Source organism: Perca flavescens, chromosome 10, assembly GCF_004354835.1.
Source record: "Perca flavescens isolate YP-PL-M2 chromosome 10, PFLA_1.0, whole genome shotgun sequence".
Lineage (NCBI taxonomy): Eukaryota > Metazoa > Chordata > Actinopteri > Perciformes > Percidae > Perca > Perca flavescens.
Genome location: NC_041340.1, coordinates 16620549 through 16764210, shown reverse-complemented (window position 1 = coordinate 16764210; position 143662 = coordinate 16620549). Strand labels below are relative to the sequence as shown.

General features: G+C 40.2%; 9 protein-coding genes across 17 annotated transcripts in view; 4 read left to right on the top strand and 5 right to left on the bottom strand.

Moving 5' to 3' along the window:
- ehd1a (EH-domain containing 1a) overlaps positions 1-2580 on the bottom strand; it is a 16213-nt gene extending 13633 nt beyond the window's left edge. Inside the window, exon 1 of the mRNA XM_028589677.1 lies at positions 1765-2580. Coding sequence (XP_028445478.1) covers positions 1765-2153 — 389 coding nt within the window. The 5' untranslated portion in view covers positions 2154-2580. The remainder of the gene's footprint in view (positions 1-1764) is intronic.
- A 4442-nt stretch (positions 2581-7022) lies between these two features.
- On the top strand, positions 7023-12254 carry ubxn1 (UBX domain protein 1). The gene is made up of 10 exons (XM_028589414.1): positions 7023-7270; positions 7824-7888; positions 8160-8213; positions 8358-8485; positions 9110-9200; positions 9449-9640; positions 10425-10476; positions 10597-10719; positions 10917-11100; positions 11677-12254. The coding sequence occupies exons 2-10, from the start codon at positions 7830-7832 to the stop codon at positions 11715-11717; spliced, it is 924 nt and encodes a 307-aa protein (XP_028445215.1). The 5' UTR covers positions 7023-7270; positions 7824-7829; the 3' UTR covers positions 11718-12254.
- Positions 12255-12675: 421 nt separating this feature from the next.
- si:ch211-114c17.1 (pre-mRNA-processing factor 39) lies at positions 12676-22279 on the bottom strand. Of its 2 annotated transcripts, XM_028589412.1 has the most exons (16): positions 22139-22279; positions 20950-21060; positions 20274-20527; positions 19987-20112; positions 19712-19830; positions 19375-19542; positions 18907-19087; positions 18709-18813; positions 17844-17970; positions 17572-17726; positions 17297-17423; positions 15498-15769; positions 14733-14917; positions 14555-14629; positions 14236-14407; positions 12676-13968 (listed from the first exon to the last, which is right to left on the bottom strand). In XM_028589412.1, exons 1-16 carry the CDS (start codon positions 22224-22226, stop codon positions 13897-13899), a joined length of 2337 nt encoding a protein of 778 aa, XP_028445213.1. In that variant the 5' UTR covers positions 22227-22279; the 3' UTR covers positions 12676-13896. The 2 variants fall into 2 exon arrangements, with proteins under 2 accessions (XP_028445213.1, XP_028445214.1); XM_028589413.1 differs by lacking the exon at positions 20950-21060 and having other exon boundaries at positions 22139-22278.
- A 2667-nt stretch (positions 22280-24946) lies between these two features.
- ganabb (glucosidase II alpha subunit b) lies at positions 24947-38649 on the bottom strand. 6 transcript variants are annotated; one of them, XM_028589219.1, is made up of 25 exons: positions 38349-38649; positions 37452-37553; positions 37234-37342; positions 36739-36866; positions 36172-36351; positions 35946-36011; positions 33925-33982; positions 33730-33811; positions 33473-33569; positions 33146-33326; positions 32871-33024; positions 32095-32330; positions 31758-31884; positions 31500-31579; positions 30942-31082; positions 30434-30530; positions 30052-30153; positions 29153-29396; positions 28837-28901; positions 28556-28632; positions 28340-28414; positions 28137-28250; positions 27916-28025; positions 27595-27695; positions 24947-26598 (listed from the first exon to the last, which is right to left on the bottom strand). In XM_028589219.1, the coding sequence occupies exons 1-25, from the start codon at positions 38366-38368 to the stop codon at positions 26489-26491; spliced, it is 2856 nt and encodes a 951-aa protein (XP_028445020.1). In that variant the 5' UTR covers positions 38369-38649; the 3' UTR covers positions 24947-26488. The 6 variants fall into 6 exon arrangements, with proteins under 6 accessions (XP_028445020.1, XP_028445022.1, XP_028445024.1 ...); XM_028589221.1 differs by lacking the exon at positions 38349-38649 and adding an exon at positions 38260-38342; XM_028589223.1 differs by lacking the exon at positions 38349-38649 and adding an exon at positions 38237-38314.
- A 265-nt stretch (positions 38650-38914) lies between these two features.
- On the bottom strand, positions 38915-44377 carry ints5 (integrator complex subunit 5). Its single transcript, XM_028589302.1, is given in 5 exon segments — positions 38915-40050; positions 40311-42164; positions 42166-42288; positions 42528-42780; positions 44094-44377. Coding segments are annotated over 5 exon segments (3045 nt in total). The 5' UTR covers positions 44189-44377; the 3' UTR covers positions 38915-39330.
- A 1288-nt stretch (positions 44378-45665) lies between these two features.
- On the top strand, positions 45666-49696 carry LOC114562524 (HRAS-like suppressor 3). Its single transcript, XM_028588940.1, has 5 exons — positions 45666-45785; positions 47315-47387; positions 47708-47816; positions 48068-48336; positions 48879-49696. The coding sequence occupies exons 2-5, from the start codon at positions 47373-47375 to the stop codon at positions 48999-49001; spliced, it is 516 nt and encodes a 171-aa protein (XP_028444741.1). The 5' UTR covers positions 45666-45785; positions 47315-47372; the 3' UTR covers positions 49002-49696.
- Positions 49697-50689: 993 nt separating this feature from the next.
- Positions 50690-65059, bottom strand: scyl1 (SCY1-like, kinase-like 1). The gene is made up of 18 exons (XM_028588939.1): positions 64831-65059; positions 63777-63917; positions 62418-62540; positions 62098-62324; positions 59994-60084; positions 59288-59443; positions 58863-59021; positions 58611-58718; positions 58243-58356; positions 57956-58111; positions 57642-57830; positions 56138-56213; positions 55693-55890; positions 55014-55162; positions 54797-54886; positions 53680-54003; positions 52927-53005; positions 50690-52100 (listed from the first exon to the last, which is right to left on the bottom strand). The coding sequence occupies exons 1-18, from the start codon at positions 64936-64938 to the stop codon at positions 51976-51978; spliced, it is 2613 nt and encodes an 870-aa protein (XP_028444740.1). The 5' UTR covers positions 64939-65059; the 3' UTR covers positions 50690-51975.
- A 26559-nt stretch (positions 65060-91618) lies between these two features.
- On the top strand, positions 91619-96017 carry rom1b (retinal outer segment membrane protein 1b). The gene is made up of 5 exons (XM_028590246.1): positions 91619-91765; positions 92928-93170; positions 93897-94084; positions 94593-94839; positions 95766-96017. Exons 1-5 carry the CDS (start codon positions 91619-91621, stop codon positions 96015-96017), a joined length of 1077 nt encoding a protein of 358 aa, XP_028446047.1.
- Positions 96018-98241: 2224 nt separating this feature from the next.
- Positions 98242-140982, top strand: ccdc88b (coiled-coil domain containing 88B). 3 transcript variants are annotated; one of them, XM_028589090.1, is made up of 28 exons: positions 98242-98325; positions 100186-100334; positions 102690-102798; positions 107017-107086; positions 107278-107336; positions 107950-108033; positions 108924-109064; positions 111011-111156; positions 111558-111639; positions 112400-112558; positions 115177-115323; positions 115571-115745; positions 115977-116092; positions 116475-116543; positions 116976-117665; positions 117987-118166; positions 121258-121598; positions 121804-121963; positions 122855-123253; positions 124983-125144; positions 126427-126704; positions 126933-127076; positions 128958-129144; positions 131251-131396; positions 134548-134655; positions 137155-137306; positions 139252-139590; positions 140209-140982. In XM_028589090.1, exons 2-28 carry the CDS (start codon positions 100204-100206, stop codon positions 140301-140303), a joined length of 4869 nt encoding a protein of 1622 aa, XP_028444891.1. In that variant the 5' UTR covers positions 98242-98325; positions 100186-100203; the 3' UTR covers positions 140304-140982. The 3 variants fall into 3 exon arrangements, with proteins under 3 accessions (XP_028444891.1, XP_028444889.1, XP_028444890.1); XM_028589088.1 differs by lacking the exon at positions 98242-98325 and adding an exon at positions 98633-98840; XM_028589089.1 differs by lacking the exons at positions 98242-98325; positions 140209-140982 and adding exons at positions 98633-98840; positions 139976-140188.
- Positions 140983-143662: the final 2680 nt, after the last annotated feature.

Genomic DNA, 143662 nt, shown 5'->3' with positions numbered 1-143662 from the left:
ATTCAGTGAGAACCACAAGTCCCATGATATCACAGGATTGTGTCCAACAGTTTGACAAATGATGCTACAATGGAAAATAGCCTTTGTTTGTACACAATCTTATCTGGTTTCCCCTCAAGTCTGTAATAAACTCCAGAGGAGTCAATCAAGGCCCGTGAGGTCTAACACCCCCCACTCTTTTAAAAGTATTATCTGAAATGCTTGAAATGAGTTTGACTGATGCGGTTTGCCAGAAGCTTGCACTCATGCAAGATAAAGCAAACACTCCACATAATTGAGGGAAGGGACAATAGGCAAATAGGCCGAACATCTGGGGAAGTGTCAACTAGAGTGTTTTCACTAATACAAAATATGGCTAGACAACCCGACTGATACTCTGAAGCTAAAAGGGCAATACAATCATGACAAGTTAGTCATTTGTGTATTATTTGTCCATCTGTTTGGCTGGCTTTTCCTTTCCTTTGCAGGGTCACACCACCACACTGGCCACTGAAAAGAGAAGGGATATACCCACATCCTTTACAGGAAGTGACACATCTACAATCAGATGTCATCACAAATCCACAAACAATAGATTGGATTAAGATGTTTTCCCCAAGCATCGTCATGCTGGCTCTGACTCACAGTACCTGGCTAGTGCAGTCTCAGCTCACACTCTGAACTTTCACTTTTGCTGTTTTCTATAATTTCCAAATGTTCATCTTGCATTAATGAGTGAAAGCCCCACCTATGCAATACTTCTGAGTCATGTGAGTTTTTGCCATGAGGACGTTTTTACATCAGACTTTGACATCAGGCTGAATACCAGGAATACGTGTCACCGAGTGATTCAAAAAATGTTTGGAAGTCCTCTGGGGGTTTTCTTAGACCCACTGGTTCATCAGGCATGTGGCTCAAACGCCAATGAGCTGAATGTCTCAGTGAAACACCTGCTGACTCAATTAAACAATACTACAAGAAGATAGACAGGGACACCAAAAAGCTATAAACCTTAGTGATAAGATTTCATAAAGCCTACACACAGGTAGTGAATAAGGGAGTTGGCTTGTCGGCTTCTACTGATGAGGTAACACTTATATGACCAAGGGGTACGAAACTTATGGCACCTACATCCTAGGGCAGGCCAAGGTCAGCTTGTTGCCTAGCAACACCCACAACTATTTCTATGTTCAAGGGGCCAGGCTGTGACATTGGAACAAAACGATGTGTCACCAGTGGTTCCGTCAGGTGCTTCAAGTAAGAAGTGCCTGAAGAAGGGCAAGGTGCAATGTTAACTGGCAGGATTTGATCCAAAGTGAAAGGACTTGCTTGTCAATGGGATCAGGTGTTGGAAAGCACCGCCCTGTCCTGTCCTTTGCTTTGCTATACACAGAGTGGTTCTTCCACACAGCTATTGACACTAAACACCAGCATTTTCTCAAGATGATGAAAGAGGGAGAACTCTCACACACTTGGCTCTGAGACGGCTGGGAACAGAATACTGTGAATTTCCTTGTGTAATAGCTTACATGTAAGAACATGTCGGGAGGGCATTTAAATCATGGGTGATGTGCTGCTGCTTTGACACGGTTCTCAACATCCATTTGTATGAACTAATGACATTTCAAGAATAATTTCATTAACATGACATATTCATTTCAATCCCACATTAATTAATAACTGTAGAGCTCTAACTGCTAAGTTCCTATAATCTCAGTGTATTAGCTATATTATTACTCAGTGTAAGCTCTTTAGTGTGGTCTGGGAACTTGGCACTGGCTTTACCTGTTGAGAAACGCGTTGCCAAAGGCGTTGAGTTTGCGGAAGGGCTTCTTGGGGTCGACCACCAGAGCATTACCCGGTATCACCCCGTCCTGCTCGCCGTGCATCACCGCGATGAAAGAGTCAGTTGTCGGCTCGGGGCCAATGCGCATACCGGGGAAGTCCTGTTCCATGAGGTGCCGGATGAAGGTGGTCTTCCCGGTGGAGTACTGACCCACAAGGAGGACCATGGGCTTGTTGTCGAAGTCGGCATCTTCGAGGGCAGGGGAGTGGAAGTCGTGAAATCGATACGTGTCCTCCAGTGGGAACAGTTTGGTCCGGTAGAGTCGCCGCAGCCCCTCCGACACGTTCTGAAACAGCTCGGGGTCCTTCTTCAAGTTTTTTCTGAACATGATTACTTATTTCTGCCCTTAGTTGACACAACTGTGTCAGTCTCCCCTTTAATAATTGTCTGGTTTTGTGGCGTGGATCTCTCACACCGTCAAGAGAGTAGCTAGCTGCCTGCTGGAATGAAGCAACGGCTGGGCGAGGTCTTGAAAGGTTTTGTCCCCACCCTCCTCTTCGCTAGCTAGCCACACACTACGAGTCAGTCATTCAGGGAGGACTCCCTCTTCAGCTGGCGTTGGTTTACGTAAGATAGCCAACTACACTCCACCATAAATAGTTAGGCAACTAGATTTCGTCTAATAGGCTACTACAGAAACGTGGCAGTATATAACCGCTGCTAGCTCTCTTTGCGGTTGGCTAACTCGCTTAGCAACCAGCTGTCAGTGAACCCCTCAAAAAGAAGGCTGACACGCTTGCAGCGGATACCGGAAATACCCATATTTCACAAGAAAAGCGTCATCGATGCCAATATAGTGGTGGGGTATTTTTATGCTTCCAACTTTAAATTCCCCAATTTATCAGTGTTGTCTGTATTGGAAATGTTCCTCTCACCAAAGGGCCATAATGATATATTTATTTTTAGTGTTGTTTGTATTTTTTTCTTTCGTATCAATTTCTTTAGTTTTGGAGTTTTTGCTTTTTGCTGCAGAAAGTTTTTTTTCTTTTGTTTTGTGGGTATCAACAGAATAAAACAAATTAATTGACTTGATTGTTATTATAGAAGCATAAATACCTATGTATGAGTTATTAGTTTTCACACAAACATCCTCTCACAAATACAATTTTCTACCCTGAATTGAAAATATAATTTTATTCCTTTATTTTATGGTGCCATTATGTCAGTACGACAGCATTTCATTTGTTAAGTTTGTATCTGATATACTATGTCTTTATCTATACAGCATATGGACACTCAAATGTAAGCATTCATTAATTGATGAATTCAGTTATTCTGTCATTCGTTTATTCATTCATGTCAGTGAATCTTCCAGTAACTTTTGGTTTCATATTCATGAGGTTTTGGTTATAATTTAAAATGGTTATATATAATTGAACAGAGATATGGTCTTTTATTGTGTATTACTCAGACTGTCAGACTGGGTGATGTGTGTATATATATATATATATATATATATATATATATATATATATATATATATATATATATATATATATATTTTATTTTTTTTTTTTATTTTATGGTTAGACTTTGATCTATTATTTTGGTTTGCAGGCATTAGTACACACTTTAATTGACCTGTTATAACAGCAGTACAATTCATTCAAATCTCATCCAAAACATCCTCTACTCTTTTCACTCTCAACATTGAAACTCAAAATATTCTTCTATTCCAGTCCTTTGAAATGCCCTTATATCAATATGAAAACCTTTTATGTTTAATTGTCAGAGTGCTATTACCATTTAAGTGTTGCTTATGTAGTTTTGTTTTCATTTTAGACAGCTACTGTATATGAAATGTGCGTACATAAAGCTCTCTCTCTCTCTCTCTCTCTCTCTCTCTCTCTCTCTCTTACACACACACACACACACACACACACACACACACAAAATGTTATCTATATATTCAGCACATTAAAGAAAGACAGTTACACAGGATTTTAGGGATCAACTTAATTTTATTGCAAAGAGCAACCTGCACAGATATAAGCATCTAACTGGCACATAATGTTAAACAGCAAAAAGAAGATGTTACTGTACACAACCCATTGACTTTTGAAAATCTGATGTGTGAACTGTAAGCTACAGAGAGTCCCTGCAGCTTTTCGATGACAAGAGGTGTCCCACCACAGATAACAGCAGCTCCACTGGAAGCCAGAGTTTTTCCATATGGAGATGCTGTTACAGCTGGTGAGACCCACAGAAACAGCACAGCTGTATGAGCAGACCATGAGAATGTGGTGGTGGTAGTGGTGGTGGTGGTGGTATTCATTTCATTGTACAGTTTTCTGAACAAATGTTGGAGGTTACACCAGAGTTCAAATATTATGAGGTGTGAACCGTGTGATTGTAAAATCTTTTTCTATTATGTGATTATGTTCATTTGACAATTGAAAAACACATTTCAATTAAACATGCTATTGGGCTTTTGATGTGTGTGTGTGTGTGTGTGTGTGTGTGTGTGTGTGTGTGTGTGTGTGTGTGTGTGTGTGTGTGTGTGTGTTATATGAAGTGTGAATTGTTCAGGTTCAGAATAGGATTATTAGCCTTAAACTGCCAGATCCGAACAATGGTCCAAAGATGAGAATTTCACAATACTATTTGAACATGTGATAATCACCAGTGTGATAAAAGTTTCACACGTGAAATAATGCTGCCCTCTTATGGTCAGACCTCACTGACTACATAAAATCAAATCATTTTACTGCACATGTTTATCTGAGCCCTCATGTGATAATACCACCCACACCTTATAAAAGGTTAGTAAAATATCATCCAACATAGTCTTACATCTCTTGATCTTGGTTTTTACTGCTTCGAGGAAATATGTTACCCTTATAACACCAATAAAATCAGGGTCACTCACTCAATGAACGTGTGATAGGAGCCAGGAGGGAGTGCCATCATTAATTTTAGCCTTTAGACCTTTAAAATTAATCTTTTACACACATTATGGCTTTGAACACAAGTAGTAGGCTAAATATGAGTGTGCATCATTTCCTCATGTACATCTCATCTCATCTCCTTAGTGTCTTAGAATCTCTCTTAACTTATCCCGACTGAGCTCTGACCTTTAACCCTCTCCCTCTGTGAAAAACAGGGCCATAAAGCAATTTAAGGGTAGACTAAAGAGACCTTCACCCCTGTTGTCTCCTTTCGACTTTGCCCACCCAGCTATATATTTTACCAGATAATTCCACTGTGAAAGTACTAGTAGTGCATTCAGAGACTCTTCAGCACTGAAATAAAAATGAATATGTTAATGATAAAGTCTGGATAGAGAGTGTGATCTGGTCAGTTCTGTGACAGGAAATCAAGTTTGAGATCAATCAAGATGAATGAGAAGAAGTATCATATTTTAAAACAAGCCTTTTGTAATGTGGGGTTTACTCAACACTAGTAGAGACCTTTACTCTTACACTTTTTGAAAAGAGTCAAAGGGTTAAAATCTACAGAGATCACCTTTTATATCCTGAACAGATTATATTTCAGTCAATTCCCCTTGAAAACAGTTATTATGGTTTCTGAAAAGATATAATAAATTAACCCACTTTGTTATAGAAATGAAATGTGAAATGTTTTAAAGATTTTAAGAATGAAAGCATGTATGTTGCCTGGCAACAAATAATTCCATGAGAAAGCATTTAGAGTTTAATTCAGTTTTCCCTTATTTTATAAAATCCTTAATAACCATTTGGATCTGTCTTTATAGCCATGTAATTCACTTCAAATGAGACGGTAAGATGCTCAAAGGGTGATCCGTGATTGACGTTTTATTGATCAAAGAAAATCAATGCACTAAAGATGACAAGTTGCTCAAGTTGCTTGGGGAGTAGATGCACAGTTAATATCTAATCCATAAAAAATATAATCATATTGGTGTAAATGCAAACAGTCCTATATATTTGCCATAGTATACCCCATACATTAAATGTAGAGTGACTGAAATATAATTAAATAAAACGTTTCTTTGATTAGTAATGTTCAGTTCTTAGCCACATTTAAATGTACAAAAAAGCTCATACTCACCAAGTAAATACTGCAAATGAGGAATATTTCAGTCAATAATTATGAGAGAAAAGTCAGAAAAGTGGAAAACAGAAAAAAAAGATCAAATGAAAGTGTTAGAAAAAGCAACCAAACAAATACATGGTAAACTAGAGAGAAAATCCTAGAGGGTGAGCTTTTAAAAAAGAAGAGAAGTCAGATAAGTGAGCAGGCTGAGGCATAAGTCTGTCCATAATGGCAGACTCGTGAATGAGGGCTGCTTAAGACTGCTTGGGGGAGAGAGAAAAAATTAATCATTACATTCACTGTAAATATGTAACAGACCCAACCTTCAAGTCAGCAAATTGCATCCTGATTGAACACCCTCAGACACAAGAGGATGGGATAAAATCATACAAGATGGAGGGCAGCCAAGAGACGCCATCCGGCCCTAAAGTACTTCAAATCAGCCTCCTCACACTGTGTCATTGCTTCCTGTTTCTGCTGTCACATTTCCCAAAAACAATTCAGATTTATACGTCATGCATCATTTATTGATTTAATAACTAAACTGGGAGACAATGAATCACAGCTGATACACTCAAAAGGCATAAGTCAAAGTATTTTCTTCTGTTCTCTCCAGTAAACAAAGAACCTGTTGAGCTTGTTTTACATTGTTTACATAATTTAGACTAAAGGTCCTTCAATATCTGATATAACTATCAAAACATGTATGCCATAGCACTAGCAGTGGTTGCATTTGAGCCAGCTGCTCAATTTTAACATTCCTGTTGCATTTGTCATAATTGTTGTAGCCTATAATACATGTAGAGACAGATACAAACTGGACTTTGAAGCAGATGCTATAAAGACAAGAATTCATGCAGCATGCTATCTAGAAACAATGTATTTTCTCTTCTTTGTAAATTAACTTGTCTTTTCCTGTACCTTCACCAATGTTTAGTAACTTTTATAATAATGAATTCGTAAAATAATTAATACAGACATAGAGACTACTCTTTTGACTCCAAATGACCTAGGCTATGTATTACCCTGGCGAAGAAAGTACAATGAACACATTTTGTGAGAAAGAAACTGAAAGGACACACACCACATAGCTAGGTCTATGCAAATTTCGAGAGATTTTTTTCGAGCATATTTTGCGACGCTATAAATTCATTGTTTTGAAAGTTTCTCATTATTTGCATACTAAGTCATTTTTCAAGATAAGTATGTTTCTCATTATTTAGGCATACCGTGTCATAATTTTGAGCTACTAGGTCATTATTTAGAGAAAGTTTCTCATTATAATGACTTACAGGATCTGGATTTCCATCACATTGGCGGAAATAGGCCCCGAAGAGCATGGGGGCAAAAAAATAAAATAATCGCTATTCACTGGTTCTGTTTGACCTATGTGGTTTCCCGTACTGTTGAAGCGGTGTTGACTGATGTGTGAGTAGCTAACAAATGTTGCCTTCATGAATATATTAGCTGATATTACCTTTTTAAGAAATAAAATAACACGTTTGCCTGCCTTTACATGTAGCATACAAACAAACATTCATAGTGAAAGTGATGGAGAGCTTATGAGAGTTCCTGGTCGTTTTTAATCGTGCTAGCCAGCGAGGCTTCTCAGCTAGCTTTCGCAATTTGAATGTTAGCCACGTTAATGCTAATTTTAGCACTCAGCGTAGCCTAACGTTGTTCAAATCATTTCAACTAGAACTAAACGCGTATTTTTGCAGGCTGCTAGTAAAGTAATAGTGTAATATTTGTTCCCACAGTGTTATATTCTGACTACAACGGTAACGTTAATGAAGCTCCTTCACACAAAGCTGTTGTAATGACTCTAGTAATAAAAGTAATTTTAATTTACAGAAGCGTGCGGGACCATTATTGTGACTTACTCTTTGTTATCAGCAGATAACCGTAGTGTAACAATAGAAACAAATGGAAGTTGATGATACTGTTGTTAATGTGCCGGTATTCATACAATCTGTTTCAGGTCAAAATGGCAGAGCTTACAACACTAGAGAGCCTGCTGGAGATGGGCTTTGACAGAAACAGAGCGTGAGTGACAAATCCCCAAATTCATATTTCTGTGTATGTTATGTGTGCGTTTGTCTGTCCTGTTTGTTCTGGGACATCAGGGACCTGTTTAAAATAAGTGTTAACACTTTACATGTTATATCTCTTGGATTGTTTTTTTTTGTGTGTCTTCTATATCCATAAATAAAACCATCAATCAATTAATCATCCATGGTAATATAGTTCCTAGATTTGAGACTGCTTTCAAAAAAGTGAAAGTAGAACCTGTCTGTCCTTTATCTGGTGCTTTCAGGGAAAAGGCAGTGGCCCACACAGGGAACCAGGGAATAGAACAAGCCATGGACTGGTAAGTCAGAAGGACATTAACATACTAGTTTTGAATCGACTGGATGGACACGTTCTTCTGTCATCACTGAAAGTCACATCAGTGGATACTCATAATCAACAAAGCAGCAGCACTCATCTTTCCTGTGTGATGTGGTTTCCCCAGGTTAATGGAACATGAGAACGACCCAGACATTGATGAGCCCTATGTGCCGCCTGTGGGGAACGTCCTGGGAGGAGACGCAGACAGCCAGTCCACCACAGAACAGCCGTCACTAGCAGACACCGCTGAAGGTCAGGGTAATGGAAGCATGCCACACACCACCATAAAAGTCACCTAGGGATGTGCAATATGACGATATATACTATGGGGCAATATCAATTTGTCTACCGTAGGATATTTTTGACAGAATGTTTGCACCATGGTAGCTTTCGCTCTGATATCTTTGAGTGTATTATGACATTGTGGGCAATAGGCTAGTGTTTTTTTGGTATTTAATTCACATGATTTGACAAAAACGGACATTCCTATCTGATTATTTCATCCATAAACAGTTTCTATGAATGTTCTAGAATATTTACAACATCAGGATATATATTGATATTCTCATATGAAGTTACATATAATGTGTGTGTGTGTGGATTTTATGCATATGACCCACTCCTATAGTCACTTGTTCCACAGCATATATTTTCCATCTATAAACAAGGTATAAACTCTAAATTAGCTTTAGTAAATTAAGTGTTAATTTTGGTTTGTGGTCTTAGGTGTGTATGGTTAGGTAAGCCTGTTATGTCAGCATGCACTTTTTGCTTTGAATTGTGGTTGGCAGGAAGACATTTCAATAACACACGATACATATCTCTTCCTTTTTTTTTTCTCTTTCACTTACTCATGTGCATTTGTTTTGGCTTTAGGGAGAGCAGGTGAAGACGGCAGCTACGATGATAACGAAGAGAGTGCAAAGATGCCAATGTCAGAGGAGGAGAAACTTGAACAAGTTAAAAGGTCAGATTGCACACGCTTGACACAATCCCTGCAATACTGTATGTCCAACTCACAGCTTCTTCTCTTTACCTAACTGGGTTACTTTACTACACTTATATATCGCTGAAAATATAATCTGTGACCATTAGTTTAGGAGCCAAACATAATTTGGAAATACTTAATATTCTGTTCATTCATTCCTCGTCCTGTTAGAGAGATTGAACATCTTTGATGTGTAAGAAAGGCAAATGCCTGTGTCTGTTTTTCAGGCTAGAGGAGCTGATGCGAGTGAAGCAGGCAGAGAGACGAGAGCGAGAGCGGGCAGAAGAGTTGGAGCGGGAGAAGCAGCGAAGGAGACAGGGCCAAGAGCTGCAGCAGATTCGTCAAAAGCTGCAGGATGATGATATGAAAAAACTCGCTGATCAGCGCAGAAAAGAGAAGATGGAGGACAAAATGGCCAGGTAAGGTATTCATTATTACCCATTTATTCAGATAATGACGTCCGTGACTATTTGCACTGGGCGGTACTTGTAACAGTTTGCCTGGTTCCAGACCTTTGAATCTGCCCACTCCACAAGTTGACTGAAGATGGAAACGGAGTGTCACGAGTTGACAATTCTGTCGGATAGCAGTACTTTTTATGGACCAAATTGTCATGTTTGACCAGGGATGAAGTAATAAAAGTACATAAACATCCAAAGACGTTTCCACTCCATATTTTCCTTTCCCCGAAAATGTTGACTTGACTTCCAATAAAGAAAAGGGAAAGTTTTACAAAATGAAGTAAATTACTAAATGCAATTTTATCTCTTCATTATTTCGTATGAATTGCTCAAAAAAATAGTGTTTGACCGTATAAAAATGGGAATTAACAATGGCTGAATTCCATTTTATAACAAAAATGAAAAGCAGCTACTTGGTTGAATGCCATCCTGTTCGTCCATGAAATAAAGTGGGTGGAAATAATGGAATCAGGGAAAGTTCAGGAGGGAATGCCACAGCCCAATACAAGATAAGAAACTCAAAAGCTAAGACCAGAAATAAGTGACAAATTCATATTCATGTGCGATCGAACAGACATGTTGCCTTTTAAGTTGAAGTCAGCATCAAACTGGGGTGATCCTACACTACAACACTCTACTTGTGTTGTTACTCTAACTGTCAAAGTCAGCAAATTTGTTTGACTGTGAACTCCTGTAAATTTTTCAAGTCTGTCATTGTGTTGCTTGTCTTTATTCCTGTCAGGCAACGGGTTAAAGATAAGATTGCACGAGACAGAGAGGAGAGAGCACAAAAGGTAACCCAATCATTGTTCATGTAGTAACTTATCAAATTTAAATTCTTTTTTTTCCTGTTCACTTCATATTTCCTACCACTTCTGTTGGAACCAATAACAAATTAAATGATCGTTTTTTAGTTTGGAGGTGGTGCACCCCCGAGCACAGCGGCAATGTCCCAACCTGCCCCGCCCAGCCCCTCGTCACCCACCAGTCACGGCCCTCCACCCACTAAGAAGGAGTATGATGAGTCCAGGATACAGGTACAGGCTTCAGTTACACTCATACGCCTACATGCTGCTCTTCACACCACTTAAGCACAGAGCACACATGAGTGGTCCTCACTAGAACAGATTTATATCTATCCATTTAAAAACAGAACAGATATTCACGATCCATCAAGTTTGAATTTAATGATACACCCGCCTCCTCCTTTGCCTGCCGCTTCTTTGCGGTAAAGGTACGTCTGCTGGACGGCTCGACCATCACGGCGGTCTTCAAGGCCCAGGAGCCGCTGGCGGCAGTGCGCGTGTACGTGCAGGTGAATGGCAACACACCTGAGGGTCAGGACTTCACGCTGCTCTCGCCCTACCCCCGTCACGTCTACACCGAACTGGACATGGAGAAGCCCCTCAAAGAACTGGGTGAGCACTGGACTGGCAACTGCATTTGAATGTAGAGTACATTTAGTGTAATATATAGAGATGGCCCGATACCATTTTTTAGTCCCCAATACCGATTCTGATACATGAACTTGTGTATTGGCCGATACCGAGTACCAATCCGATACCAGTGTGTCATATATTTTATTATGTTTTAACAACTGTATACTACTATCGCTGTATGGAAGTGATATGATTTCTGTCTTTGTTTGCTGTCTGGCTCAGCTTAAACTCTTTGTAAAACATGAACAAACAAACAATGAATGCCACAGAACTTTCTTTTATTATCCAGTCTGTTATAACGGAAAAAAGAACATAAATAAACTACTTTAACTTTTAAAGATTTTCTTTAGGGCTTTATTACGTGGTATTGGATCGGTGCATAAAATCCAGTACTTACCATCTCTAGTAATATACATCATTTAACAAAATCTCAGTGTCTGTGGTTTAGCTTCTGCATGGACGTAAAACTGCATTCAGCAGCTCATCACGCAAGTTCACTTCTATTACAGAATGTATCTGACCTTTTTTTTGTGGTTTTCCATTCTGTCTTTTTAGGTTTGGTGCCTTCAGCTGTGCTGGTTGTTATTAAAAAGTGAGATCAGGACAGAGGATCTGCTCTGTGAGCCTACCTCACCACTTCCACTACATCAACACAAGAGGCACCAGAAACAGATTGAACTTGGAACAGAGCACCACCTTTTTAGTATCTCTCAGTAAGCCAGCTAACTGAACTAAAGCAGAGATCAGATTGTGTGAAGCTACTTTTAAGAAAGGGAAGTGAGCTAACTCACTGATTGATTGCACTTGATAGACTGATTTGTGTGCAGTGAGATGGACAGTGGCTTTTACTTATTCAGGAAGAAAGTGAAGATAGCTGGCTTCTGATGAATACTGCTTCATGTTCTCAACACATAAATAAAAATTCAATTTTAACCAGATCTTAACAAAGCAAAGTACCACACAAGACCTACTCGATTGGTTTCGAAAGGGCCTTAAATTTAATCCCCACGATCTTCCTGATTTTGTGACATTCTACTTTGCCAGTTTTTTTTTTTATAAGTTTAAATATATTGACAATTATGTCTGCATAATCACCAAGAATCTAGTTAAAATAAAGCTGACTCAGAACTATGGTGGTGGACTGGATTTTCTAACAATTGTATTTATAACCTTTCTTAAAATAAGTATGTTTGTCAAAAAAATACCATGGAAAAACCCAAACCAACATATTGATTCTGTTTGTGTAGCCAAAGCCTGATGTGTCATATTCTGTGAGCCACACTGTCGCCCTGGGTGACAGGAGGTTTCTTTATTACCATGAGCATGATGCTGTAAATACTCACTAGAGCACCAAAGCTGTGGCTTAAAATAGTCTCCAAATGCACTATTAAATCCTATTTGAGTAAGGTTTGCTAAAAACTACAAAGTCCAGCAAATTATTGAGCCTTTTTACACAAATTAAACTATATTTGTGACCCATTGTTACAGATTTAAGTCTTTGGTAGGAAAAAAAAATGGGTTTAGGGTTAAGTGCCACAGTAGGGAAGTTAGAAACTACTGAGACAGATTAACACTTGTTCCATGTGATTTCTTGACAGCAAGAATCAATTTAATCACTACATATAATTGAACAACTGCACATTTAACAAGGTTGTAATGTTTTGCAACGTATTAAACTGAATTCTCATCATAATTGACTTCTCCCAAAGTTATGTGAAATGGTTCGTTTCAGGCATTTTATTGAACCGTGTAAATTTGCAATAGGCCAAAGACTACCGAGGACTTAGGACAGCCCGCTGCGTTTTAAAACAAGTGAACTGGACCTCCATGACAAACAAAATAAGAAGTTTTTCTGCTCTGACAAGACCTAATTTATTCAGCCAGCGGATTTCAGAGGCTGTGGTCTTCACTTACACGTCGGGTAATCTAATGGGCAAAAAAACACAAGTCCATTAACTTTGTAAATAAGTAAGACCTGCATGTCTGTGTGCACAAGTGGACTGTTGCCAAAGACCCTGTAGGAAAGAAGTGTGAGTTTTTTAGCTACTTTAATGTGAGTTTTCTGGACTTTTGCTTTTAGCTGGTACTGTAGCACCATAAACGACTTTAAGAGATTTAATATAAAAAGCAACAAGTGGAGCCTTTTCCTTCCTTCTTTTTTTCAGATTATTGAGGTGAAGATTACAACCTCTGAAACCTGCTGGCTATGTGACTATCAAACTAACTAGCGTGCCGGTGAATTTTTCACCCTCATTATGGAAGTACTTCAGCAAACAGACACAACACAAACCGTTCTGTTGTGACACACTATAAAACACCTTTATATACATTAGAAAAAAACAACAAATAGCCTTCGCTGGAATGGTACAAAATGTCAATCATGTCACCTGTAAAGTTGGATAGACTAGATGACTTTAAAACAGGAGCGAAGGGGTTGGGCTTGCAAACAAATACAAAAATATTTCTGATTAAAATGAAGAGACACTGATGTACTGCGAATGGGAGCGTCAGTTTCCTTTCATCATCTTTCCACCTCTCCCCCAGAATCAACACTGACATGACACGAAATGCTAAAAGAGCTTAACTCCTGCCCCTTATTTAAACAAATCCAGGACAGTGAGGTAACTCAGAGGAAGGACGGAGGAGGAAAGGATGCTGGGATATTATTTTAGCAGGTGGACCAGCAGGACTGGGTGGTTGAGTTTTTTGTTCAGCTAAGGAGTCATTCTGGATTAAACCATTTCCTGTGGCTTCTTGGTGTCACTGTCGCCCCCTTTAGCTGGGAGGATAGTAGCCTTGGTTGTAGTTCCAGGTGTTCTGGTAGCCGTAGCCGGCGTACTGCGGTTGCTGAAAAAGAATCGCAACAAACCGGTCATAACATACACAGAACATCTCAAACTACAGCCTACGACGATATTCTGTTTACTTCTAAATAAACCATTTTTAGACACATAATATTTTATGGTCTGTGGTTTTCCTGCATCTCAGTAAAGCCCTCTGTGCAAATAAACTTTCTTTAAGGCAGTCAAGCCACATTTGTTCATTTACAGATTTCCCAAATAGTTTTTCATACCAACAATCCTCTATTTTTTTCATTTTGTTATACAATCCTACCTGATACCAGTTGCTGTATCCCCCGTAGCCAGCCTGTGCGTTTGCGTCGGCGCCCATCACCGGAGGAGGGGGTGTGGTGATGGGGACATGTGGCATGGTAGGTGCGACTGATGCAGACACAGCAACAGCAGAGCCGTCTTCACTTTTGCTCATCTTCTCTGGGTCCTCATCCCTAAAAAAAATATTTTTATCTCTGCACATCTTATTTACGCAAAAATGCTGCATTCATGTGGCATCGAAATAATTGGAGTTCCCGAACCGGAGTTCCCCACTGCCAGTTGCAACTCCCAGAAAAATGTTTTGAACTTGATCAATTTACCCGTTCTCTGCTTCCCTCTTCGTTCCACCCAGCTCCTTCAGCAGTTTCTGGTGCTCTTCGTAGACAGACAGCACACTGCAGAGGACACCGAGACAATAAGGAACTACATTCAGGTCAAAGAAGACAATTGATTTGTGGTAGCCACAGGGTTTACAGAAGACTTATGTTGAACTCTGACCTCTGGATAGAGTTGCTGTAGTCCTCTGCGAACTGCAGACCTCTCTGTGAGAAGAGGATCTTGGTGTGTGGGGCGAGGGGAGCTGCCAGGGCTCGCGTCACACACTCCTGCACCGCCTCAGCTGAGACCCAGGGGTCCCCCGATACCTCCAGCTCCAACAGGTTCAGGTGCAGCTTATCGTTATCCTGAGGGAGGGCACATTGGAGAGGAGGAGGAAGACGGAGGCGATTAAGAACTAGATTTACTTAAGTACAATGTTTTTGCTTTTTCTTCCTTAAAAAAAAAAAAAAAAAAAAAAAAAAAAAAAAGGTACAAGCTTGAAGGTACTCATTTTGCCAGTACCACACAAAGTACTCATCAGAAAGAATATGAGGTGTAAATCATAATGTGCAACATATATGTAGCAAATGTGATTAAGGGGTGGAAATAATATTAACATTACATGGAATGGCCAATCAAATCCAACCAGTATTAAAATCATATGGAAATGGATTTTTTACATTATCACATCACATATTCAGTTATCAGACAGCTTTGTGTATACGCCTAAGCTGCCACAACATCGAAATTCTTAAAAAATAAATAAATTGGTGGACTGGTTGACACGCAGATTGTGTTATAGAAAATGGAGCAGGATTTCTTACAGCAGAACTACATCGACATTCCTTAATCTTTTCAGGATGAAGGGAGGAAGAGGAGATTGATCAAAAGTCTGTCATGGTGTTAATGGCTGCAATGTTTGTGGGTGTTTGCTAAATATCTTACCGGACTAATCTCCAGCGCCTCCTGTAAAACTCTGCGGGCTCTGCTGGGGTTCCTGCCCAGTTTCAGCAGCAGGCGAGCCAGCTTGATAGAATAAAACGCATGTAACGTGGGCTTTTCTTTGGATTCGGCCACTGCTTCCTGCAGCAAGGCCTCTGATTGGTCCAGCTGGCCCGCTCGCCTCTCTAAAGCTGCCCGGCGAAGACGGACCACTGCCAACCCGGGTAGAGTTTTCTCCAGGGCCTCCAGCACTCGCCGGGCCTCGGTTAAGTCACCTGATGGGGAGGATGAGGGACTTTTCATGAGTGTATATAATACAGTAAACAATGAAAGTTAAAAAAAGAAGCAATAGAAACTACAAGTGGAGAATAAGCAATTAACAGTTGAGGTATAGGTCTGTTATGATGATTGAACCCTGCGCAGCAGAACGTGATCATATTCAACAAGTTGTTCCCGGCCCTGTTCTGTATTAACTTTACGTCCTTTGGTGATACTACAAACAATTATGGAAGTGTCTTATTACAGCCCCATTAGTTATAAAGGCATAGTTTGAATTTTTTGAAGTGGGGTTGTATGAGGTACTAAACCATAGTCAGTGTTTTACCTACAGTAGATGGTGGTCAGCACGTCCCCAGTTCCGCCGTGGTACTCCTGCCTGCTTCTCCAAATTCGGGACGTGCCGACGGCCATCTACTGTAGGTAGTACACTGACTATGGTTAAAGCTATAGTGCGTAGTTTCTGCCCCCCCCCCGGAGGAATAGATAGATAGATTTTTATTGATCCCAAAAAAAATGGGAAATTACGGTGTTGCAGCAGCAAAATATCAGACACATACAGAATATTCATGAAATAATAATAGATTAAAAATAAAATACAATACAAGAACAACTATTTTAAATATATACAAGTTGGGAATAAAAATGTACAACTGTTTCACTAGTATTGATAAAGATGTAGATAAACCTATTGTGCAAGGTGCAGTTGTGATGTATACGAGTCTTATCTCACACTCAGTGATGAAGTGTTAAAAAGTTGAATTGCTTGAATTCATTGGTATGAATGATTTCTTGTAGCGGTCCGTGCGACATCGAAGCTGTCGGAGCCTCTTAGAGAAGGTGCTCCTCTGTTGGACCAATGGGGGGTGGAGAGGGTAGTCGGGGTTATCCATGATAGACAACAGTTTGTTCAGTGACCTCTCCACCACAGCTTCAAAAGTGTCCCGTTTGCAGCTAAGTAATGACAACAAAACTGTCGGCGCGTCCACGTGACACAAGCCTTACGTGGCCACGCACCACCCCCCTTCACACAGTTGCTTGTAACCAAGGAGGACACGGAGGATTAAAAAAACATGATGGACTCTTCAGAAGTGGTCATTCTCTTCACTTGAGTTTCTGCGTGGGCAAGTCACTGGACGCCACAATCTTCTGAACATAGTCATACTGAGAAATACTGAGAGAGTTGTGTGGAGCTGATAGTCTTAATTAGCTTTGTATCAACTCATTTTGGCAACGGCTTGAATGTAACGGACGTTCATAAATATCCAAAAGTTACGCACTAAAGCTTTAAGTACCTCGCAAAACCCTCACTTCAAAAAATCCAAAATATCCTTTTAACAAGCTTGACTGACATTCACCAAGTCTTTCACTGACTGCATCACAAAGTATCTTTAAACGAATAGTCCTGACTGCATACTGGACAAAGTAAGACCTACCTAAGACATTCAACATTTCAAAGAAAAGTAAAAGGAATAGAGCAAAGCTGTTTGTACAGTGTGTTGGTGTGTGTTCATGTTTTGTCGTACCGTGCCTCTCCTCGAACGTGGCCCACTGCATGTGGATGTTGGGTTTGTACGCCAGGTGGATCTCACAGGCTCGTTTGAAAACAGCCCGTGCCTCGTCCACACTCTGCGACTCCAGGTACTGAGCGTACTGAACACATACAAGAAGATGTAACACAGAGATCATATATACACACAAGCATCGCTTATTAATCTACTGTTGAGGCTCACAAGGATACACGCACACAGTTTTCTTTCTCTAAATGCAGGTCACACACAAACACACTTTTCTTTCTCACCCTGATCCAGAACTCCTCATACAGAGCGCAGGCGATCAGACAGCGCTCGAAGAGAATGCGAACCCTGCGGTCATCATGGGCAACCGCAGCATCCTCTGATTGGTCCTGAGGTTGGGCAGCAACCTCTGACCCCTCTATGGCTTCCTGGTTTGGATCTGGTAGGAGATAATGGCATCAAAACCCCTGGATGCTTTATGTTAACACAAATTTGTAAAAATGCAGAGACTGTACGATACAGGAGACAGCTGACAGTGTGTTGGTTAGGTAGTCACCTTGTTGGCCATCTTGGGAGTCTTTGGTGTCCTTGTTGAGCTGAGCGATCTCCCAGTCCAGGTAGGAGTGCCAGGCCCGCAGCTGAAGGCGATCTAGTGGCTTGACGTGGAAGTAGGGCCGTTTGATCTAAAGGCCAGAGAAAAAGAAATCAGCAAGTGATTAAAGTGTGTATCAAAATGTAATAAATATGAATAAAATCAGAAAGAAAATCAATTGCTGTTGTAAAACTGCAAACAAAACAAAAAAAGAATACTGTTGACAATTTAACTAGAAAGAATAGTATGCATTAATGCTATTTTTTTTTTTTGGGACTTTTTTATTGAGAATTTTAGTTTTGGTTTTCAGAAAGGTCCAAATTGTGAACCTCAATACGTTTTTGAATCCCACCTAAATATTTCGATCGTATAGTATTGAACCGAGTATTGAAAATGTTGAGTACTGAAAGCTGGCATTAAATTCTGGGTTAAATTTACTTATTGTCTGATCAAAAAAGCTTCCGTTTCAAAATAATATCTGTAGATTTGATATCGGCAAAGTTCTTGTACAATTGACTGTTTTTAGACATTTAACATTGCAGTTTGGCTTTTTTTACCAAATGATAAAAAGGCTTTTGTAGAAAAATGTGTCAGTAATGTACCAATATCAAAAAGTAGTGTTTTTTCTACTGGAACCAAAACTCAGGTATTAAATAACGAAATAATACCCAGACTGAGATTCAGAACAAAGTGTGTTATTGTGTTGTCGGAGCCTTGGTTTCCAAAAGAAGTAGAAAAACAGTGAATTAATGAGAAAGGGAGGAAAAGCCCAAGAAGAAAAGAGAAATAATAAACCAACAGACAGAGCTGACAGAGAGAGAGAACTCACAGCGTCTTCAAAGTGCCATCTCTTGCGAACTTCTCCCTCGTTGTCCTGGTACACTTTGTCCCTGCGAACAAGCACTTGTTCCCTAATCTTCTGCATCAATTCCTCCTGAACACAGAGAACAAATGAATTAATGAATCTAATCTCTTTTACACGTTTAAAACTTTCAATCGGACTGCGAGGCAGTCAGATGTTACTCACCGTGTCTGTGCCCTCAGGTGTGGCAGGCTCTTCCTCCCCTGGCGGCCTCTCCTCCTCCTCCTCCTGGGCCTGTTCAGCACGCTCCGCCTTCTGACTCTGACGGCACAGCGTCCTCAGCTCCTCGTACTCCTCCGGGGAAAGCACCTCCTTGGGCTCGTGGCTGTTCAGGTGGTCCTTGAACCTGACGGAGCGCAGGAGGAGAAGGCGGAGCAGGACGCAAAATGATATTAATGGGAAAAGAGTGAAAAAGGGAGGTGTTCAGGTAATGGGAGAATATTAGAAATATCACAATAGTGTGCTAATTTAATGTTCAATGATAAACTTGACACATTCATTCAATATCTAACAAAATTAGAAAATAATATTTATCATTATAATAGTAACCCTGGTACTGACAATAACACATCAGCATCTTTGTCTTAGATTGGCACACACGAACGCACGCACGACTCGTGTGTGTAGTCTTACTTCTCGTAGTGGGTGTTGTAGAGCTGGGTGGGGACTTTAAGGACTCTGTCCAGGACGGCTGATGCGTTCTTCATGTTGCCTTGCTCCTTCTCCCACTCGACATAAAGATCCCAAAGCCGGTCTGAGTGGAAGTCCAGACCTGCTGCTACAACCGCATCCTCGAACACACTGAGGTGTTGAGGTCGAAAAACAGTTAAGATATAAAAAGAGCTTTCGCATAAAGAAGCTTATTTGCCTTATGTATATTTTCTCTTGAAATATTTATTTTGTCATCTGTGCTGCGCACGCCAAACAGCATAAAACACACCAGTAAAAGATGAGTCTTAAATGAGACTACCTGCGAATCCGCGCGGGTGACTCCGGCAGGTTCATGTCCAGTGTTCCCAGCAGCAGATTGATGTAGTGGATCCACAGATCTACACTCAGAGGGATTGCCTGGAGACCCTGAATACACACCTGACACAGCACACCACAACCAGCTCATAAGAACTAGTAAAAAACACGTTCTTAATACCTTATGCACATTATTCATTACACACACACACACACATTATTCTCAATGGTGCGGGAGGGAAGAAGAAACACAGAATTGTAGACTCTCTCCTGTTTTACCTCCTCGGCTTTGTTGTTGTACCCAGCACGGCGCTCCAGATCGGTGAATTTCTTCCAGTAGCCGTAGCAGAGCGGGTAGCGAGTGAGGAAGGCCTCTAGCGCTCTGCGTGACGCTGTCATGTGACTCTGGACAGAAGGGAGAAAAATTAAGTTCAAAAGGTCACATAAGGCTACAGCAAGCCTCCAGGTCAAACATGTTTTGTGGCCTTATTGTCATTAGTGAGGGATAATATGATGGTTTCCTACATTTTCTTTTTCTCCTCTGTCTCAAAACAACAAACACACACCTCTTGCTCACAGTACTGCAGCAGGTCAGTCCAGCTGGTGAAGTCTTGAGGATTGTCGTGGGCGGACTTCCACAGGCGCTCAAAGTCGGCGGGCAGTTCTCCCTCCTCGTCTTCTGAAGCTGGGGGCATTGAGAAGGTAGCTGGGTCGGGGCCTACTACGGGGGCCTCAGGGACCACGGCGAGACTGCCGTTCTCTTCCGACATCTCTGCCAACTCAGTCGGAGGTGGTGCAGGAACCTCAGAAGCCTCCATGTCTAAAGAGGGGGTAGATCAAAGGTAAGTACATTTACATAATTAAAGGGCATTATACAGGTCAGGTATGCTACTACTGAAGCTACTGGGAACATCATATTTAGCGTAGGAGCCTTGCCCTGTATTTGGTACCTTGGCCATAATCACTACGTCTGAAAAAAGTCCTTTCAATTGATCAGTCACACACTACTGAGGTAAAGTTTTCACTACTGACCACCATAGATTACTGGCCAAACAAAAACATAATAATGTCACAGCCAGCCATTTTAACAAACCCTAAACCTGTGTATCAACAAAAACAAACAAAAATTGATAAGTACAGCTATTTTCACTCAACAAATGAAATTAACAATTGATTTGCTCTGATGTTGCTGTACTCTCACTGCACGACAAAACATCTTAAACCTTGTTACGCTTTTCCTACCCATTTCTCTTAATTTGCTTAACTTTCTTGAGGTGTGGTGGCAACGGAAACCGACACGAGTGCTTCTGACATCTAGCTTGTTTGTTTTTTTATGGAGGTTGACGGCACTTGCTGTAAAAAAAGAAGCAATTAACCTTCATAGGAAATGAATGTAATGTGATGTAATTCATGAACTGTCCTCTGCTGCCTGGACAGTTTCGTGAAAAATGGTCAACAGGTGTTCCAACAATACAACAACAATGTGTGTGAAATGCCCACAATCACATGCTTCAATCATTAATATTATAAACCAGAAGTAAATCAATCAAAAAACTTGGAAGACAAATAGGGTGCAGTGTATAAAAGGCAAGGCAACTTTAAGTGTTGCACAAAGCATTAAAGAGCATTTAAAAACAATTAAACCCATTAATTAAAGAGAACAGGAAATAAAAATAAGCTAAAACAGAATAAGACATGTATAAAATACAACAATAAAAGTTACAGTGCAAAAAAAAAAGATTTAATAAAAGGCAGCGTCAAACTAAAATCTTCAGCCTCGATTTAAAAGAACTGAGAGTTGCAGTGGACCTGCAGTTTTCTGGGAGTTTGTTCCAGATATGTGGTGCATAAAAGCTGAACGCTGCTTCTCCCTGTTTAGTTCTGACTCTGTGGACAGAAAGCAGACCTGTCCCAGACCGCCTGAGAGGTAAAAGCTAAACCTTTAAAGATTGCATTGACCAGTCAAACCTCTTATGCAGCTAAACTACTGCCCGCAGCTTGTGATCCACACAAAAAAAAACACCCCAAAAAAATACTAAATCAAAGGTTTTAAGCTTTTATTTTTGAAACATCTGCAGAGGTATGTTTCATTCATTAAACCCTAGTGCGCTGAGTTTACACGGGTGTTTTCTCCACTACAGCTTTGACCCACGTACCTTTGGGTTGTCGTGGACATAATTCAACTAATAATTGATAACACTTCGTTAGCCAGGGGAAGGTAAGTTAGAGAACAGAAGAACACTGTCCGGTTCCTGGTGTGGGGTTACTTGTAATCACGTTAGCTTAGCCTAGCTTGTCATGATTCTCCTTTACATATGTCCGATCGGAGCCTTTATCCCAAACACGTTTGCCGATGCAACCCAAAATAGTGTGTATGAAAAGCCAAAAAGAAACTGTGCATTGTAAACCCAGTCATGCTAATCAATGTTACCTGAAGACTCTTCTAGTTCCCCGTTGCCGCTCATCTCCTCAAAGCCTTCCGCCGCCATGATTGGAAACGTCTCGATGACGTCATTCATGCGCGACAAGATACATCCATGCCGATCATGATGCCGATCTGATGCCGATGCCAGAGCCATGTCTTTCTCTATCACTCTGATCCATGCCATAAACTTAAAAAATAATACAACTGTGGACCATTGACATATATACATATATACATATATATATATATATATATATATACATATATATATATATATATATATATACACATATACATATATATATATATATATACACATATACATATATATATATATATATATATATATATATATATATATATATATATATATATATATATATATATATATATATATATATATACATATATATATATATATATATATATATATATATATATATATATATATATATATATATATACATATATATATATATATATATACATATATATATATATATATATATATATATATATATATATATATATATATATATATATATATATATATATATATATATATATATATATATATATATATATATATATATATATATATATATATATATATATATATATATATATATATATATATATATATATATATATATATATATATATATATATATATATATATATATATATATATATATATATATATATATATATATATATATATATATATATATATATATATATATATATATATATATATATATATATATATATATATATATATATATATATACATATATATATATATATATATATATATATATATATATATATATATATATATATATATATATATATATATATATATATATATATATATATATATATATATATATATATATATATATATATATATATATATATATATATATATATATATATATATATATATATATATATATATATATATACATATATATATACATATATATACATATATATATATATATATATATATATATATATATATATATATATATATATATATATATATATATATATATATATATATATATATATATATATATATATATATATATATATATATATATATATATATATATATATATATATATATATATATATATATATATATATATATATATATATACATATATATATATATATATATATACATATATATATATATATATATATATATATATATATATATATATATATATATATATATATATATATATATATATATATATATATATATATATATATATATATATATATATATATATATATATATATATATATATATATATATATATATATATATATATATATATATATATATATATATATATATATATATATATATATATATATATATATATATATATATATATATATATATATATATATATATATATATATATATATATATATATAAATATATAAATATATATATAAATATATATATAAATATATGTGGACCTGTACGGTGAACTCTTCAAAGAAGAATAATGTGTGCTTTTTTCTCTCAGTTATAATTTTATAATTTTAGTTTTTTTTTTTATATATATATACACATTGGTTTATTTGCATTCAGATTCTTGTTTCTCTGTATCATTATGCTGAGTACATGTCCTACATTTTGTATATTTGAATGTTCTTTCAATAAAGGTTGATAATTTCTCAGAAAATGCAAAAACTTTGTGAATACCAACTGTATTTACTCCATATTTATATAGTAATTTATTGTGAATTTAATTAAATTAATCTAAATAATGTACTTTCTTGTTCTCAAATTTGGAATCATGATTTTTACTTCACTTTCTTTCTGAAAGTATTACTACCTAAGCAAATGTTAATATTGCAATGTTCTTACATGTTTTGTTATATGAATGCATTTGTCTTATAATAAGAAAACTATTAAATCCTAATTTGTCATGCAAATTAAGTCTTTGTCAACATGTAATTGTTGCTCTTTCCCTGCAAAAAAAACTTTTGAGATTCCTGCAACTATGGGCACACCCACACAGTCAATGTAAAGGCCTTCCCTTATGCGTTTAAAGATACAAAGATATTCTTATCTCAGAAATTAATGTTCAGATTTAGCAGAACTCCTTTACTGCAGCTTAAGAAAATGGATGCCCCTGCTGTTAAAAAAGTGGCTAAATGAGCTGATCAATACACTGCACATTGAATGATTATGTTTATAGTTAAAGAATGTGCGCACTTCAACAAAATTTGGCAGCTTCGTATCGACTATTGCCCCCAACATTAATCCTTAATGATCACCCTTTCGGAAGTTAAGACTTTTCCACCACTTCATTTAACTGGGTCATTTCTGCAAAGCTGGCTATGGTTATTGTGCATGTGTATTTTTAAACATACTAAGTGATACTCCACCCAAAATCTGTCTCTGAAACCAAACTCTTTTTAGAAAATAATAATTCATTAGATTTATATTTACATTTATATGCCGCTTTATCATAGACACTCACCACCTATGTGTAGCACCCACCTGGGTGGTGCACGGTAGCCTAACGACGCCAGACGCTCACCACGCATCAGCTCGGTAGAGACGGAGGGGGAAACCTGAGCATCCGGAGAACACCCAGGCGAATGCCACACAAAAGCCCGGGACGACCAGGGTTCGAACCCGGTCCCTTCTTGCTGTGAGGCCACAGTGCCAACCATTGGGCCACCGTGCTGAAAAACCCCAAATAAATACGATCCAGTTCTGTCAAAAAATGATCTCGTTAAATTACAGAAATGTTAATTGAAAAAATACATAAACTCTTTTACATTTGGTCAACTTTATTTTCACTTGGTCTTTATCTTTTAGTACATTTGACAACTTTAATTGACAGTCTGTTCCTTCACTTCCATTTCCACCAATTCAAGCCAACAAAATTGCAGCAACATGTACATTAATGATCATAAAAACAATCAAAGGAGAGACAAACTCATAGAACAAAACTCCTAAATGGTCCAATCATTTGACTAGACGGGACACAATCTAGAGTCTCCAGAGAATCAAATGAACATTTGCTAGTAAAACCTTTCAAGGATTAGATTTGACCTGTTCAATAAGATCCAAATGACACACTGGAAACCCTGGACAGTCCTGACACCTAGTAACACATGAAAATCTAAACTTTAAAGTTCTCGCTCTTCTTGAAGTGCATTAAAAATTATTTCGTAAACAGTGCTGGGAAAAGAACTCGATAAAACAAAGAAAGCGCATCAACAGGATGATCCACAAACATCAGTGGTTCAGCCCCCTGAGGCGCTACCCACTGCCGAGTTTGTTCAGAACAGCTGGAAATCTCTCTCTGCAGCAGTTGAACGACCCCATTACTTCCGTAATGAAGCGACAATAATGTATCATTTTCCATTTTCATCACTGACGAGCTCAGGGAGAGACTAAACAATTATTAACAAGTCAGGATTGCTAAAAAAATAATAATTTTTTCTCCATTTTGAGGTAAAAATAAAGGTGGAGTCAGCTATTCTAATCCAATACACTCATTTCCTCACGGTCGGCTAGCTATCCGTTCTGTGTTCATCCACAGCCCTGGCTCTGTTAATGGGAAACAAGCAAACACTACTCCAGCCGTGCTCGTGCACAGGACCGGGGAAAGGCCATGGATGTAGAAAGAGAATCTGGCACAACGTTCTGAAATGACCGGAGGGGTGTATTTGTTTAGCTGTTTGACTCCACCTTTAAGTGTAGAGCCACAAAGCTGATTGTTGGCAAGCCCTCCCCAAAATATATGAAACGTGGCAAGAGTAAAGAAGGTTGAGCTCTGAGCTGATTGAAGTGCTTGGCTGGAATGAATTTGAGTATCGAGTCAGAAACAGATAAGAGGGAATCACCAACAGGTAGAGCATGTGCTTTCAATGTGAACCTTCATTTGAAATGGCAAACAATCCCCCCCCAGTGATCTTTCTTCTGAAGCAGACTGGATGGACAACAAAGTGTGTTCTTTCTTTAGCCCAAATATTAATTACAATGATAACATTTAATCATTTGTTATCTATTTGAAAAATGTGACAAACATAATTATCTATCTAGTAGTAACCTCTGTTAGGTATTACAGTGCGACTGAACAAATAAGGGACATGGCAGCGATGTTACGTGGCTCAGTTTGACTGACAGGTCTACGTGTGTGTGTGTGTGTGTCCTTTATTTTCCATGATTGCTATCCTGTTGTCTTGCTGTAGTTAGTCATGAGATCAGCGCCTTGTGCCTTCCCCCCCCCCTCCTCCTCCTCCTCTCTCCTGTTCAGTCCAGTTTACTAATTTTCTACTTCTGCTCTTCCTTTCCTGTCTCCATGGTTACTGAAGCATCACGTTCCAGTCTACCCCTGCGTTCATGCCGGGCTTGCGGAGCGTCAACACAGACATGGAGGCGTCAAAGTCAAACTCTAGTTGGCTCTCCTGACCATCTGCAAAACAGAAAAGAAAGTTTAAGTAGACACTTTGGGGAGAAAAGGGTACGTCAATCTCACAGAGCCAAAACGAATAGTCTCTGTAGTTATTCTGATGGGTGTACATTTTTTCTTTTGAGCTGCTGTAGCACAGGAATTTCCCCAGTGCGGGATTAATAAAGTCTATTTTATCTTAATCCTGAGGTGCAATACGACTGGCTGAAAAAACATCCACCTCCAGGAAACTGCACCCAAGTTGAAAACCTTCACACTCAGTTTCACTGAGTGTGATCGGTTCTGAAGTGTGAGCAGAGCAAAACATTTTACAGCCATTTTCTAACAGACTTTCACACTTAACTTCTCCAAACCTCTGTGTGAATACGTTCAAGTGCACATAAATGAAGTTGTCCACACAAAATTGTGTTTGAGCTCCAAGACTGAGGAAAAACATTTGGCATTATAATTTGAGGAAGGGAGTATTGTAGTAGTTAACAGCTAGGGCTGGGTGATAAATCAATTTTATCGATTAACTCGAATGTGTAGTTAACATTGATTTGTTTAAAAGAAAATCGATTTAAATCTTAAATCGGATTTTCTTTTTTAGGCCATATCACCCAGTATTAACAGCTAAAAATAAAAAGAGACCTGGTTAGCCAAGATGATATTGATAAATAATCATAAAATTCCAAATAAAATTTTCAATCACCTATATTAAATTCTTCATTTGGCTTCATTTCTTCAAGTGCTATACTGCCTTAGTTATTAGAGAAAGTTACAAACTATTTAATGATCAGCTCTTTAGGGAAACTGTGTTCACAGTCATTCAACTTAAGGTTAGTGGGAAGATTGTACCACTGTACTAGACTGTGGTTTAATCATTAAACTGTTTAGCTGCCTCTTGTGAAATAGAGGAATTTCAGCTGATTCCTTCGGTCAGCATACAGTCCATAACTTTAAATGAATCAACCAATGAGAATAAATATGCAGGAAAATGGCTTCATTATGGCCACTCACCAGCAGTCTTCAGGGTCACCGTGCTGGGTTTACTGGCTCCCAGTATGACAATGCGTTCAATCCAGGATTGGGTGGTAAACTGGGCATCTAGAGCCAAGTTACTGTGGACCGAGCAGAGACATGGATTTAATATTTACAACACAAAAATGATAAAGTAACCCATATAATACAAACCATAAATGTTTTATAATTTTATGGTTGGGACACAATAAAGATCTAAATTGAAATATCTAATAATATAAATATAATATATAATAAGAGCCTATGTGAGGTGGAAGCAGGTTTTCTACTGGACTGAAACTGAGAATATTCATCACTCACACAGAAGAGAGGATGTTGTTGGCGAAGGACAGCCTCCTGTGGATGAACTCCTTCTTTTCATAGTTGAAGGTGTGGCCATCATCTATGTAAAGCTTACCCTCTGCAGTTCTCTGTCAAAGAAAAAGTCAAAAATCAAGTATGACAATGCAACATTTTCAAATAGCAGTGGGGGACAGTTGTGTGTTGGCAGCGGTCATCGAGGGTATGTGCAATTGAGTTACCTGGGGGTTAAGAGCCACATATAAAGTGTAGGGATCGTGCATCATGCATGAGGAGGACCTGCGAACTCGCATCTTCTTGGGAATAATGGAGCCGCCCCGCTGGAACACTGGAATCTGGAAAGAAGACAGAAAGCTCCATTTTACAGAGGAATACTATTAAAAGGATGTGGAGGGCGTCAAAATGTAGAAATTGTGCATCTTACAGAGCTCATGGTGACAGGGATGTAAAGGTTCTGGGCCCCGTTGTGCTTCTGGAAGGTTTGAACGTCAAACCAAACCTGAGGAACAAGAACACCTGAATCTGAATCACCTTTTCTTGAGAGAACCACTCCAGTGTAACACTAAAGTTCAGCCTGAAGACACCAGAATCATGCAGTAATCGTAAGAGGTGTTAAAGCCTCCGTGCTTCTTCCTCTTACCTCGCCTTTGCCAGGCAGGTAGGCGGTGACTCCCCTGGCTCCCTCCTCAGTAACTGGGTGCACCAACAGATCTTTACCTGCAGCGGAGTGAAGTAACATCAGTGGATCTGATAACTGTTTTGAACCACGTCTGCCTTACTGTTACAATTGATTTGTAAGTTTTCATTCTACTTTGTCCCCTTGTACCTGGGCTGTTTTTAACAAAAATTAAAATCATCAAGAGATCTTTTGATGGATGTATTTTAACAGGAAAATTCAAGTTTTGGTGTTCTGTGTCTCACCGATCAAGAACTCGTCATCCAGAGCGAAAGTAGCAGGATCCTGGGGATACTCCACCCAAAGTGGTCTGAAATAGAGATGAGTAACGTGATTTCAAGATTTTCATCTTCATATTTTTGTGCATTGAGATTGTATGCATAATTATAATTCAGATTAAGGGACACATTTTTGTTTCAAAAAAGCCAGAGTGAGAGGATCTCTAGCTGGACAAGCAGGTACTAATATAAACTGATTGGAGATTATTTTGTAACTCACCACTACTGGTAAAATGACATGAAGAGACACCAACACAAACAATGCTTCCTGCCCTGTCCTCACCTCATGATGGGCTGTCCAGTGCGGTGTGCGTGGTAGAACTGCTGGTACCAGTAGGGCAGGAGGGCGTAGCGCTGGCGCACCGCTTCACGGATCAGCGCCGTGTTCTCCGGACCAAACAGCCAGGGCTCGCGGCGGGGGGTGTCCAGGTGGGCGTGGGCCCTGAAGAACGGCTGGTACGCCCCCGTCTGGTACCAACGCACCAGCAGCTCAGTGCTCGGAGACTTGAAGAAACCACCGACGTCAGCTATGAGACAGATGGGGTCAGAGTTAGTGTCGGATCTGGGCTGTTCAGAGGATTATATAAATTAAATGTCTTGGGGAAAGAAAACAGCCAGACTCTAGAGACCTATTTTTGGAGCTTATGGCTGGAACTGGAGCCGAATGTGTGTTTTTCTTTAACTTTATTTAACACAGTTGCAACAACATAAAACACCACCTGATCTGATCATGAATACGAGCTTCATACATACAGCCAGCACAACTGCTATATATAACTGCAGCTAGATTACCCAGGGAACCTGTGCTCTCACCATGGTAACGCTTCATGCAGTTTATCATTGCACGTTTCCATGACAACATTAACAAACACAGTAGGACAATCAAAGTCAAATTTATTTCAGAAAACTGATTCTAACTAAAGTTATTTCTTTTTTTTAGTATCAATCCTGCATAAATGTTGTAGCTGTGGGTGACTCTGTGGCAGCAGATTTTTAGGGTGGTGTGCAACTTTTGTTAATAAGGGGACTCATGTCTATTATATAATAATACTAATAATACTTTTGACTATGTTGGAAGGCAGTCCAGATATTTTCATTTTTACACTGACCAACAGAAACTATCAACTATCACAACTACAACTATCCGTGTAACAGCAGACTGTGAAGCTTGACAATACTCACCACCACAGAAAGAGATTCCAACCAGGCCCAGACTCAGACACATGGGGATAGAGATCTTCAGATGTTCCCACTCAGCAGCATTATCTCCTGTCCACACAGCACCTACAGACACAAACACACTTTAACACTTGAGGTCCTGTGCTATAGCCTGACACAAAATGTTTCTAGATAAGACAGCACTGTATTTATCATTGAGCAAAACAGCTGTGCAGCAGTTGCAATACAAAATAGGAAGGAGTGCAAATAAAAAAACTTCTAAAATAACGATAAGGTGCAAATCCAAAAATATATACAATATATGCAATGCCAAAAAACAGGTTAACAGTATCGATCATAAACACCAGCTGCTAGAATGAAAAGTAAAAGCAGTAAAAGGGCTTACCGTAGCGCTGTGACCCGGCAAAGAAGGCTCTGGTCAGAACAAAGGGTCGCTCAACTCCTCCTGACCTCTGGATCAGACCCTCCGTTGTGGCCATTTGCTGCAGGTTGTACACAGGATAATCTTTAATTTTTAGACCATATTTGGTACTTTTTCAAACAGATTTGTGAACTATGATAGTGTAAGTCGTATCACTAAGATTATTTTAAAATCATAATGTCCCACACAATATTGTCAAAGTCTGATGGCTATTTTGTTTTGCTAAAACACTGATTTGTGTTCAGCACTGGTTTCTGAGTGGTACTGACATTTTCTACCTGCTTGGGCACACACAGGAAATTAAGTTCCACTGTCATTTTTTCCAATAAATCAACTACAGTGGCACACGCAACACTAGTTACATTAATGCATGAATACTCAACCAGACTGAAAAACATAAAGGAGGATGAAATATTTAACGGAAAGGTTCAGTCTTTCACAAAAAAGCTAAAGACGAAGTGTGCGCACTCACCACATAGAAGCCATACAAGTTGTGCACGTCACGGTGCTCCCAGGATCCGTGCACTGCGTCCTTGTGCATTGTCACCTCTGGCCCGTTAAAGACTGACGGCTCATTCATGTCGTTCCATGTATACAGATTCTCCATGGAACCCTGGAGAGTGAACAGAGATTGTGCATGTAAGTTTTGAAGACTTATTATTATTGGAAAATTGAGAGTCGATAAACCTGGGCGCAGAAATAAAAAATCCTTTCAGATGCCTAAAATATTCATGGTCAGTGACTAACAGTAAAAAAAATGAGGTTGTAATTGGCAGCCCCCATGTGAGAACATGCCATTGGGTTTTGCAGAAGAATTTTCCAGTTCTAAAAAAATAAATAAAAACTGCAGTCATGTTTCATTAATGTAAATATTCTTCAATAGCTGTCTGTCCTTCCTTATATAGAAAGCTCGCACACAGCAACAGCCAACAAGCTAAATCTTTAGTATCTCACTTGCACACTTAGTTGCAGATTACTGATGGTTTGTCTTTAGCTGAGCAACAGAGAGACGAGTGTCCTTCAGACTCACCTCATACTGATCGTAGGCAAACATGCTGGCCCACCATTCTCTCACGTCTGCACGCGTGAAGTCTGGATAGCCGGCACTACCTAAAGGACATCATCCAAAGTACAGAAAGGAATGTGAGAAATATTCATTGCAATAATATCTGCACACTGAGAAACATGCCACTATAACATGTCAATGTTTCCCAGTGAAGATTCAGTTCATGAAGAATATTTACAAATGCATTTTCTGCTGATTGACGCAGAGTTGTCAATCTCTTACCAGGCCAGCACCAGCCCTCGTAGTCTCCACCATCTTTATTCTTGATATAGAATCCCCGAGAGCGGATTTCATTATGGATCTTGTAATTGCTGTCTACTTTGATATGTGGGTCCACAATGGCCACCATCTATTAAAAGAAATAAAAAAATTAACACAATTAAAGAAGACTGAGCACAAAGTCTTGAAAGTGTATGTCAAGTCATGTGATGACAGTGCCTGCATATCATTTAATTTAGATGGAAAGTAGAATAGATCCTGGAGAACTTCTGGCAGGAAAAGCCATGAAATTGCAGATCCTAACATTGTCTGCTGATGTTGGATTATGTGTCGTATGTACCTTGCGTTTCTTGTCCATGAGACCCTGCAGCATTTCCTTTGGTGTTGCAAACTTGTGCGGATCCCAAGTGAAGTAGCGCTTGCCATCCGTGTGCTCGATGTCGAGCCAGATATAATCATAGGGGATGTCGTGCTCGTCAAAGCCAGCATCCACTGAGGCCACGTCTTCCTGGTCATTGTAGTTCCAGCGGCACTGGTGGTAGCTCACAGCAGCTAGGGGAGGGAAGGACTGGGTGCCTGATGAACAACAGGAGGAGGAAGTTAGAAGATGTGAGGAGGGGATCTGAGACTGAGGAGGTCTGTCAGATCTTTTATTTGGCAACACAGGCACCCATACTTGTATCAGGTTGTAAAACGCATTCAAACTTTATCTTGGGTTAGTGGATACCAGGTGAAATAACAAGGTGATTTTCCAGAGACTAAAAACTGAGCCAATGCCTTTGTGTTAAATGTCTGAACCATCGTGAAATTCAATTTTGTTCATGATTAATTACAAACTTGACTTAAATGAAACAGCAAGGTTTAAATCAATGAATTAATTGTGTCTCTTTATCAAAAGTGTCATCGTTCTTTAATCTGTGCATTAAGTAGTTGATCTAATTGCAAAGTGTAGACTTGTTTCTGATAAAACAGTTTCTTTAAATTTTAGTATTCAGGACCTGTATTGAAAGTGATACTTGTGCACCCAGCATAAACTACAGAAAGCACTCTTTAGTCATGGGAAAAACATGGGAAATAAGGCAGAGTTCATGCGAGTCATCCATCTTCCTACTTTACCTGTGAGGGAGGCATACTGAGAGAAAACATCATTGGGTGTTGGCCCAAGCATAATGAAGACATCAATGATGCCGCTTTCAGAGATCCAACGCACGTCTGTCTGTGGAGTCTCACTGGAGCCTTGAACATAATCTAGCATTTTTCCAAACACAGTCTGGAAAGAGACAAAAGTGAGTAAGTGAAGCACTGGGCTTTGGTGCAACATATATTCATTACTGGCTATTTTGACCAAAACAGGCCCAGGACCTAAGGAAAAATAAAAAAAGGGGACATACCTTTCCAGCTGTGTTGGAGCTAATATCCACCCAGGTCTCAGCGGCATTGAGCCAGAAGATGCCTGTGGTCCGCTGGGCGTTGTGGGCCAACATGACTGGGACAGCGCCATAAAGGGCCATAGGGTTATACAGCTCGTACTGGAACACATCCAGGTTATAAAGCCGATATGGATCTCCATTACTGAAACAGAAAAAACACACACTCGGGCTTGATCCAATGCAGCGAAGACTACACTGACCACTGTGCATGTGACTGTCAATATCAAAGAAAATTCTAACTGCCATCGTAATTTTGTGTTTGAAATATGACTTGTTGTTGACACTCACTCTGTTGTTTTGAGTCTGAGGGTATCTGCGTGTTCTGGGATGCCATAGACATGCTCCACACCCGGCAACGAAAAGTCTAAACTAACAGCAGATGGACCTGTGAGACGAGAGCAACCAATTATCAGTTAGAGGAGAGTCAATACACCAGACTTATTTTAGATATAACATTAAACCCCCTCAATAACACATACATATAGATATTATGGCAATAATAATCAAGCTATGATTAACTAACTGAAAATACAAGTAGAACTTACCATTTGGTTTGCTGTCTGAGTGTGATTTAAACGTTTCCTCCCACATCCCGTCTTCTACTTTCTCTTCCTCTTCTTTTGTGGTCTGGCCGGCAAAGAGGGAGAAATGTAATGTAATTTACAAGATACAGCGTAGAAATGGTATGTTTAAAATAAAGAGACGGAACAGAAAATGAAGTGTATTTTAGTATGTGGTACCTCAGACTGGTTTGCCGGATCATCCTCCTCTTTCTTCTCGGCCTCTGGCTCTACCTGACTGCTCCATGGCACAACGAGTGGAGGAAGGTGATATAGGGAAAAGAAAAATGTGTCACTTTGGCAAAGTCATGCTATCTTGAGACACGTGACAATATATAAGAGCATAATTAAACTATAATAAAAAAAAAAGGACATACAAATTGGGGAGTTTGGTGAATGCCCTCTGACTTCACAATGGCAACTAAAAAATACTCAAGGTCTTGATTGACTTAACTTTGATGGCAAAGGGGACTGAGCAACTTCCTACCTTGTGGCTATTTCAAGCTAAGCATTATGGGATAGGACCTCTAGAGGCTGCTGCATGTATCACTCACAAGGTCCTTACAGAAACAACTGGTACCCAGTGGATTGCCCGTTTATCATGGTGTGATCGTGGCCATGGCATTGCCCTAAATACTCCATCAAACAAGCTTTGGAACTGCTAAAAATGTGTTAGTCACACAGCTGAGCTGTTGATGTGCATGATCTGCAGCACAAGCAAGAGGCAGTGGTGCCAAAATGTGTCTTAAAAGCCTGTTATGCCATATTCACATTGCAGCGGAAAAACGAGGCTCTCCAAGAACCTGGCGCCTACCCACCATGCAACTCAACCGGCAACAGATCAGTGATTCTGATGAGTAATGCTAGTAGCAGCTTATGTAGCCCGCGCTGCTTGTCTTAAGCAGTGATGAGGAGTGTGCTACAGAGGTCTGCTAAGCTCGCTTCTTTCTAAATCCACAGCCTGAGATTTCATTTTTTACCCCAACTGATGCAAACTCAAGTGACATCATGAGAGAACATTTAACAGACTTCACACAACTCTCCCTGGAACCACAAAAGGATTGTTTGTTTCTTTTACATATGCAGTAGTTCTCCCTAAGACCTGTAAACAGATTTTGAGCTCCTATTCATCATTAGTTTCCAAATATACCAGGCAAATGGACTTTCTGAAAGACCATCAGGTCACAATGTGAACGTTAACCATAGTTAGATCAGTACGGAGCATTTTTTATAACAAAACTGATATGGTTGGTGGCAAACCAGTTTCCCTATCGGCATTAATAAAGTTTTTCAATTCAATATCTTACCCTGCAAACGTTTTCAGTTTTTTTTTTTTCTTAATCTTCATCTTAAATTGCAACCACACTTCATACGCTCATCGCTGATGGACACCATAAACACAATGATGAAGGCGCCTACAAAAGCTGTTTTTCCGCAATAATGAGAGTATAGCTCAAAAGAAGCACTGTGCCAGAAAAGAAATGCAGAAAATGTCCCAATTAAGAAAACTTGAAACCCCTTTAACTGAAATGCCAACTTCAGAGTATAACCACAAAGAGAGATGTTGCTGTTGGGTTTGGGAACTGGGCTGCAGTACCAGAAAATAAGACTGACTAACTAACTAGCTAACTATTTGTTGTGACTCAGACTACATGTGTGTGCTTTTATGTGCCTTCTAAACTGGTCCACACCTGCTGCCATCAGCATTATATCTCATCTATCACAGTTGGCTCTCACCATGAGCTAAGCAAGCGTGAAAACTACTTTCAGTCAACATTGGACAGCCAGTCATGCAGTTGCAACGTTAGATCTGCTGGAGTGACACGATTTAGTTGATCGGACACTGATCTGACAAGAAAGTAAAATCACTGGTTGGCACATCAGACCCTACATCATTTACGTGAATGTGCTTTTTCATGATTAGGATGATTTTTCTTTGTTTCATGAAATGAGAAGAACAATATACAACTGGCAATTTTTATTATTAGTTTAAATGATCCTTCAAAGACCCCTACATTATGGATCAAATTAAACACTGACATGCACACACTCACCCACACCGCTCTCTCGCTCTCAGTCAAATTTATTGGAGGGTAAACACACTGTACTTGCTGTTATGGGATTCCCTACGATTGTTGTCACTATTGGCAGCATTAGCACAAGGAACAGAATACACACTTACAAATCTTAAGGGTCTTTACCTAGAGAATACCCTCTTGATATTATCCCACACGCTAGCCACTGTGCTAGTTACTTTATAGGAGAAACTAGGATGATAGGGAAAAGAGGACAGAACAACGAGTCAGAGACAATACTCAAAAAACAAACCATTCATGGGAACAAAAATCAAAATCATCCACTGAGTGAGGACGTGGATTAAAAGAGGGCTGGCATTTGTAAATGTGTGTGCATTCATGGGTTTCTCACGTGTCCTTGCGCATCCTCAGGTGCTCAAAGGCCAGCAGGCCACGCGAGTTCAGCGACATCAACACGTCTCGTCCTTCCATGATGTCCAATCGGAAGGGCTGGGCGCTGACGATGACCCTCTGAGACTCCGCCCCCAGGGACAGCACAACCCCATTCTCGTCCTGAGACAAGAGAGATAGGCTGAGGCAGAGAGAGAGAGAGGATTTGGTTCAGAAAAAGGAAAAGTAAAGACAAAAAGTCTAGTCAATTTTATTTATACAACCCAATTTCACAAATTTGCCCCACGGGGCTTTACAGTCTGTACAGCATTTCTCTTTTGAGTCTGCTTCAGATAAGGAAAAACTAAAAAATGTCTATAATATCATTCTCTTTTTCTATATTGTAATGGTCTATCCTGGAAGATTTAAGATTTCTGTATAGAAAAATATGATTTAGGGCTAAATTAATAAAATTGACAATGGCAGGACTGAACACAGAAAGGCGTCAATTTTGCCTTTTTGGTTTGATTCTGTCATATCAAAAGCACCACCCACCCCACACAGTCAGTAACACCCTTGGGAGACTTACGGCTCAGTAGGAGGCTCCCTGATGAGCACGTCTGGAACCTCATAGCGAGGCTTAAGTGGCTTGAGCTCGTTAATCTTCACCCTTGTCATGTTTCCCTGGAGACGGTAGAGCTCAAGCAGCAGACGCACCTGAAAGACAAACGCAGACAAAGAGGGGAAGGAGGGAGATAGAGAAATACCAAAAGAGGAATTTCATTATTCTTTCATAAACACTACAGCAGAGGTTGGCAAACTGGTTCAGCCGGCATTACACTTAGTTAGCCATTATTAGGCATTTGGTTTTGATGCCACAAAGAAGGGAAACTAGTAAATTGTTCTTTCGTAATAGCATGAAAATTTCCCCATCTGAGAAGGGATTTAACAAATGGCCATATTTATCATTTTAGTTAAGTGCTGGAAAATTCAACTGAGTAAACTTGTAAATTAAAGTTGGTGCCTTTCCCTCTAGCAGCCATACTTTCCTACATTGTGAACTGGATCTGAATTTGTGATTTACCTTATTGTTATCATTGATGAGCTGCAGCGTGAGTCTGGTGTTGGTCAGCTCCATGGTCTCCAGCAGGGCTCGATAGGGAGACTCAGCAGGCTTCAACGCTCGCTGACGCCTGTTTTAAATTGAATAATAAGAGTGGCCACGGGTGATGAATCTGTGTGCTTTTTTTTTTAAAGCAACTTTAAGTAAGTAAATGTATTATTTTTCTATCTTGCACTCACTTGCAGAAGGTACTCTGGTCACAGGTCTTGAAGTTGCCCTTGTCCACAGCCCAAGTACCACTGAGGCACACGGCCAGCCAGAGCACCAAGACAGGCGCCATCCTTCAAAGAAAATCAAGGAGACAACCTAATCTTTAGATGGTCACCTCTCAAATTGATTGACATACATGTGGTTGAACAATGCCCAAGTAATTAGCTACCCATGAGGACCATAACCAAACTACAGCACGTATACCGGAGTTGAGAACACACACCCGGACTTTGATCTCTCTGTGCTGGTAAAATGTGTCCTCAAGTGAAAGGCAGCTAACCCATTTCCCGTTTCATCATCCTGCTACAACTACACAGTGCGTGCATACATTAACATTTATAACAGTATCCAAAATCCCTTTTTTTATGTTAGACCCTGAGCCTGCAGCCCTCTCAATCTCATACTCCTGTCAAAGCCGGGTGATGTGATTGAAATGATGAGCTAACGTATCAGCTAAAATGGGCTAATGTTAGCTAACATTCAATCGGATGTATGGAAAAGAAATACATCACAAAGCAGGCACAACATACTAATTTGACAACAGTACTGTATCGGTCTGTTACAGACGGCCTGGTTGTCCGACAGCAGTGTTGTCGTTAAATACCACTTTGGATCAGGATATCGTGCTAACCTTGCTACTAGCTAGCTAACAGCCGGCCAATCCGCTTATTCAATTGATGGGATCGAGACCCTTTCCCGTATGAATCCCCCTGGCGGCCGTTAAACCCTGAAACAGTAGTAGTAGTTTGCTCACGCGTCTACAAAGTGTTTACCCACAGCGATAATTTCTGGCCTCCGGCGCGCTGATAATATATATTGAACGAATGATAAATTCACGATGAAACGGCGGACCTGCTTTGTCTTACCTTTCAGTGATGGTGGCCATCTTGATTCTGCTTCCGCTTGACTCCGCCCACACCAGTCCGCAACAAAGATCGTTGAAAAGTAAGATTCTCAATAGCTGAAATATTCATGCTTTTTCTTCTTTAAACTAATAAAGATAATACGAATTGAATTTATATATTACAATATTTACTTTATGGAGTTTATCTTTCCTTCTGGTTGATGATAAAAGGAGGATGTATCGTTACGTCAACTTCGTTTGCATATTCATCCTCTCAGGCACGGACACGTCATCTCCAGGCTGCAGCCAGTGAAGTGCCCACATTTGTCATGGATTTGTGCCACTGCTTGCACTGGATTGATTTCCAACCAGTGCAACGTATTAGTGGTGGAAACACGCGTGTGCAGTCTAATTTAATCCACGACAACACCCCTGAAATCAATCCTAAATTTATGAATCCTGGTTTAAATTTTGATTAAAGCACTCGTTCCAAACATGGGGATCCCCCAAGGTAGATCTGAGGGGTGACAACATTCACGCATTCCCTCATTTTAGCATTAACAAGGATGATCAATTCATGACACATTCTAGGAACAAATTATTTATTTTGTAATGTGGTTGAAACAACAGCTTTTGGCATATAACAAGAGATGCAAGGCATGTTTGTAGCCACAATTTTAGAACATGAACAATCTGAAAATGTTACAAAACAATCTATAAATTATTTAGCAGAGCTAAATTGTGTTTTCCAACAAAAATGACACATTAAGGCTGTGTTTTGTGTGGAGCAAATTCTGTATTAAAATAATATACATGTGTGCCATTTCTCTTGTCCCCTTGTAGGTACTCACACATATACTATACTAAACTTGTATGAAACTCAAGAACAGTAAAAGCAAATTTGCAGTCCACTCTCGGAGTAATGTAACACAGTATTCCATCTATTTTACAGTCTCTATTTATTCCTTGTCACCTGCTCTATACTGTTTGTTCCCCATTACCCTTTAGAGCTGGAACCGCCAGCACAGATGTCCCAATCTATCAATGTTTTTATGCAGGACGCTGTGAATCGGTGCTACATATCTCGCCACGTCACCGTCCCGTGAGAAATCCCTGCAGAACAGCCCCTTCTCTGAGCTAAAGACAAACTTCTGGGGCATTGGCCCATTGCCTCGCACATACTCCCACACCGCTAGGAGCAGCAGCCTCACCTCGAAGGGAGTGAGGTGGGGGAAGGCTTCATGGACGTTGGCCAGCACAGGAGGCAGGAGCTGGCCCTCTCCCATGCAGGACACCAGGAGGCAGGATGCCTGGAGGTGCCACGGGGAGTCTGTGGACAACACCTCGCGGGATGCCTCCCAGTGGGCCAGCAGAGTGGCCAGGAGGCCTCTGAGCACAGCTGAGCAGTAGCAGAGAGCTGGGCGTCCAGCTGCCACCACCTGAAGCAGAGGGAAGAGCACCGGGTGGGCCTCAAAGCAACGCCGAATGTGAATGTCTCGCTCCACCGTGGTGCGGGCGTGCTCTTCTGGGGGCCAGGACAGCTCACCATTGGCCACATCTGGACAGACGTTTTCCACCATTGTAACTGCAACAACCTTGGCTGCCTCTGCGTTGATGGGCAGCGGCTCGTCTGGGTCAGATGGTGGTCGGGAGCCGGTGACGGAGCCGTTAAGACCAGAGGAGCTGCAACACTGGATTACAACAGCCAGCAGAGTCTGGACGTTCTACAGAGAAGAAAGTGATGGTGACACATTTTGCTGAAGCACATCAAACACAAAACACACATCAAGTACAATTCTAGTATATTTAATGATTTTCAGGTGTACATTTCTGTATCTTTGCAGTGTGTGCAATATTCAGAATTTACCAGGGTGGGCCACCCGCATAAATGTACCTCCACCCAATAAGATTTTTTTTATGTAAACAAATGTTTTACTAAACTATACTTTACTAAACTATACTTCTTAAAAATTGTGCAAATTACCTGCATGACCCCCAATGGGTCAGTCAGCTGTGTGTCAGTGCGGACTTTCAGCCCCTTTCCAATCACCCCGGCATGAAATACAGACCACACGCTGCCAGAAAAATTGACGGTGGTACCAAACCGACAGTTGATATCCAGCAACGAGGCTCCGATGTCAGGAGACACCGAAGGGGAAGGCAAAGGGGCCCCAGACATATCTGCGATCTGCCCTCCAAACAGGCCAGCGTTGCCTTTATGTAGCGCTCCCTCAACCAGCTGCTGAAGTACCGCTTTGAGAGTGAGCGTAGAATACGCTGCGAAACGAGACAGGAGCAGGACTGAACAGTTCACCGCCTCGACTGCCTGTCCCCCATCTCTCCCCACCTTCCCACTTTCTCCTCTTCTCCGCAGCGCTAGAAAGAAATGAGTGACGGCAGCACGAGAGAGCAGGAGCAGGTGTGCTGGAGAGGAGGTGCGAGGGAGTGGGCTACAGGACAGGAGGCGCACCGTAGCATGAGATACAGCCGGGTCACCATGGAGAAGGAGTGGGCCAAAATCATGGAGGTGTCCTGAGACCGCTGAGCCCACCTGGATGGCCATGGAGGACTGAACCCCTACTGCTCCTCTTTTCTCCTCATCCTGACTCTGGATGGCTGCGGCCAGGTTAAGCAACAGCTGCCTCAGTTGCTTGGGCCCCAGAGTGTGTGCATGGATCTGGGCTACACAGCGAGCTACAGCGGCATGAATGAGTCCCACCATGCAAGAGGACAGTGTGGTGTGGAGCTGCCAGGCCAGAGCCAGCTCCTCTGGGTTGTGGGCCTGGGTGAGTAGCTGGCAGAGGGCCTCAGTGGCAATGCTGGGACCCCCATACACCGACAGCAGACACAGCAGCTGATGCAGCCAGAGGTGACGCTTCCTTTCCAGTCGCAGTGTCTCGGCACAGAGCTCACCTACGTGAGACTGCAGCTCCTCCAAGAAGGGGATGACCCTCTTGGGTTGAGAGGAAGCAGGATGATGAGGGTTGACTTCAGCTCCATCTGAGCGGTTGAAGACCAGTTTGTGGAGATGCAGAAGCAGCATCTGTAGGAGGCGATCGCAACCTTCTCGGACACCTTCATGAGGGGAGGGTGTAGGGCCGGAGATGATGACTGAGGCTGGGGTCGCTGTGTCGGCCAGAAAACGGAGGACTCTGGACCCTCCTGATGGGCTCTGGCTAATAAGGTGGACAGCCAGTCCCAGCATGTTATCCAGTTCCTCTCTAGGGAGGCCCTGCAGCAAGGCCTGCAGCTGGAGCAGGACAGGAGGGCGCAGCAGCTCCACCAGCTCTGCAGACACCGCACCAAAGAGGTTGGGGGACATTGCAGCCAGCTGCAACAGAAATGGAACTGCAGCACGACGGAGTTGAGGGGAACTCTCCCAAGATGTTGAGGATGAGGTGGGAGATAGAGGGCTTGACGGACTCAGGCTTTCCTGAAACATCCTGAGCAGCTCCTTCCTGATGCTGTCCGAGTGGTGCACTGCAAGGTGTCCAAGGATTCCCACCACTGAGCCAATCTTTGGCACTCTGCTTCCTTTATCCACTCCCATCACCAGTAGCCCTTGTTCCTTAGCGCCATGAGAGCAAAAGTCCTTGAGTCCACATGCCAAGACTCGGCTGATGATAGTACCCGGGAAGGCGGAGCCGATGTGAGCCACGACCCAGTCAAAATGCGGAGAGTGCTGAACTGAGGTGTCCAACAGCGCATCCACACATGCGTCAGGGCACCAGGCCAGCATGGCGGCCAAACACTGGGAGTAGGCCTCCATGAGGGACCGGGTGGCAGCACAGGACATCCAGAGCTGGAGCAGCTCGTTGAGGCTGGAGGAGGTGGGGGGCCACCCTGCGGCCAGCGTGCTTGCTGCTCAGCTGGCCTAACAAGTCCACAGCCCAGGCGGATACCAGAGGGGCCCAGGCCCGGGGGTTGAGACGAATAAACTCTGACAGCACGCCATGAACCTCCTACAGACAAACAGAAATAATAAAGTTAATTTTAACTTCAGGGGAATTTGCCAAACCATTGTCATATTTTTATGAATGCAGGAAAACATTTAGGCTAGTGAGATTGGGCAGGGTGTGGATGTGTTACTCTTGTGGGCCTCTAAAACCAATTTTATGTTGTAATCTTAATAAACCTCTCAATAAAAGAAAGATAAGCTACTAGTTTTAAGACGTTCTGTGTGTGTCCTTCTGCATCGCACCTGTATAATGTCCTCCAGGTTGGAGCTGACCCCGGAGCTGGCATCGCCCTCTGTTTCCAGGTTGTGCAGGAAAGCCGAGACGTGCTCATCATACACGCCCCTCAGATGCTCCAGCACCGCCCCTCGACAGGCCGGGACCGAGCGCAGCAGGCGCACAGCACAGCGGGCGTGTTCCCGGACACTGAGCTTTCGGCCCTGAACGGTGTCAACGCCACTGATGAAGGACTTGATCTCCTGGGAGAGTTCCTGGGCGCTAGGAGGAGAAGAGTGGACATGATGAAATGATGGGCCAAGTTGGGAGTTTAGCATCCACAAGCAGAAAATGATAAGGAAAGGGAATGAAAAAAGAGGTGTGTGCCTGTATTTGTGAGAAGGGAAGGTTATTTCAGACTACCCATACAAATCTAATTATCTATTTCTAATAACAAGAAAGAGAACAATATATTTTAGGGTTGAAAATAATAATCATTTTCATTATCAATTAACCTTTTGATTGACTAGCCGTTAAATAGAAAAAGCAAGGAAGTCACTTTGGGCAGTGGAAAGTTGTGGTAGACATTTTTCACATCTGATACACTAAATGACTGATTAATTGAATTAATTGAAGAATAATCAACAGAAAACTAAAAAATATATTTCCCAATGTATTGATTAATCGCTTAGTCCAAATGCATGTTTCACATAAAGAAACAGCAATCCTCATAATTAAGAACCTGTAACTTGAAACTGTTGCTATTGATGTCTCCATGACTTTTAAAAAAAACATCCAATCCATCAATTATGAAAAAAGTTTGATTAATTTTCTGTCGATCAACTAATTGATTATTAGACTTATCCACTCTACAACAAAATGATTACGAATGGAAATGATCTGTAGTTGCACTGCAGCACATATATATATATATATATATATATATATATATATATATATATATATATATATATAAAAACACACATATAAAAAAAATATATATATAGATATATACACACACACACACACACACACACACACACACACACATATATATACTATTTAAATCTTATATAAAATAAAAAAAGAGACCCAACATTTGCTGGATATTGCTCTATAAAATACTAGCTTTGCTCCAACTGATATCATTTTAGTTTTAGTATTTTAGTTTTTAAGTATTTTTGGGCGTTGGTCAGGACAAATCAACGTTGTAAAACAACATGTTGGGCTACGACAACTTCTCATGGGCATCTTTTTTGCACCTTTAATAGAGTAACGTTACATGCATAATCGAGTAACTGAAGTATTCAAATGTAGCCCTTAAGTGTTGTTAATCCAGTACATTTCAACATGAGCTGGCTCTAGAATAGAATAGAATGCCTTTTATTGCCATGTACAACGAGATTGAAGCAACTCCTTTTCCAGTGTCAACGTGTATATATAGAACAGTGTAAGAATATATAAAAGGTCTGACCCGCTAATCTTTGTACAATTAACTTACATACAAAATGTACTAAAGTGACTTTATAGGCTAAATGATAAATGTAGGCTACTTGTTCTGTCAGACCAGCCGCTTCCTCTCCTCCACCACTCACCTAAGGGCAGGCTGCGGTGTGTGAGTGTGTGAGCTCTGCATCGCTTTCAGCGGACTCCCGTCCAACACCACAGACATCGTTTGGTCTTTTAACATTAAAGCGTCACATCAAATCCTCCTCTCGGCTGCGGGGCTTCGACGTGAGCGATTATAGCAGCTTTTTGTTGTATTATCAGTCCAATTTCAGGACAAAAATACATCGAAAGGGCGCTCCAAAGGCTCCAAAGCCGGAAGTTGGAACTTCTTCGTCGTTAGAAAAAGGGAAATCGTTACAATGAGAGATGAGGTCACTGGCGACACCTAGTGGTAGTGGACTTATTTTGTTCTTTGTTTTGTTTTTTAGCTGATGTCAATGATCTGTCTCCTCATTATAGACTTTAAAAAAACTCATATACAAAAATGATAAAACTGTATTGATCCCCTAAAGGGGAAATTAATTACAATTAAAAAATAGGTTTATTGCCAAGTACGTTTTCACACACAAGCAGTTTGCCTTGGTGTTGTGGTGCATAACGCTCAAAATAAACAAAGACAAAAAGAGGTGGGGGGACGTAATATAGTCATAATATAAAAAAAAGACATTTACAATAAAATAACTATACATTCTAGCTGTAAAGTTTTTTTCAAATGAAAAAGATGGAATGTGCAAAATATTGAGTAAAGAATGTGCAAATGTTGTACACTGACTGTAAGGGCTTCCAGTTTATTCTTAAACCACTGTGAATAAAATGATAGTGTAAACACAAAATGCAGGCAAACAGAGCAGGAGTGTTTTAACATGCATTTTATGAAACGTCAGAGACGTGAGTGCATGTCAACCACCAAACACTGTTATCAACTTTTACATTTGTCACAGTGATGCCATCATTCTGCAGAGTGATAATGATGATAGAATGAATGTGACTGTGTTACAAATAATATAGGTCACCTGAGCAATACAGTTTGTCATATATATGAATAATTCATTCACTTATCTTCAAAAAAGGTATACAATTCGGCAAAAAGACAGAACACATATACACACATAGTACCATGTAATATGATAGAGACAAAGAATAATATTTAAGTAAGTAAGTAACACTTAATTTATATAGCACTTTTAAAAACACGCAGTTACAAAGTGCTTTACACACATTTACAATACGAATAAATAAAAAGAAACATCAGTGACAAAATACAAATTAAATTTAGAATACAGCATAATTGGGGTGCAGCACTTTACACAAAGGATTTACACATACAGTTTCCATTGCTTTAGTATTCTTCAGTCAGCGTAATGTTTTAGAGGACTGTCAGGTTTCTATTTTGAATTGTTGTATGTGTGTTTCTTTTGCATTTGTCAATGTAGAATTTTCCATATAAAATAAAGAGGCTAAACATCTTTTAAAATCAATATCATTCTTATCTTATCATAAACCATAATGTCTCTTTTTTTCTAAATAAAGATCTGAGCTATTCAACATCTTTAAGAAATATTCCATCTAACCAAAAATAATTTAATACATACGCATTCGTCAAAGTGGCAGATAGTCTCAGTTTCGTTATTGCAAATATTGAGATACAGCAGCCTAAGGTCACGTGCTGCGGCTAAACAGAGCAACAATCAGCTGATCGCTCACAGCTGAGTTTTGGTATGTGTCTCTTTGGTGACGTCTCTGGTATTAAAGAGAGCTGTGGACATTCTCTTTTGAAGGTAAGAGGACAGACGGGTAAAACGTTTACATTAAACTGAACCGTGTGTCAGCCGAGGCCGTGTTTTCGTGATGCTTCGGTGTTTTGTGGCTGTTGTAACAGCGGCTGTTTGGTGATCTAAAGAAGGACCAGTTCAAGCTAATCACTAACGTTAGCTTTCGGCCTACGTTACAAGTTTCGTCGATCGAGCGTAGCTTAACATTGTTTAACTTTAAAACTGAACCGGATGACCCTCTTTGTCCACATTGCAGCGGGTCGTGAAATTTAAATGATTTGAAGCTTCATTAAAGCATTACCCGCATATAAAGTGCTGTAAATTATCTGACTAAAAAGACAATTAAATATTGCAGTATAACAGCCGTGCAATAAATCCTCCCTTCCATGAAGGTTATAATATAATAGCTACACTTTAGAGGGGTGTTGATTAAACTGTATGATCATTTTGGAGGCTGTAGTTTGTGGTGCTGTTGAATTGAATGGCGTTATATTGACAGGATTTCCTACTATTTTGTCCACCCCCTTTCATATCAATGAGGGTAGGCTAAATAACAGAAACGGCTGTTAGTATAATGCAGTACAGTTCAACAGCACCACAAACAAGTCACACAAGCCTACAGCCTCAAATGATCATAAAGTTGAATCAACCGCTCTCTAAAACAGTTTAAACAAAAACTGATTATAACCTTCATGAAGAAAGGTTTATTCCAAATCAAACTTTATTTCTACAGCACATTTCATATAAGTTAACACAATGTGCTTTGTACAAAAAAGTACACTTACAAATAAAACACTTTATACAGAGGATATTAGGCACACGCACACACACACACACACACACACTTAAAAGATCAACATTGAACTGCGACAAACTGTTAATCATAAACCTTTGTAAAAAGAAGGGTTTTTATCCTTTTTTTTTTTTAAATGTTCAGTGTGGAGGCCTCTCTCAGTTCCACGGGCAGGGTATTCCATATCTTTGGGGCATAGACACAAAAAGCAGCCTCCCCTGCTCTGGAGTTACAGCGAGGGACAGTTAAAAGACCACTGCCTGTAGATCTGAGGAGTCTTGCTGGTTCATATATAATGAGCATGTCTCTAATATACTGAGGTGCAAGGCCGTTGAGAGCTTTATATACTAGGAGCAGAATCTTAAAATCAATTATAGCCTTTACTGGGAGCCAGTGTAAAAGTCTAAGGACAAGTGTAATATGTTCAAACTTCTTTGTTCCAGTCAGAACACGTGCAGCCACGTGCAGGACTGTTGTATTAGACTGCATCAATTACTTCTAACTAGGTGTACCTAATAAACTGGCAACTGAGTTTATATAGATGTAGCGTACTATTTATCAGTAAGCATGAGCTGCAGTGACAGTATTTCCCAATGTGGGTTTTGGGCAGTTGTAAATAGTAGTAGTAGTAGTGATACTAATAATAAATAGTAATGTTTTTTTTAGTATTTTAAGTTTACATTTTCTACATATCTCATGTTGTGTGCTAATATTTGGTCTGTAAAATGTTTTGTTCCTTCAGGTGCTGAAAGTTACCTGGAAAGTCAAACTATTCGAAACCAGACAAAAGAAACCCTGACATGGCCCCAACACTGGTTAGGAAGTTATCACTTAATCAGAATATGGAAAATTAGAACAGTGGTTTTTTTGATGTTGCTGTTTTTATGTTCTATTATAGCAAAATATTGTTATGCAACTTTTATAGCCTGTGTCCAAGGTATTATTGTATGTAACATTTCATTGAATTGAATTTAAACCTTTTCAAGTCAAGTTTTTTTTTTTTAAATATAGCCCATTACAAGTCCTATCTTATCTGTGTTTAACCCAGAGAGTCCGGTCAGGTCAGAGTACTGCAGTTGTTGCCAAACAGTCTGTTGCTAAGTCAAACATTTGTTCCTGTGTGTTCTAATCCAAGTACGATGAGAAACCAGAGCTCGGGGACTTGATTGAGATCTTCCGGGGCTCCTATCAGCACTGGGCTGTGTATGTTGGCGATGGCTTCATTGTTCACTTGGCACCACCCTGTGAGTCACCTTCCATACACAACTGTCTCAAGAGCTTCTCCCAAATATTAATCTAATAAACCTCATTCTGGAACATAAAACAGCCCACATTAACTGTCACATGAAGGTCTTCAGACCAGAATATCAGATTTAGATTTTGTTTTAACTAATTCATAAACCACTAAAAACACAAAATATGTTGCAATATTTTGCATAAACCCACACAAGTTATGTCTGTTTCTCTCTCTTTGTCATTTCTATTTTATTCATAGCTGAGGTCCCAGGTGCAGGTGCTAGCAGTATAATGTCTGTCGTAACTGAGAAGGCCATTGTGAAGAAAGAGGAGCTGTGGGACGTGGTGGGAACCGACCGGTGGGAAATCAACAACAGCCTGGACAACAAGTACAAGCCCCGCCCAGTTCACGTCATTGTGAGGGAGGCCTGTGTGAAGGTGGGCCATGAGCTGCCGTACTGCGTCTTCAGGGGGAACTGTGAGCACTTTGCAAACGAGCTGCGCTACGGAAAAGCTGAGTCCCGGCAGGTCGGTGGACCCGTGTTGCATGCAAGACTTTCTTTGGGGGCTGGGGTGAAAAACGGAAAAGAAGTACCTTTTGGCAAGACAAAACACACAAAAACAAAATCCATTAAAATGAGTTAAAAAGTTTGTGCTGGTGACTCACCAGTGGTGAGATAAAAAAACAACATATGGGCTATAAACACATTTCAACAAAAAAAATAATAATATGAATGAGCAATTTATATTAGTTTCAGTAAGCAGGCATGGTAAAAGTTATCACGTCAGTTACAATGGATCCTTAGAGAGACCTATTTTCAGTCGGTGAGGAAAGAAAGTATCAATACATCCACGAAAACCTCTCAAACCTTTTTGACAGCACAATCTACATTTCTGCCGCCCATTACATTATAATAGTAAAAGGAATCTTGGTGGTACAAAACAATAAGCTGAAAAATGTCCTAATATATGAGGGATATCTTTCCCAGAGTTGTGGATGATTTGAATGGAGTTTTGAGTGTGTAGAAGACTCCGCTCACTAACTAAAAGGTGTTTGTTTCCCTCTGCAGGTGTGTAAAGCTGGAGAAACAGTCATGGTCGCAGGTGTGGCTGCAGTGGTGGGTCTGGGGATCGTGGCTCTAGCAGGAGCTCTGTTTGGAGGCGGCAAAAAAGAAAACAAGAACACACAGTGAAGTACCAGGTCGCCTGTTCAGGGACTTCATGAACAGATCACCAACGTTTTCTGTGTGATCATGATTAGTGTATAAGCTAGGCTTTAGCTCACAGAAAACATTAATTTACATTTGTGATTTAGTCAGAAATTAGATTTCTACTCAACTTTACCATATGTCCCGCATGCCTTCGTGGGTTTGAATAACAATGCAAAGCTGTTAGGTTTGGGATCAAGATTGTATTTTTCAAATTTCTACAGACAGCACATACAAGCACAAGCACTATTTCCACTAATGAAGCTGCCAAGATAAAATGTTTCAATGTTTTAATATGAACTGAAGATTAAGCAGATGAATATAGATATGTTTTGTATTGTGAAGGATGATAAAAACAAAGTTGTGGTGGTTGCTTATGAAGAAATATTAGCTACCAAAGTCGAGCCTTTAGACAAGAATATTTTACATAATCAAAATTAAGCTAATATAATGATATTGTGGTTACATCTCACAGAAAATGCCATGTAATGTCAAATTCACTACAGCCAACTGTTTATTCTAGTAGTACCTTGATGAACTGAAAGGAGTGAGGATGTGGATGGATCTAATTCAGCAGTTTTCTTATGACATGCTATCTCCTAATGAGTTCACAAGTTAACTAGAATTCATAATACAGTGTCTTCTCTTAAATTTGTTTTGAATAAATAATTTATGTGATACTGGATGGTGTGATGTCCCCTCAGTTCTCCAAACCATCTGGGCCCTGAATGCATTTAATCTTGGTTTTACCTGTTCACTTATTTCCTTTGATCTCTTTTGTTCATTTTAATCTCTAAGCATTTGAATTAGAAGCAGCATACGGTATTATTTCAATATTACTGTATTGTAGGGACAAGCCACCATATTTTAATTTAAAATATTTTAACATTTTTACATGCTGTTCATCCCCAGACCATCTGTGGATTTTAGTGATTTTACTGAATTCATCTTTTGGCTTAATCCAGTACATGAGCTCTTGCTTCCTCTGGAAGTGTATCATGTCAGGGATTTTGTGTGACTGCTTAAATGCAATTGCATTGGTGGCATTATTGTGCGCATGGATGAGTTTCCATAACCTACATGAAATCTCTCTAATCGTTACAGAAAATATGGCAAAAGGTACTCACAATGAAAACACATTTTATTGTACCATAAATTAGATAAGCATATTATGCATGGCCAGGTTACCTTGAGAAGTTTATAGTCTACCACTGTCAGCATAGACTATTGTGTTTTGGAGGCGTGTTTCTTGCTTAGTTCCCTCTAGTTATGTCTATCTAGATAGATTTGGTTTTATCTGTACAGGCTTGAAAATATCAGTCTTTGAGATGCCGGTCTTCGCCTTAATACAAATCAATGACATTTCATTTGTGGTTCTTACAGCAAAAAAAACAAAAACAGCTGTAGCTCTCCCCAGACTACGTGCCCAATACCATGGAGGTGAATGGATAATCGGCTGAAGTATGTCGATAAATCCTATAGTTATATTTTCTACTGAAGAATCTACATTGAGGTCTGTGACATGTTCACCTCATGTATTGAGGTGGAGGCAGAAATCTCAAAGATAGATACCCCTCCCATCCTCCTGACGACAACTCACTAAATTCTTGGCTCATACATTAGCTGAGGAGGAAGAGGACTACAGCCTATTAATTTAAAGAAGAAAACATACATTTATTTTACTTAATATTTATTAACAGCTAACATGCCACATGATTTGGATTCTCAGTAAAAGTTTGCATCCAGTCTTCCTCAGTCCACCCCAAATAAACACAGCTTGGTACCAGGACATTAGCTCCAATGGTGACGGCTGTTGATCGTGTCTAATCGGCATCCTGTATAAGTAACACCAAACCTAACAATATCATATCCGACACAGGCAGAAGATATGGGGGTTACACCGTAAGGTTTGATGAAAACACAAAATCTGCTGGTGGAAAGAGATTTCAAGTTGAAATGCTCCGTTTTCATTGAATAAAAAGGCACAAATAAAAAGAGTAAAATAAACGTTTAGGGAGATCTGAAGGATTATACAGGTACCTTCAGGTAATCCAAGGATTTTGAAAAATATAACTCTTGATTTCATAAACCCTTCACCACAGCACTACTAGGACACACAGGAAAAAGGCATGTAAACACATACATTGATTTTCCCTTGCAACCAGTTCTCCAGCATCAATTTAACTACTTATTCCCATCATGTGTCTGCAGTGCATGTGACACGTTCACAGATCTAAAATCAGTCAAATGTGTCACTTGTCGGGCCAGTTCAGTTCGGTAAAATACAGTGTTGAACGTGCCAAGAAAACTCTGGGCCAGGAAACCTTCTGTTAGGCCACACAAATATACAGGTGCATGCATGGATTTTTTTAAAGTCTTAAATTTGTAAATAAGTGATAACTGAACTAAAACATTCATATCCACTTTGTGTGTGTGTGTGTGAACTGAAAAACATTCAGTCTAATACATTTGATTCTGATAATTATGTTATATATATATATATTTAACAATTCTTAAAAAAAGTGTCATTTCTTCATGTCATGTTAAGACAAAATGCACTGTTTATATACATTTACTTTACAACTGCAACTTAATGAGTGGGGGGCACATTTTGTGTTCAACTCGGGCTGCTGCTCTTCCATCTTTCTGTCCCTGTGTTTGTTTCAGCTCTGCCATCCACAATAATGCATTCATAAAGCACTAGATTGTTGCCTTTTCACCCATCTGTCAGTTCCCGAATGAAGAAAGACAGAATCCCAAAGCTGAGAGTCATCTACTGACCAACTGTAACGTTTTCATCTTTCACACTCGTTCACAGTATTTCGTTCACTGCTAAAACTTCTTTCTGGTCCTTTGTTTGTGGAATGTTAAGCCTCCATCTACTGCTCTGGCTCCAGTCACTGTGGTCTATGGTTCCTCCCTCTACCTCCCCACCCTCAAATCTTGCTTTGGATCCCCATCAGTCCAGCTTGCGTGCACCCAGTTTGAGAGGACCTTTAGCAGCTTTGCGCTCCGCCCGTTTTGCCTCCAGCTCTTTCCTCCTCTCTTCCCGTTTTTTCTTGGAAAGTTCGGCCTTGCTGAGACCTGGATGACAATAAAGACCAGAAGTTTAATACACAGGCATACAGTACGTTAGTTTATGGTCATCTTGTCTACTTCCGCGATTGCTCCGTTGCTGTCGGAAATTCCACTATTTCCCCCTTTTTTTTTTTTTTTTGCCCGGATGTTGGTTACCTTTTTTTTTTTTTTAAGATTATTTTTTGGGGGCTTTTTCCTTTATTATAGAGTGACAGTGGATATACAGGAAAGGGAGAGAGAGATGGGGGATGACACGCAGCAAAGGTCAGCAGGTCGGATTTGAACCCGCGCCACTGCAGGACTCAGCCAACATGGGGCGAACACTCTTACTGGGTGAGCTAGAGGCCGCCCCTTTGCGTTGGAATTTTAAACTCCAGTGTATTTATGAGGACTATGGTTAACTGCTCCTCAGATCTCTGCAGGGTAAATCCAGACAGCTAGCTACACTATCTGTTGCACGACTAAAACAACTTTTGAACGTACACGTTTCACCACAACAATCTCCTTCCCGAGGCTATTTTGCAGCAGCACCATGGCTTTTCCCGGAGCTTAGCGTTGCCCATGACGATTGTGATTGGTTTGAAGAAATGCCAATAAACCAGAGCACCTTTTTCTCCCATCCCGGAATGCTGTGTGGACTAGCCAATCCCTCCTCCGCAGCGCTGTGGAGGAAGGTCTGGCAATGTGAGACTAATGGTCACCTAACAAGAATACTTGAGCATTAGTGTGTATAAAGAAGAGGTTCAACTAAGTGAAGATTTTGTAAAAACGGTCCAGTGATGTGACAGATAAAGGTTCATATTTCTTATGGGGGGGGGCAACTGAGACTTACCCTGGTTGCCATCCACTGACTCCCAGCTCTCCTCAGCTCCCCAGTCTCCTGTTGCCTCTGCAGTCCAGCCATCTCCAGTCTGACAAACACAGACAGTGATATTCCTGACTTTTCCTAAATTCCAGATTATTTAAATTTTGGACAGTTTATAACCATGTCTAGTTATAATGGTAAGCTAAGCTAACTGCCTGCTGGTTCTAGTTTCATTTTACTGTACGGACACAAGAGTGGAGTTCATCTTTTTATCCAACTCTTTCCAAGAAAGTGTATTTCCAAAAAAGTCAAACTATTCCTTTAAAGCAGGTAGTTCATTATTTATGACCAGCTTCTTTAATTTACTTCAAGATCATCCAACAGTTTGTTTATTATCTTCAATTGTTCTAAAAAGGCCTCTATAAATAAATCTGACAGCACAAACATCTCCCTCCACCTTCATCCCTCTACCTCCATTTGTAAGTCTCATGATTACATAGAGGTTACAGTTATTTAATGTACATTTGGTTACACTTCTTTTGCACACCAACAACATGAATAGCTTACTATGCAGGCTTGGAACACTTTAAATCTGTAAAACAAATCAACAAGGATGCATCATTTATATCCCTATCACTAGGTGTTGTTGCATTTTTTGCCATTTAATCACTTTCAGAACTCACAATTTCTGACATTATTTATTCAAAATCTAATCGACACTAATTGAATCGGTTTATCTCTTTCTCTACTATGTTTTTGCATCCCTCCCTCCATCCTCACCGTGGTGGCAGCAGTGCCGGCTGGGTTTCTCTGGGACACGCTGGCGAACAGATCGTTCTGGCTAGCCCCCTTGTTGGCTGAGCTGCTGCTGTCCCAGTTGTACTCGCTGGCTAACCGCACCCCTTCGGGCAGGGGGAGCGTCGTATTGGCCAAGGTTGTGTCTGTGTCCTCCTCCCCCCAGTCATTGCCCCAGCCTTCCTCGCCCGCCGAGCTCTGACCCTGCCCCTCCTTGTCGTTGGACCAGCTGTCGTCGGCGTCCCAGCCTGAGCTGCTCCAGTCAGCGCTCTGCTTCTTCACTGCCATGGAGGACGACGACCGGCCCACCTAGACATTGGAGAGATTGTAGATTGAAATTGAGACTCCTTGAAGTAATATTAAAAAGCTTTGTATCATTCACATATTTTCCACACAAAGAACACCGACTACAAAGTTCTTGAACTCTAGGAAAATCTTACAGGCAGGTGCATCAGATCACAAACCGTGACGGTGAAAGAACCAAAGAAATCCTGTACACTGATGATCATGTTTTTTCAATCTATTAAAAACATTTGGAACAATTCATACATTTTCAGGATTAAAAAGGTACTCTAAGCGATGTCACGTGTTTTTTAGGCTACAACATTTTTTGTCACATACAGCAAACCTCTCCTCACTATCCGCCAGCTGCCTGTCCCCTGAACACATTGTAAAAAAAAACGCGGTCTCTGTAGACAGCCCAGGCTCCACAAACGCCAACAAAAACAAAGTGGCCAACCTGGACCACAAAAACATAACAAACTGTGTTCTAGCGTTCAGCCAATAACTGACAAGAAAGATTTGGGGTTGGGGGGTCTGAGCACCAAAACACTGTTAATAAAGTGAGTAAAAGTGATCGACAGTGTGAGGGATTGTTTTGGTTCTTTCACATCTACATAGAACAAAACAAATAAAAAAATTGTCTTGGTGTGTAGAAAACATTACCGTACCTCATAAACTATTTCAGCCCAGTATCAAGCCAATACAATATACTATACTATATACTAATACCAGTGGTGTTAGTAGCATAAGAAGTAAAGTTATTACTAACTAGTTATTAAAGGGAGTAATGTATAATGGCTCCAAATTAAAGGGTGCATACTCCTTTGTCACTGGCCTTCTTTTTGGATGATGCCATTCCTGACCAGTCAGTGTTCCAGTCATCTGGCTCAGTGTGAGCTTTCTCTGGCTCCTATATGAGACAGAGTCAACAGTAACAATTACAGATAACACTAAACATAATCATAATTCACATAGACATGTGTATCTCAATAATAATTTGGAACCTTTTCTTTTAGTCCAAAGCGGTGATGTCTTACCTCCAAACTTCCCCAGTCCTCCTCTTCATCCCAGCGGTCTCCTATTGGCTCGTCATTGTTGCTTGTTACTTCATGAGTCTGCGATTGGTTGGCACCACTTGTGGCAACATGACGAGTCACAGAGGCTTGTGGAATTTTAGCTTCAGAACCTGCAAAAGAAAGAAAACCTAGCAGAAATTGTTCAGAGAGCACACATAAGACTTCTTAAAAGGGGAACTTCACAGATTTCACAAATCAAAGTGTCTTGACGGTGTACTGCATATGTGAAAAGGGTTGTAGGAAGCCTTTTGTGGCAGAGAATCGAATATAAATTGCCTGAGGTGATGTGACTTGACTCAATGTCGGTTAGGGCTGAAAACTACAAGTTTGAAAATGAAAAGAAATCTAGAGGTGTGGAGTTAGAAAGAAGTGACACCTCTGTAGTCCGCTCCTCATCTCTGCTTGAGACTACATTTGCTGCTACCAGCATAACACAACTGAATCTCTAAACCAAACTGTTGGCAGTCAAGTTGCATTGTGGGTAATGTAGGAGCCAGGTTTTGACAAGGAAAAACATGTTTGCCATAAACAAAAGACAATATCTCAGATTGTGCTGCAACCATTTTCATCTTTTTAAAACTGGCATTTGTGAGTCCAACAATGTAATAGGAGTCAAGCAAATCAATTGTGATAACCCTACCAGGTAAAGGTGCTCCGTCAGTGGCACCGGTAGGGCTGGGGGTGTTGGTGGGCTCACTGCCCTCGGCTGCTGCACCCCCCTCTGTCCCTGGAGCGTTTCGGATCAGCTTAGAAGTTATGGTGGACATGCCAGTCACGGCCCAGCCGGCCCAGCTGGAAGAGGCACCTGCAGGCTGAGCACATGACGCTACATCCTTTTCTGCAGGATGGACAGGGAAGAGAGCTTCAAGTGTTTAGTTTTACAATTTCAGATATAGAACTGAAAGAAATTAGTCTATTTATTCTGCCCCCGATATTTGAGCCAGTAGCAGAAGTATTTGTTGTTTTTTCCCCAGAAAAATGAGCAAATTATGTAAACAAATAGTAACACGTAATCACTGGTTTCCTTGCTGAATGATAAATAAAACTAGACGGCAGACTCTAAAGCTCAGTGTAGTGTTACATACCCATATCAGCCAGCTTGGTGGGGTCTTCTGACACGGTCTCCAGCTTGGAAAGGAAACTCTTGATGGCTTTAAATGCCTGACAGAGGGAGATAGGCAGGAGAGAACATTTACAAGTTTATCTTGTTGTCTAATCCAACAATTTCACCTGGGATCATTGTGTTTCAAAATAAATAGTCTGGAGGACAAGGAATGGCTGAAGATAGTATCCAACAACGGGAAATACATAAGGGAAGTGAAAGGGAAATTCACCCAATATAAAATAATACAGATATTATTGGATACCTTTAAGATTATACAGAATGGGAGTAATGAATAACAATTTGTGTGGGAAATGCCAGAAAGAAGCAGGCACTCTATTACACTGTATTTGGGAATGCCCAACTATCCAGCCCTTCTGGAGAATCATTTTGGAATATTTAGGTAACTGGGCCGGAAGAAACCTACCAAAATCTCCAAGACTGTCTATTAGGTGACAGAAGTCAATTACACAACATATCTAGTAAAGAGTTTTCTGTAATCACGGTTGGCATTACAGTGGCTGCCAGGACGATACTTAAACACTGGAAAAACACCTAAAACCCCACACACACACACACACACACACACACACACACACACACACACACACACACACACACACACACACACACACACACACACACACACACACACACACACACACACACACACACACACACACACACACACACACACACACAAGTGTGGGTCGTATGAGATGATAGGTCTAAACCTTGCTGTTGAGTCATGAGTCAGTAATAACCAGCTTAATGTTCTAAGCTACAATGTCGACATGTTGCTGACATATGTGTGCCTTTTTGTTCAAAGAATCTGCCATTATATTGTTCTTAATAATCTTGACTACATTTTCACTAATACATGCTATGGTTGTAGTGACTAGGCATCACTGTGCTCCCTTATTCTGCTATATGACTGCAGCAACTGCTGATTGTCTCACTGAAGGAAGAATGAATAAATTGGCCTCTGAATCTCAAAGAACCAACATTGTTTTCCTTCTGGCTTGTCTTGTTCTGCCACTCAAAGCATAAAAGATGGCAGATGCTTCAACACATAACTGTATTTGTGCCTGGCTGTTGCATACTATTCAACACTTGTAATTAACCATTAGCTTGAATCCAGACATCAGTCCATCCTGTCCTCTGCACACATACATTTCCAGACAAAAAGCAAAATATATATGAATGCACCATCAACCAAGACAAATTCTTAGTAAGTGCTACTTAATGGCAATAAATCTTTTTCTGAGTCTGATTCCTTACCATCTTTACTATCTAATAAGGACGAGGCAATGTGCTGCTGATAAATAACAATCTAAATACTCTTGCTATATACATTCAATTTTGAGTAGCTATATTGCAAGGCAGAGGCAAACTGTTCTGCTATCTTCATAGAAATGATTCAGCAGTCAAGCGTAAAAGCCATAAGAAACACCATGTAGTCACAAATTTTCATTAGTCATGTGTACCTGGTCCCTGACGCTCTTATCAGGGTCAACAGTAACGGCACAGAGGGTGGGCAGGATGCGGGCAGCGATCTCTGTTAAGCTGTAGAAGTTGTGTGTGGCGGCGAAGCCAAGTACACCGGCAGAGCGTGAAGCTGGAAAGGGGTCTTTAGTTGCTCGTGAGAAGGCAGAAATAAGAACACGTTGTCGAGTCTGTGAAGAGAGTAATAACCAAATTCTTCCATTCAAACAGATTCTTTACCAAACTTTGGTTTAAGTGTTGTTGTTTTTTGCATTAAATGAATTAAGTGTTGAACACTGGTGTGGATGTACTTTACCCCTGCATTGAGGTAGGAGGCAATCTTGCCCAGGCAGACGGTGGTGTTGCACCGGATTGGCCCTTGTTCATCTCTGGCCTGCAGCCGGGCAAAGTGACGCATCAGCTCCTGGTTCAGGTTTGTCTCATTTAGCTTGGGAGCCATCAGCAACATAGACTGGAGGGTGAGAGGGAGAAATAGAATAGAGTTGAAGATTTATAGCTACAGGAGGCTGACAACATCCAGTGCACAAGTAATATGGAATAACATCTCCTGGTTTGTGGTTGTGTTTAAATCATGCAAACTACCTTAACAGTCTGTTCTCTGATGGCAGGGTTGGTGTCTGTGAAGCCGTGAACAACGTGAGGGAAAATCTGGGAATTGACTGCTGCCTCATTCAGATACTGAATAAACTGCTCCATCTGAGACAAAGAGACATAGACAGAGAGAGGAAACTATTTCAGAGCAAATACACGTTTTTATCCTTTAACACATGCTTAAAAACAGCAAATAGGGATATCATTTCCTGCTGTTTTTTTAAATATTTTATCTTACTAGAGCTGCAAAGTTTAACATTCTTGCTGGATGCTACATAGAAAAATAAAAAACGCAAATGTCCCCTGAATGAATCACTGCAAGAGAGTCTCAGCGGCTCAATAAAATAGGCCTTACATACCTGCTGCAGCAGTCGTATCCTCATGGCTCGGTCTGTGGAGGAGAACATCTTCACTATAACAGGGATGATCTTCTGTTGGTACTCTTCTGCTGACAGGAACTTCCCCACCTGGCAGACAGACAGAGGGAGATGAGAATATATTATTCCTAGTATAACCATATAACCATATCTTACTTTGACGGAAGGTTTTGTTTATGTTTTACTCTGTATATTGTGGGATATTTTGTAATGTGTGAAAGTTAAAAGATTCACCTTAAAAAGCGGTGTGAGGACTACGGCACCTGCATTGCCAAACTCGAAGGCGGTGAGCAGCTGAGGCAGGACCTTGTGTTTACAGAAGTCTTCCGGGAAGGAGTCCAGATTGTCACTCAGATCCTGGAAGAACTGCTGCTTCTCAGCCGGCTCCTTGATCTGGAGAGAGAGAAAAAGTTTGAATTCCACTATTATAATAATCCTTTTACTATTATTATTCAATGTTATATGATCATCACATTTTCCAATGCTACTCGTTTGTAATTGCTCAATAAAAATCAAACAATGCACCCCACACGATAGTTCCAATAGAACTTGATCCGTTTCTATCTTGATAGTCTACGTTGGGAGTTTACTAGTGAGGTTTGATTGTAGCACCAACACAAACACCACTGTTATACATGTCTTTATGCAACTCTGCTGACCTGTATTTCCTCCAGGAAAAGGTTGCTCTCAACAAAACTGTTGCTGAGGAATCCCCCGGGGGCTCTACAGTTCTGGAGAAAGCTGGCTGGGTTGGGCCGAGCTCGGGGGTTGGCCCCCACCAGCTCACAGTAATGAGGGACCAGGGCCTTGGGGATCTGTGGGCACGAAGAAGACACACAAGAGAGAACACAAGACTGAAGAACACTTCTTCATGTCACAAACAAAGATTCCTTTTAGCGGTCACTGAAAACATGAAGCAACTGTAGGTTAAAGGCCGAGACCATCTGCATTTCTTTCCGGGTTTTTCACCCACTCAGCCTTAGCAAAAAGCAGTGACGTTGGTTACCACAGTCAATGTTTGGGAATAATGGCATAAAAGCTAAGCAATGTATTGTTACTACTGTGGACTACGCGTTAGGCAGCAGTGATGACCAGCAACTACTGTTTTCTGCGAGGTGAAATTATTATTTTTTTCCCCAAAAGAGTCTGGTGGATTTGAAGAGCGCGACATAACCGCTTCAGTTCCCTGTCAGAAAGAGCTGTCTGCAACAAGGTAAAGCGATGAAAACTTACCGTAAACTTAAATACATTTTTTAGGTGGTCTTTTTTTAAGGTGGCTAAAATATGTTTTGCTGTAGAATATTAAAAGTGTAAATATGCCATGGAATCAATGACAATGGTGTGGTAATTACACAAAGGTCTTACCTTTCCCAGTGAGCGAAGGGAGGATGTGCGAGGTAGTGGCCCGTTGAACACCTCCCAGATGAGGCAGCCTAGCCGCCACACCTCCCCTGCCCTGCAACAAACAAGCACACAGTTCAATACAAAAGTTTCTCCAGAAAATTAGGCAGTACCCACCAGGGCCAGATTTAATATCTCAACACTTTTACAGGTATCTTTAAGTAGTCCAATTATGAACATCATCCTCTCCAAATGTTCTTATTGCTTCTCTCCTTTTCTTCCCTGCCACAGGGTTCGATAATTGGACCGAAATTATTCATTATGTATATAAATGATATTTGTAACGTGTACAATATATTGAAATATGTCATTTTTGCAGATGATACTAACATTTTCTGTACAGACGACTAATGGACAAGGTGACAGTAGAACTAGGTAAATTTAAACTGTGGTTTGATGTAAACAAGTTATCTTTAAAATTTGAAAAAAACTAAGTTTATGATTTTTGGAAATCACAAAACACATTTAACAACTCATGTAAGCTTAAGGATAGAAACTGAAGAGTTAGAGAGAGTTTATGAACACACCTTTCTAGGGGTAATAATTGACCATAAAATTACAAGTAAACCATGTAAGATCCAGAATTTCCAGAAGCACTGGGGTGTTGACTAAAGTCAGACACTTCCTAAATTATAGATCTATGAACACTGTACAGCACGCTGATACTACCATATTAAACGTACTGTGTTGAGATTTGGGGCAATGCCTGTAAAACCACTCTACAGACAGTGTGCACAGTTCAGAAAAGAGCTATACGAATTGTGAATAATGTCGGCTTCAATTATCTTACTAATACTTTATTTCTTAAGTAAAACACACTGAAATTCATGGACCTGGTTAACCAAAATACTACGTTAGTTATAAAGCCCGAAATAATCTACTTCCTCCCAACATTCAAACCATGTTTAGAGAAAGAGAAGGGGTTTACGCCCTCGGAGGCGACCTTAATTGGAAACAACCTACCTGTAAAACAGTAAGGAAAAGCAGGTGCATTTCTGTCTGTGGCGTGAAGTTATGGAACGCATTGCCAAGTGAATTAAAACATATCGGGAATGTTTTTAAATTTAAAAAAAGGGTTCAAAGATATGATACTAGATAAGTATAGAAATTGAGTAATATTATTGTGTGCGAAGGTGGATAATCATGTTGATGATAATAAACATCATTACCATTATGGTTGTCATCATTAGTTATTATTTACCTTAAGGTGGCAATTGCAATGTTTATAAGCACCCTTAATGGGTATATGTAGGTGTGTATGTATGTCTGTCTGTGGGTATGTACGTATGTATGTATGTAGGTATATTTTGATTTGTTTTTTTCTTTTTGTAAAATTCCTTTTATCTTTTTTGTCTTGTTGATTTTATCACCTTGAAAATGAGTTTGTTATTTTAAAAATGTGACCGGGGGGGGACTTATATAAGCTGAAGCTTCTGACCCTACCCTTTGGTGTATGACCAATACAAATTCATGCATTCATTTAATTCATTCATTCCTGTGTAACATGTTACTATTAAGGCTGTCAAAATGAACGCGTTAATAACAAGTTAAGTCGTGTTATTCATGCTATTCATTCATTGCGTGCAGTCCACAGATCCTCGTTTAAACACTAAACAGTGCTGACGTCTCTCCCCCCATGATCTCTTGCGCAGCAGCATAGCGCAGGCAGTCAGTAGGGGTGGGCTGCATGCAGCGGAGATGAGACGCGAAATGGGAGCGGGCCTTGATACATCCATGAACGGGAGTGGATGGCTAGCAGAAAGAAAGTTCCTTGAGCAGAAATGGATAAACAAAAGGGTCTTTTGAAGGGCAAGGTGAGTTTCAAAGCCCTTCCAGGTGGTTCTCGCCACAAGAAAAAGTTATTTGCATGTACTGTCGATGTGAACTGAGTTACCAATGGAGTAGTCGAGTCTTAAATACAACTTGAAAAAGATATCCCTTTTAAAATACTATACATTTAGAACCGATAAAATTTTTCCGATTAATTCACGATTAATTGCAAGTTAACTAGGACACTCAAGCGACCAGCCCTTGTTTTTATTATTATTCTGACCCACAACTCTCTTACCATTTCTCCCCACTGCTATTGGACATCTCTGGTGGGTCATATCTCTCCATGTCTGGGTAAACAGCCTTGGGGGTAGGGAGTGAGACCCCACTTGGGTCACCCTGTTCAGGGGCCACGTGGTCGAGGGCCCCCAGCTTCCACTCCCCAGCTCGATCCACAAAAACAGCCGATACCCCCAAGTTGTTATGAAGCAGGTGGCAGTCGTTTACCAGGAAACTCAGAGCTTTCTGTGGGAAGAGGCAAATGGCAGAAGTGGAGTAAGGGGTTACAGAGAAATGGCTCCCCTAAAAGTATCACATGGCATGCTTTCCTATCCTTACAACTATCTGGTGCAGACCCCAGGAGACCTCCAGTTCGCCAGATCCACCCTTCTCTGCCTGGGCCTTTAGGTGGATTGCCAGGGGTGTCACCTGCTCAGTAACCAGGTACAGGCTCTTCTCGGTCTGTAAAAGAACCGCAAGTAAAATCCACCATTATTTTATGTGTATGTAACTAATGTGTATGTTTTATTGTAACAGCTTCACTGCAAAAATATCATCCCAATAACAAAAAAATAATTAGATATATTTTAACAAGCACGGTGCTGTTTATTATCCATATACTGTATGTAATAGAACAATGTTTCATAATAAACATTATTGTTTCATCACCACAGATTTCTATTAAAAGGCAGTAAAGGTTAATACTGAATTATTATCCAGACCTACTAAACTAGAGTACGTGAAACACAGCTAGGAATTAGAGATGTTCCGATACCGATACTGGTATCGGTATCGGCTCCTATACTGCCTAAAACGCTGGTATCGGGAAGTACTGGAGTTTATGCACCGATCCGATATCAAGTAATAAAGCCCTAAAGAAAATCTACGTTAAAGTAGATTATTTATGTTCTTCTTCCGTTATAACTGACTGTCAAATTGGACAATAAAAGAAAGTTCTGAGGCTTTCATTGTTTGTGTTTGTTCATGTTTCACAAAGATAGAAATAATATCACATCCATACAGGGGTAGTGGAATACAGTTGTTAAAACATAATAAAATATATGACACACTGGTATCGGATCGGTACTCGGTATCGGGCGATACACAAGTTCAGGTATCGGAATCGGTATCGGGAAGCAAAAAATGGTATCGGGCCATCTCTAGTAGGAATTATACTAAGCTAAGGAGTTTGGCAATTTTCCAGTTGCTGCTCAATTTCAGGAGTGGTAAGAATCCTCAATATTACGAATATGCAACAAACAAACCTGGACAATCAACTGTCATATTTCCCTTGATAGATTTTATTTTCAATTAATCTTTTGGCAAGACATGCAATAGATGCATGCAACAGATGCACCAAGTGTGCCATTGTTGAAATAGTACATCATAACTATTAGTTGGGATATTTTATGACCTTGTTGAGCAGACAAAACTGATCAAATGGAGTAAGAATCTGCTTTTATTAGGCTACGTAGTCCACTACTCACTACAACTATTGTGCAAATATTAGAAGGCCTACAGTGGCATATTCTCACTCACCTCTGTCTGAACGTTAACATGAAGAGAAAAGCAAGATAGTGGAGATGATCATATGATAGTTACAAAACAAGGTCACTCACCATTTTTGCTCTGAACATCATACACAATGGCATTGTGTGTGTACAGCTAAAGATGGGTGCAAAATAAACAAACACATACCTCCAATCCATCCACATAAGCCAGGATGTTAGGGTGACGCAGGGTCTTCATACGCTTGAAGGCAGCCTTGGCTAGCTGGGTTTGCTGCTCTGTTCCCTGTGCTACCTCGTACAGAAACACCGACACTGGCTCTCCGTTGGTCTGAGGACGCAGGTTGGGTGAAATGACTCACACAATTGACGTAATATTTACAACATTACAAGATTATGCTTTTCTCATTACATCAAACAGGAGTGGGGAAAAAAAAAAATCAAATACAGTATATCATATCACCACAAAAATTACAATAAACATGATGAAAATCATGTCCCACTTGGTCGCAGAATGGACAACAGTGGACTGGGAGGCTGCTCAGGTCCCTCTGGACTCACTCACTGTAACTGGACTCACATTTCCATTTATATTCTCTGCAACTTTGGCAAAGTGCAATATATAAATTTTTGTACATACAGTATCATTTCTAATTACCCTAATTTTGCACACTCAATGCACATCCAATCTCCACACTGTATGCATACACGTTTAAAGAGCATATTTTAGTACTTTATTGCGTTTTTGATATATAGCGTCTGTCTATCTACCACAGGAAGCTGGTGCTTGGTTGTCATTATCTGGCCCTGCAGGGATGATGATGACACTCAAAGTCAAGACTGAGTTGCTCAACGCTAAAAATGAGGACACTTTGTTATGTGAGGTGCTGTCAGTGCTGAGGGACAGTACCTTTATTTCTGTGATAAAATATTATCTTGAAAATGGTTCCAGTAACAGTTATTAACTCTGCTAAAACGGGGTGACGTGGCGAGAAATACGTGTCTGTCTCTCGGAGTAAACAAAGCCTGAGCTCAACTAGTTAGATACATAGAGCAACCATTAAAAATAAATAAGCACTGACATTGAATCAGCGAGAAAGATACGGACAGACCTGACATAACGCCGGGCGTATCTAAAGGCTAAATCAAAGTAACTGACACTAACGCTGGCTAGCCGGCTAATATAAGTGGCAGGCCTCCATAACGAGGCTAACTCTAGCGGAGGATCGGTAAAGGTCTTTTACCTTTCGCTTCCCCCGATGTAGAGTCCATATTCCAGACGTCTCTTGGCTGTCTGGCAGAATTTCATAAGCAAAGTCTTTGACAGGATCCCTGGCAAAAAAGGACCACATCTCCTCTTTCCTCCACACCTCATCAAACACACAGACGGTGACAGAAGAACTAAACAGCTAATGTTAGCTAGTATATATGTCAATGGCTAGAAGCTAGCAAATGGAACGGAAGTAAAATGGCTCCGTGTAAACTTTGTTTATGCACATTGGTTCCGCAATAGCTTGACAGCCAGGCCTTTTAATTCTATTTTTTATTTTTATTTATTTCAGAATATAGTTTACAAATATTCAGTCAACACACTTCGTAATCAAATAACATTATACATGAATAAGTGCAAATAATATAATATGAAAGTAAGTATGAAAGTATTAAAATAAACAGAAACAAATGAAAAAATACAAAGGTACAATGGTTACAGACTTTCAAACTTCGTTAATGATATACACAGCAAGAGCTCTTAATTAAACAAACCTGAGTAGACATCAGATATTAAGAAAGCTTTCTGTACATGTCTGACTTCTGCTACAACACAGAGTCATGCCACATGCAGAAGTTTTGGGATGATACTGCAATTGTGGGGTGTATTAGGGATGGGCAGGAGGAGGAGTACAGGGACCTGGTGGAGGACTTTGTGCAATGGTTCAAACTCAACCTCCTACAACTCAACACTTCTAAGACCAAGGAGATGGTGGTGGATTTCCGTAGGTCTAAGCCCACTCTGCTGCCAGTCACCATTGAGGGGGTCAATGTGGAGGTGGTAAACACTTGCAAGTATCTGGGAATACACCTGGACAATAAACTGGACTGGTCAGCCAACACTGAAGCACTCTACAATAAAGGGCAGAGCCGGCTGTACTTTCTGAGGAGGCTGCGGTCCTTTAATGTCCGCAGCAAGCTCCTCTGGAGGTTTTACCAGTCTGTTGTTGCCAGCATCCTCTTCTATGCTGTGGCATGCTGGGGAGGAAGCACTAAGAAGAGGGATGCTTGGCAACTGGACAGGCTGGTAAGGAAAGCTGCCTCTGTTGTGGGCGCTGAACTGGAGTGCATCACTTCAATATCAGATAAAAGGACCCTGAACAAACCGCTCAACATTTTGGACAATGACTGTCATCCACTCCACTGCACTTTCACAAAGCAGAAGAGCACGATCAGCTCAAGACTACGCGCACTGCCATGCACCACTGACAGACTGAGACAGTCATTTGTCCACAGGGCCATACAACTCTACAATGCTTCACAAAAGGGAAGAAGAGAGATAGATTTCTCTGCATAGTCTGTCTGCCTCTCCTCCCTCTCCACCACTTCCACTCCTATAACAGCAGTTATGTACTGACTGTCCAATGGCCCACTGTTTACTGGCTATATATTATAATATAGCCCATATGCACAACCCCTCCCTCCCTCCTTCCCCCAGCCTAGACTGAGGTCTAACTTAATACTTGAACAATGGCTGTAACCCTATTACTTCAAACCTCTAACACTGACTGTTGATTTATAATGCCCATATTTAATGCTTAATGCTTATAATGCCCATATTTAATGCTGTCTTTTTTTAAAACTTTATCCTTGTACTACTATAGTTTGTATATTACTATGTTTACATTATTCTCTTATATTGTCCATATTTAATGCTGGTCTCTAGACTTTATCCTTGCACTATTGTTACACTTTGTCTGTTTGCCCCGCACATTGTGTCCGTGCAATAAACCCTCAAACTGCCTCACAGTTTTCTGCTGCTTTTAAAAACTCAGTGCTTTACGATCTTGGTGATTTTCTTAATGTGGAGGAACTCGCCAACATCTTTGACTCTACTTGTACAGAGATACTGGACTCTGTTGCCCCACTGAGGGAGAAACGCACAAAAACTCTTAAAGAACCTTGACTGAATGACAACACCTGCTCTCTCAGACGGGCCTGCAGAACAGCTGAGAGAAAGTGGAAGAAGGACAAACTTCAAGTGTCATTTCAAATTTTAAAAGACTTATTACATAAATACCAGGGAGCAGTTAAATCTGCTAAAACTTATTTTTTTATCTCACCTGGTTGCTAGTAACACCCAGAGGCCTCAGGTTCTTTTTAAAGTGTTTAACTCACTTATTAACCCTTGTGAAACTGACTGTGCTGTGCCATCCACATTGTTGTGTGAAAACTTCCTGAAACACTTCATAGATAAAATTGCTGGCCTGAGCTTTTCATCCCCTGCTTTTACCAGTGACCCCTCTGTTACCTCTTTATGCCCAGCTGTCTTCCAGCAGTTTGAGCCAGTTTCACTCCACCTTCTCTCTGACATAGTCAAGCAGCTTCGTCCGGCTAATTGCCTGCTGGATAGTATCCCTGCACGCTTACTTAAAGATGTTTTTAACACTGTTGGGCCCAGTATTTTATCCTTGGTTAACTCATCTCTCAGCTCAGGGTGTGTTCCAGCTGCTTTTAAACATGCTGTTGTGCAACCACTTTTAAAAAAGAAACATTTGGATCCGTTAGTTTTGTCCAATTTTAGACCTATTTCTAAACTACCCTTTTTATCTAAAGTCTTGGAGAAGGTTGTTTTTAATCAACTTCAATCATTTTTAGATGATTTTAGTATTCATGAAAAGTTCCAGTCTGGTTTTAAGCCACGTCTCAGTACTGAAACTGCCCTCCTAAGAGTCTACAACGACCTTCTCTTAGCGGTTGACTCAGGAAACTCCGCTGTTTTAGTGCTTTTAGATTTGACTGCGGCCTTTGACACTGTCAACCACTCTATCCTTTTATCCCGACTCAAACAAAGTGTTGGCATTACGGGCATTGCCTTAAAATGGTTTGAATCCTACTTGACAGATAGGAGTTTTGCTGTCCACATTGGTAACTGCTCTTCATCAGCTGCCCCTCTTTCCTGTGGGGTCCCCCAAGGTTCCATTTTGGGACCCATGCTATTTTCTTTGTACATGCTGCCCTTAGGGTCCATTTTAAAAAAACACATTTCTTTCCATTGTTTTGCAGATGATGTACAAATCTATTTGCCTGTAAGAAACAATGAGAAGGAAACTATCCAGCCGTTGTTAAACTGCTTGAGTGATCTCAAAATATGGTTGGATCAGAATTTTCTCTGTCTTAATGACAATAAGACCGAAGTTGTTGTGTTTGGACGTGCTGAACATTTCGGTGCCTGTGTAGATACTCTGGGTACTTTAGGTTCCCAAATTCGTCCTTTTACCAGAAATCTGGGAGTGATTTTTGACAGTACTTTTAAATTTGACAAACAGATTAGTTCTGTTGTTAAAACCAGCTTCTTCCAGCTGAGACTTTTGGCTAAGGTCAAGCCTACGTAAAGACTTTGAAAGAGTCATGCATGCATTTATTATGTCCCGTTTAGACTACTATAACTCACTGTATGTTGGATTGGATCAGTCATCCCTTCGTCGGTTACAGTTAGTCCAGAACGCAGCAGCTCGACTTTTAACCGGGACTAAAAAGCGTGATCATATTACACCGGTTTTGGCCACGCTCCACTGGCTTCCTGTTTGTTTCAGGATTGAAGTTAAAATTGTATTAATTGTTTTTAAGATCTTAAATGGGTTCTCGCCTTCTTACTTATCAGAGCTCTTACATGTCCACACGCCTGTCAGAGCACTGAGGTCGTCCAATCAGATGCTCCTCGATGTGCCCAGATCCAGGTTAAAAACCAAAGGTGACCGAGCCTTTTCAGTGGCTGTTCCAAACCTCTGGAATAGTTTACCTAGTCATGTAAGAACAGCTCGGACCATTGAAATGTTCAAGTCCATGCTTAAGACCCACTATTATTCATTGGCTTTCAATTCAAGTTGAGCTTTGATATCTTGACATTATTGACCTTATTCTTTTTCTACTGTCAGTTATTTTGTATTGTACATCGTGCCTTGTTTGTGTTTATTGTTTCGTTGCTTTTGGAGCATGTTAAGCACTTTGGTCAACTGAGGTTGTTTTTAAACGTGCTATATAAATAAAATTGAAATTGGACGTATTTGCACTACCACCATGACACACACACTCTCATAGAGCACCTTACCATACATACTGAATCATAGGGTCAGTCCCTGCCCTGTCACTGCAAGGGTCTCATGCTTATACATCCCTTAGTACATTCATGTGGATTTTTTATTTTATTTAGTATTTTCTTTTCTTTTATTGTCCATGCTATTCATGTGGATTTGCTTTATTATCATCCGGTTTGTGATGTATGTGAATGTTGTGTGTGATGTCTGTAAGCTACTGGGACCTTGAATTTCCCCTTGGGGATCAATAAAGTATCTAAATTCAACCTGGAAAAGTCTGAAGCATGGTATTGATCTGGAAATGTTTCCTTATGGATATGGAACTTACCTAATATAAAGAGATTTACAATCATAGAATTAAAACCACTATTGATGTATTGGTAGAAAAATAAAAGGATTATAAAGACAACATGAGCCTCTTTCCCCATTGATTCCAATTGAAGCAATTCTAAAACTTAACCCTGGTAAGATGGCCGCCCAGTGGTTCCATCCTGGAATGGTAAATCAGAATTACATGTCACATCTATTGTTCTATATCTAGGTTTACAATATTACATAACTTTCCATCTTTACATTCAAAATAGGTAATACGTTTTTTTACACTTGTCAGCCATTTGTACATAGCTGCGGTTACATCTAACAAGAATAGTTATGTCTTATTGGGACAGGAAAAGACACTGTACTGGTCATAGTTTCCTCCTAACCTCTTATGTTCCATTAAAACAGACTAAAAACCAATTACTGTATATTTATAGTTTGGTAAAAACTTGTTACCACAGGTGACAAGGATAACAAATTGGCTCCCTTTATTAGTTGCTTATAGTAACTCTTGAGTTAATGTTAAGCACAATCCAGCCATTCACAGTACAGCAGGTAAATATGTATTTTAAAGCCTAGTGGTAAAAGATTTTCATCTAAATAAATGTTAAGTCACTATTGTTGATGGAGGTAACCATGGTGATTGAGCCTTTATAATTGATGAAATGGAAGATTTATACATTTGCAGTATTACTGTCTGGCATGAAATCTCCTGGTGGAAAAATAATTCATTAGTTTCAGTGTTTACTCCATTGTATACACAAAAAAAAAAAACACACTTTGTAAACAAGACTCTAGACAATAGAAATAGAAAAAAGATTAATTTTATTAAATAGAATTTTTTCTATGCTTCAGACTATGACTAGAGGATCAAATACAGTAAATCTCATTACAATCCAAAAAGAGTTCTAAATAAAAAAGGACCGTTTATCATACACACATTTAGATTCTTAAAAAAAAAAAAAACTACATACATTTCAAATACATACTTTCACCAAGACTAGGGCTGCCACCTCTTAGTCGACTAATCGGTCGTTTTGGTCTTAGTCGACTAAGATTTCTTTAGTCGATTAGTCATTTGTGCTTATTCATGCTTAATTACTTATTTCCAAGAAACTTCTGAGCACATTTATGGTAAACACAAGATTTAAAGTGGTGCTTTTGCAGGATTAATGGTGGAGAAACTCAGTTTTACAGATGGTTAATTAACTACATTTATATTGTGCTTTTCTAGTCTTAACCACCTCTCAAAGCGCACAGCTCCGTCAATTAACTAATCGATTAGTCGACAGAATCGTATAAGTGTTAGTTGACTAAGAATTTTAGTCGAGGACAGCCCTAACCAAGACAAAACATTTGAAAGTCAGTTATAACTAACCATTTCTGGTCTAATGCATTGTCACTGTTTTAGAAGAAACCCATATAACTTATTACTACTTGAAATTCTTTGAATAGCTAAGTTTTCCCCCACACAGCAGACTATAAAAAGAGCAAAGACGCCGCAGGGGATTGAACCCTGTCCCGACAAAGTCAGGAGTGCCACCACCGGAGCCTTTTGCTTTTTTGTTGTTGCTGTAATAAGGGCAAAAGCAAAACCTGGAGGAACAAAGAAGTTTTGTTCCTCCAGTAAAAGAAACCCCCTCAACACCTGTCACATAGGAATGTCTCTTGGTCACGAGGCTGAAACTAGAAGAAAGAAAACTGGTTTCCCAAATCCCCAGCATTCCCCACAACACTGCATTGTTGAATGATTCCATATGTCCAGATTAACAAAGCCACGATACCAGCATCCCTGGTGATATTCAAAGCGATTTGCCCCTTTGCAATTCAGCTGGACTCACGGGTCAACGTACTGAAGCTTACAGCTGTAATGGAAAAAAGACAGACAATTTAAGCCCCAACCAACAGAAACCCCACTTGTTCCCAATTCTCATCCAATATGACAAATTATGTCAATACGGTTATAGTTTACCGAGACTGGCGTAGCAGCAATTACCACAGATATTCTCAGCAATGCTCAATTCTTTCAAGTATTGAAGATTGTACCCTAGAGGCTGGCTGTACCAAGTCATCCCTCGACTCCCAGTAGAGGTTAAAGTCACCTGGCTCAGACTCAACTTAAGCTCAACGAGAAATCTGAAAGGAAGAGAGAAGAATGTTGCCACCCCCCACCCCCAAAAAAATAAATCCTGACCAAACACTACTGCAATGTTTGACAACGACTTCATGAATAGTATGTTGTGTGTTAGGAATAAAATGTTATGCAGAGCTGATGTGCATGCAACATGTTGAGTTACACATTAAAGCCATGGTCATGTTAAAGAAAGAAATCAAAGGAACCGAAATTACTTAACTTAACACCCATGAGACTGAAGTGATGCAGTATTAGCGAAGACAAACTTGCAGCTCTTGATCTTAATGTGACTGGATTCTCAGTGTTCCATCACGGGTTAGGCTATCCCAGATGACAAATTAAGACTGACAATCTGACCTGAGAAACCAAAGGGAAAAGGAAAAGGCACACACAAACACAGAGAGCGGGGCTTCTGCAAAGGACGTCGGGGAGGGGGTTCTGATTTAAGCTCAAGCGCACAAGGGGTTGGTACTTCATTCAGGGGCCACACTCATATTCGCCGACAGCTTCCACAGATGGCTTTGCATTCAGAGGCAGGCGAGATCGGAGCAGACAGACGAAAATGATCTGAAACAAAGCGTGATCTACACAACACACCCACCACACTCAAAGATTCGAGTTCTACTCATCTTATGGTTTAAGATGCAAAGCAATAGGGCCCCGTGGCCAAAGAGGAATAGGCTAGTAAAGCATGGTTACTGATGATTTGAGGTTAACATAAAGCCAGTTCCAAGATTGCAGTTTATTTTGACAAGTTAAGCCAACATCTTACTACATGTTCCAGGTTAGAGGACTTCACTCGTGCTTGAACCAGTCTTGCACTCTGATTTCTGTAAGAGAAGTGTAGGGATACACCCAACCAAAACCAATGCACAATATAAACCAAAGCAACACATTTGCGCTGCATTTTAGACCAAATTAAAGCCGCACAATGCACAGCTTTCCTCAGCTACTTATAATTTTGAAAACTTGCACAGTTGCGCATAATTTATATGACCAACCTGCCACTTGCACAGTTGCGCAAGGGCAGCAGCTGAGGACTAACCGTTCAAAGCTATACACATCGAAAACAACCTGACTCCATTTGGTCAAACCGCGTGTTGGTTGATTTCAAAGGGCAGGATGATTCCTGTGTCGTCCTAGGTAGACTGCATTCTTCCTTTGGACTGTTCTGTAAGATCAAAGAGGCAGACAATAGACACCCCTACGCCCCCCCTCACAGTATCGTAGAACTGACTATTGTTATCCTTACCCAAATGCTTTACAGCAGATAACGTCAGAATCAATGAGGGTACATCAAATCTTCCCGTTATCACAAGACTTTAAGAAAGCACAACAGTGCTATTTCTACAGTCAAGTAGAGAAAGTTGCTTTCATGTCAAGAATAAGGGCAGTTAGCCCAGTCAAGATAAGGGACACCTCTAGGGTTGAGAATTTTCTGACATCAATATTTGATGGATTCAACTTATCTGCCTTCAATTTCCACTTTGAAAAGGATGTCATTCGAGCCCAGGTCACATCCGTGCTCTACAAAACTCTCCAAGCTTTAGTCATACCTGAAAAAGCACAAGAAAAGCTCCCCCACACAAGCCCCCCAAAAGAACAAATGCATACCAAAACTGTATTCAATCACAATAAGCTATGCATTTATTATGCAGTAAGAAAATCCTTTACAGATAGTTCACTCATTGTATTGTCAATACAAGGCATAGTAACTAATTGCAAAGGAATTGCAATGGAGGCATTTAGCCAGACAATGAATGTTAAGAGAAATGTGAATACATTTAGTGACCTTACGTGATGCTCGATGCGCAAGGAAACTTGTACAAACAATGAGTTAGGAGAGATCCGGATGGTCTCTGGTATTGGAAAGCGCACGCACAGGACACTGCACACTGAAAAATGCAAAAGGAAAAAGCCTCTCTCCCCACAATACCCCTCCAATGATGCAGTACAGAACTACAAGACAATTACTAGCATTACAGTACTCCCTTAGCAAGGACACAACTGTATGACTATGAATACAAACAGATTGAAGCAATTTTCCAGAAGAACATTTAAATACCGCAGGCCTGAACGCGAGGGATTCCTTCCTTATGAACGATAGACGTGGACTTGAATGTAGATTTGAAGGGCGGGCCATATAATTTAATCTGCAAGAGTCACAAATACACATGCCCCTCCAAACCCCACATAGCAACTTGAAGCCTGTACAGAATGACAATGACTTCTAGTAAAGAAACTTGTTACCGCACTCCCTGTGGAAAGAGACTCTTGCTACACCAGGAGACTAGTTTTGAAGTTGCTATCCTGCGAGGCAAAGAGTCCACTTGAATCTTGTTGGGTGCACCAGGATGTTTCCTATTCAAGCCATTTTGCGTTGGGTAACATGGAGCTGTGAAGTCTAGGGAACAGACTGATTAACGCCCCACAACCCCTCCCTCCCCTTTACCCAAAAGATGTGCATGAAACCCAATTTACAACACTTCGAAATAGAGTAGAATAATCTAATGGATTTATTGAATAACACCAAATACCTTCCTACATTTCTTTAAACCCCAGTGGATGTGCATGATCCCGATCCATAGCACTATAGTATATAAGGAACTCAACTTGTACCGAGCGGCTAACACAGGGGGATTCTTTCGATGGTCAGCTTTAGGTGGCCAGGCCTGTGAAAAGAAGAACTCGAAACACGTTGTAAACACCCCCTACCCCTGACCCATATAAAATAAACTGTATACTAGACAGCATAGGCAATAATGAGTTAATGTACAGGATAGTTACACCCACATGTACATTTCATGCATTAACTCACTGCTCAGGTTAAGAGGTAGATGCGGCTGATCTGTACAGAAGATGCGCAGGGGGAAGCACTGAAGGGTTGCTGTATACACTCAACGGCCACACGGGAGACCATCCACTCACTCCAATGATGAGAACTTCTTTGGGGAAGACCTATTGAACAAGAAAGGACTGCCTCTGCCTCTCCCTCCGGCAGGGGGAACTACTTGTGATCGCAGGCGGTAGACGTTCGACATGATGTTCCTCTCGACAGCACACTATCAAGGCATTCATCACAGCAGACACCACCACACTCATGTCAGCGCACAACAGGAGGGGCGACCACGGTACAAAACGCTTTACACGGCTTGCCTGTAGAGAGGAAGAGAGATCTGTGCGAGAAATTGTGTTCTACAACAATTGTTTCTGGAAAGTAGTATAAAACTAAATGCCTGAGAATGTTACAGGGATACCTCTACCCAATATACAAACCACCGCCTTGCTTTAAACTTGTGACGCTAGAAGACACTTGTGCGCCCTGTCCCACCCTCTCATCACTGGCTGGCTTGCTCTGGAACTGCTGCAACTGCTCCAGCAATGGCTCCTCTGTGCTGCTGCTACCCTGCACCTCGCCTCTGGCTCCCTCTGGTGTACACTTGTGGACAGCTGCAGCAGCCCCTGCTCTCTGGGGAACCCTCTGCTCTTCCCTCCATGCCCTCTGGTCCTGTCCTGACAGTCCTGCCTGGAACCACTCTGGTCCTCCCACGCCCCCTGGTCCTGTCCTGCCTGGCTCCACACTCTGGTCCTCCCCGTGTCCCATGGCCTCGCTCCACGCTGGTCCTGCGATCTTCCTTTAATAACTAAGTCCATTCATCCCCTTGATAACTCAGTCCATTTTTCCCCCGAAGGAAAAAAAAAAAAAAAAAAAAAAAAAAAAAAAACTTCTGGTCTAAGCAAATGGAAAAAAAAAAAAAAACCTCCTCAAAGTCCATATAGATTAATTGAGCTACAGCTTTGATTATACAAGCTCTGATTCTTGAAAGCTGCTTTAAAACCATTTCCTGGGTCATTTCTTTGGTCAAATGAAATGCAAACACTCTTCAAACTTTAAAACTACCACTTGTAAGAAAAGTGCGATGACCGAGCCACTAAAGTGCACCTTAAGGAATCAAAAAGAAAATCTGTATAATTGCATCATCAATGCTTGCCTAAACAATGGCATAAAATGGAGACTGAGCCTCACCCATTTTAAATACACAAAAATAACGTGATTGTCTCAAATGCTTCTTTGGTTTAAGTTTTTGAAAAAAACAAAAGAAAACGACTTACTAGGCTCAACTTCATTATTAATGTCCTCTCCCATTTTGGCTTAAACTGGTGCCTCTGTCCCTCAAAGTTCTTAACTGATATTTAAAACTGACGTAACCTCATTTTTTTAATTAGTGCCATAGCATGTTTTATATTATTCTTCTTGCCATTTATAGCTAACCGCTCTCTGAAGTAACCTTTGCAGGTTAAAGTCTGCTTACGTTTTTTTTTTCTCCCCTTCAGTTCAATAACTTTCTATTCCAAGATCTGTTTCCTAGCAAGTCTTAACCCTCAGTATCGCTTCAATGTCTTGTTAAATTCACAGTAATCTAGTCGCAGTCCATCATTACATTATTTAAGGCTTCTAATACAGTTAGTTGTTACGGCTAACAAATAAATCACTTGTCTCTCGGTGTAGCTTTGAGCACAATCCCTGACCCGCAGCTGGTAAAAATACAGACCACTCCCTTTCCATTTCTAGCTGCGTCACGAGTTATTCAAATCAACCAATAGCCGTTGCAGGCTGCTACGTCACGGCTCCCATCTTGAGCCAACTACCGTTACAAGCACCAACTTGGATTCGAATCAGAAAAGAAAATACTAACGTTAACCTTTGACAAAAACATAACCGTTACTGGAAGAAAAGAAAAAAAAAAGTTAACGTTATTTTGTCAGGCCAACAAGACGAGCGTGACGAAAAACGAAAGCGTAACGTCAGCATTAAAATGAGCCTATATTTGGCTCGCTAGGCCTGCCGTTAGCCAATATTTAACGTTACTAGTGTCGACAAAAATTGTTACGGTTAGGTTTCGGATCAAGGCCGACTTTCATTGACATTTTTGCCGGCTGAATAGTAACAATTAAACATAAAGATGGCTTAAAAAAGACACTAGAAGGTAAAATTCAATCTTGAAGTTAACGTATGCTAAGGTCAGCTAGCTAGCTAAGCGTTCGAGACACGGCCTAAAGCTTACGGTCTCTAATCAAAACACACTTCATTCCCAAAACACACAAATACCAAATTAGGTAGATTAAATCTACATATTCTCATCTCCAACGACCGAAACTCAGTATTAAAAGGAAATAAACAAGACCGGTTTAACCTGCACCGCCTCAAACCACGCCGAATTCGTATCAATGCAGTCTGAGTTGAGAAGGCGTCACTAACCCTATTTATACTGTTTGGGTGATCCGGCTACGACAAGAGGAGATATTCATCCAGTGAAAAAAGTAGTCCCACATTCAGACGAAAGAGACGCTTAAAAGTTCACTGTGGCTTTATATTCGAGTTCAAAACAGAAAGTTGAATCAAGAAAACGAATAAATGCGGGGAAATCAATGATACATAGGGCATTATTGAACACTAAAGTATAGTGTGTTTGTGTTAAGATTGTCTGTTGAATTCAGTATTTTTGAAAAACAAGATACGCAAAACAGTGAAGTAATTAACAATAACAAAGACACATTTTTAAACCTTTTGCACGATGATAACTACAGCCAAAAAAGCTGACGTCACATGAACGTCTCCGTGGATTAATCTGTATTTGTGTGTAACACGGTCCGACAAACCGGATCAAACTGGAATATGGTTGAATTGCCGGATCTCCTTCCCCTTTACTGCAATAATATGCCATTTGTGATTGACGAACAATAGAAAACAGCTAACTCATGTCCTCTATTGGATGGTATGTTCAATAACGTGTTTTTCTTTGTGGTAGATTTAGTAGTTGCCTAAAAGCTGTTGGGGCTTGCAGTATTTTCCATCAGATGTGGTATCATGTATCATTTAGAACTACTTTTAAAAGCCTTAATTATGCTAGTCTAGGCTTTAATGTCCAATTCAACCTGAACGTTAATGATACAATTTTAGAGCGTTAATGTTGGCTGCAGAGTGTACGTGATAAAGCTAGAAATATCCAGAAACATCCAGTGCCAGGTTTGTTGCTATGACAGGGTGGAAAAATACCAGTACTCAAAGGCCAAGATAGGAGTTACTTTTGTTCACCAGCAGAGGGTGCAGTCTCTGCTAATCTCGTTATCAACATGATTACAGTTCTCTTGGACAAGTCTGGGCAACCCCTCTGTAGGCTATATATTCCAAATATTCTATGTCATTGACACTGGCGTTTTTAGATACCAACATCATTTATTTTCCTTAGTTTAAGACAAATACATAGTTTTTTTTCTACAGAAAGCCAAAGTTCTTAAATTATTAATGTCGAAACACAAGCATTTATTTTATTTAAATATTGTAGTTGTTTGGATTATCTACATAACTAGTTGCCCCTAAGTTTTCTTCCTTCCTTTTCCTTTAAGCAAACACAATATTTAGATGCTAAAACAGACCTCATGTACAGTAGTTTCCTTGACAATCTTCAGTTTGGAAGAGATGCAGTGAATGTTGAATATACTGCAGTGTATTGGTGCAGAGGATCGAGTGATAAACAACTTCCAGATTGGGTTCCTTGTATGAGCAACTCTTCCTTGTGTAGAAGAAAATTAATTACCAAACAGTTTTGGTCTTCTTATGGTTTTGGTTTTGGTTTTGTTTCATCACGACTTGATAACTGTAACTCTATTTTCACCTGTCTTAGCAAGTCATCCCAGGAACGTCTGCAACTAGTGCAAAATTCTGCTGCTAGGCTGTTGACCAAGTCTAACAGAATGTCACACATCACTCCTGTGTTATCCATGTTACATTGGCTTCCAATAAAGTTCAGGATCCAATTTAAGGTTCTAGTTCTGACATATAAAGCATTGCATGGTTAAGCGCCTGTTTATATCTCTGACCTGCTCCAGCCGTACATCACTACCAGGTCACTCAGGTCCTCTAACCAGGGACTACTGGTGGTCCCTCGCACTCGTTTAAAGACTAAAGGTGATCGTTCTTTCGAAGTGGTAGCTCCGACCTTGTGGAACGCTCTTCCTGTTAACTTACGTTCTGCAATCTCGGTTGACGCTTTTAGAAAGCATTTGAAAACATACTTGTTACAAATGGCTTTTGTCTCATGTTTGTAATTTTGGGGTTTTTTGAACCCTCACTCAAACTGCATTTATTGTTGCTTGTTTATTTTCTGTTTTGGATTTTAATGTTTTTTAATCAAATGTCTTTTGTGTGAAGCACTTTGTGACTCTGTCTGTGAAAGGTGCTATATCAAATAAATTACTTACTTACTTATTTTATCTTGATATCCTCTTTCCTGATCACTGATTAAATTCCTATTATTTTCTGAACAACATTTTTGATTATTTTAGAGTCTTTAAGTCTGTCTGCCTTTTGAATAGCTTAGTGTTAAAACAAAGCATTTACTTTACATTAAAAGTCACTGTTGGTGAGACCTTTTGTTTAGGGCCGGAGCCAGACTCCAGCAGAGTTTACACCTTATTCAAATTAAGGACCGTCCAAACCGACTCCGTGTTCACACCTCATTTAAACAAAGGACCGCTTTTCAATAGTTTGAGCAGATAGTATTGGGTCTATGTAAATCTACTCAGATAGTTTTGTGAATTAATGCCTTTTGATATTCTGTTGCTTTCTGTAACTTTGTATAAAACCCTGACCAGAAAACTCATTCTGGTCAGAGAGAATCCTACAACTACTTGTGAGTTTCTTGTGAGCTTCTTTTTCCACTGCACAGTGAATACAACTCATCTGAACCAGCCACTGAATTGGAGAGAACTTTTCTTCCACACTTGCTAATAAAGTATTATATCCAGGTCACAAAACAAAAACCTGTCGCATGCTACTCTAGGACTGCAGTGAATTTCGTATTCTGTCCACCTTTAAGTTTGTCAATCAACAGAAAATTAGCTGGAAGCAATTTTTTATAGTTGATTAATAGTTTAAGTCATTCATTGGGTAAAAATACCCAATTAGGATTTGCTGCTTTTCATGAATATTTTTGGGTTTTAGACTATTGGTTTAACAAAACCATATAAGAAATAATTCAATATAATAATTGCATTTTGCAAGAAAGCAAGATGATTGTATTTTTTGACTGCTCTTATTCGTGGGTAAAAGCTCAAAGTGTGAATTCAAAGGGTGTGAAGGATCACTTTTAACCAATGATCGGCAGCAGTGGGGAGTTGTCCTCTGGATGAGTTTCAGCCCCTCCCAACCTCAATGAATTGATCTTTTTCATAGTTAGACAGGTTAGAAAAAGAGGCATCTTCTTGCATGTGATAACCAAGGCCTTTAAAGCTATAGGCTCATCAAAACCTTTGTGTGATACTCGCTAATCAAAGTCATAAAGGAGTTCTCAATTTGCATTGAGTGACTCAGGGATTGCGTTAAAAGCTGTGAACCGTATTCAATTGTAATAATCACTGAGAAGTGTTTTTTGAAATAGAGATGAAAGCTGTATCAGTTTATGAATGAAATAAAGATTATTTTGACCAAGCTAGGAAACTAGATACCTGACAAAGCACTTAATGACATTGATGCAAAAATGACCATCAGCTGCCTTGCTTAATGATTTGCAACATTGCCAACAATGATTTAAAAGAACCAGAGACACTAAGGGATAGCTGCCACAGTAAAGATTGTATGATATAATCTCTGATGGCTGATACATTTATACATCCCATGGTATGTATCGTCACATTGCCCACCCCTCGTAAATGTTGGGCAGTTTAATAGCATTGGTTCATTCTCATACTGTTCCTTCTCATACCATACCTTATTGTATATTAAAAAAATGTCACACAAGATTAGAGGATATAGACATGAAGTTTAAGTGCGCTTCTGCAAGTTACAGCTGTGGGTTAAATGAGCCATGTCATCGATCCTGTTCCACAGGGCTCGGTTCGATTGTCTCCTGTATGAGGACAAAGGTCTTGCTCTTTCAGCTGGTTCAATGAGCACCCAGCTGTTACATCAGGCGTGAAGCAAAATCAAGCCACCATCCAGAATTTCATACATTCCTGTTCACAAGGCGTGATTTCATTATTCTGCCAGCCGCTGAGGGAGACAAACATATTCATATGGGTAAACAATTCCACTACTGGATGCTTTGTTGAAACACTTGGAGATTTATCCTATGTTGAGAATGTTACTTGTTGAGGACTGAACTCCTTATTAGCTAGATTAGAATATGATTTAATTTTCACAATACTTTGTGAAAATTTTTGATTGTTGTATGGTCTGACGTGATGATCTCTGCAGCTGACGTTGACAGACAAGTTGTAGTCTTATAGAGACAGTGATTTGTCAGAAGAAGAAAAAAAACTAGTGGAAACAGCTGAGTACCGACAGGGATCACCGTCAGTGCCCGTTGTCAACCCAACCGGGACCATCGACAGCCTACAACCAGGGAAGAGACGGGTCATGGAGAAGTTTTTTAAGCCTGTTCACAGCCCCTCTAGCTCGGAAGAGATCAAGCCGCGGAAGCACCACCACCACCACTATCACCTTCCCCATCACCAAGACCCTCAGTCACACAGGTAGGATGGTTCATTCCAGTCGGCCAGATTTACATTTATATCTAATGGAAGAGGTATTAAGAGAAAAGATAATTACATACATTTGCCTTTATAGTGCAAGCGCTACATTTGAAGGCATCTGCATTTTGGAATCAAATATACATATTCTGGCAATAGTTTTAAGTTGTAATTGTGCATCAGTACTATATCATGCAATACATTTATGTATGTGCTAATCTAAAACTGACATAATTAAAGTTGCTTATATTGCTGTGTCCTTGTGTTGTAGGTATACAACGTTTAATGACACAGACAGAAATACAGATGAAAGCCAAGGACACCACCGTCACCATCAACATGGTCGCTATCTCCATGACTGCCCTCATCACGATGCCCACCATCAAACACAGCAATTTCACCACAGCGAAGAGGATGAGATACTTTACGACCACAATACACCTGTTACTCTCTCTCGGGCCTCTTCCTCTTCCCTCTCTTCGTCCTCTTCCTCCTCCTCTTTTTCCTCATGGAACGCAGAGGAGAGTGCAAATGATCCATTTTCTCTTCGTCTTGCTGAGCTGCCACAGCACTCCTTGTCCTGCTCCAACATCTCAGATATCCGCAGAGGTTTCAGGGAGGATGACAGCAGCGAGCCTATTGTCCTTGCCACCATCAAACACAACAAGAACGGCAGTGTATGTAATGAGATACATAAGAGTGCACAAAAGAGGGGAAAGCGTGGTTTTGCTTCTCTTGACCGAGGTCACAGCAGAAGTGAACAAGGCCTCCTGCAGGGCAATGAAAGTGATCTTGGAGGAAAACCATCCACAGTACCGCACATCAAATATGGACCGTTGTATAAGGCAGCTAGTTTGAACCGAAGCCTGACTTTCAGTGAGGAGGACTTTCTGTTAGGGGTCTCCAGGGCCCCCAAGAGAGCAGTGTCCTCCATTCAGCTACCCAGCAAAGGCATCCTCAAAAAAAAGGAGCCTCATACTGACATCCGCAAGGCTAAGTCCATGGAGGTGTTGTCCCCAAGAGTTTCAGGACAAGATCCCAGTGGGCAGAAAGGGAAAGGGGCAACTCAAGTTGAGATAGAGCAGACCAGGGCAAATTTTGTGCAGGGAAAGTTGCAATTCTCAGCCTTTCTAGATGAGATTACAAAACAGGTCATAAGTCCCTCAGCTCTCAACATCTTGGGTGTGACTAATAATAATAAAACTACTGGGAAGATACATTCCCCAGCACAAACACCTGGCCCAATCAAGCCTCAGCTCCCACCAAAGAAGAACAGAGAGAGCTCAGGGGAGGACAGGGAGCAGCACCTGAAACAGCCCAGCAGACAGGAGAAAGCCGCTTGCAGCAGCCCTCGGAAACTCTCGGAATGCTCCAATCCTGACAAACTGATCTCATATGTAGCTAAGAGCCACCACGGTAGTCCCCCGCCTCATCACCACCCCCACTCTCCCAGCCACAATACTCACCATGAAAGCAGCCGTAAAGACAGGAGGCCATCGCCCACTGGGGGCTCCGTGTCAGGGGACAGATATGGTAGAGGTGGCCCTTACCTTACAGATGGCACCAGCACCAGCCCAGAACCCAGCCAGCCCAAACAATGTCACCACCGCAAACAGCAGCCCACTGCCTCCCACAGTCAACATACCCAACACTTCCCTCAGCATCAGCCTCAACAGGTGCACCCCGGACCTGGGCAGAGAGGGCCCGCCAGCTCCCCTCCATCCTCAGCCAAGGGTGTGGGGCCAGGTCTCGGATCTGAGTCTTCATCCACAAAATCTGATTCACCCAGGGCCAGAGACACAGCCTCCACAGCTACCAACCACAGCCCGGAGCAGAGTGGTTCACACCAGTCACAGCATATGGGGCATTCTAAACAACGCAGGGTGAGTTTATTTTGATAGTATTTTTGCTCTTTTTATTAGGGTACAATAATATGAGACAGGAGAGACTGGAGTGGAGGGAGATTTTAGGCCTCAGATCATGAATCTAAAGGGAAATGTTACTTGTATGATGCACACACCTTATTTCAGTTTGGAAAAGTAAGGAAACATGAATGAAAACATATTTTGGTTGATAACACATATGCATATGTGATTATTATAATATTACACAGTTGCATTATTTAACAAATAAGCTTGTATCCTGGCATTTGCCACTCTTAAATTGATAAAACAGGTAATATCAAAAGACTAGTATTTGCTGCATTGCTGAAGAATGACTCAGCTTGTAGTGCGGTAGTGTTTGACACGTCCTACACAGCCTGTGACTCAGCTATACTGCCTCTGCAAGAGAGGAGCAACACTGCATTCTGTTCTGTCTACGCAGATATATCCTCCCCTTATTGCAGTGTTATGCCTTCAGAAGCTTCATCGCTGACTGGTTTTACAGTCAGACTCATGATTCTTCTTTCTTTTTCAGGAGTCTGACTCAACACAATATAACACAATTTGATTCACATTGTGATGGGATGCAAAGGTTTCTCCATCCCTTTGTTTGATTTTCAAATTTATTTTATTTAATGAATGTTTTAAAATTGCCACATACCATATAAATGATTATGAATAAATTATATTAGCTAACTGAGATATATTACTTAGGGATAACGCTAACTGTGTACATGTCCATATAAATATACATACACATGTCATTCCTGCCCTAAAATGGTGTAATTGTTTGTTTTCAAAGATCAGCCCTGAGCTACTGTATGTTCTGTGAATCGACTGTATAGGCATAGAAAGTAACATTACACACATCACACATCCACTGGGACAAATCTCTCACACTAGCTCACATAGCAGCAGCCAGAACTATGTGAGAGAGGTTGGTTGGATAAGAGAAAGGATCACGTTGTTCTTATGTTAGAATCTGCTGCAGGCTTACACTGTTATGTACTGATAATCATACCCAACATTACATAACATTTTCCATTTGGTCGCTGTGTGGGATTTGGTCTCACTGTGTTTGTCTTTTCAAATTAAGGTTCAGTGAATTCACACAAACACCCATACAGAGGGGCTAAGAACTAATCAATTCTAGTGGAGTCCATTTCCGGGAGCAGGTCTGCCATAACTCAATAGTTTATTCAATCTGTACATGACAGTCAGTAATGGACTGGTGACCCATCCTGGGTGTGTCCTCCTGCTTTTAACACAATGTGTGCATTGGCAAGGCTCCAGCTCCCTTGATGTATATAGAAAATGAATGGATGGGTGTGGTGTCATTTTCTTACTACTTATTGTTCTTTATATAGGCTACCTATGCTGTTTTACCTATAGACTGGAATCAGTTCTGAACTGCGTGTTGCCCTGCAGACGTAGGGACTTGAAACCAAGTTCCAGTTTGCATGCTTGAATATCAGGGCATGTTTTATTTGGACAGTGATATGTTTGTCATTGTTTTGGCTCTACTCCAGCACACTGAACTTCAAATGAAACAATAACTATGAGGTTGAAGTTCTGACTTACAGCAAGGGTGCATATGGAGTGTTCACATTCATGGGTGAACAGTGAAGAACTTGTCACCCATTTTTCTCTTTGAGGTACAAAAGAGGTTTACTGTTGTTACACAGCACTCAAATTGCATTTCAATCCACTGTGCTGGAGTACAGTGCCAAAACAAGACTGTTCAAACACTTACGGATTGTACTGGATGTTTGCACCAAAGGAAAAGTCAGTTACGCTAGTATTATATCCTAATGTCTCCTGTATCTTATCTTTTTCTCTCATCCTTCTTTTATTCTTTTTCAAGGACACACTGTGTGATGCCGACCATCTCCAGTAAGTGTGCAACATACTACTCACTTCACCTTTGAGTGCAGCTTTTCATACATTTCTCTCTATCCCATTCTGTTCTCTCTCTGTCTATCTCGAGATGGATCAGTGGTTATTGATCACACTAATGAGCATCCTCTCTCCCTCCACTCCTGTTTTAACAGGAAGAGGCGTGGTATTTATGGAACTGATTTATATAACCATGCATCTCTATGTTGTTAGAAATAAGAATATGTGAAAGAGAAGTTTAAAAGAGGTTGGACAAAATAACAAAAACACTATATGAAAGTTAAACAACAAAATCTTAGCTTTCATACCAAAATATGTCACCCCCCTATATGTAATACATAATTTCCATTGATGCTGTTCCTGACTATTCCTCTCATATCATTTTGTAGTTTGTGTAAAATGTACAATAGGCACAGATTGATCTATTTGAGTGTGTTGTTAATAATAATAATAATAATAATAATAATAATAATAATAATAATAATAATAATAATAAAATAATGCTGAAGTGCTGAATGCCAGACCTCTGTAGCTCTATAGCTAAAATAGTGCTAACTGGCAGTCAACCTATGTAACAGCCATCTTTGTAGTTTGTTTTTTAAAGTCAAAACCCTTTTTAATGCAGTATTTATATCAATTTGTCTAAGCCTTATGTGTAGTAATGAAGTTTGATATCAACATGACGTGAAATGTGGCATGTTTCAAAGTTACATAAAAACTTTTTTGGATAATGAATAGACTCTTCAAATGGAGGCATATGAGAAAAGGCCTCATCTTCAATAGTTCTTAAGGGTAATTACTGTTTGAAAATAGTGGCCCATAAAGGCAACACTTTTAAATACTCTCCAGGAACTGTGACACAACTCCATCTACCATCATTCCTCTGTGTTCAGGGCGCTGCAGGAGGAGAATACAGATCTTCACCAGAACTTGCTGCAGACTGTGGTTTGCATTGAGAGCCTGGAGGTTGAGTTGCAGAGGACCAGGGACGAGCTCAGCCACGTCAAGGAAAAATATAAAAGGTTTGGGATCATAAACGGAACAAAATTCAACATGCATGATTAATTAACATTACATATACCCTATCATTTGAATGCACAAATAAATACTGAAGATTACATCTCTTCTACATGTAGTATGATGATGCAGTACATAAAGGACAACATGTTTCCATTTGAGAGTGAAATGGTGTGAGGAGGGCACACATATTCATTACAGAGCCAAAATCCATCAAGCCAACCTATGGCTTTACATAACAGTTTTTATAGATTAATTGATCTATGGAACATACATTAACCCCTTTGCATTTCTGTGGGTGTTTTGGTTCTGCAGTGACATGTTTTCCCCCGGCCAACACAGACAGGGGGGCTCAAGTCATCTGTCATGTCCCTTCACACTCACCGGTGAAAGTCTTGTTGTGACCCGAGCTTGTATCTATCACCAATCAACCACTGCAGCCTACCAGGCACATACCACACATTCTTCAACAGACTGCAGCAACTGGAGTGAATGGTCACCTCACACTGGGCTCCAGTTTGGTGTCAGTTGTTGGAGAGTTTGTGGCTGCCATTTGGCCTGACAAACAACTGTCTTTAACCCTAACAGATAATGACATGGTAATAAAGTGGTGTGTGTGTGTGTGTGTGTGTGTGTGTGTGTGTGTGTAGAAATAAAACTGATAATAGGTATTTTTTAATGGTTGTCTTCTCTTCTTCTTCTTCTTCTTTTTCTTCTTCTTCTATGGTTTTCTGTGTCTTGCAGCCTTCTAGAGACCCACACTGGGACCAAGCAGGCCAATAACCTGCTGGGGGAACACCTGCATATAGCGGTGAGAAAACTTGCAAGGAGAAAAGACTGGGGAAGGCAGGGGATTCACTGCATTCACAAACCATGGGCAACTTTCATGTCAATCTCATTGTATTGTACGGGGTGTGTGTGTGTGTGTGTGTGTGTGTGCAGTCAGAGAACCTGAGCAGTGAGAGGAAGTATCTGCAAAACCGTGTATCACAGCTGAGCTCAGAGTTGGAGGATGCCCACCGGACCATTGCAGCCATGGAGAACATTAATGTAAGCACAGTGTCCCCTACTGGACATCCATGCACACTTCAGATAGCAACCATTTTACTAAATACATTATTGGGATGGATCAGTCTTCTTTAAGCCTTGGTTGGATGGCTCATTCCAACATTTGAAGTGTAATATTATAAGACCACATCACCCGGTGTTTTAAACACATGTATGTTTGCAATAGCACATTTGTTTAAGCCTGCTTCTGCTCCTCCTCTCATTTTGAGCCTCAAGTTAATCTATTATTGTGCGAGATATATATGACAAATGTAGTGGAGTAAAAAGTTAAATATTTCCCCCTGAAATGAAATGAAGTAGAAGTATGAAATGGCATGAAATAGGAATACCCAAGTAAAGTACCTCAAAATTGTACTTGAGTACAGCATTACATATGGTTAACTTGCAAAATGCTGAAAGACACAAAACAACCTGGAGTGATGCAAGGCAGGGATAGGTAGGAGGGGGGCTTACATATTTCTGTACCCAGGGGTTCATTGTCTCATAATCTGTTCATGTGTGCAAGAACATTTTTCCCATAATGTGTAACCTGCGTCCAGTGTTGTACTTTGTAATTCAGATTACACTCCACCCTTAAATCAATTGAAATAGATCAAATACGTATTCAAAACTGTTCAGCTAAAGATTAGGAGAATATCCATTATAGAAAGCTTTCAGAGATTTATAAAGTGATGTTTTTTCTTCTTTTACATGGATACATGGATTGAATTCAGAGTTTGTTTTTGTGTGTCTCAACCTCAGGTACCGTCCTTGATAAAGGAGTTATTGGAGAAGCACTTTGATTCAGCTGAGGCCATACAGAAGTTTCTGACAACCTCTGCTCCAATCAGCCATTCTTCCACCTCTTCACAACCAGAACGCCAATCCCACACGCCTAAAGTGCAGGAAGCAGCACATGATTGGTTGACGAAATCAGAGACCGGTCCGCAGAGGGTCACAGCCTTCATACCATTTAAGCAGGGGGTGCCAACAATTGGAACTGAAGGCAGTCTCTCTGGTCAGCATGAGTCCAGCCACAGCCCACCTTTCTCTGCAGCTGACATCAGCACTGCTATCTATAAGAAAATGGCTGCCAGTTATGCAGCCAGACCACAACCTCTCTATCCCCAAAACCAACAGCAGCTTCCTCTGGGCACTAACCACGCTGATGCCCCTCCAAACCTTGAGCAGGCAAATGTGGGTGGTGACAGCTGGGGTGGGAAGGGCGGGGTAAAAGTAACGCTTTTGGAGCAGGACGTTGTGGATGTGACCTCCATGTCAGCCCAGCAGATCCTGGATGATTTCCTGCAGCAGCTGCAGCCCCATGGTGGAGGGAAGGAGCAGCAGGGCGGGCAGGAGTGGGCAGGATGAGCGGAACAAATGAAAATGTCAAAATGAAAATGTCATCCAACAACATGACTGGGTGAATGTATATTCTTATCTTATTGCATTGAAATGTGTATTTATTCATATAAGTCATTGCTGTCAAATGCATTGTATATTGTTTCCCCAAAATACAAGAAAATCTGTTTTGGGCTTGTATGTAATGTCCTTTTAAGCGTAGGATTTTATGATTGCTAGTTTTGGAGGGACAAGATTTCCACACACACAAAAAAGAACTGTGTTGGGAAACCAATTTGCACTCAAAGAAATAAAAAATAAAATAATAAATAATAAATATAAATATTATTATAATATTTTAATAAATATTAAAAAATATGAACATTCAGTAATACATACAATTATAGGAAACTATTTCCAAGTATGCTTTATAAATATATTTCAATTTAAGTGCTTAATTTAATAAGATGTAATGTACTGTGTTTTCCCTTAGCCTGTTGCCCTGTAACCCCCCAATTTAACAGAGAGACAAATACTTCATACCTTTAGACAGAAGCAGCTCTTCCTTTCAGTAGTGAGCTTAACAGTTGACCTATTAGTACAATGGAAGACAAGGTTTTTAAAAGTCAGAGACATCAAGGACATCTGTTCTTAAGAGTAACAGGTCTGTGGTTAACAGTGTTATAGCCTCTTATCAGTTTTAAAATGTATTAATTGATTTATGTGAAATATAATTTTAAATTAGTATGAAATAAAAAAAGACTACTGTGCATGCACAGAGTTGTATATATTCATTGACTGTGTGTATAAAATGATATGGCTCTTCCTATCTAAAATGATATGGGGTAGATTTTTAATGCTGATGTAGTGGGCAGAAAAAAACGTTGAACAGTAATTATGTGGAAGTATTGTGACAGTATATATTGGATAGAGTGTAGCAGCAACATATTAATCTTATTTTAATCTGTATAGCCCCATCTCTCATCAGTGTACACTTTACCCTCTGAATCATGCATTTATGAATACCGCTAGTCTACATTAATTCAATATATAACTGTGTCATTATGGCTGTTCTACCAATAAAAATACTCATCTTAAATGAATGCAACAGATTACAGATGTCTTTCTTGTTACATTTCTTCTTGTCAGCTTCAAACATCACTAGTAAAGCAGCAATCTCTCTTTGTATAATACATAACATAGAGACAGCTTGGCTATTATTAGACCTTTAATATTTGCTGTACTAAAAATATGTCATATTTGTTCTTAATTTGGTGCAAGAAAAAAATCTCTACCATTAGATGGCTACACAGGTTTCCTCATTATGTCAATATATCTCCATCAGTATCACTATTTAAAGACAGCCTTACGGGAAAAAAAGCACATGTGAAAACAAGTTTTCACATTTGTTAACATGTTAACATGTTTCTATATGAAGTAACTAACTACTTAACTAACTACCTAACTGGAAATTTGATTAATGGTGATGTGATTAAAGAATATTATGGATAAGTTATAGATATGAGGTGAGAGTTTGATTTTGTTTTCTGTTTGGTGTGTTGTAAGAGCAGGGAATACACGACTGGCTTCAACCTGACTGTAGCTCTGACTCAAGCTGTCATAAATACTTTTAATAACAGTTTAATCCTATTGATTCAGTGCCACCAACCTCCCTCCGTGTTGCACTGTATACATAATCCCATACAAGCATAAGTCTCCTCTCCATAGTCTTACTTTCATTTTACATGAAAGCGCCTCGGTTACCATCCTCCACAAAGATAATTTTGGGATCAATATTCACTTAATTTCAGTTGATCAATTGATCTGTGGCTTTCTCTTTTTGTCATTTATTCATACATTATATACAGTTGGGTCTTGTGTCATTTTAATGCCATATCATAAAAAGTGTAAGCTTAGGTTTTCAGCTTTGTTAACTGGGAACAGATGGAATTGGGTTGAGGTCAGTTAATTGGCTGAAGGAGTTCACAATACCTAGCCTTTGCAGTAGTGGAAATGAACTAACTAGGACATTAACTCAAGTGCTTTACTGAAGTACAATATGAAGGTATCTGTACAGTGCTTTGAATATGTCCATCTTATGCTACATTATACTTCCACTCTACTACATTTCAGAGAAAAATATTGTACTTTTAACTCCACTGCATATATTTGACATTCTCCACCCCATTATTTATCTCACAACCCCTCAGTTTTATCGTGTGACCCTTTGGATGGACCTGCCTGACCCTCAGATTGGGAACCACTGAACTAAGATACCTAACTATACATAAAGTAGTTAAAACTAACTCCACCTCAACCAATGGCTACAACATTAACATGATGCTTACTAATGCATCAGTATTTACATCTAATGATCATATTTTAAATAATAATAAATCAGTCCCAGGGGGTCATTTTTCTGCAGAAGGTGTATTTTTATTTGTGAGACTTTAGGTACATTTAGCTGATACAATCTCTGTACTTTTACTTAGGGTAGAACTTTGATTTACTTGGAGTATTTTTACACTGTTGTATTGGTACTTCTACTCTTCCAACACTAAACAGTCGCCAGTGTTTTAAGTCAAACCTGGGACTATTTAATTTATCCTTCTTTCCTCTGATTGCGTATCTTTGCCTTATCAAACAATAAAACATGCAATACTTCTGACAGCAAATTAGGTTTGCGTGCTCATTTTCTCCCACATCTCATGATATTGCTACCATTTAGCCTCAGCTAACTGCGTCTATGATATCTACTCTGTCGCAGAGGCATCCATAGTGTCCAGGTTGTGCTGATGGGTTTCAGGTAAGTCCACCTGTCATAATAGTCCCTCCCATCAGTGTCGATCTGAACAAGTTTGCTGATCAGACACTGCCCTGATTTCCCATTGGCCCCTGGACTTTAATAGGATCCCAGGGACTCTGTTGGGAGGATTACGGCTCCAAACTCTCGACTTTGGCCAGTTTCTGTTTTCTCCAACCATGGGAACAGCGGTTTAGGGGGTCGCCACACATGCACAGACCCAGAGGGGCGCCATCAAAAGACAACATCACATCAAGAGAAATAAATCAGCTTGAAGGGGGGGCTACGGCGGTGGGACCAATCAACTTGAGGAGAAAGGAATACATCTTTTCTTCCACAATTCATTATTTGACAATCATCACATATTTTTTGTTGCACTGCTTTTGATTATAAATCATCTTTTTGGGACAATTTCAGCATCCAAGTGAAAGCTTTTGGATTATCCTCTGAGGTTGACTGTGTCCTTTATCATCTGAGGGATCTACCTGCTTATCGCCTCCACCTGGAATAACTTAGATGAGCTCAACCTGCTAATAACTCACCAAACAACAAGCACAAGGCCTGCATTGACCACTGTGTTTCTGCAACGCTGAAAACACCCTCTTGTGACCTCTGTTGGGTTTGTCTCTTTACGTGCAGCTGGCCTTCTCTGGATCTCAAGTTTTGACCAGAACTGACTGAACTCCTTCCTCTTCTCTCCCCTTCTCTTACTTTTCTCTCCTGTCTTTTGCGTTGATCGGTGCATGGTAGTGAGCCATGCTGTTGAAGATAAAGTTCACCCAGCACCGGCGGGTGCACCTGGCCCAGGGCCTGTGGCTGCTGTCCTGGATGGCAGTGATGTGGGGGGTCATAATCTTTTGTCTGGGGGTTTACCTTAAGACAGAGCTGCTCCGTAGGGCCGAGGTAGGGAGAGGAAAAATACACTCATATGTACACAAATTAATGCAATGTCAACTTAAAGACAAGAGGGCCAAGTTTAAAAACACAGGCATGAATGCATTCAAAGTTAGACAAACATAGACCTTTGCCTTTGCTCGTGGTTGTTTACTGAGTCTGCTGTGCTGCTGCTAATCTGGGACTTTTATTTAAACTTAGCTCTACAGTTTAATCCACAAATACAAACATGCAGCGCACACAATACTAGTGTAAACATGCACACAGTGACACGCAGGCACATTCATTGCATGATAAATCGTGAGGACATTGTGTGTTAAAACCATTGTATCAAAAAACAAATTCAAAGCAATTTGGGTTCAGTGTGTGTTGAATTTAGGTAACGTGACCAGCAGGTGAAGGTTATGAGCTCTACCAGGTAGTCATTGGGCTAGATTGATCACTGATTGATTTGGATAGGCCATGAACACATGCCTACAGATAGTTATTGATATCCAATAAGAGATTCCATAACCTCTAAGTTCTGTAGCAAAGTGTTATTGAGTTAGTGTCGATATGGTTTAGATGAGTGAAATGTAACATGTGACCAACAAAATAGTCTCAGGAAGGATCTTACAGAATGAGTCACAAGAATGCAATCCTCTTTTATACTTGTTAGACAAAAATATAATTTAGTTTGTTTTTCAAGTCACTTGCGTAATGTGTACAGATCATTGACAAAACTAGTTATTCCACATCCAGAGGCTGAGATCATTTGTCCTAAACTTACATATGACTGGATAGATATTATTGGAAAATTATTTTACAAAGTGACAGTACTGGGCTGAGTTTATTAATGGTAATTTTAATACAACAATGGGGCAGAGGTGCTTTATGGCTGACAGGCTTTTGTAAACTCAGCCAATAATAAACTCAGTCTATAATTGACTTTTGCTGTAACCAGGGCAATGAATTCAATTCGTCATTATATTTCTAGAGTAGTCTTTGCATCCAGCACATCAGCAGCTAATTGAATCTTTTGGCTGCCAAGGTCATTTTTAGAATAGATAAGGCTAATCGAATGCAGGATTATTACCTGCTAAAGTGTGTAGAGGAAATGACAAAGTGACCCACAGTTGGCTGCTGCTCTTGTGGCTGCTACTATCTTTGACTGTGCTCTTCCTTTCTTGAGGTGATGGACAACACAGAGATCCACGTGGTGCCCAACATCCTGATGATGGTGGGCCTGGCCTCCATCGGCACCAACTGGGTTGCCACTCGCGCGTGTCAGGACTCCTTGGACTCAACCCGCTTCCCACGTTGGAAAGTTTTCCTGCTGGCTTGGTTTGCTGTAGCTGCAGTGCTCTGTTGTTTGCTCATTGCTGTTGTGGTGCTCAGCTACGCCCTGCAGGGAAGCCTGGAGGAGTCCCTGAAGGTGGGGGTCACTAGTAATGATCAGAGGGTGACAGAGGTAGAGTAGGTGTTAGCATGCCAGCTATTAGGAATTATAGACAGGGAGGCAACATATTCCAAACTTGGCCCCTTACCCACACCCACTCCAGCACCATAGACTTTTACATGGGGCCCCCTGTGGGCATGGGGCTGGGGTCATCTGTACCCTTTGACCCCGCTCTGACAGCGGGCCTGGATGTCAGTATGGCCTTATATAGATTGGTCCCATAACAGGATGGTGTTTTCTGATCCTCAAGCAAATCACAAAACCAAACCTGCTCCCCCCTAAGCTGCTGTGTCTGAAAGAGACTGCCAACTGTCTAAAATGAAGAAGAAAAGTTTAGTGGGTTAAGGCTACAGAGAAAAGGGCTCATATTCCTGCAAGTTGATCAATTAAAACCAATTAAAAAGTGAATGATTAAAGCTCTCACTCTTGTAAATGTTGAATTGAGACCAGAAAAAGACAGTTTTCACATCTGTAAGAGATGTCAATTAATTAAGTTGCAATGCGAAAGAATTTAAACAACAAACCAGACAGCATTTAATATAAACAGGTTTCAAATACCTAGACCTAATTATATTAATATTTTAACAGGCATAAACAGAAAACAGCTGCATCTTTGCCATTCAGTACAGTAAAACCAGTCTCGAAAACATCAGATACCCCCCCCACCTTCTGTCTCATTCACTCTTCTGTCTTCACTGTCAGGTGGGCCTGAGGAATGGTATTCGGTTCTACAAGGACACAGATGTGCCAGGCCGCTGTTTTCAGAAAGAGACCATTGATCGTCTGCAGATGGAGTTTCGCTGTTGTGGGAACAGCAACTTCAAGGATTGGTTTGAAGTTCAGTGGGTCAGCAACAGATACCTAGACTTCACCTCCAAGGACGTCAAGGAGTGAGTGAATCACAACGCAGGGAGCAGCAGGTTATGCAGGGAATTGAGAGGATGAAAAAGAAGAAACTGGACTGATGAGGGGCATACAGGAAAGAGCAGATAAATCTAGTTGAATGGCAGATAAGTAGACTTCACATCCAAAAAGGTCAAACAAACTGTTAGAGGAGAGATAGAGGGGATGGAGGGAGAAAGGGAATATTTGAAGGTAGAGGAATAGTGTATTAAAAATAGATATGGCCTTTACTGTTGAAACGAATGACAGAAACAGATAGAAACGTGGGTCAAAGATGAAATAAATGAAAAGGAATGAGTAAACAGAAAGGTTGTGACATGATAACACTTATAGAGAGGCACTGCTCATTTCTCATTAATTTTAAGTATGTATTGAACTGAAAGTCAGGCCTTTAACTTCCTCGCCTCATTTCTTTCTCTCTCCTCTCTTTTCTGTCTTTTTCTAATCTGTTTCCGTCGTCTGTTTTCTCACTGTCCCTCCCTTCTCTGTCTCCAGTCGTATCCGGAGTAACGTGGACGGCCGTTACCTGTTGGATGGCGTTCCTTTCAGCTGTTGTAACCCCGCCTCCCCTCGCCCCTGCCTGCAGCTGCAACTGACCGATAACAGCGCCCACTACAACTACGAGTACCAATCAGAGGAACTCAACCTGTACAGCCGCGGCTGTAGGCAGGCCCTGACTGATTACTTCATGGAGCTGATGAACTCAACTGGTCCTGGTGTGCTGTCAGTCATGTTAATACAGGTAGGATACATGATGGCATGAACATAAACACTTCTATCATTCTGTGATTTGTGGTAAAATAGAGGAAATACAGTAATTAACCAAGGCACAGAGTGTTACCTGAATATTTACACACACACACACACACACACACACACACACACACACACACACACACACACACGCACACAAAGATACTAGAATGACTATCTGTGGAAAGCTTTCCAGAATTTTGTGCTACGCCTCTCTACATTTTTAAATAATGGTTTTATTTAACGTAGTGACTGCCATGGCATCCACCAGAATTAAAACCTCACTCTACTGACACACATTGATTTCTGTCTTTTAATCAAACGTGTACTTTCACTCCTTTGCCAAATAACAGTAGGCCTATTGATGGCACATTCTCTTCAAATAACCAACAAGACCGCAGGCTGGAACAGGACACCCATACACATGTTTTACAGTGCATCATTAAACACCATCTACAGCTAACCAAACAATCTATACTTTTAAATGCAGCAGCTCAGGATGGGGTTTTTCTAGTCCAACATGATAGGAGTAGATGGCTGCCATGTGAAAAGTTAACGAGGTCTCAAGCTGAGTTGTAGATAACGTCAGATTGTCAAGCAAAAATTAAAACCTGCTTTGAATCATGTAGCCCCGAGATCAAACAAAAAAAGGAAGAGGAAGCATGAGATAAAACTAATAATAATTTCTGTACAGTCCCAAATCCATTATCCCATAAAAGTGTGAATGTTTGTAATACTGATTCTAATCTTCATGTGTGCAATCCTGCAGCAAAACATAATTATTCATATGATCATTTGAATTCTTAAGACATCAGTTTTTGTGATCCGATCAAACCATTTGACTATCTCATTAGGTGACAAACACCAAATGAAATGAAGCTTTTACATGATCTTGATTGCTTTACTTCTGTCCAGTTGTCAGTATGTCTGAGCCTGCGGTACCTGCAGACAGCCGTGGAAGGAGCCATGGCTCTGGAGGACCCAGAGGGCGACAGTGAGGGTTATCTCCTGGAAAAGGGTGTGAAGGAAACCATTGAGGACCTCAAAGCCAATGCCCTGAAGATGCTAAAGTTTGGGCAGGTTGACCCCAACGCCGCCGAAGGGTCCTCTGAGGCTGCAGATGCCGAGAAAGCTGAGAAGACTGCGTCCCCTACTCCTGCCAGTTAGAGGGGATAAATTATTTAAATAAGTGCTGTGGTGTAAGGGATTCAGGGGGGATGTGTTTGAAGTTTCTTGGTTGTGTGAGTTGGCAGGTGGCGGGTACAACACCAGTTGAGTTTTGACACGTTAGGTTTGATTTACGCTTCACCAATGCAGCAGCCACAGCTGTCTCGCACATGGCCAAAACAAGGCAACAAATAGGGAATCTTATCAGGCCCTCCACAAACACCAAAACAAACATCTCCTCTATGCAGGACCTCATGAATGTGTAACCATCAAAGAATCTGCTCAGGAGATAGTAGGCTACTTTTTGTTGTAACTAGAAGAGAGAACATTCAGTTTAAAGTTGTGTAGCTTTCACACACAGCAGACACAACAGACACATATTTAACACTTCTTTACATTTGGCTCTAATTTGGCAAAGTCACAATTCACACAATGCTTAAGGTCATCTCATGTGTACTGTAATATTTATCTCAGGGCTGTAGAGTTTGTACTGAACTGCAATGAAATGCTTAGGAACCTGTTAAAATGGCACATGAATTATATATTAAAGGTAGAAGTTTTTAACTGCTTTGCAGTGTGGGCTTCCTTTTGTACATGTAATATAATAGAGTAGGGAATTTCCCTAAGTATGGGTTATCTGAGTTCAGCAAGGAGAGTTGGATTACGTGTGTGTGTGTGTGTGTGTGTGTATATGTGCATGAGTGTGAGTGCTGTGCCCTATATGAAGCTGTCATCTTGTCTATTGTGACAGCTCAGAAACAATCTCATAATCCCGGTGTGGTTAATCCCAGAACTGCTGCACAAGCAGTATCAGCACACAGGAACACACTCTGTCATACAGGGACAGAAACAGTACACTGATGCAACAAGTTGGAAGTTATTTTTGAAAGCAAAACCGCTTGTAAATGCTTTTTTTGTGCAAATAATATAATATTGTGATCTGCCCTAGCTACCCAAATGTGTTCTTCTTAAATAAAACACTGTCACGGAATAAGGTTAATGAATGTTTCATTTTAGCAGATAAACATGCTTTAAGTGGTCGCAGAAATACATATTTCTTTAATTAAAAAACAGAAGTTGATAAAGGAGTGTGGGTGGAAGTTTGGTTTCAGGCTTAGTCACATCCTTTAAAAATATTACCTGTAATAATCCAACTATTAACATTACAGTACAGCACAATGGGAGATTTTTCTTAGACAAGTACGAAAAAATAAAGTGAAAATACAAATTAAAAAAAAAAAAAAAAAAAAAAAAAAAAAAATATATATATATATATATATATATATATATATATATATATATATATATATTTGCAATGTTTAATAGTCTTCTTAAAATATAATTCCCAGTAGGCTAATTAAGTGAAAGATGACACATATTAAGGACCATTTGTGTAGGCCTACATACAAAGGAGAACATACAAGTGTACACATAACACATTCATGATGATGTTTACATGGCAACAATAAACCCACATCACAGATAGAATGAGTCTCTACAAACTGACAGTGTTGGAAGTATTCAGATCCTTTACTTAAGGAAAAGTACTAATACCACAGTGTAAAAAATACTCAGTTACAAGTAAAAGTCCTGAATTAAAAATGTTACTTAAGTAAAAGTATGTAAGTATCATCAGAAAAATGTAGCCTACTTAAAGTTTTAAAAGTAAAAGTACTTAATGCAGAAAAATCCTCACATTTTAGAAACTGGAAACAATCAAAACAGTTCTGTCAATCAACTAAGTGTATAATCGGATAAGCCTTTCAGCTGGATATAATAAAACATTGTATTTTATAAACTACATGTGTTTTACGTGCAAAAAGCTTAATAATAAAAGAGTAAAAAGTACATTTCCCTCGGAAATGAAGTGAAATAGAAGTAGAAAGTGGCCTGAAAAGAAAAGACTCAAGTGAAGTACAAGTACCTCAAATGTGTACTTAAGTACAGTACTTGAGCAAATTACATTCCACCACTGCAAATTGACACATACTGTAGGCTACTGGAGATACAGAGATAGACCTACAGGAAGAGTACAGGAAATGCAGCACCTAAATAAAAGTAGGGCTGCTTGGTTACACTTCCCCCAGTGATTTTGTTATGGAAATAATGATGTAATGCATCATTTTTAAATGGGCAATTAGGAACTTTAATTTTAAACCGCCAGGGTTCGCTATTGCACAGTGTTTAAATCTGGCTTGGATTTTGAAGTTATTTGTGTGGACATGGAGCAACAATGACAATACTATAGCTCTGACAACTTTAAGTATTAACTCCAGTTAAAGCCTTCGTCATTTGCACCGGAAAACCTGTAAGTTATTGAGCAGAAATAACACAAAAGCCAACATTACCATATAGCCGTTTGAAAAAATATCTGATATGCATTCAAATGTGTCGAATATGAAAAATTTGTTCTGTTGTCATATCGTTTTTAAAGCATGCAACATCAAACGAGGCCCACATCTCCAGTGTCCACATCAAGATTAGATTATCTGTGTCTGTTAGCCAATGTGTGGAGGGCGTGTAAAGATGTCGGCTCAAAAAAAGAAAAAAAGAAGCAACGTGCGTTTTGAAAATTCCGGTGTGGTTTTGCAATGAAACTGTCACACAGTCAGAGAGGAAGAGACAGCGAGGTGGAGTGAGGGGAAGGGCCGCAGAAACGTCAAACTACTTCACTTGAAGCAAGATGGATTCTAGTACATAGTGTTGATAATCTTTTTTAATTAGCTGTCTTCTGTAGTGTTTCACAGCTCTCGTAACATAACAATGGACTCTAACATTATGGAGATAATAGAGGAATTCATGGAAAGTGCGTTGGTGCAATGGGTACGTCATTTATCATTTATCACTTCCAGTTAGAGAAAAGGTCATCATTTCTAGAGGCAGAGAGAGAAGAATAAAACAGGCGGATTGTGTGGAAACTGTGTAGAAATCCACTTTGGACAATGCAGTAAAACATTATTTCCAGTCACAGATACTTATGACATTGTATCTTTTAGAGAAGCCTGCTTTCCATTTCTATTCACCCAAATAATAGTAAAAGTAAGAGTTGAATAAACAGCAAAATACAGCCTTGATACTGATTTCTGGCTGTTCTGTAGCTACAGCAAAACAAACACCCTACTTCTCCTTTTTGGCAGCTTCCCTTGCCTCTTAATGACCAGTTGTTCTTCTTCTCCTAAGCATTGACACTTCCGTGTCCTTGGGCTTTTATCTACTGTGTATTCAAGAGAATATAGTCCCACTCAATTCAGATGAGGATTTGTTGTATTTGTAACAGACTGAATTTCCAGCTGGGTTTTCCACATGGGAAACCAATCAGCCCAAGGAGATTTTCCCCCGATTCTAGTCAATGAACAGTATTTACAATATACTGTAATGTGATACTGTGCTGAACCTTGAAGGGATATTTTCTTATTTGTTGCCCTACTCCAAAGAGGGGGTCAGAGGTCAGTTTCATTAGGAGGCCTGCAGCTGGCAGCGCTTTACCAGAGCCTGTCTATGGAGAGCCTGTTCACTCCCTATCTCACTCCCTATTAGCCCCATTGTACCAACCCGGAATTTTCCCGACAGTGGAAGTTCTCCCCTTATTAGACATTCTCTGGCTTTACTATTTGCTCAAGGGCACTTCAGCAGGTTGATTAATCACTGAGCTTTCACCCTGCTTCACAATATGTTGGACATCCGCACCCTGTTCACACTGTCGCACAGCGTCTCAAGCTGCTCTACCTCACCTTATCAGCTGATCCAACTGGAGCTTGTTACTCTGTTAACCGACAGTGCAGTTTTTAGAAGGTGCAGGTGGGAATAAACCTCATTATATTGCAGTTTGCATTGGCACAGCTCTTCTTAGCAGAGAGAGACCTTGGCTGGCGTCCTGCTTGGCTGCCTGTCACTGTGAAGTGCTTCCCAGTGTGGGAGCACAGAGCCCACCTGTCCAGACAGGTGCACCGACTCAAGCAGCTTCCTGTGTGAAAATGTTTGCACCTCTCTATCTCCCTCCTTGTCTCTCTCTCTCTCTCTATTCCTGTCTTCCTTGTCCACCTCCTGGTACATACTCATTGGCCACACTATTGTCCACACACACACACACACACACACACACACACACACACACACACACACACACACACACACACACACACACACAATCTCTCCCTGTCTCTCACAGGTTCAGCTGTTTGAAAAGATGGTGGAGAGGGAGGACGGCTTTCCGCTTTACAGCCAGTACATGGAAGTCAACTCAATTTCCCAGAGTGTCCGGGATCGTTACATGAGGCTGACCAATGGGATTTTCCTCAATGAGATCATGAGGGTCATGTAAGATTGATCAAGATTTTTTTACTTCATTGTTTTGCAGCCTTAAAACAGACTGCTAGGAAAAATAAGAACTTATATGATGAACATGTGAGGACATTTCCCACTCAGTGTGTAACACAAGAGGCCCATTTGAACTTCATTGTAAAATTAAAATAAAACAGTCCTAAATTCAAAATTTTCAGTCAATGGAGAAAACTGAAATAATAAACTTATATAACCTTGCAGTTAGTGGCAGAAATTGGCTTTTAATACGTTTTTTTTTTTTTAAATGTAGAAATGGGCCCATTCGCCATCTTATTCATCACTAAATTCACTTTTGAGAACATTTTAGGCGAGAAATGAACGGTTTATATTTAGAATATAGGCAGTCTTGTGAAAATCTTTGCCGAATTGACAATTTGCTCCAAAGTTTTCGGATTTTTCGGAGCTCCATAAAATGACGAGGCCGCCAGCTTACGCCTGCCGGGGCCGCTTGCTCGGCGCTCGGACAGACACACTCGGAGACTCACTACAATAATATAGAAATGATAATTCCATACAACACTAATAGGAACACATAGGACACACCAGTGCATATGCCTATTTATTTGTTTAATTTAAACTGACTTTAACTTATACACTAATAATAGGGATCGCGTTCCACTCTTTTGAATAAGTAAGGGGTGTTTGAACTAAACCATAAACAATAAAATTAAAGCTCAATTAGTTTTATTTTTCAATATTATTGCAATAGTTGTAGCATTATGAGGTTTTCTTGTCATGAGATTGTTTTAATACAAAGTGGTTATATAGTTATATATAGTATGGTTTTTATATCTAGCTGTTATTTTGGAGCCTTGCAGGTAGCCTCTGTGCTGGGAGTGTTGAGCAATAACAGGAAGAACACATCGTCTCAAACTGTTAACAGCGTTTTCTGTGCTTGTGAACTTGCGAGTTTATTCTTCCAAGAACAACCAGCAAGAACGTTCTCCCCAACAACACAAGTCCGTAGTTTGCATTCTTGGTATTGAGAAACGCCCACATTCTCTGCAGAGGAGAAGGAGAGAAGAGAAAAACATAAACACAATAAAACCAAAACCAAAAACAGGAAGATAACACCATTTAAGATTTAACCATTTATTTCAACAAATGAAAATACAGTTATGCTTGGCACTAATAGCTCCGGCTCTTGATAATGCTCCATGGATTAGCCGAGCAGCATGCTTAGCTGAAACAGGGAGCGCAATGCACAAAACCCCAATCAGGACTCTGATTTAGGAAGGTGGAAGCTGGAGCTTTGCTAGCAACAGTGGTGTAGCAGGGGTCAGCGAGGAGGGAGTCATGTTTAAATGGACCACCTTGATGTCAAAATGGCTGTGATTGGTGTGTGACTGATAGAAATGATAATTTAATCAGTGGGCGTATGACTTCCATGTCCTGCATGAACTAACTATTGCATAATTAAAATAACCAAGTAAGACTTGCTGTTTAGATAGGGATGTTGAAATATTTCAACTACTGTTGGATAGATTGCCATGAAATCTTACGTCCTACAGACATCCTTGTTCCTATTGACTTTGGTGATACCTTGATTTTTCCTCTAGCGTCACTATGAGATTAACTTTTGTGTTTTTTAATGAAATGTCTCCAGATCTATTGGATGGTTTGCCAGACATCACTTTGGTGATCCCTGACATGTAATCATCAGGTCAACGTTTTACTTGTCCAGTTCTTTGTTTAATGACCAAATACCTTCAAAACTAACAACATTTCCTTTGTGTTTATTGTTCATCAGCAAATGTTTGCATGCTGAAGTAAGATGGTGAACTAGGTAAACATTATACCTTCTTAACATCAGTATGTTAGCATTAGCCCTGAGCCAGTACAGCTTCACAGAGCTGCTAAACGCCTCTTAGTTCTGTTCTTCACATAAGATTTGATGTAACATTCATCACATTCCCTTTTGTAACCTGGCATTGTTCTACAACCTGTGTGAAAGGATGGCATAAATGTAGGACCCATTTATATTTGTCAACCATTTCCAGTGAATAATTAAGTGAGGCTTGCAACCCTGTTAGTCATCTCCGCTGAATTATGTCTTCTGCAGAATAAAACCTTTTCTCTCTCACCAGACAAGATCTTCATCGTATTTGCCGAACAGCTGATTAATTTGGTCTGACCTAAGCCAGGTTATTTTAGCAAATAATTGCATGTGGATTCTTACAGCCTGCTTCTCGGGCTCATTAAAATTTGATTCACTCTGTTTAAATGCACTGTTGCATGAGAATTTCTCATCTGGAGAGTTGTGGTACTGGACTGTTTGATCAAGCTGCAGTAAACACATCGTCATGTCTTTTCTATTTCTGTTCTGTTCAGAGACCCGAACCCCAAGGTGGAGCGTTTGTACAACAGCGAGCGAGATGATCAGATGCTCAGAGTCCAGAACTTTTCAATATTAACTCGACACATCAGAGCCTTCTACCAGGTATGGGAGAGTCACAGAGAAATTAAGGCGTTAGATCAGATAATCAGGAGCAAAATCAGGAGTGATGGGCTAAAAATCAACGTATGCACAGGTCTTTTTCAAAAAGTTTTCCCTCATTTAATGTATAATGAACTTTCTGTCCAATTTTTGGTATTGATTGAAGTAACTACAGTTTCTCTGTTTACATAGGTCAATTTGACTCGATTTTGTATGCTCTTTTTTTTAAACAGTATTTTTTAATAAATTAGTCATTTTCATTTTAGTGATGAACCCATACAGCAGTTCTTTGCAGTTCGGCTCAGCCCTATATAGAGATTTTTAGTGTCTTTTAGCTCATTTTATAGCCTGCAGTTTTACTGTTTTGGTTAACTCTCACTGCTCCCATCAACCCATTTCCAGGTGTAGCAGGCAGCTATTTTCGCTTTTCATAAACCCATTATATGGTACCTGACCAGCATCAAACTGCAGACAATGTTAGCAACTAGCTGGTGAACAAAGTAGAGCATGGAGCTGTGAGGGAGAACATTTTTCTCAGGAGGTGTTGGAGACAACAAAAAACAGAGCTAAAGGAAGATCGTATATTGGACTTGTATTGGACTCTCAGCCTTTATGAATTATCTTAAAAAGTCAGGAACCTTTACTCTGAATTATTTTCATTATGAATTGTACTTGTTACACATACTTGAAGGTATACTTTTGACATTTTGGTAAAATATGCTCTCTCAGGTCTGTCTGTTCAAGTTATGAAGCTACAGCCAGCAGTTGGCTGGTTTAGCTTAGCACAAAGACTGGAAACAGGAGGAAACAATTTGCCTGACTCTGAAAAAAATCCATCTACCAGCACGATTAAAGCTCACTAATTAACAAGGTAGATTATATTGATTGTTTTATCCGTATAAAAACCAAAATGTAAAAACAACTTCCTGGAGTCTCAGACGTGAATCTCTGTGTAAGTAAAACCTTAACAAAGCTTAATTTGGTATTTTAATACCTTGACAAACTCTGGCATTAATATCTCATCAGTAAGGCAAGCCGTCACACAGAGAGGTAATACTGAGACACAGACTACACAATCATTTAGAACTGGTCTCGCTCCATCTGATGTGTTTATTTTTTAAACAATGTCTTGAATAGCCCTATTTACCCTCTCTAGCATTTCGAGCAAAAAAATACTGGTGTAATGGCTTTTTTGTGGATGAACTGAAATGACTCCCAGCTCATTATTAATAGAATTGTCTTGTAAAAAAACGCTGAAATAAAACATAACTCAGGGCCACACCAAATGGCGAGGGAGAGAGGGTGAAGGAGGAGGGCTGGAGAAGCAGTTGTCTAGCTCTAAGGTTGTAAAAACAAGAGGACAAGATGAGGCTCAACTATCAGTCTCAACACACTAATATTTTGCTTAAGGATATTGTAGAAAGTTTGAAGTGTATGCAGGGGGTGAATGAGAATTTGCACAAAAGAGAAGATGAAACAGAAAATTTCAATAGACGTGTGCCCTCTTTATTATTGGGCAAATGGGGTGCAAAAAAGTGGAGGAGTGGCGAGCTGAATTTTTTAGCTGCAGTCATGGTTAGGGGGTTGAGAGAGGAGAGTAAATAAAAATCAAATAGCAGTATATATCATGCATTTCATACTGCATGCTAGATGCCTGTGGCCATAGAGGAAATGACACAATTCTTTCCCCGAAGGATGATTCAAAGGCTTCTGTTCTCAGCAAAAGAAAACCTCCCCAAGCACTAGTCAGGTGGACTGAACATGCCCTGCTTAGTTTGTCACACAACATAAAGAACTCGGGTCTACAAGGTTTCACTTCCTAGTTTTCAGTAAAAAAAGTAAATGTCCCTTGAAAGCTCAGCGCAGCACAAGATGCCGGCAATAATTGGGAAGCTAATATCAGTCAGCGTTACAATAGAATTTCACCTGGTGCACTCAAGATAGGCTCCACTGTTGCTGTGGACGTTTAGTTCCACATTGGTCATAGTTTTACTTCTCGCTGCCTTTTTTGACATTGTTTTGCTGTCTATGTGTTCGAGTGTGTGTGCGTGTAAGAGAGTGTGGTGAGTGTAAGCCACAGCAACCGTCTGCAGCCTGTCAGTATTTCAATTTCTCTGCTGTTACCTCCACTTATATATATATATATATATATATATATATATATATATATATATATATATATATATATATATATATATATATATATATGTGTAATACAGATAATTAGCAATTTCTATTTGTGTAGATGATACAGGCAGAGCACGTATATATCTGTTCTATTCTATTGAAATGTTAAATATTAATTTGCTTTCGAATGTACTGACCCTCTACAAAGATCTTTGTCCTCAGTAACCAATACGTTTTTAAGGATACAGACCATCTGATGCATGATGTTTGAATTAATCTGGTTTGCACATCTGAATAAAGGCAAAAAAGATCAAGTAAAAGTGAGACCGCCAACAGAAGCATTGAAAATCAAAACTGTCTGTTGGTAAAATGAAAACCAGCACCAATCCAAACTACATAAAGTGGAATTATTGATAGAAATATGGAATTTGGAAAAGATAATGTTGCAGATGGATTATAATTCTCTTCAGAGCTGCAGCCAGTAGCTTGATGAAAATTGTTATTCCAACTTCAGGACTACTTTATATAACAGTAGATTATTTTCCGAGGCAGACTCGCTGAGGGATAAAGGTTAATTCCTTATTTTTTGCTGTGATGTTAGTGGAAAAAGATATTAACCTTGAGAGAAACTCAACTCATATCATAGCGCAGATAATTGCACCATGTATTACTCATATTGTTAATCTCTTAAACAGGGTGTATAATTGTACCAAATGATGATGTATAAAATATAGTGTGGGAGAGATTTGAGCAAACACCACCCAGTATGTATTTTGGCTGAATGATACAAGGACATTAGCATGCCAACAACAACAAGCAGCTTCTTTATTTTTTCTAGTCTGTTTGGCTTCATGAACCATGAGCTGCACGATGCAGTGGCTAATGTCCTTCATGCCCTGAAGGAGCACAAATGTTAGGTTGGCTGCACATACTGCTGATGCCAAACTCACACACCGTAGTTGCTGAAGGGAGGGCCTGCTTCTTGGTACATTGCTTTTCTCACTGTACAGTTTATAAATTACAGTAAGCCCGCAGCAGAGAGAGCTGTAATTGTGACTTGCCTCTGATGATTTTGCACCGATGGATTGCAGGAGGATGTAAACAGGATTTCAGAGCAGTTGGGAAAGGAGCTTGCCAATGTCAGTGTGGCTCTTTGACAAAAACATTTTTAATTAACAGGGAAATTGTTCAGGGAGACCAATTTAGAAAAATAATAAAGTATCCGGCGGATGACTTCACTGAAATTCTTTTACAGTAGATAGTATCGTAGAAGGAGGAGCAAAGCACTGCAGGTCCACATGACAAATACTTATGCTGCCAGAAAAGCCAGTTTTCTGGGTGGGAAACGTCTGAGGCATCTGACATCCAGCTTGATTAAACGTCATTTAGAATCTGCCAGGAGATTTATCCAAGATCATGAAGCAGGAAATACAACTCGCTGAAACAAGCTGACCACAGTGTTGGTGGGCCTTCTGCTGGTCCTGAATCTCTCTCACTCTTCAACATGTGAATGCTTTCTAGCATATGACCATTGAAACACGCAGATTCAAGCGCTTGTTTTGATATTTGACTCGAAGGGCTTTTGAAATTGAATGGCTTTAGTAAATGTTCAAATTCTTTTTTTCATAATGCTTTCTGTTTTAATTGGAAAACAAAAACATTAAACACAAACCCTCAGGGTAGATGATACAGTGTCTACTATAACCAACAATCTAAGGTCATTAGCTGACAGTTAAAAGCTGCATTTTTTTTAACCACAAGGGCAACAATAGAATCAGGGATTTTGTTACAGGATTGTCATTCATTCATCAAATATTTTTTATGTTTCTATATCATCTAGAATATACTAAGAATTAGCTCCACTGAAATATATTAAAGCTAATTTGTACAAAGACTCCTTGACCTGGAAGGACAAATGAAAAGTTCTCTTATCGGATATCAGCTGTTTGTTTACACCACAAACGGCAGGAGGCTATTAGAAGGTTTTCATGTTGCTGTTTATCCAGGCTCACTGTGGGCAGACAGACGGACAATATGGGCTGCCCGATTACTTTAGGTTTTTTTCTACCTCTTCACATTTATTCTTTTCCTCAGGAAGACCTGCAGCAGTTAATACTGATGCCTCTCCCAAACGTTGCCATTCTGGGGCAGGACCCCCTAACAGGTACAAGATAAACGTATGATCCTATCAGTGCCATGTCTCCCAGCAGCCAGAAAGTAATTATACTTTATATACGAGTCCATATCTCTGCTATCTGTGAAACACATTAAGGTGATAATGATAGGGAGGATGGTGGTGGGGGGTGGAGATGATGACGATAATGATGAGGATGACAGTTATTTCTGTATCCTCAGAGGCAGCCGTGGAAGAGCTCCGACGACTGCTGCTGCTCTTACTAGGATGTGCTGTGCAGGTAATGACACACACTCACATGACCATCTCGCTTTTGAAGGTGGATAATGGCACCAGTGTTGTTTTACTGAACCGGACAACCAGTATTTTGTACTAAATGTTCAGTCAGTCTGTCCATCTTTTGATCCAACACTTTGATGCAGAATAACATAATTATTGGATGGATTATCCTTGATTACCAAAGAATGGATCCTAATAACTTGAGCGACACTCAGACTTTTTTTATATATCTACTGTAGGCCCATATTTTAGTTCATTCTTTTCATAGTGTCTTTTAAATTATCTTTTAAATAGCAAATTTATTTGTTTATAGAAAAATGTAATGGTCAAAATTTCAGAGAATTGTAAAAAGAAATCCCCTCTTTATTTCTCAGAGCTCATTTAGTTGACAATAATGTAAAATAGAGAAAAGCAGCAAATGATCAGAGCATTACACTTTGGTAATCTAATTGTCCAGCTCTTGCTTATAACATACGCACGCACACACACACACACACACACACACACACACACACACACACACACACACACACACACACACACACACACACACACACACACACACACACACACAAACACACACCTGACTGCATTGCATCCCTCTGTGTCTGCAGTGTGAGGAGAAGGAGACGTTTATCCAGGAGATCCAGTCTCTGGACATTGAAACCCAGGCAGCCATTGCCAGCTGTATCCAGCAGGTAGGTGTTCAAGTGCAGAATTAATCTAATCAAGGATCCCCTAGATATAAAAGCTGTTCAGCGACTGACCATCAGTATGAGGAGATATTATCCAGAGGAGACACTTCTAAGAGAGTTTTTTTTTCCGAAATATGATTTAGCAAAGAATTTCTTTACTGTCTGGCCTGTAGGCAGAGAGAGTGAAACTATTATATCTTCTGCTGGCGCTTCAAGAAATTGAAAATGAGCTACTTGTTATTCTGCTGGCAGCCTTTTAAGGACCTCTGTGTGCCCCTTGCTGCCACCGTAGGATGGATCCTTCACCCCTTATGTCCACCTCTCCACCTCTACCTCTGTCACATCATCCTCTCTCCTTCATCTTTCTCATTTTTTCTCTGCTGTCCTCTCCAATACAGCCTAAATGCCAAAGTGTACTCTTTTAAAAATACCCCCCCCGTGAATAATTGCCGGCATTACAAAAACAGCATGTTGCATACCAGCGTGTCTGAATTACAGTAACAGCATGTTGCCCACCAGCCTCTTTTGTGCCAGGTTTTTTCAGCCTCATAAATCATAGAGGTGAGAGGTGCCGTTTCTGTGTGGATGGATGCACCCCCTGCTTGCTGTTCATATGCCTTCCACCCGAGGACATTTCAAACCTGCCTACATAATAATTAGTTTTGCATGTATTAGTCAGGCATTTTTGGACCCTCTTCCCTAAGAGATACAATACTGGAGAAAATGTGAGAAATATTGTTTCCTTTTAAAAACAGATGCATGCATCTCTGCTTGGTATTCACACTGCCTTCACACTGCATGGATTGTTTGTACCCAGATTTGCTATTTTGTGTCAGGTTTCCCAGACACACATTGATCTTATCATGCGACCTGAGAAACTGTCCTTGCTGCAGGTGACTCAGGATCCTCGCACGGTGCTGCCGCTGAGGTGGGAGGAGCTGGTAGAGGTTGAAGGTGCAGACTTACAGCTGGTGTTCAGCTCCATGGCCAAACAGATCCAAAGCCTGCTGGCACAGAGAGACACACACCTGGAGGTATACATACACACACTTAAAGGAATAGTTTGACATTTTGGAAAATATGCCTTTTCTCTTTCTTGCCATGAGTTGGCTTAGCTTAGCATAAAGACTGGGAACAGGGGGAAACAGCTAGCCCGGCTATGTCCAAAGGCAACAAAATATGCCTACCAGCACGTTGAAAGTGTTTCTTGGCAGGGAGCACAACCTGCTGTAAAATATTTTTTTTGCCAGCTTTTTTTTTTTTTTTTTTTACTTTTGAACAGAGCCTGGCTAGCTGTTTACCCCTGATGTGTCCAATCTATTTGCTAAGCTAACTGGCTGCTGGTGTAGCTTCATATTAACTTAACAGATATGAGAGTCATAGTGATCTTTTCATCTAAATCTTGACAAGAAATGTCACAGGTCACAAGGTAGCTACGCTCTAAAGCAAGCCCTGCTTTGTCATTTTTTTTTTAAATAAAGGGGACCATAATTGACTAAATGAACATCATGCTGTATTGAAGAAGACTTGAAACTAACGATTGAGACCATAAACTTGTTAGGAAAATGTTTACTATGGTAAAAATCAAGTGCAAAGTAGGCTAATTTTCTCATAGACTTCTATACAATTGGACCTCTTTTTGCAACCAGTGGAGTCGCCCCGTGCTGGCCGTTAGAAATAATGCAGTTTTAAGGCACTTCTTCATTGGCTTCACTTTTCAGACCCGTAGGTTGCTACTTGTTTCAGACAGATGGAGTCAGATTCTTTTGTGCCTAAAAATGATTTAAACATAAGTCCTTTGGTGGCTCAGACGCATACCATACAGTTTAACAGCAATGTCCCTGGTTCGATTCCTGCTGAGGACCTTTGATGCATGATAATGATGAACATGATAATAAGAACAATATGTTTGTTTTATAAAGTTATGACATTAAATTAGCTGAAATTAGGACATGCATAAGTAAGTATTTGTTTCATCTGGGCTTAATTGTGTCACATATTTGATCAATATTTTATATCTCAGGCTGCTCATATCTTATATTCAGTTTGTAGCTAATATTTACCACTCAAAGTTGAAGTAATTCTGCCTTTTAGCCAAAACAACAACCTGCTATTAAAATGGTATCTCAATGGAGTAGGCTGTAGATGGAGATACAAATTCCCCAAACGTGAGTGTATATAGTGTAATTTGAGGCTGACATATGAATAACTTTGTGGTCCATGCAAGTTTGTATAAATAAATAACAATAAATGAAAAATAAAATGCATGTCCACTGTCTGAAAAAAATAGAAAAAACTATTTTAAAATATATAATGAGAGCTCAATGCTGCCCCCCCCACACTTGCTTTGTATAAAACAGTGGTTGGCTTTTTTCTGGACAGAGTTATGCTTGAGCTCTCTACAGCAAGGATTAACAAAGCCAAATCATCAACTATAGACCTATGGAAAGGTGCAGCAGCACAAGTATCAGTCCTAATGACCTCAGCATCACAAGAAGTAGAGGAGAGCGACTAGGCAAGGAGTGATTTCTGTTTTTGTTTATTTGTTTATTTGTTTGTTTGTTTTGTTTTTTCTTTTCTTTTCCTCGAGACCGCGGAGGGTAGGGGGTGGGAGTGGGTGGTTGTTTTTGTTCAAGTGTGTTTGTCTGTTATGTATATTTAAAATGGAAAAATAATAATAATAAATAAGTATCTTAAAAAAATATATATATAATGAGATTTTTTGTTTTCTTAATTTGTCTCCGTCCTGCATCTTTACAGTGTAAATCCACTGATGTTCCACTAAGATCTTTTTATCAGCTTTTGTGGGATTAAAAGACATTATTAAAATTACTATCTCTGTTTTGAACAGTGAATAATGTTCTAAACCTAAAAAATCTTCCATACTTTATCTCCTATGTCTCTCATTCTCTCTCCAAATCTTTCTTCTCCTCCGTCCTCTTTGTCTCTTGCCACATCTCTCTCCCCTTCTCTCTCCCAGAGGATAGCAGAGCTGTGTCGGGAGCGGGAGGCCCAGTCTGACTCAACCACGGTGCCCCTGGGTGGTCACAGCGAGGAGCCACCCCAAAGTCTGGCTCTCCAGCTGGCAGACAGCAAGGCCAAACTCCGCCGCCTTAAACAACAACTGTGAGTGTATGTGTGTGTGTGTGTGTTTGTGTGTGTGTGTGTGTGTGTGTGTGTGTGTCCATGTGTGATCCAAAAAACTCAAGAGAACCTTTAGAAAACTTGCGATAAAGGTCAACATGAAAAATGAGCAAATGATTTTGTCACACAAAACTGAATTGTTACTTGGCTACGAATAAGGACTCACTACTATGACTATATCACAAAGGTCATTGTTGGCTAATTATAATATCTGGATACACATTTTTTTTTAAACTATTTTTTAGCTAACATAATCTGCTCCAATCTTATTTTTAATCAGCCAATATGTAATAAAAAAAAAAACATCTGCCAAATACTGTTTTGAAAAATTGTGTAATTGCATTTTTTGATATTGATGGTTTTATGTTTGACTTGTTTTTTAGGGAAGATAAAGGTGATCAGATATTGGATAACAACCTGGAGATTCAAACCATGGAGGAACAGATCAAGAAACTTCAGAAAGAGGTACAGACAGTCTGACTTGTATCACCAGATATGAAAACTGAAAACACATTAAACATAACTAGTTTGGCAACAGCTGTAATATACTGTATATTAGGTCTCAAAAAACAATACAGCACAGCCAAAAGCACAAAACGCAGGTGTCTTTTAATAGCCAATAAGCAGATTCCTCTTAGGTTATGTATTTAGTAGCAATTAGACTACACATATTGCAGCCAACTACAATTTTGTCCGACAGAACATTGTTGTTAAACTTCTTTCCAGCTGAACTGACAGTTTAGACCCGAACAAAAGAATAGGGATGATCCTGAGAGGCCTTCCCTGAATCATTCCATTGTATTTTTCCATCGTTATAGTTCAACATTTACTTACAACAGCATCAAACAAGTGTTCCCAAAATTACAGTATTTGGGGATATGTGGACACTATTTAGTCTTACACAAATAGTGTCACAATTAGTGACCATCATTTTAAAGTCTTAGGAGAGAAGAAGACAGCAAAAATTTTGTCTTTCTTACACACACACACATGCATGCACGCACGCATGCACACACGCATGCACGCACGCACGCACCTTTCCTTCTTCCTGTATTAGACTTTGTCAACATTAGCTTTACTGCATATCCCAGATCTGTTCACAACCTTCTTTGACCTCATCCCCATGGGTATATGAATGTGTGTATGTGTGTGTGTGTGTGTGTGTGTGTGTGTGTGTGTGTGTGTGTGTGTGTGTGTGTGTGTGTGTGTGTGTGTGGGTTTGCAGAATCGTTCTCTGCAGGGTGAGGTGAGGGGCATGCGTGCACTACGGGATGAGCTGGACTGCGCCCGAGAGCGAGCTGCGCGGGCTGAGCAGCTCCAGACTGAGCTTCAGAGCTGTAAACACAGATTGCGCGGCCTGGAGCTCACACGGACTCAGCTGAAGGCACGTACGCACACACGCACGCATACACACACACAGACACACACACACACACACACACATGCAAAAGCACAACTCAATACACATTCTGAATAATTCATGTACACCAGAAAGAAAACAAACAGCACGACAACATCTGCACCATGAAATACATTAAAATTGCTTTGGCAGTAAGTTACATATTTGAATCTCCCATACAGAACAAAATCAAACATACTCACAATGCCTTCATACACATGTACACACAAACACACATACTTTTCACAAAGTGAGGACCTTATAAGAACATTACCAGTGAAATAAAAAAAATCTCCCTTTTTAACTTTTCTGAGTAAGTATTGTTTTTAAAGTATCACTTCCTCTTAAAAGCTATGTATTCTCTCTCACGGCCCTGAGCGTTTCAATCAAAAGTGAGAATGAACAACTCTGAATCTCAAAGCTAGAGAATGAGATTATATTGTGTGATGTCATCAGGATTTACAGCCGGAGCTGCTTCATTGACAAAGAGCAGGAGTACATCTTCAGTTATTGGAGCTTTTACACCCAAATGAGATTTATTCTGAGGTAGTATAACTGCTCTTAGGCAGAAAATGTGCTCATATCCTTGTAAAACACCTCACAGTGTCCTCACTGTCACCTTCTCAGTCTTATTTGATTTATTCTGCCTTTATACTGCATCTCTGTGACAGCCCACATAGGTGGCAGGATGATTTTTTTTCTTGTGTTTGGGTTTATAATTAATTTTCACAATTTCACAGTGAACCCTTGTGTGGTTGTTAAGCTAATGTTGAATGTTTACGTGTAGAGGGGTTTTCTCATTTAAAAGAAAAATCCACCCCAACACACTTCAAGAATAATCTCATTTTTATTGCATCTTGGGTGTTAATTGCATAGTTGTGGTTTTTTGCAGAGATCTGAGAACGCAGGAGACTGAGGGGGACAATCAGTCAAGTTATTACCGCCATTTTGGGTGTGCTCACTTTAGCTTTAACGACTAAGTCAAGTGTTTTGGATAAACTAAACTGTTGGCTTATTTCAACTGATCGTCTAATTGCTTGTGTTTCTTGCCCTGTCTGACTTTGTTGTAGCAATGTCGCTGTGTTTGATCTCAGTGTGCAATAAAAGGTTATTATAATAACTGCTAGAAATGCTCGTCAAAACCATTACAATAAGACCCAAATTGTCCTGCCACTAAAGAGGACAAATGTGGATCAAAGATCGATTAGCTCTGAGGGCTGCAGCAGCAAAAGACACATAGAAAAACAATGTGATTCTCTCAGCAAATGTTTGGTCTAAATGTCCACCTTACTAAGTTGTGACTGACGTGAAGACTTCACTATATATATACTCACCTAAAGGATTATTAGGAACACCCTACTGATACCATGTTTGACCCCCTTTCGCCTTCAGAACTGCTTTAATTCTTCGTGGCATTGATTCAACAAGGTGCTGGAAGCATTCTTTAGAAATGTTGGCCCATATTGATAGGATAGCATCTTACAGTTAATGGAGATTTGTGGGATGCACATCCAGGGCACGAAGCTGCCGTTCCACCACATCCCAAAGATGTTCTATTGGGTTGAGATCTGGTGACTGTGGGGGCCGTTTTAGTACAGTGCATTGTCATGTTCAAGAAACCAATTTGAAATGATTCATGTTTTGTGACATGGTGCATTATCCTGCTGGAATTAGCTATCATAGGATGCGTACATGGTCAGAAACAATGCTCAGGTAGGCTGTGGCATTTAAACGATGCCCAATTGGTACTAAGGGGCCTAAAGTGTGCCAAGAAAACATTCCCCACACCATTACACCACCACCACCAGCAGCCTGCACAGTAGTAACAAGGCATGACGGATCCATGTTCTCATTCTGTTTACGCCAAATTCTGACTCTACCATCTGAATGTCTCAACAGAAATTGAGACTCATCCGACCAGGCAACCTTTTTATAGTCTTCAACTGTCCAATTTTGGTGAACTCATGCAAATTTTAGCCTCATTTTCTTATTTTTAGTGGAGATGAGTGGTACCTGGTGGGGTCTTCTGCTGGTGTAGCCCATCCGGCTCAAGGTTGTTGTGTGTGTTGTGGCTTCACAAATGCTTTGCTGCATACCTCGGTTGTAACGAGTGGTTATTTGAGTCAAAGTTGATTTTCTATCAGCTTGAATAACTCGGCCCATTCTCCTCTGACCTCTAGCATCAACAAGCCATTTTCGCCCCCCAGGACTGCAGCATACTGGATGTTCCATTCTTTGTAAACCCTAGAAATGGTTGTGCATGAAAATCCCAGTAACTGAGCAGATTGTGAAATACTCAGACCAGCCCGTCTGGCACCAACCACCATGCCACGCTCAAAGTTGCTAAGATCATCTTTCTTTCCCATTCTGACATTCAGTTTGGAGTTCAGGAGATTGTCTAGACCTGGACGACACCCCTAAATGCATTAAAGCAGCTGCCATGTGATTGGTTGATTAGATAATTGCATTAACGAGAATTCTTACAGGTGTTCCTAATGTTCCTTTAGGTGAGTGTACTGTATATATATATATATATAATACATATATCACTATGTACTTACAGTTTCATGTTTCTTGTTTGTCGGTGCGCGGCACCCCTGCAGGAGCAGCAGCAGCTGTGTGCAGCGCTGCAGGAGACCAAAGTTCTTCTGGAAGAACAGCTGGCCAATGCACAGTCACGCTGCTCCTCGCTACGAGAGCTTGAGAGGGACAATCTTCTGCTGCGTCAGAGAATCATAGAGGTGGAAGCGGTGGGTGTATTTAATGTTTGAGTGATGTGTTTATTGTATGTGTGCATATGCATGTGTCCATTCACAGGCATATGTTATGAAATGCTAATCCTTCTTTAGATCTGGGTATGAATGTACTTTTATCACATAGGAGTAGCATTTCATCATGAATGAATGTGTGTGTGTGTGTGTGTGTGTGTGTGTGTGTGTGTGTGTGTGTGTGTGTGTGTGTGTGTGTGTGTGTGTGTGTGTGTGTGTGTGTGTGTAGGAGCAGGACACCGAGAGGCAGCGAGTTGATGAGCTGCTGGAGATGAACATGAGCCTCGAGGCGGACCTGAGGCACTGCTGCAGCAGCGGCAGTATTCCCGCTCCAGTTGCTGCGGTTCACCAACGTTTCCTCCAATCAGTACTGGACTCTGACGAGGAGCTAAACGAAATGATTGGTCAGAGCACATGCCTCTCCACACCTTGTCATTTAAGACATTTTAATTAACTGATAACAGAAAGTATGTTGAGGTAATACTGGCTCACAGGTTATCAATCAACAGTAACCGAGTGAATCTCTTCATATATCCATTTCTCTTTTTCTCAATTTCTTTTTTTGCCTATCTGCCTCTCTCTCCCTCCTCTTCTTCATCTTTCTCCTGCTTTATTTATTTCTCCCTCTGCCTCAGATCAGAAGCCACTGAGTGTGGAGGTGGGCGAGGCTTCGACGCTGATGCTGCTGGGAGCGGAGCAGGAGAACGCAGAGCTGAGGAGACGACTGGAGGAGCTGCAGGCCCAGCAGGAGGTCAGGGTTCAGGGGGTCAAGGGTTATGACTGGCAGAAATAATCTATGACAGTTTAGCACTCCCTGGTTATACACTAAAGCAGGTCATCATTAGAGATAACTGTGCTCGTCTGCACTTTAGAAGAACATGTCTAACTCCATGATATGTAAAGTAAATAATACAGCTTTCAGATGCCCGTAGTGTATTTTATAATTGATATGATCAGTATGTCTTGGTAGGAAAACCATTGCAGTTACAACTTTTCTTATAGAAATACCTGTAGACCCACCGTTCATGTCAACCTGACATCACCAAAGTCAGATACACTATCTGGGAAAATGAAACAGAAAAAGCAGGAAGCAACAGTTGGACGAGTTAAACATCCATTTCCTCTCGCTGCAGGCTGATTCTCCAGATGCAAAGGATGAGCTGGCTTGCCTGGAAATGGAGCATCAGAACACACTCAGAGAGGTGAGCTGAGAGGGAAAGAAAGGCTGCTATCCACCTGAATTCACAGATATGATATGAAATAGTTTCTGGGAGACGGATCTGCTTTGTCATACAGTGTTGAGCGACATTAGGCTTCTAAAGTGTAATAATATGCAGAAGGCATTGTCTAAAAAGTAAGCAATTGAAAACTTGTATCGTCATCATGACACAAAATATTCAGTAATCATAAAGGAGGAGGAGTTAGAGCGGGTCATCCTTTGCATTAATCACAAGGTTGACGGTTCGATCCCCGGCTCCTCCTGTTCACATGTCAAAGTGTCCTTGAGCGAGACACCAAACCCCAAGTTGCTCCCCACGGGCAGGCCAGTGCAGAGAATGAGAGGTATATTGGAAAGTGCTTTGTTTGGTAAGGTAAAAAGGTGCTATATAAATGTGTCTATTTTCCATTTTCAGTTTCAAAACTTGAAGAATGACAATGCCACTTTGAAGCAGCGCCTTGAAGAGCTGGTGACCAAACTGCAATACTTAGAAGACAAAAAGAAGGAAGAAGTGAAGATGGAGGAGAAGGTGGAGAGAGGAGTCCAGGGCTCTGAATCCTGCAGAGGAGAGGGGGAAGGAAGGGTGAGGGTAATGGGGTTGAGGGAGAGAAGAGGAGAAATCATTGGGACCCAGAGGGAAGCGGGCGTTGGGGAAGAGGTTGTCCATGTTGAAGGGGGAAAAGAAGAACCATGCGATGAGGAGGCTGAGTCCAAAGGAAGAGGAGAGGCAGAGGGAGGGCAGAAGGACAAAGAGAAAAAGGAGAAAGAAAGACACATAAAGAAAGATCATACTGCAGTAACAACAACGAGCTCAGAGATCCAAAATCACTCACAAAGTGTAGAAGATAATACAGAGACCATAGCTGTAGTGCAGGCTGTTTGTCCTCTGTCTGTTCCTGATGTAGAGCTTCTGGCAAAGCACCTCCAGGATGCCCAGGAAGAGGTTGACAGACAGGCAATGGTGGCCCAGGAACTGCGCTCCAAACTGGGGGAGCAGAGCAGAAAAACCTGGGAGGCTGAGCAAAGGCTGGTGGTTCTGGAGGCCGAGCTGCAGCGACTGAAGAGAGCTGCCGAGAGTCTGGGAGATGCCCGCAGGCAGATAGAGGTATGGATGGGTGAATGATGGAAGGACGATATATAGATAGATGGTTGATGGATCGAGGGAAGAAAATGTGCTAATAGAGATATTAAGATAATTTATGTTTGGTTGGTTGGATGGGTGGATGGATGGATGAATTTAAGATATTTAATAAAAATGAAAGCAAAGGTTGATATTAAAACAACTTTAGAAATAGATTTGAACTGATATGATAAATATATTTTGGTAATGATTCACAAAACAATTAAGGTAACAGATGCATGGCTGTATGTATTAATAGATAGATAGACATTTCCCCATCTTAATATCCTCCCATTGTTTTCTCAGGTTCTTCAGTCGGAGGGTCTGGTTATGGAGGAGGAGCTGTGCCGCTTGCGGAGCCAAGTGGGGCTTCACAGGATGCAGTCCACAGTCATCGCCACCCTGGAGGGAGAGCGGGCCGCACTGGAGAGAGACAGGGATACGCTACGCAGCACCATGGACGCCCTGCGCACCGCCCACCGCAAGGTTGAAGAGTACACATTCACACACACACACACACACACACACACACACACACACACACACACACATGATGCAGCTGTGACACCAGACATTTTTATGACCATGGCAGATGTCATTTTCCTTTAGGGAAGATGGACGTGGGGCAGGAAAAAAGAAATGTACAATCCAAATGAAAGGAAACAAGAGTAAAAAAAAAAAAAAAAAAACAGTTACAGAAATGTATACAATGTTTAATATCTGATTTTATTATTCTGTAATCTCTTTAACTAATTACTTGGTTACATTAAATACATTGCATTTATACATTGTATTTATCTACAATATGCAGTTTCTAATTCAACGCAGATGAGCATCTTAAAAATGTTCTGCGATGATGTGATCCAGTTATATAATCCCATGGAATCAGGTCATATAGAAATAGATAACTTTGAAAAACAGTGTAATATTCCTTTAATTTCTAAACAATACTAAAACGTAATCCAATCCATGTTACAGCATGAGGAAGTTCAGTGCTACATCAGCACCATCAGCACCAGATTGAAATGTGTTCATTTGAATGCTTGATGATTTACTTCATAAAACAGAAGAGTTTCCAGCTAGTAAGAGGTAGACTTTCTATTCTGACCACCAGAATAATAAGTAAATGGAGTTAATAGAATTAATGGAGACTATAACAGTGTATGTTAAATGAAACATGAAATGCACTCTGCTTCTTTCAGCTGGAGGGGTGAATAAAACCTAAATAGGAAATTACAACTCATCTACATCCTCTTTCTCCCCCTTTGCTTCCTTGTTGTGTGGGTTTAATGAACTAACCTGTATGTATTTAATTTGGTCAATTCATGCAGAACAATGTCGCAAAGATTGATTGAATTTGCGTTAATTATTGTGATGTGATTCTAAATCTGGAGGAAACTGGACGAGCATTATTAAATGTTTCCTGTGAAGTTCTGTTTACATTCAGTGTCACTCACAGACACATTGGCCCTCATTTACGAAACGAACGTACGACAGAAAACAAGCGTAAAACCGGCGTACGGTCATTTCCACGCAAAGCTCGGCATTTATCAATATGGACGTGAGCGGAGGCTACGATCAAATCCCACGTCAAGTTTAAACATGTGTGCGCACATTTTTGAGTCAATGTGGACTTGCGGTGCAGCATATAATCAGTTTAACAGGAGAAGGAGAAGTCATCAGTTGATCACTTATCGGCATCTGGCTCTTTTAGCAGTCCCTCCAGAAAAACGTGATCCTGCGATCGCATAATTCAATGCATAATCAGCCAAAGTCCGCATATTTCTGTTGGGGCCGCATTTTTTCAAATATGCCGCACTTTCGCCGCATAAATTGCCGATTTCCGCGCAAAATATGCAGGGCTTGCATGATTTCATAATCCCTGCATTTTCGTTGCAAAAAAGTCACATATGTCTTATCAGAAAGTTGAACGTTGAACATCATCAAAAAGCAGGGTGTTGGGGGAATCACATTTTTTGTCACTGTTTCATCAAACAGCAGTTTTTCCTGCAAATTTTGCAAGTTCCCGCAATTTCATCGCATAAAATTGCATAAATATCCCGCATTTCCATTGCAGTTTTTAAGAAAACGTGCCGCGTAATCAAGGATTTTTGCCCGCAATAATCAAAGACTCCGCATTTTTCTGGAAGGACTGTTTTGGAAGACCTCTATGCGGCGGTACAACAGTGCACACGTACGCACATGGGCCACGCTATTGATTAAGGGCAGATGGCTCTGTCTTGCATCAGCGGGGGGGGGAGCCTATACACGCCAGAAAAAGTCTGCAACATTGTTTTAGCCTGTGGAGTTCTCCACAACATCGCGCAGGAAAACAGGGTGCCATAAATGTAGAGATGGAGCCAGTAAAACAAGTAAAATAAAAGACACTATATACATAAACTCTGCTACTGTGGGTTTATTTAAATATACTGTAGGTACACCTACATTTAGGCATTTAAGAGATTGCAATATAAGCCTGTATATTACTATTAGGACTATAGCATACATATGTCAAGGATGTATAAATTAAATAAACTTCAGCTGGAGTCCGATTTACTACGGCAACACTGTTGACTGCATCAGTGATCTCTTTCCATTCTGCATTCTTTCTACAGCCTTTAATACCAGTCTACCAATCTCCACCTCTGAAAAGTGCCGCTTCTTAGCCGGATTACGTCTCACCATGTCGTAAATTGTAGGGGCGAGGCCTCAAAACCCAGAATACATTGGGGCGTGATATTTAAATTACGATTGTTTGCAGCCGCTGCATTTATCAATGTATGACCATTCTTACGCTGTGATTGGTGTGATACGAACGTTTCATGAATCACACGTGAAGCCTGTCGTAAGAGGATTTCTACGCTCATATCTGCGCTGGTTTCTACGTTAGGTTGATAAATGAGGGCCAATGTGTGTATCCTTGAGCTCTAACAAATGTGCTGAATGCATTTTATTCTTAAGAAAACATTTGCAAAGCTGATTTTTGTAACATATTGAAATCTTCTTTTCTGCCTTTGTTGACACGTTGTTTTGTCGAATAGCCTGAAAGAGAAAGAATCCAAACTTCAGTTCAGAATTTGATGTTTTTAGTAGTACCGGCTACAGATGCCAAGATGCTCCACAGAACAATTTAGAAGATCTTTTGTGCCCACAACTGTAAAACTTTTGAATTACTTGTTTTTGAGATTTGGGTTGTATTTTTGTCATAATTTTAAAGTTGTCCTTTCATATTGATTGCCTCTTTTATTGGTCTCATTTTTAGATCCATCACTTTTTGTTGGCTTTTTATTTATTTATTAAATATTTTTTTTATTAGTGACTAGGCAGGGTCCTGAGCTTCTCCAATGCCCTCTCGTAACATGTTAGTTTTTGTGTCAGTGTTAATACAAAAGATATAAAACATATCTAAGGTAATACAATGTCTTTCATATGTCGCCTATTGTGAACCGTCTGATTTGTGTTTTTTTTTTTTTATTAGCCACTGTGCGTGGGCGACCAAACTAGTTTCCCTTTTGCACATTAATCAATGTATTTAATCTTAAGTGGCATTAATCATCTATCATGTCTCTTTTGCCAGAGTGACCAGTTAGAGCTCACCACTCAGAGTCTCAGGGCAGAGGTCGAACGACAAGTTCGGAGTTTGGAGACTTCTCGACGTCGTGAGGAGGAGCTGGAGGCAGAGCTCCGCGAGGCCACCGTGGAGGCCGAATCTATGGCCCGGGCGCGAGACCAGGCGCTGCTGGAGGCGTCAAGGCTGGAGCAGGAGAAGGAGGTGTGTCAGTCGGAGCTGGACGGCCAACGGAAGGAGGGGAGGCAGAGAGAGAGGGAGGCAGCGAGGCTCAGGCAGCAGCTGGAGAGCACAACCTTGGCCCTGGAGCACAGCAACCAGAGAGCTCGGGCTCTGGATGCTGAACACAGGTACACACACTACTGGTCACACACGTAACCCTGATCACAAGATAAGGGTACGCAATTAACTTTACAAGGCATCAGAAAGAGCTACATGGCTGCACCGTGCATTTATCTTAATGTTAATTTTATCTTCATTCAACTTGTGTCTGACCTACTGCTGCTGTGTGTGTGTGTGTGTGTGTGTGTGTGTGGCGTGTGTGTGCGCACGCAGACGTGTGTGTCAGCAGCTGTCTGAATCCAAGGAGCTCTGCACTCGGCTGCAAGACCTGGAGAAGGAGCTCAGCACTCGATTAACCAGCATGGAGGAGGGTAAACAGCAGCTGCAGGAGCAGCACGCAGATGCTCAGGCCAAGATTAGCTCACTGTCCCAGGTGTGTGTGTGTGTGTGTGTGTGTGTGTGTGTGTGTGTGTGTCACGTAGTTTAGTCACTGACTGCGGGAATGTGTTTGAGGGTAAACTCACCCACACTCAGCAATTCCCTTTATAAAAAAAAAGATCTTTTCTTACATAAATAGTAATAATTGTTGCTAAATGTTCCTATGTCTGTACTACATAATAAATCAGTGTGTTCATACTGGAAAAGTGACAAAAGTCAGTAATCTTAAAGAATGCAATTTGCATCCAAAATTTGCTGGATTTTTTAGTGTGTTGTTGATGGACTCTATTGTCCCACAATGCAATGGACATGGGAAGGGTTAATGGAGACTCTGCTCACAGGTTGGAAGTGTGTTTTCCTAAAATTCACTGTATAGCCCTCAAATATTCCCACAATGGAATGAAAACACTAATTTATGCTGATAATCAACATGTGTTGATCTGTCAGTGATGACGCATAATGATGTAAATGTCCAAGATCTCAATTTACTCCACAGACTAAAAAACAATTCCTATTAAATCTTGGGTAAAAATCTTTTAGCTTTGTTCTTGTTTAATTTGCTGTCGCCAAAGTCACAGTTTGACCTGTGACACTGTGATGAATACTTTCATATACATTAATGTCTTAATAGCTTAGCTTAGCTAGCTTAGTATACTGTGAACATTAGTAGATTGTACTAACTGTCTAGAAATAGTATGCAGTATGGAATTGTTCCACGATTGTATTATTAAAGTGATCGTATGAAGATTGGTCCTTTTAAGAATGTATAATGAGTCAAATTAATTTAGTCTATATTTGTATTTTGATCTGTTTTATGAAGAATACTGTTTTATTTTACAGTTTTAATATTTGAAAGCTGCAATGCTTCTTATCTCTCTCTTTTCAGGATCTATCCAATGAGCAGGCACGTTCTCAGAAACTGTCTACTGAAGTCGAACATCTGAGCCAGAAACTGCAAAACGCTGAAGCTGAACTTAAGACAACAACCGATTATCTCAACCAATCACAGGAGAGAATAGAGTCGCTCTCCAAGTGCCTTCAGAAAAGTGAATCTCTTCTCCATTTGGAAAAGAGAAGAGGAAGTGCGGAGGTGGACGCTACGTCTAATTCAAAATCAGACTCATCAAACAAAAATCACATTTGTCACACAAACACCCAGGAGACGTCACATCTGGATCAATCCCCTGCAACTGGCAAAGGTCGACACCTTTCCATGACGCATGACCATGCCACAGGAGAGACAGAGAGGCAGCTGAGTGAGAGGTTGATAGAGCTGGAAAGAGAGGTGTGTATCTGTGTTTGAATATATTTTTCTGAATGATGTGTGTCGGAGCTGTTGAATCTCATTTGCAGGATGTCTGTGTGGTTCGGTGCTCTAGGGATGCTTGACGACTATCAACTCACAGTAGGCCGCCACTTCCACGAGTGCAGCACTTTATTTCCAGGACTACCGCTTTATCTCTGCTCATCAGTTTTTATAATGTCACCTCGGCTACTGTTAATCTTCCTTATCTCGACTGCTGCTCTCTTGCTCTAGCCCTTACTTTCTCTCTCTCTCTTTTTTAACACACACACACACACACACACACACACACACACACACACACACACACACATACACAAACTCTCACATCAAGTTGTGAGGGTTAGCTGCCAAGGTCGGGAATTTCATTCAATGCATTGCTCGGTAGGTATGGTGCTGCATTAACGCTGTCAGATGATTTAAAGTTTTAGATTAGGATGGATGAAGCAAGGCACATACACCTGTAGCACCAACGCAACACTGTAAAATACTCAACTGCAGGTAAAAAGTATTATCAGCAAAATGTATCAGAAATTAGATTATTAATACTGATACAATAATGTTATTATTGTATCAGTATTAATAATTATTTTTTTTTTTACTTTTATCTTATTAACTTTTATTAACTTGTATCTACTTTGTATAATACTTTGGGGATACTTTCAGCTCTTTGGGTCTTCAACAGTTATTTAAATGAAACCATCTGAGAAGTTAAGACAGGACATGTCTCTAACACACTGCTTTTTGTGTGAGGTCACAAGTCAAAAATGTTGGAAACCACTGGTTTAATACAATGTATTTGATTTAATAAGCCCCTCATATGTTTTTACTGTAAAATCTTAAACTGAAACGTAACTAATAACTATAGCTTCCAAGTAAGGTGAGTAGAGTAAAAACTACAATATTTCCCTCTGAAATGTTCTGGGTTAGAAGTAGAAAGTACCTCAAAATTACATTAATGTACTGTACTGGAGTAAAAGTACATATTTACTTTCCACTACTGACATTGGAAGGGAAAGTCTAAAAGAGCCAGTGGAAAAAAGTAGCAATTCCCTGTGTAGCAGTATGATTCAGTAAGGTTCTGGTAGGAAATGTGAAAGAGTAAAAAGTAAAAAAGCTGCGGCGCACCAAAACTGAGCTCCAGACCCTCCAGATGACTCCCACATGAAGTGTGTGCCAGTACTTGCAAAAATGTTCATACAAATTCACAGTCGAGTGGGTGTTGAGCCGAGTTTTGGTGTGCCACAAGCTCATTTTAATTTTGGACAAAAACACCAGATTTTATATCTTCAGCAATTTTGCAACATTGCCTGTTCATTTGTAATCTATCCATCACAATGCCAAATTAACACACTCCTTTATCAGAGCAGATTTCACAGACACAAATATATGTGCAGGTTTTCTGATTGGATTATTAATGCTCATACAGGTTTTAGCAAGTATAAACAACAGATGAGGACCACTTATATTTAATACATTTCTGAAAACTCAGTTACACACAAGATGAATTTCATCTCTGTGTTTATAGACTGACACAAATGTCACACAAAGCTGCTACCTGACTGAGAGTGCTTTAAAAGGTCAGCTGCAGATGAGGTAGAAGTTCAAATAATATGGATATTGTGACGCCAAAGGTAGCACAGCCCCTGCTGCAACTTCCTCTGTACATGGCTGTGTACGCTCTCTCAAATTGAACATTTCTCTCTCTCAGAAAGCAGTGGCGGTTGCAGGACAGGAGGCTTTGCTGTTGCGACTGTCTCAGTCCCAGGAGGCGTGTGAGCACCTGAAGGAGCAGCTGGAGGCTCTGCGCCGGCACTCCCTCAGCCTGCAGGACTCCTGCACCAGAGTACAGACACTCAACACCCAGCTACAGGTGACCAAACACACAGATAGAGAGCATGATTACGGCTGAAATTATTTGTTCAACTCGATCATTAGACCCTTGCACATAATTTGGATATTGGATTTATTACATTATTGGAGTACCAGACTACTTTGATGTAGGGAGACAGCACATTCTAGCCATGCCTGTGGCGTGGCTCTGTGGATGACAGTGTCAGTTTGTTGGTTGGTCGGTTTTGACATGAAATTTGGTCCAGACATTCATAGTCCCCTCAGGAGAATTTGTAATTACTTTGGTGATCCATCAACTTTGCATCTAGTGCCACCATTAAGTCAATATTTATTAAGTCTTTATGTTTTTGACCAAATACCTGCAAAACATCAACCTCAGCTGTACTTTGTGTTTAATTATCAAATGTTAGCATACTAACACGCTAAACTACAATGGTGAACATGATAAACATTCAACCTGCTAAACATGTTAGCATTGTCGTTGCGAGCATGTTGGCATGCTGCCGTTAGAGTTTAGCTCAAAAGCACTGCTGTGTTACCCTCATAGAGCCGCTGGCTGTAGACTTCAGATTTCAGTTGTATATTATACATTGTAGCTGGAATATTTTTGGATTCTGGATTGACAAGGCTTCCTTCTTGAAAATAACCACAATTACCAAAAAGAGAAGAGTCTAATCCAGGGGTATCAAACTCATTTTCACTAAGGGCCACACTGGAAAAAGAGAATCACACCAAGGGCCAGACATGGAGAGTTTATTGACGGGCTTTTGTTACTGCATGTCACTTTTTTTTACATTTTGGAAGCTTTTTTTCTCATTTTTGTTGGTTTTGTTCCAACTTTTTTGTGGCTTTCTCAGACATTTGTCACCTTTTTGTAAATTTGTTGCTTTTTCCAACATTTTTATACGCTTTTTGTCACATTTTTGTTGACATGAAGGCCTACAAAAGCTATCATAGAATTTAGCAAATCAAGCAAAACAATGATTACAATTTTGTTTCACAGCCTGAATATTAAACTCTCTGCTTCTCGGGGAATTTCTGAGTCTCAGAGTCGGCAAATCTGCCAAATTCTGCTTTGAATGTCAGGTTATTGCAGTTTAAAAAACACAGCAAAATTTATTGTGAACACAAATTGATATACGGGCCGGCTCTAAATCTGCAAGGGGCCGGATTTGGCCTGCGGGCCTTGAGTTTGACACATATGGTCTAATCTATCGATATACATATACTTCATGTTCATTTTAATATAGGCAACAACATGATCTCTCTGTTTTATAACACACACACACACACACACACAGGTGGAGCAAGCATCTCTTAGCTCCCAGCATGCAGCAGTTGTGGCACGCTGCAGTGAGAGTGAGGGCCGGTGTGTGGCTCTGGAGGCCGAGTCCAAAGTGTGGGCGCGGGAGCGGGAGGAGTCGGTGGCCAGGATGGAGGCTCTGAGGCGGGACCACGAGCGGATGACTGCTCTGCAGCAGCGGCAGGAGGTGGAGCTGGAGGAGCTGCTGGACAAACACTCTCAGCTGAGGAGCAACAACCGCAGCCTGGAGGCCCAGCACAGGGAGCTCGAGGCCAGGTACAAACTCACTCTGACTGCATTCATTTAGACCCTTTTATAAACATGAAATCCTGACTTCAGAGAATTTTGAGTCTTTTGTCTATCCTTATACTTTTAGTTCTCCCAAGAACAAAAATATACACACAAATCCACTAGAACCACCTTTAGAGACACACTCTCTTTCTGTCACACATTTTAAGCCATAATTGTTTTTGTTGGGATGAATGTTGTGTTTGTAATCTCAAGGTACAAGGAGCTACTGGACGATAAAACCCACCTGGAGGAGAGAGAGCGGGAGATGAAGATGGAGAGAGAGGAGATGGAAGCAGATGCTCAGAGGAGACTGGAGATAGAACGAGAGCTGGAGAGGCTGAAAGAAGACAACGAGAGGTTACAAATACACTCACCAATCAGCTTCTTCAGCATCATGTTAATGGGATCTGATCATCCTTTCACTCCTCTCCTCTCACTGCATGCAGCATTTATTTCTCTATATGAAGCAAAGGGAGCAACACAGGAACTGGTTTGAATAAAAATGTAATGGAGGAATGCACAGAATGCATTTTTTTTGTTATTGATTGAAAGGCTTTTAGGCATTAAACAGCAGCACAGAACACAGCACAAAACATCAAAAAACAGGATTGGGGAGCAATGGAAAATATGTAGGTTTGTTTGAACCTCAGTTCCAAAAACACTAAAAAGCAGAAAAATGTATGGCTTTTGGACTCAATTGATTAATTTATCTTAGATGTTGACTTAAAGCTTTACCTCAGATTTTTGTTTTCTTCATCATCCCTTCCCCATCAGGGAAGGGGGTGATATAATGATATATATTATAATATTATGATACATAATGATGACATATTGATGTGATTGATTACTCTGACAGGGTGTCAAGCTGAAAACCTGGTTGTCAGATGACACACTTTGTTAAGATTTAAAATAAGCATGTTCATGCATTAGTAATGTAATGTTTTAACTAAATGAGGTAAATAAAATATGAATGGATTAGTTGATAACAAAAAATAAATCGGCAACAATTTTGATAATCAAGCACTTTTTTGATTTATTTCTTTAAAGCGGCGTTGATCAATATTTTCAAAATAATAAATGTATCAAATGACAAAGTGAAAGCAATGTGACAATGAAAGGGGTCGCTCGTATTGATGAACCTGCAGAGAATTATCACATGAACCTGCAGCTCCTCTCTGAGTTTCAGCTCATTGTTCAACTGTCTGGCAACTTTAAAGTCGACTGCAGCAGGAACTTGTTTTCAATGAAAAATGCCCACTTTACACTACCTGCTCAGCACCAAACAGCAGACAGACACAGTTAGCGACTAGCTGGTGAACACAGTGGAGCATTTGGCAGCTATAGAGCCAGATATTCCCTCAAGGTGTTGGTGGAGAACAAAAACAGAGTTAAAAGAGAGTTAACAGGTGGTCAGAAACACAACAAATGCATGCTGATGTTGCTGAGTAACTGCCAGGTGTGTAAATAAGCAATTGTTTGCTAACACGTTTACCATATCAACCTTAAAAGGTGATGATATGTCAGTGTTGTGTTCAAAGCTTGTGTCTGCTGCCCCCAAGTGGCCAAACAATCAGTTATTGCAAGTTTAAGAAAAACTCTGTTCCAGCTTCTTATGTGGATATTTCCATATGTTTTTTGTCTTCTATAATTGTAAACTTAAAATTGAACATTAAAAATGTCACCATGTCCTCATTGTTACTATTTTCTGAAATTTTATAGAACAAATACTTTGATTTATCGAGAAAATAACAGAATAATGAATACAATCATTAGTTGTAGCTCTGAAGGTAATATATGGACAGTGGTTGATTTGTTATATACTGAGCCATGCTGTACACTGGTTCAATTTTAACTTACATAAAAAGTTAATTCCAAAACACTTTGAATCCACACTGGGAACATAAAATGTTGGATGCTTATTACTGAACATTATCAAATTTCCCCCACAGTGATCATTAAGAGTTTCATCTAATCTCACTGCAGTTCTCATTACAAGATGATCGCTAAGCTCTATAGTTTGTAAGCAACGGTCTAAAACCACTGAGTGACCTTATCAAAGCATTTTGTCTGAGATGATGTCAGATTTATCTGTTGGTGGTTTTCCGGCTTTGTTAGGACTCATCGTGTTGTGTAATAATATAATAATGAGCCTCAGTTAAAGAGAACTTACCAAACAAATGATACACGACACCTAACAGTAACAGCGATGAGTAAAGCCTGTGTGTGTCGGTGTTGCAGGCTGCAGGCCCAGCAGAAGGAGGGGTTGGCGTCACAGGCGGAGCTGCTGGCTCAGGGCTCGGAGCTGAGGGGCGAGCTGAGCGCCTCCCAGCTGGAGCGGACGCGGCTGGAGGGGGAACTCAGCGGCCTGAGGGAAACTAACCAGAGCCTGGTCCTCACCAGCGCCCGCCTCACCAGCCAGTACCAGGTATTAACCACACACATACACAGACACACAGAAATGTATCTACACACCTGCAGATACACACAAAGTTGTTTTGTATTCAAGCTGCCAGATTAAGTACACAGCAGAGACACTCACAAACATTACACTCTTGAAATAAATAAAAAACAAATGTATTTAAAGCATTATTGAGCAATTAAACAAAATGTATTAGGGATTTATTGCAGGTTTTAGAGAGCATTTTACATAGTTGTTGTAAGGGAGGAACAGCTATTGTATCATCAGTGAGAAGCTGATCTTTAATGCTTAAAGCTGCCTGGAAGAATACGTTAGGGGCTTTAAACACCAAACACCATTTTTAATACTTGATTTAAAAACTGCAAATGTTCAGATTGACATGTCAGGTGATATATTGGTCCAGACAGAAAATTAATACCAAGTAGGTAATAAGGAGTAGGGGTATCTTTTCCTCTAGAACAGCTTTAGTCTTCTGTGTGATGCTGTCAAACAAGTGCTGAATATTGAAAATGTTCTTCAAGCAGGAACGTCTTTAGTCATTTGAGGGACCAAACAGGTGAAACTTGACTTTCTGTACAGAGTTTAAGAAGTCAACCAGCAGATGTTATGTTCCGCTGCTTCATCCAGCTGCTCATTAAAACCAATCCTGAATCAAAAGCTGGTACAGGACCTTTGGTCTGCTTATGTATGTGAAGGAATGTTGTACAGGAAGAAGCAGAAACACAAAATCACAAAGTTTTCAGTTAGGACAATACCAACCATTAAAGTAATAGTTGGACATTTGGGGAAATACAGTAAGTCAGGAGCTTAGCTTAGCATATAGACTGAAAACTGGGGGAAACGGCTAGTCTGGCTCTGATCGAATGTAAAACAAAATCCACCTACCAGCACCTCTAAAGCTCATAAATTAACACATTTTATTTCATTGTTGCTATATTGTTTTTTTGGGCTCTGAGCAGTTACTAGGCAACCAGCAGAGACTGCAGGAAGTTTATGCATTGGGCGTAGAAATAGTTTAGCATATAACCATCCATAAAGAAACAAATTGTAATATTTATTTGTACGGATTAAACCAAAGAAAATACATTGTGTTAATTAGTGAGCTTTAGAGGTGCTGGTAGGTGGTATTTGTTACCTTTAGCCAGCTGTTTCCATTGTGCTTTTAGTCTTTGTATCAAGCTTATTTCTAATCACCAGTTGGCAGTAGCTTTATACCGATATGAGTGTGGTATTGATCTTCTCATCTAACTCTCAACAAGAAAGCGAATGAACTTGCTTCCCACAATTTGCTAAAAAATGTAGCGTGCAGAATCATAGCATTGCGTTTTGAGTCTGATGAACCAAATGTTTCAGAAATTACATTATTTCTAGGTTCACTTTCAGTCTCATTTCATGCCAAATCATTTCTTCGTCCACTCAGGTCAAACTGTCCCTTAATTCAAAACACTGCTACAAATGTTTAAGTACCAGCATTTCTATGTGCCTCACTGGACGCCTTATTCAGCCTCCAACAATGTTATACTGCTGGTAGTTAGGTTTAGATCCTGGGACTCAGACACACAGGCTTCTCATTAAACTGTGTTGTAGAGAAGCAGAGAGGTGGCAACTCATCTCTTTGATTAAAAGGAAAAGTTCATTTTTGGAGCCTGTGTGGTCTCCCAATTAACCTGTTGTTGCCACAGCTGTGCTAACTGCAGTCGATTGGACAGCGACTGCGGCTAAGAAGGCAAAAGTAATTGGAAACAGATTAACAAATAGAAATTTAGAGAGATGTATTCATGCAAAGGTGTGGCCGTACCTGTGTGTAAGACTTGTAGTTTTAAAAGAATGCCCCAGCTATTCAGTCACCAGCTATTGGGTCTCTTTGTAGTTTGATACCTTCCCACACTATAAATATCTTTGAGAGACTTTTCAGCTGACAAAATCAGTACTGCTGACTGGTAAATCTGAATGAACCTGAATAGAGATTTCTGCAGATCCATTGTTTTTTTATCGTTTACATTGACTTTTCTATGTATCCTGTGAATGCATATGTGCCCTCACACACAAACACATTATATTTTTGTCTTACCAAACTGTTTACTTTGACATTTACGGTGTTTATGCGTGTAGCTGTTAACCCAGTTGAAGGGGAACATGGAGGAGGAGAACCGACATTTAGCGGAGCAGAACCAGAGTCTGCTGAAGGAGAATCGGGCCTTACTGGAGCAGAGCCTAGAGCGCCGTGACCAGCACTACTCACAGCAGAGGGAGTACCAGTCAGTACACACATGCACGCACGCATACACACACACACACACACACACACACACACACACACACACACACACACACACACACACACACACACACACACACACACACACACACACAATCTCTCCTAGCTCATCCCTCTTTGTATCAGATAATTAGTCTTTGTTTGGAACTACTGACAAGAAAACAGAAGCGTACTGAAGAGAAAATCAGGTTTCTTTAAAGGTTCAGTGTGTAACGTTTTTAATTGTTCATTAGCAAAATCGGTGTTGCCCGTTCACAAACTTGTCCTTTTTCCTGAATATTTACCACCACCATCAATTCCAAGTATTCCTATTGGCTTGAAATTTTACATTTGCATTTGCATGAACTGGGGTAGACGCTCCATGTTCATGCGCCATCTTGAAATACGTTAGCCAGTAAGGGACATACAGGACATACTGCTCCACCTTTCGCCTTTTCGCTGTCACATGATCAACTCACAGCTGCTAATGCTGCTAATGAGTATCATCACTTCCTGGCCCCGGCAAGTTTGAAGAAGGAAACATGGAGGACCACATGTCTTCAAAATCTAAATTTCAGGAACAGGAGTCTTCTTCTTTGCCCAGAAATAGAAAAAGGATATTGAAAAGAGCAAAAGATGCGGCCGGGTTGGTCTTCCCCTTCTTTCTCACCTAGCTGTCCTATCAATTAAAGGTGGAAAAGCCACAAAAAAATTATCTTACAAAAAAGAGCAAGAAAAAAACTGTGAAGACTACCGTAGCTGTAATATGTACTTTGAACTGCGTTGCGTCAGAGAGTTGATTGCGATATATGAGCTCAACGCTAGATGGGAGAAATTCCTACACATTGGACCTTTAAAATAAAGCATCAAATTTTTCAAATGAAACTTTATGTAATGTGTGTTAGAGCATTTTGTTAACATTTCTAACTTTGTAGGCAGTAACACAGTCTATATTCATATCCAGGACATAAAAGCACTCATGTAAAGGTTTGAGACAACACTTACACAGTCCAATAGCACTCAGCAGTCGTCCTTTTTAAATGACTAACAGATTAATCTAGAACTAATAGTGAGCATGCAGAGCTGGCTTCACCATTTAAGTTTGAATGAGCCATATTTCTCACAAATGGCATCATTTGTAGCTTTCATTCTTGAAAAGATCATTTTTACTTACTAAGGTTTAATTATTTTTTTTCTAAATTACTGAGATTAATGTCACTGACAGCATTGCATATTTCAGTTCAGCACCTTTAACTTTGGTGGGTTTCCATTTCAAATGCATGTTAATAAACAGCCATGCATTGTTCAGACCCACAGGCATTTATTTTAATCTTTAGACCATATCATCACAGTTATCATCATAACAAAGAAATAAATCACACTGAATTACAGAAATATAACTCCCCAGTGCATGCTGGGATAATGGGATAAGCAGGATATTAAAGTATTTCAAGATGGAAGGAGGGATCTTGTGTTGACTAACTAGACTTTATAAATGCATGTTGTAGCATGATATCCCTTTAGTGAACATTTGGAACAAACAGGCAAACAAAACAATGAGACAAAAAGTTAAGAAGAATTTCAGGGTAACATTTAAGGGGCTAAAGGTTAAAGTTATGTGGAGTTTTCGATCATAAGCAGTGCTATGGAGGAATGTTTTGGTGATTGGGTTCACATTTTGTTTGTATCTTATTGGCAAGAGCACACAAAGTCACAATACATATTCTTGCCTACAGTTTCACACCAGTGATCCACAGTAGTTGGCAGCAATGCACCAAGAAAAGGCAAGAAGAAGACAGTAAGCTAACCTTGGATTAAAACAATACAGGTTCCAACAATCTGGCTTTTCGAATGTTTTATGAGTAAAGAATTGCATTAAACTCATTTGTCAGGCATTAAAGATACACACAATACATTTTGGTGATAATGTTTTTGGGGCATTTCTGCCTTTAATGGACAGGATAGTTAGGTGAGAAAGCATGCAGGAAATCGTCACAGGTTGGATTCAAACCCTGGACCTCTGCGTCAAGGCATAAACCTTTACGTATATGTGCGCCTGCTCTACCAACTGAGCCAACCCAGCCACCGTAAATGTAACTTTGTTTACAAGACAACTTCACTTTGACACTATGCGGGTACTGGAGATTTAACATCATAGGCTAACTGCACTATAATATGATGTGTGAGAAGCCATGTCTGATTTAATTTAATCTTAACAATATTGGGCACACTGAGGGAGGAGTTAAAGCTGCTCTAATGAATTTTTTATATTAACAATAGATCAAAAGACTTGTCAGTGTGTTAGCATGCTAACATTTGTTAATTAGCATTAAACACAAAGTACAGCAGAAAATACTGAGAATGTTGTTAGTTTTACAGGTATTTGGTCATAAATCTAAGTTAGGAGATCGCCAAAATCATAAAAATGTATCCTGAGAGCAACATGACTTTAATGTCATGGCAATCCATCCAGTAGTTGTTGAGATATTTCTTTTAAAACCACAAATGTGAACCTCATGGTGGCACTAAAGGAAAAGTCAGAGGATCACCAAAGTCAGTAGGAGTCATCCTCTTGGGACCATAAATATCTGGACAGAATTTCATAACAATCCATTTAATAGTTTTTGAGATATTTCAGTCTGGACCAAAGCGGTGGACTGACCCAACAGACATCCCTAGATTCATGCCGCTGGCATGGCTAAAAATGTACATGGGCCTCGATACTCACCGTTGCTCTTCTCTAATAACCTTTCTGATCTCTTCCGCTCACAGTTTTGTGTCAGAAACCAGCGGTCAGCTCATACTGTCAGTGACTCTGTGTTCAGTATTTTTATTATGAGCTGTGTTTCATGCAGCATGCAGGCTATTTGTCATCTTGCTTTAAGCTTGAACCCTGAACCCTCTGCTCACCAGCAGCACATCCACACACACAGTCTCTTTTCTGATCTGCTGGTTTATAAAGAATCCTGTTCAAACAGCACAGCAGGCTCCATTTCTCAGTCGTGAGTTTACAGGAACAGACTGATTCATACACTATCAGCCACTCTCTGAATAATCCCATTTACTGGCACTGATAATGAATGCATGAAATTAATCAAACAGACCTTCCTACTCAGCTGCTTTGTTCTAATGCTTCATGTGTTTTCTTTTAGGGAGAAGCTGAGCGAGCTTCGTCGCGAGAAGCAGAAATTGGTGGAGAAGATTATGGATCAGTATCGAGTCCTCGAGCCCAGCATGCAACCTCCAGCCAGCAAAGCCAAGTACTATATAGAAATACAGCACATTAATACACAAAGACAAAGTGCTTTACACAAAGAAAAGAAATACAGCATGAGACATTAAAACATGAATGGATACAAAACATTCTAAAAGACATTAAAAAGTGTAGAAATAAATAGTTCTTACTTTTTTTGCACTTACTTTCTAAAGTTAATTTAGGAAGTGAGTGCAAGGTGGAAAATGATGAAATTAAATGATGTTTTCAGCCAAAACACAGTAAAATACAACAGTTTTTTTTAACCTGGATTTAACCTGGGGGGTTGACCCCATCAAAAAGTGGCCAGTTTAACCCCCTCATAATGATGAATGTAAAATATTAACTGTTGGCTTTCTCGATTCAATGTATTTGGCAAGCAGATTTAAATGATTTTGATTTACATGAAGAAAATGAATTTGTAATACTTGGAATGCAATTGCAAAATTGTTGCCATATTAATATTTTAGTTAACCTGATTTGCAAGCACTTATGAGCTGAAATAGCTGCACTCCAACTATAAAATAAATCAATACTTTGGCCTTCAGTTTACCATTTTATTATTCTTCCCTCTTCATTATGGTTAGTTCTGCTAAAACAAGTATCAGGTAGATTGCCCCCTCTCAGAGCTAAGGTGAGCTATAGAGAGAATTTTTTTGGATCAACCAACTGAACACAATGCAACCATTTGGATTAATTGAGGAATTTTCAGGGAAATCATTTTTATTGTAATGAAGTCTTTTTTCCAGACTGTTTTAGATACACAGAATATGGTATTTCCCCCTGTTTTGTTTTTGTCTACACTGCTATCCCGAATTAGTTGACTTTTCTAGAAATTTGTGTGGAAACCGTCTTAAACCGTCTAAGTTTTTACACAAGGTGAAACTTAACAGGTCAAGTTGTATTAACACAGAGTGGTAAGTTGATGCAGTAGACAAATCAAGTGTACATTAGTAGTCATTGCTAAAAATCATTAGTAAACAAATAATTTTGTTCTTCATGTTGTCTAAAATAAGCATGTTAAGGTTAAAGCTTTACTGCCTAACTTTTTTTATATTAATGAACGTCCGTTACATTCAAGCCATTGCCAAATGAGTTGCTACAAAGCTAATTAAGACTTTCAGCTCCACACAATTCTCTCTGTAATTCTCAGTATGACTGTGTTCAGAAACTGGTGTCGTCCAGCGACTTTCACGTGCAGAAAATCAAATGAAGATAATTACCTCTTCTGAAGAGTCCATCATGTTTTTTTAATCCTCCGTGTCCTCCTTGGCTACTAGCATCAGTGTAGAGGAGGGGTGGGGGGGGATCATGGAAGGCTTGTATCATGTGGATGCACTGTAAGTTTTGTTGTCATTACTTAGAATTCCTCATGTATACGTACAGTGTCAACAGAGAGAAACACGGAGAATCGAACAGACAGTGACAACAAAAAGACAACATACTGTAGAGAATGACAGTAACAGCATACAAATGGCATAAATAGGCAGTATGTGTAAATTTGTTATAAACGTGTGCTCTTTAAAAAGTAGTAAGCATTGTTTGCCAGTTACTTACATTAAATGTTTAAAAATATGTTATATATAAGGTACTGCTTATATTATTTCACCATCTGTACACAAATATAATTAGTGAATGCATGTGTCCGTGAGTGGGGCTGCATGGGCGTGGTGATGTGGGCTGGTGTGGCTACAGTGCCAGGGCTGAATTTTTGTCCCAGTCCACCCCTGCCCACACACCTGGGGATTATAAGGCTTATTCTCTCCTTCTCAGGAGAAAGATTATTTTCCTCTCTTTTAATATACAGTTTTGTCTACATTACAGTTTATTTTCCCTTGTGCTGTATTTTCTATCATCTCTAAAAACCTGGTTTATTGTGTGTGTATCATGATCAAATCTGGGAGGATGGTCTTTTTGTTTTTCTCCTAGTGTAGTACCACACTAAAAGGAGGAGCATACCACTCTTGTGATGCTCTCAGTAAGGCTCAGTTCATAAGTTGCTGTCACTTAAGCAGAATGCCCAATTCATTCAGAGGAAGTGTACCTGTCTGTCATTGGACAGCTGGCAAGCATTTTGTACCATAAATAAACATTTAATAATTAGTATTGTTGGGTACAAAGAAGTGTCACAGAAAAGCATTTTGTCCCTAGTGCTACAAATTAATATGGTAATGACATTTTAATGATAACATTTTCAAAAATAGATTTTCTTGATGTCATGTTACAAAGTGCTTTCTTTGGCATAATAAATGGCAGTTGGCACCTTCAGGAACATTTTATTCTCATTTTGAAAACATACAGCCCTTGTTACACTTGGCATCCTCCAAGTGTTTTCTGTAAAAGCAGGGTGCACACACACACACACACACACACACACACACACACACACACACACACACACACACACACACACACACACACACACACACACACACACACACACACACAAAATCTCTCCTAGCTCATCCCTCTTTGTAAATGGTCCCTGTCCTCTGTGTCTTCCTAGGAAATCTAACTGGATTGCGGACCGGATGAAGAAGCTAATCAAACCCCGGGGAGGAGTAAGAGAGGGACGAGCCCTCTTCACCGCCGCGGGCAGTGTGGAAAACATAGCCGACAGCACTGAATTTACATCAGACACGCACACACCTCATCCCGGTGAGACCACACACCTCACACAGCCCAGCACACTACCTCTCTTTCTCTCACACACACAAACACGAGCCGAATGGTTTTCACAAAGATATGCTCACATGCTCACTCCATCAAGCGAGGCTACAGGCATGCATACAAATCATCTCATGACTACCAAGTGTGGTCGACATTGATACCACTCTCTTCTCTTTAGATCTCTCCCTGTAGAGTGCCAAGACTTACTGAGGCTGGCTTTCTCTGCTAACCACATGTTGAAAGAAAAAGATTCGCGAGGCTCCATCCTCTTTTTATGCACCTTGACTGTGGAATACATTTTACTGGCTGAGAGAGGGACAAAAAACTCACTACAGACATTTTCACAGCCAAGATTTAAGCCCAAACCCGCATTCAAGATATTTTGTTCTCTCTTTGTGACATATCGTCCCCATTTAATTTTTATTTTTCCTCGCATTGTGTTTTCTATTATCCCCCTCAAAACCCTGCTGCCTCAAACGGTGTGTCAGGACCTACACTGTATGGGAGGCCTGACTCTTTCTGTTCCTCAACAAGAGGACTGGTGGTTTTTATTGCAGTATAGCAGTTTTCATCCCAGAGAGAGAGAGACGCAATTTCTCAGCTATACTCAAATCACAGTTTAATTGCTCTGAATAGATTAGATGTCTTGTAAAAAGAGAGATTCTTTTGAGCTAGCCAAGACATTCCCCACTTCCTATCTTCTATGTTTGAGTTGACATTTCCCACAACACCAACATTTAACCCTGAAACTAACCCTCTTTATGCCAGGTTAACTTGACCTTAACCACTGGTCTCAGGTCTGTCTCAGGCTGCAGATGGTGTTACAACTCTCTGAACAGACTGGGACCCAGCGAGGTCTGCCACAGCAGTTCTTTATCTCATTAAACTAAGTCAGAATGTATGAATAATTTAAATGATTTAAATTTAATATAATCTACTGTTAAATAGGTTAGGATTGCCTTTTTGCATGTAAAGGTCAGGCTTCTATCCACATTAAGCCCTTTAGTTAACTGTGCTTTTAAAAAAATATATTTTATTACAATATGTATGCATTTTAATATACTATGAAATTACAATTTAAACAACACTAATAACCAATTAAGACCATGTTGTAGGCACATTTGAAAGTAGCATTTTCACCATTATAATTCTTTCAGAATTATGATTCTAATTGTCATTTGAAATGCCATATTGTATAAGAAAAAGACAGTAGTGAAGGTGAGGTTGCTACATTAATAATATATCTGTACATGCAATTATATTTATATCATAAAAATGCATCCCAGGAGGAATTGCACTTTACAAATGCATGGATAAATACTCAAAATATGTGCTTAACTAAACTACATTATTGTTCTTAATAAAATATGTACATTTAATTGTTTATATTCTGCTTAAAATAGCTAAATAAGGGGTTTTAAATAAAGGGTTAAGCACTTAACTTTACTACTTCTCATTCACAATCACAGACTGACGGTTGGCAGAGCTGCACGGCCATCAGGAGCAATTTTCGGGGTTTATTGTGTTGCTCAAGGTCACTTTGACATGCGTACAGGAAGGGCCAGGATTCAAACCACTAACCCTGTGACTAATGACAGACCAGCTCTACCACCTGAACCACAGTTATCACATTTCCTAAATTTATTTTTGCACCTGCCTTTGTCTGAGTCGCTGAAACTGCATTTGCACTGAAATAAAAGTAGTAATGTACCTTCCTGGTTTGTGCTGTAAAGCAATCAGCAAATTTATCCCACCTGGTGGAACAACATCATGCTGTGGGTGTTGTATATTGATTATAATAATATCTCAGCATGAATGAGCCAATGATTTAATTCCGTCAAAATTTGATCACCTATAACATTACTACCAGGTCCTTCGTATAGATGTGGGATTTAAGTAATAATAACCTTGAATGAATTTGTTACTGTTTCAGACCCCCGCAGTGCTCCAGTCTCTCCCTCTCCAATGAGAAAAGCTCCATCCCAGACAGACATCTCGGCTCCTGGGACTCCAGCCATGCGCTCCAGCTCTGGGGTGCGTCGTAAGCTGGGATCCCGTCACGGCTGGGGGCTTGGGTTGGCCAGGGGAGGCTCTGGAGTCTCCCAATCCTTCAGTCCTGGTGACCACAAAACACCGCCCCGCCTGCGGCTGCGCTCCAGCCAGAACAACTCCAATGTCCTCTGGGAGGGACAGAGAGGCGAAACAAACACACCCCAGACAGCAGACGCTCCGTTGAGCAGTCAGGAGAGTGTCGAGGAGGATGAAGGCAGAGGTGAGGTGGAGAAAGTCCAATGAGGAGGATGTGTGTTCATTTCTGTACACTTTGAGAAATGTCCACCCTAACAAGTCATTTGGTCAGATTTTCTTTAAAGAAGGAAAACAGCAAAATAAGTAAGGAAATGCTGAAAGAATTGTACATTTATATAAAAAAAATAGTTTAAAAAGGTTTGTGTGTGTTTTTGAGTATGCTATATACTCAGCATTGTGAAAGGTCTATGGGATAACAAGTTAAATGTCAAGCTGAATACAAATTGGACTGTAAAGTAAAACTGTGCCCAGAGTAGCCATAACATCTACAAGCACTGAAAATACAGCTAATATTCTTTTTAATAAAACATGCATGCGCCTATTAGACTGTGATCTTCTCTGCCTTCCAGACAATCAACACTCCAGTGATGACACAGCAACAACCTGAGACAGAACTACACTTGACTCTTAATTAAAGCTTATGTTTAATATTTTAGATGGAACCTTTTGTATGCCTGAATATTTTTAAAATGAGATCCTTTTAGTATTTTTGAATACATGAATTAATAAATCATTTTGTCAATCGTTTTCAGTGTTGCTGAGTTGAATAAACCACCTCTTTATTTTTGTATCCTTCATTTAGCCAGGAAGATTCCATTGAGATACAAGATCTCTTCTTCCAGCAAATCCTGGTCAAGACCAGAGGCGTTTTTGTGTCTAAACCTAACCATACCATAAGGGTGACGGATAAAACTATTTATTTTATCATTTAATTTGAAGAACATCAGTGAAGTCAAGAGGATGTGTTGCTAGCTAGCTTAACTGAAAACACGGATAGCTAAATGCACTAAGCAGTCAGCTAATGTTAGCTAACCTAACTTTAGTCATAAAACTAAAGCCACCAGTCCACGTAATATTAATCACCCATATACTTAACTACTACATCCTGTGGTGTGCCTCAGGGTTCTGTGTTCAGTCCTATATTATTTACATTGTATTCCCTTAGGTCATATTATTAACAAATTTAAAGGTATCTCATATCACTGTTATGCTGATGATATTCAGCTCTATGTCTCGTATAAGCCTGATGAGAGTGACAAACTGACTGTTTGCACAATAGTCTGATTGCCATAAAGGACTGGATGGCTAACAACTTTTTACAGCTCAACGATAAGACTGAGGTCCTTAGCGTTGCTTCAGATGGCACAGCTTCCAAGGTTGTTCATTGTTTGGGGTCTCTTTTCCTCAGTTTTCCTTCCTAATATCAGAAATCTATTTTACTACTTTTGATCATGCTATGTATTTTGATCAACATATCAAATCATTGACCTGTATATGTTTCTTTCAATAGACCTTTTTCACAGCAGACATTTTTTACTGAAATTGATAACCATAACGATGGCTCAATTCCATTAAGTGTCCCAGTAAGCTATTTCAGTGAATCAGCATGCACAATACCAGGGCCTCTCCTAAGTGGAATGCAGCCATCATTAATGGTTTTGAATACACCTGTGCTTTTCCTACTATGACATGTCAACATGTCTGCCGTGAAAAAGGTCTATTAAGAAACATTGCCAAACTCAGGTCTGTTGTATCACAATCCGAGCTAGAGATGATCCCAGCTAGACTACTGCAATTCCCTTTTCACCTGCCTCAGCAAGTTGTCCCTGGACTGTCTGGTCCAGAATGCTGCTGCAAGGCTGTTGACCAGGTCCAGCAGGATGACTTGCATCACTCCCATCTTATCCTCTTTACATTGGCTTCCCATCAAGTTCAGGATTCATTTTAAGGTTCCTGTTCTGACAGATAGATCCTTTCATGGTCAGGCACCTGTGTTTATCTCTGACCTGCTCCATCTTTATATCACCAGTAGGTCCCTTATGTAGGTCTTCTGACCAGGGCTTACTGGTTGTCCCTCGCGCTGGACTATAAACAAAAGGTGACCGTGCCTTTGAAGTGGTGGCTCCCCTTAATATAGTCATACGTTCTGTGGTCTCTGTTGGCGTTTTTAAAAAGCAGCTGAAGACTTACTCTATTTAAACTGGCCTTTGCCTCATGTTTGTAAATGTGATTTTTAAGTTTTATTTTACTGTTTTTGGTCTTATTTTTTTTTTAACAATTTTACTCCTGTGAAGCACTTTGTGACTTTGTTCTGTAAAAGGTGCTCTATCAAATAAAGATATTATTATTATTATTATTATTATTATTATTATTATTATGCTTATATCCTCACTGTAAACTCTTGTAACAGTAGCTAAAGCATTTGAGCCAACAAGTGAACACTTAACAAGTTAGCTAGGTAGCGCTACTTACAGTAGAAGTTCGCAACGTGCTTCTATTGTCTATTGTTCTAACTGTATAAAGCTTATCACACTCCATGTTAATTATTGACTAACAATATTATTGATTGATTTTTTTTCAGCTATATTTTTTACTTATCTTTTTACTACATTTTGTCAGTGTCAGGGCTCCATACTCTACAGATTCTGTTTCAATTTCAGCAAAGACCCACACAGCAGCTCTGCAGTGTCTATGGGACTGTTCAAATACAGATGCTTAGTGAAGACATCAGAAATATCTAAGTAGATTTCATTAGGGGCACCACCATATACATTTCAGTTTTTAAGTTCAGCACTAGAAGTGCTTCATCTTGTCTTCTTTAAACCTTATATACTGTATAAAGGATTAACGAAAAATGTTTGGTGTTCCTTCTGATCATCTCCTCTCTTAAGTTGGCTCACTCAAAGCTAGAAAAGTACATTTAAGTGCTGATCACATATTTTGTAAGACATGTTTCAAGGTAACAAAGGAGAAGCTAGTCATAAAATGTTGAATATTAGTGCTGAAATATGGTGAACTAAAAGCATAAAGATCTATGGAATTGACCAAACTAATAAAAAGGTATTTAAGATTAGTATTTTAGTAAAGAACTGAGAAAAAAGAATTATGTCATCTGCAGTCCAGTTTGAGGCATTACTCTGAGGGTTGGATTTATGAAGTAAGGAAAGTAAATACATAAACCTTGATAATAATGATAATTATCCTTGTAACTGCCGGATCTGATCTGTGCACAGCAGGATAAACATGAAGAAACCCTGCCATCTGGCTCACATATAGCTGAAAATCCCATTTCTTTTTAGGGTTTCTGTGTAAATCCAGCCATTGATCTAATGGCAACGGAACTGCACTAGTGCTTTAATGAGAATCCTCTTTAACTCCTTTCACTGTTGCACCAAATGGTGTCAGTGTAGAGCCGACCAGGCCTCTGCCGACAGACAGACAGACAGATGAAGAGGGGGAAATTAGCATGCAGCTTTCCAAACGAGCAAACCTGAGAGTTCATCATGAAGCTCAAAGGGCCCTCGTATAAAACAGGCAGCTTTCAAAGAGCTCCTGCTTTCCAGATTAGGACAGGGATACATCAGCATTTCCGGTAGGGATTGTTTTTGAGTGTGTGTGAGTGCAGAAGACAACATTAAGGATAACGGAAGGCCGTAGCTCGTTCTCCTGAGCCAGCCCTCCCCAAACACACATCCTGAATTATGATTTGCAAATGACAAATGGATCGCTAATACAATTCATGAATTATGTAGTTGTCATGGTGACATTAATCAAAAAGCAGGCCCCTTCTCTCGGCTCCGAACATTGTTTGTGGAATTGAGATGCGTGACGGGGGCTGCACACCGAGTGAGCGCAGGGCAAAGCGATAGCAAGATATTGGTTCTGCCAGTCACTCAAAGGCTTATTATGAGTGCAATGCAACAATCACATGCCTTCAGGCACACAGACAGACAGCGCCCACAGACAAATATTGAAGAGTAAGGCTTTAAATTCTCAACGGAAGCGATTTTCCCGTCATTTACGAACCTCCCTGCATTATCAATACATTTTTTAAAGCGAGGCACTTGAAACGGAGGATTAATAAAAAACTGGAATATTATTAATTTGCAAAATCAGTACTTTTGAAAGGCTTGGCTTTGTTTGTCCCTGAAAGCAGCAAGCAGCAGCAACATAAAATCAGTCAAAAAAAAGCCTTAGAGCAAAAAAAATAAAAAATAGTGAGAGAAAAGTCTTGGCACAAAATGAGTGATTAAGTG

Bases quoted from the DNA above. Each gene is read 5' to 3' on its own strand.
- ganabb (XM_028589219.1), bottom strand. From the start codon at position 38,368: ATGGCCACCATCACTGAAAG. The intron at 33,025-33,145 runs GTATGTCCCCTT...GTCTCTTTCCAG, and splicing joins GCTCCAACACAGCTGGAAAG to ACTGTGTTTGGAAAAATGCT. The intron at 28,026-28,136 runs GTAACTCAATTG...TTTCTTTGACAG, and splicing joins ATGTGGCTCTTAACCCCCAG to AGAACTGCAGAGGGTAAGCT.
- scyl1 (XM_028588939.1), bottom strand. From the start codon at position 64,938: ATGTGGTCCTTTTTTGCCAGGGATCCTGTCAAAGACTTTGCTTATGAA. The intron at 58,112-58,242 runs GTAGTTTGCATG...CTCACCCTCCAG, and splicing joins TCAGAGAACAGACTGTTAAG to TCTATGTTGCTGATGGCTCC. The intron at 52,101-52,926 runs GTAAGTCTCAGT...ATTGTCATCCAG, and splicing joins GTCAGTGGATGGCAACCAGG to GTCTCAGCAAGGCCGAACTT.
- LOC114562524 (XM_028588940.1), top strand. The intron at 47,817-48,067 runs GTGAGTCACCTT...TTTTATTCATAG, and splicing joins TGTTCACTTGGCACCACCCT to CTGAGGTCCCAGGTGCAGGT. The intron at 48,337-48,878 runs GTCGGTGGACCC...TTCCCTCTGCAG, and splicing joins GAAAAGCTGAGTCCCGGCAG to GTGTGTAAAGCTGGAGAAAC.
- ccdc88b (XM_028589088.1), top strand. From the start codon at position 98,781: ATGGACTCTAACATTATGGAGATAATAGAGGAATTCATGGAAAGTGCG. The intron at 109,065-111,010 runs GTATACATACAC...TCTCTCTCCCAG, and splicing joins AGAGAGACACACACCTGGAG to AGGATAGCAGAGCTGTGTCG. The intron at 134,656-137,154 runs GTACTATATAGA...GTGTCTTCCTAG, and splicing joins CCTCCAGCCAGCAAAGCCAA to GAAATCTAACTGGATTGCGG.
- si:ch211-114c17.1 (XM_028589412.1), bottom strand. From the start codon at position 22,226: ATGAATGACGTCATCGAGACGTTTCCAATCATGGCGGCGGAAGGCTTT. The intron at 21,061-22,138 runs GTAACATTGATT...CTTTTTTTACAG, and splicing joins GGAACTAGAAGAGTCTTCAG to CAAGTGCCGTCAACCTCCAT. The intron at 14,408-14,554 runs GTAAATTGATCA...TATTTTTTTTAG, and splicing joins AAGAGGGAAGCAGAGAACGG to GGATGAGGACCCAGAGAAGA.
- ubxn1 (XM_028589414.1), top strand. From the start codon at position 7,830: ATGGCAGAGCTTACAACACTAGAGAGCCTGCTGGAGATGGGCTTTGAC. The intron at 10,477-10,596 runs GTAACCCAATCA...ATCGTTTTTTAG, and splicing joins GAGAGGAGAGAGCACAAAAG to TTTGGAGGTGGTGCACCCCC. The intron at 11,101-11,676 runs GTGAGCACTGGA...CTGTCTTTTTAG, and splicing joins GAAGCCCCTCAAAGAACTGG to GTTTGGTGCCTTCAGCTGTG.
- rom1b (XM_028590246.1), top strand. From the start codon at position 91,619: ATGCTGTTGAAGATAAAGTTCACCCAGCACCGGCGGGTGCACCTGGCC. The intron at 93,171-93,896 runs GTGGGGGTCACT...CTTCACTGTCAG, and splicing joins GCCTGGAGGAGTCCCTGAAG to GTGGGCCTGAGGAATGGTAT. The intron at 94,085-94,592 runs GTGAGTGAATCA...CTCTGTCTCCAG, and splicing joins ACCTCCAAGGACGTCAAGGA to TCGTATCCGGAGTAACGTGG.